Source organism: Amblyomma mixtum, chromosome 3 (genome assembly GCF_055824585.1).
Source record: "Amblyomma mixtum isolate Tamu chromosome 3, ASM5582458v1, whole genome shotgun sequence".
Taxonomy (NCBI): Eukaryota; Metazoa; Arthropoda; class Arachnida; order Ixodida; family Ixodidae; genus Amblyomma; species Amblyomma mixtum.
Window position 1 is genome coordinate 381659205 of NC_143014.1, and position 144179 is coordinate 381803383.

The 144179-nt window shown below is 47.3% G+C and overlaps 1 protein-coding gene and 2 pseudogenes across 2 annotated transcripts; 2 read left to right on the top strand and 1 right to left on the bottom strand.

Moving 5' to 3' along the window:
* The first annotated feature begins 16208 nt into the window (after positions 1-16208).
* Positions 16209-92476, top strand: LOC149357026 (organic cation transporter protein-like). 2 transcript variants are annotated; one of them, XM_089584409.1, is made up of 11 exons: positions 16209-16313; positions 50361-50749; positions 53503-53606; positions 59367-59521; positions 67325-67493; positions 70706-70853; positions 74106-74194; positions 75903-76117; positions 82144-82328; positions 87574-87713; positions 92253-92476. In XM_089584409.1, the coding sequence occupies exons 2-11, from the start codon at positions 50393-50395 to the stop codon at positions 92317-92319; spliced, it is 1629 nt and encodes a 542-aa protein (XP_089440535.1). In that variant the 5' UTR covers positions 16209-16313; positions 50361-50392; the 3' UTR covers positions 92320-92476. The 2 variants fall into 2 exon arrangements, with proteins under 2 accessions (XP_089440535.1, XP_089440536.1); XM_089584410.1 differs by lacking the exon at positions 16209-16313 and adding an exon at positions 37922-37941.
* LOC149357027 (uncharacterized) lies at positions 24194-25926 on the top strand (annotated as a pseudogene).
* Positions 92477-121567: 29091 nt separating the features above from the next.
* Positions 121568-128970, bottom strand: LOC149357028 (uncharacterized; annotated as a pseudogene).
* Positions 128971-144179: the final 15209 nt, after the last annotated feature.

Consider the following 144179-nt stretch of genomic DNA (forward strand, 5'->3'; position numbering starts at 1 on the left):
GCACGCCGCGCTGCAGCTGCCGCCGCTACCGAGTGGAGGCGCTGTTGCGCTGCTCTCTCGCCAGATGTGAGGGAGAGGAGGAAGGATGGGTATAAAGCGCGTTCGCTTGCTAGCTGGATTCAGTCTTACGCAACCTACCGTGTTTAACCAAAGCTAAACCTCAGCTAGTTTTTTTGCCAGTAGCGTCTGTTACACAACGCGATCTTATGACAAGGCAGATATACTATGGTAGCGAAGGCTCCATAGACGCCCATTGGTCCAAAAAATGGCGGCTCATGGGCACCCCAGCGCCCCTGGATTTTGGGCGGCAACCTACGTATGAGTTACGTGAATGACGTCACGCATACGTATGTTTTTTGCGCGAATTATAAATCAGTCTTTCTGTAGAATCCGCATTTTTGAGTCTGCGTCCCTTGGAGGTTTGTCCTTTCAACGTGCGCCAACCTTTGCCAGTTAAATGTGCTCGAGTTCCTGCCTGTCATGTCCTTATTTATGAGCAGTCGGAAACCCAATGAAAGTTCGTGGCAAAGAAGGCAGCGTAGAAAGCCAGCAACTGTTTTAAATAAATTGTTTTAATTAACCAATTGTTTTAAATAACCCGTTGTGTATATATTCTGTACGTATTTGTAAACCGCTCACTGCCTTCTCTAATGCCCTCCAAGGGCCATGAAGGAACCTGAAATAAATAAATAAACAAACCCTTTCAGACACAGGCTAGGCATGCATAATTCGCAGCGAAAATACTGGTGCAAGTACCTTTGCAAGTAATTCGTCTCTGAGTATAGCAAGGTATGATCCACAAAGCACTGGCTCATGTGCACAGTTCACAATAGAATGCACGGGAACTATTGTTTTTATATTCATGGTTTATTACATTAACCAAGCAAATACAGTGGTTTGGTTTATTGGGGTTTAACGTCCCGAAGCAACTCAGGCTATAAGGGTCGCCGTAGTGAAGGGCTCCGGAAATTTCGACCACCTGGGGTTCTTTAACGTGGACTGACATCGCACAGCACACGGGCTTCTAGAATTTCGCCTTCATAGAAATTCAGCCACCGCGGCCGGGATCGAACCCGCGTCTTTCGGGTCAGCAGTCGAGCGCCGTAACCACTGAACCACCGCGGCGGACGGTAAAAGTTGAATACGATCGATGCTTTCGGTTGCAGCAGGTGTGTCCGTCCCCAAAAATGCACAGTGTAAAATAGCGTAACTTAAGCGTGCGTCCGCAAATTTCATACAGTTAAGACGCTGACCAGTAGGTGCCATTTCCTTTTTAGAAGATCACTCTTGCTCCAAGAGTAGCGTCGTGAAGAGGGAAGACTTCACTGACTGTCAGCAGCCGAGCGCCGTAACCATCGAGCCACCGCGGCGGGGCACACAAATACAGTGATAAAGCACACCAACAAAAAAGGCACGTCACAGGCAGCACAAACAGACGCACTGTTTAAGCTGGCTAATCATGTCAATGGTCGCAGTACAGGTAGGAAGGAGAAGCCCTGAAGTGCTACAAATGTTGTCATTTGGAAGATTTAAATGTACAGAAAACATGCTATGACAACTTCAGTTGAGGTAAAAATGACATCAAATAGGCGCACCAAGATTTGAGGAGCACCAAGTGGTTGAGTTTTTATACTGTCAGTTGCGAGGGGATCCTCAAATTGGCTTCACGGTGTTGGAAAACCCATTAATTTTATTTATTTTATTTAGAACATACTGCAGGCCTACAGTAGGCCCAATCAGTATGTTCAGAGCTGTTCAGAGCTGTTATGTCATGCTCAGAGCTGTTAGGCAGCACAGTTGGTTTTAAATTGACTTGCAGTCGGTACGTAGAAGGCACGTGGTTGCTCCTGAGAGCCGGGTATCAAGTTCACGTTGGTGACAGTCGGCTGCTCGAAACTGACTGTAAATAAGACAAATGGTGGGCCTTTTTCGCACACCTTAGGACTGCAAGTGCGTACCCTGCGGTTTACTTAAATATCCCCGATAGCATGAAATGGTTACAGCTACGAAACAGACGCGAAAAGTCCGACAAAAGCACATCTAGAGCAGACGACAATGGCAAGAGCTCACCTGTGAAAGTACAGCCAGGTACAGTGGGAAGCGGTGTAGTAAGACACTGACGGTACAGTCCACGCTGTCGCAATGTACCACAAGGCGGATGGTTTATCGTCCTTGCATCGTATTTGACCTGTTCTGGGCGGTAATGAATAAGCAAAGTTGAGCAGAGCTCAACTCAATTACAGCGGCACTGCCCATGAAGCGACGTTTTTTCTTTGTTGATAATATCTTGGTCAAATTGGTGAAGGCAAACCCAGTGTTCCAACCGGATGGTACCTTCTTACAGCGAATAACACAACCTACAGCACATATGGTTGCCATTCTATTATACATATCAGGCACGTATCCAGAGGAACCCAAGACCCCCCCTCCCTACTCCACCCCAATATTCTTTTAAGACTCGGGCTTGCGCACCGGCCAGCATTAAGCTCATAACCCCTCCAGCACAAGAAATTACCTCGGGTCCCTCCCGAAAAAAAAACCCGTCTGCGTGCCTGATACATATGAATATAACACATGGGAAGCCGGAACATTTAACCCACTGCTAAGCACCACACAGCAGGAAAACACAATGTGCCAAGTTAATCATAATGAAATTGGGATGATGAGAGGCAGGAGAGGCATTGCTTCTCAGTGTTTCTTCAAGTTCAAGTTCAAGTTTATTTTCCTTTCTTACAAAGGAGGAGCCGGGACTAAAAGCTGTGGTAATAGCTTGACTGAGTGTCCCGACTCCTTGAGACAGTGGCAGTACAGACGGAAGGCGAGGGTCACATCATTTACATCAATTAGTAATGCCATGGGTATGCGATGCAGATCCACATGTACGCGAAGCGCGAACACACATGCAAAACGAAAATCGCAATACACACATGTACTCAAAGCAAATGTTATACACAACTAGAATATACAGGATAGATGCCCCAAACTTTGGACAAAAAAAATCATGTCTGCTTCTTTCACAGATTGAAATTGTCTCGGTTGTAGTCACGGATGTTGTGTTTTGAATTTCTGGTAATATCAAAATTGTCATGGATTAGTTTGTTTAGCAAGAGGGGAAGGTTGTAACTTAAGGACTGGTTCATAGAGTAAGTTCTTGGTGTTGGAGTGATCCAAGTTTCTTTGTATCTAGTGTTACGGCAGCTGTTATTTTCTCTCAGTTGTCCAAGTACAGTGAAGGGATTATCACGTTGTTGTGAAGAGTATTTATAGCATAATAGAAGCCTGTAAAAGTATAACGCGAAGATTGGAAGGATATCATACTTTATAAAGATATTTCTTGCGGGGAAAAGGAATGGCATATTTGCTATGGACCGGACGGCTTTTTTCTGCAGCAAATGCAATCTATGAAGATTTGTTACCCCTGTTGTTCCCCAAACCAAGCTGCAGTATTAGATATGAGTTAGTACTAACGCTTTGTAGAGCAACCTCTTTACCCTTACTGGAAAAATATGTCTAAAGCGACCAAGTATACCTAGAGCTGAGGAAACTTTCGAACAAATGTGTTCTATGTGCGCATTCCAAGTTAGGTTGTGAGAAAAGATAACGCCCAGTGTTTTTACAGAAGTCACAAGCTCTATTGGTTGGCTGTTTAAGGCTATTTTGAGAGGCCTAGATATTTTATTTCCCTTAGGGAGGTATAACAGAATTTGTGTTTTTGACGGATTTATGCGCAAAGAGTTTGCATCTGCCCATGAGTGCAGTTTATTAAGGGCTTCGCTTGTTTTGCTTTCAACCTCGGCCTCGGAAATACCTGTGACAAAAAAAGTTGTGTCATCTGCAAATGACACAACCTGAACATTACTAGCGCTGTAGACGATGTCATTTATACAAACTAAAAATAGCAAAGGCCCAAGAATGCTTCCTTGGGGCACTCCGCATGTTATATGGAGGGTAGGAGAGGATGCTGTGTTTATATCTACATATTGGGTTCTGTGAGATAAGTAAGATTGTAATAGGGTTAGCGCTAGGCCTCGCACACCATACCTCTCTAACTTAAAAAGAAAAATATCGTGATTTATGAGGTCAAAGGCCTTAGTAAAATTGATGTAAATACCCATGGTGAGCTTGTTTTCACTGAATGCCTTAATTATAATTTCTTTTTGAGTTAGAAGTGCTGTCTCCGTAGATCTTTTCTTCCTGAATTCATGTTGAAAATCTAGAAAGAAGCGATTTTCGTCAAAGTAAGAAGTCACTCTGTGATGGATTATTTTCTCGATGCCTTTGGAAAACACAGACAGCATGGAAATCGGTCGGTAGTTTGTGAATAGGTCCTTATCACCTTTTTTTAAAAATGGGTATCACTCGAGCAATTTGCATTTCTGTAGGGAACAGCCCAGTAGAGAGAATCAAATTATAAATATAGGTAATAATCGGGCACAGTATGTCAAGTACATATTTTACGGGTAATATCTGAAAGCCATTTACGTCCAGCGTTTTACTATTCTTCAAGTTATTGATGGAAGAGAAAACCTCAGCTGTTTCAGTCGGGGCCAAGAACAGCGAATTTATCCTATCGTTTCCTCGCACGTACTGAGCGTAGTTTCTAATGGTACTCCCATGGAGTTCATTATCTTTCGTTTGCTGAATAAAAAAGTGACTGAAAGCATCTGCCAATGGAACACCGGAGAGCTCTTTTTCCTCATGTTTAAAGGTGTCAAGTGTAAGCGTAGGAGTACCGGGACGCACCAAGGAGTTCAACCTGCGCCAGGCTGCATCTGGCCGCAGTGTAGTTTCAGCATCGAACAAATCTATTAGGTATGAATCCTTAGCTTTCCTCAGCGTAGACGTAAGTTTATTCCGGTAGCTCTTAAATTCTGCAAGTATATTTAGATCTTTAGTCCTTACAAATTTGGCATACAACGCATTTTTATGCTTGACCATTCTCAGGTGTTCTCTCGTTAGCCAAGGGTTTCGCGCTCTCTTTCGCTTTTCTACTTGTGTTACTGGAAAATGCTGGTGGTATATTTTCTTAAGTATACTTATAAAGCTAAGATACGCTGTGTTGCTCTCACGGCATTCATATACTGCATCCAATATTTGTTTTTCAACATCGTGGCGGAATGATTCAAGACGCGAAGATGCAATAACTTGACGGTATGTGGGCTTTGGTTCATTCCACTTGATGGGAAATTGCTTGTCTACGAATAAAAAGGTTCCCAGATGATCACTTATACCTGTACAAAGAGTACCAGCAAATGTAGTGTCTGTGTTAACGTTGGTAATAAATACGTCTAATAATGTAGAACTTTGTTCTGTGATACGCGTTGGGTAGGTGATTACATTAGATAGGCCATATGTAGCAAGGGTAAGGCTCAAGTCTTTCTGGTAAGGAGTAGGTACAATCATGGTTACATTCATGTCTCCACCTAAGAAGATCTGTGCTTTTTGCTCCGTCACATATTCTAAAAGTTCTTCAAGGAAGGCCAAAAAACGGCTAAGGTACCAGATGGCGGTCTGTAGACCACGCAAAACATATTGTCAAGGTGTCGTAAGGTAAGCACTTCAAAATCAGGAGTGACAGCCCAGAATTTCTCTTCGGTATCACACAGCAGGTTATCTTTTACCAGCATAGAAACACCACCGCCTTTTTTGTCGTGACGATTTCGATAGAAGCATTGATAACCAGATGGGCAGAATAAAGCCGTTTCGAGTTCATACCATGTTTCAGTAAGCATGAGCACAGTGAAAGACATTTCAAATACTTCTAGCAAAGCATGCATTGCATTTTCTTTGTTTCTTAAAGATCGGACATTCTGATGAAAAAAAGATAGGGCAGTTTTTTTCTTTTTGACCAATTCATGAATTTGCTGTGGTAGAAAATCCATCTTTACAGCATACAAGCTGTACAGATAAGCTGGAACATTTTAAGCAATCCTAGACAGCTGATCCTTGCTAGTGATAGGAATAACTGTTGATGTTTCAGTGTGGCGAACGTAGATTTTTCCATTCTTGACCCAGGCGTATTCCCATCCTCGTTCCTTTTTCGCGGCATTTACAGCACCGAAGAGGCGTTTCATTGCCAGACACAGGTGCTCATTGACAAAAATTTTATCTTGTTCTATCGCGAGGTCACGAGCCGTTAGCCTGTGCTTTCTTGCTTTTTCTAAGAAAGAGTTGCGCGGAGCTCTGTGAGTAAACTGCACAATTATGTTAGGGGAGGTAGTATTTCCGGCGGTCTGGACCCGATGGCAGACTTCAATGTCAGTGTCCTTCAGAGGCATCCCGATTACTTCACCCAACTGTTTTGTTAGCTCGTGCAGGTTTTCACCGTCTACCTGTGGCACTCCTTTAATTTCGACGTTCAGGCACCGCGAGTGTTGCTCGTTTTGCATAAGTCGGGATTCCTGCTCTTTTACTTGCGTATAGAGAGCTTCGCGTTCTTCCTTTAACGTGCTTATACTTTCTTTCAGAGCCTCGTTCTCTGCTTCAACTTTTTTCACGGAAGCTTTCATTTCCTCATAGCACTGGTTTATGAAAGTCATGCTGACCTTGATATCTCTGACATTCTTTCTGAGTTCTCGCTCGAAACTCTCTTTTAGCTCGCGAAACTCTTCTTTCATCTCACGCTTAAGGTCCTCAAACAATTTCTGAAGTTCTTTGGCCATTTTTCAAATTTCTACAGATAAAAAAACAGAAAACAGGCACAGCCTAGAACAATACGCGGGACACAACTGACGGCAATAATATGGTAACTAGTTAAGCTGAATAAGTACAGCTTAATGAGTACAAAACTCGCGTATCAACAGTTTTGGCAGCAGCATTGGCGGTAAGACAGTTACACTGACGTTAAAATGAGGGGGAAAAGTGCACCAACCTCGAAAAAGTGCGCAAAACTTGTAAGACGTGTCTGTCGCTCACCACTGCCACTGCCAAACTGTCGAGAGCGGGGGGCGTGGCCGGTTACTGCTGACGGAGGGAATAGCACACGGTTGCTGGAAGACGTTGACGGTGGCCGCTGTGTCCTGGATGTCGAAGAAAAGACGACGATTTAAACCAACTTGTTCAGCTCCGGTAGGGCCAGGGCCGAAGCGAGGCGACAGCCTCATCAAAACAGGAACGGACCTGGAAAAAGTGCGCAAAACTTGTGAGACGTGTCTGTCTCTCACCACTGCCACTGCCAAACTCAGATTAAAAATAAATGGTCGTAACCTCAAGATGCATATCTGCTTTCGAACACATAAAAAGTGGATAGCAAAAGGTTAACACCGGCTTAAACTTCTGTTATCATACTTTACTCTATGGTGAAGTATGGAATCGAGATGTCTTTAAATGTGGCTATGTGACTAATTTATGCTCTGAAATAAAGTGCTTTAACACTATATATGAATACATTTTAGGGCGGAAAGGAACGGGCTCCTGCCAAAAGATCGAAATAAAAAGTGGCGACACTTCGAGGTAGATTCTCTCTCTTCTTTACGGATGGATGCTGATGTTCTTTGCAGCCTGAAACATTTTCTATTTATCGCTATCGTAAGCAGGACACTTAATTGCAAGCACTTGGTATCGCTCTGAGCATTATGCCGACGTTATACAGGGTGTTTCACCTAAGACTTTCTGCAATTTTTAAAAATAAGCTATTTGAATTAGATGCGCGCTTTTTCTGGCATAGCATTGTCAGTGGTGTAGTACATCATAATGCAGCTAAGACGTGCTAACTAGCAGGCTTGTTCACCAATATTTAATAGTTAACTTTTAAACTATTACCGTTGGGCTCCTTAATTATTGAGAGGCATGTAGCCCACCGTAAGTAATGTCCATATCCGTTTTTAGAATTTCGAGAACGCGATTATCCTCGGCGCTGTGGCCCAACAAATTTTGGCTATTTCGACGAGTTAGGTTCACTGGAGAGGTTGCTTTGCCTGCAAGCTTCTCAAACCGCATGTATTTTGGCGCGATGTAGGCGAAATTTGTTGGGCCGCAGCGCCGAGGATAATCGCGTTCTCGAAATTCTAAAAACGGATATGGACATTACTTACGGTGGGCTACATGCCTCTCAATAATTAAGGAGCCCAACGGTAATAGTTTAAAAGTTAACTATTAAATATTGGTTAACAAGCCTGCTAGTTAGCACGTCTTAGCTGCATTATGATGTACTACACCGCTGACAATGCTATGCCAGAAAAAGCGCGCACCTAATTCAAATAGATTATTTTTAAAAATTGCAGAAAGTCTTAAATGAAACACCCTGTATATCTCATGCTGCAATGCATCGCGTGGCGCTTAACCATGGCGCTCTTAAGTCCAAGCCGCCATAAATGCGGCATAAAGATCCATGATCGTTATCATCATTGCTGCTTCTTGATTTAGACTGGGATGTCATTAACTCTCGTGTGTTTCCTGACCCACAGTGCTCTCTTCATCTCTCTTAACGTTACATCTACCATTTTCCTTTTTGTATATCTCGTTGGGTTGTACGCAATTTATGAGTTCAGCTCTTTTCGTTAGCCCCCGCGTTTCCACCCCATATGTGAGTATAGGAAAGATACAGCTGTTATATACCTTCTTGAGGGATACAGGTAAACTGCCACTTATGAACTCAGAGTGCCTGGAAAATGCATTCCACCCCTCTCATTTGGTACTCTCTTGGTCCGGATCAGCGGTCACTGCCTGCTGAAGTAGATATTTTCTCTAAGCATTTCCAACGGTTTGCTACTTATACCCTAGACTGCGTTTCGCTTCCGAGACTGCTGAACGTTACTTTTGTTTCATGCAAATTAATTTTAGTCCCACTGTCCTGCTTTGCCTGCCTAGGTCTCGTTCATGCTCTGCGATAAGTACCGCGAGTTATTTTGCAAGGCAATGTCATCAGCGAATGGGAGATTACTGAGGTATTCTGCACTAACGCTTATCCCCAACTAATCCAATTGTCTGATTATCTCCTTTAAACAAGGGGTAAACAATAATTGAGAAATTGTCGCCAACAAATGTTTCGCCAGCATAGCTCGTCCACTTACAGTACTCATCAATAACTACACTCCCTTTACATGCCCATCTGGCTTGCCTCCCGGGACCTGAACCTGCAACGCGTCCTCGTCACCTTGGCCCAGGACCTATTGAACGCCTAACATAAAGGCTGTTAATAAAAAGTGCCACACCACCACCACCCTTTACATGGGAGGGTCGAAATAGATTCCGCCCAAGTGGAAGCATTTGCGTCGCTCATCGCGTTGCTGACTACGCCACGCACGTTAGGCCAGCTGGATCCAGAGGCATCCACTAAAGTTGGCGCTGACCCCAGAGGGCACAGGATTGGTGCTGTCATAGCCCGACAACAGCAAGGCCATGAACGGTCATTACTTAACTTCCCTCCGCCGCCGAGCGAAATCACTTCATTACTGAACGCGGTTTTTCGACGCTTGCGTGAACCGATCCCAAATTCCGGCCTCACCTGTTCGGTCGACATTTCGCAGTCATGATCGAGCACTATGCTTTTTGGCAGTTTTTTTCGCTAAAAGGCCCTACGGGCCAAATTAGTCGTGAGGCTTCGCGCCTTGAGTAGTTCAACTTGTTGAATCACGTATACAAATCCGTGAGTCTGCACCACGACACGGACTGCTTGTCTCGTCAAACTGTGGAGCCTCCTGACTCAGATGGGACCGACAATATACCTTGCCGTTTCGTCATTTCGAACTTAACAACATCGCCGACGAACAACGCAGCGACCCCACATTAGGACCGCTAATCGAATGTCTCAACTATACGAACCCGAATGCTTTCCTACGACGAATTCATCACGGCGATAACTTTCTGTATCGCCGCAATGTCCACTCTGACGGGCTAGAGCAGGCGCTTGTGGTACCCCAGCAGCTCTCTTCGGCGGTGCTGAATTAACTCCTCGACCTGGCCATCATGGCGGGATCACCGGGTAGGCCGCCATTTCTTTCAGCCGCGGCCGGTACGTTGCCTCCTGCGACCTGTGTGAGAGCATGAAAAAGCCATCTGCCTTTGCCTGCTTGTCCCCTCTCAACCTACTGTCATTACCCCCGAACCTTTTGATCACGCTGTTCTCTAACTCCCTGGCCTTTGTCTGACGGGCCGCTCAGAGAACAAGTGGATTGTCGTTGCCACTGATTATGCGACCAAGTAGCGTAATGCGTCTTTAGGTTAACCACAGGCCGCAGTACAGATGTTGCAGATTTTCTTCTGCAAGACGTTACCCTTCACCAGTGTGCTCTGCTACACTCACTCCCGGCCGATGCCGCTATTTACGGTCAAAAGTCGTCGATGCTATTCTCCGCTCATTTTCCATTCAGCACAAACTGACCACAGCCTATCATCACAAGACCAGTGCCTTTATGTTGAACACCTGAACGAAACACTGACCGATATGCTATATGTACAGAGGTGAACGTCCTTGTAGAGAGCGCTCTCGCGGCCTACTGCGAAGCAAATGAAGTGAAATCTTATCGCAGCTGCTTTGCTAGGGGCAAGACGCTTACGCCGGCGCTGCTTGTATATGTATCCAGGTGTGTTCGAGAGCAAGTACATATACAGGGTGTTTCACCTAAGACTTTACACGATTTTTAAAAATGGGCTTTTTGAGTTACGAGAGCGCTCTTTTCGGCATAGCATCGGCAGCGGTGCAGTACATTACAATACAGCTAAAACGAGCTAAATAAAAGACGGGTCAATTATTATTGAATAATTAACTTTTTAACTATTACTGCTAGACTGCTTAAATATTTAGCAGCGTATAGCCAACCGTAATTAATATCCCTATCAGTTTTTAAAATTTCGAAAACGCGGTCAACTCGGCGCTGTGGCCCAACAAACTTTGGCTATTTCAACCAGTACAGTGCGCTGGAGAGGTTGCTTTGCCTGCAAGCTTCTGGAAAGCGAATGTATTTTGGCGCGACGGTAGCCAGAATTTGTTGGGCCACAACGCCGAGGGTAACCACATTTTGGAAATTTTAAAAACTTGTATGGACATTACTTACGGTGGGCTACACGCCTCTGAGCAATTAAGGATCCTAACAGTAATAGTTAAAAAAAGTAAACTATTCAATATTAGTTAACTAGCCAGCCATTTAGCATATCTTAGCTGTATTCTGATGTACTACACCGTTGAGAATGCTATGCTGAAAAAGCGCCCTGTTAAGTCAAAAAGCCTATTTTTTAAATTCTGTAAAATCTTTGTGGAAACACTGTACAATCTGTGCAACTCGGTACCTGTTTCAAAATGTTGCTTTCTTTCCTGCGTAGAGCAACGCTGACAAGTGTACTCACCTTTGCATGTCTCGACCGAGCACAGTGACTGGGACAGTGCTGCACCTTCTCCTACGTTCGCTTAAAATCATTTCCGTCGCGACTCCGCCGGCCTTTCGTCGTTTCATTTTCAGTTCGGCACACACCCTACAATGCACTTGGACCCAGCCCTCTGCCGCCTCAACTACAGCAAGTACGCGCGAGATGACACAGCACAAGCCGTTCTTTTTTCGCGCCTGCATATTGGCGTCACCATCGTCTGTGAAGTCGGTCTACGAGAGCCGGCATCGGGAGGCCCACTTTTCCCAGAGCTTGCTCATCGGTGCCGATTTCGTCGCTTAGGACTCTCTGTAAACCCCTGCTCGTACGCTGGCCCTTACCTTGTGCTCAGTGTCTTAAGAAATTGCTCCTTTCGGATATCGTTATTCGGCTAAAGCGCACCACGCAGCTGATCTTTACAGCCGGAGGGTTGTACTGTCGCCGAAATAACGTCAGCTGTTTCTACGTCTTAAAATACACAAACGGCTTCTGCATTTGCTGCATTACAAATGCCAGCGACACTACTTTATAAACGTGTAACACGGGAAGGCCAGCTTGGCAAACTTTCAAGGGCATTTTTTGGCATTAGATATTTCTAAGCACAATGCGGATAAAGAAAACTTAAGAAGTTTGCTCACCGTCGATGTTGACGGCCTTCATGTTCGCAGTGTAATTTTGACCCGTAAGATAAGAAAGAATGGTTAATTAATTTTCGTTAATTATTCATCTAATTATTGAGTCTGTCAAGTACATATTGTCCGCCTTGCTTTACAATCCCCCTGCACAGAACGAACCGACGTATCTCTCAAGTTTTTGAAATAAAAACCTTTAAACGTTAAAAAAAAAAGACCCGATATATTGCTCTTTTTGTAAATAGGCCTTCATGTACCGCTATTTTCGCTGAGTAGATTTTCTGTAGATGCTTAAGTGAAATATTTATCGTACAGTACAGCGCCAGTCCCGTAGTGAAGCCGAACGTCAGAATGTAGTTAGGAGGGAGACGCGTTAGGTTACCGCACCAGGTACTGCCCGCCCTAGTAACGCCACTGATTCCATGCTGGAGCCGAAAATTAATTGCCTTAATTAGATCCACTTGGGCGCTCTTTCCCTACCCCAGTTTGGAAGATCCCCCACTTTTCCCTGGGTTATTTTGTGGAAGCTTTTTCATTAAAGGTGCAGTGAAGACGAATGCGTACTCGTCTTTTTGCCGCGGGAACTCAATCTACACGTTCCGAGCATTCTTAGAAACTACTATTTATTGCCCTGTGTGGCCAATTTTCCTAATTAAATCGGATTAACGTCCGGCTCCCACCTTTCTTTTTAATTCTCCGCGTACGGTGGGCAGAGTCCACCAACGCGTGGAGTGCCTTTCAGCCAGCTCAGTGGAGGCTTGCCGCTCTGCCATTGGCGGAGTAATACGTAGTAATACGTAGTAGCAAATAGACCGCGCGTATTTTTATTTCTGCGGGCTTATTTTGCGGCTATATTATCTGCGAATGAAACTATTTATCCACGGAAACCTAAAAAAAAACAAAATAAAGCGAAAGCAAAGCCTCCACGGAGCTGGCTGAAAGGCATTCCACGCGTTGGTCGACTCCGCCCACCGTACGCGGAAAATTAAAAAAAAAAGGCGGGAGCCAGATGCTAATCCGATTTAATCAGAGAAATCGGCCACACAGGGCAATAAATCGAAGTTTCTAAGAATGCTCGGAACGTGTAGATCGAGTTCCCACGGCAAAAAGACGAGTTCAGATTCCTCTTCACTGCACCATTAAGCCTAGCTGTTTTTCACTGTTAACAAATGCTCATGCGCAGGAATTCATCACGTACTACCCGCTTCGCTACGTAAATAAAGCCGGGGGGACACGTCACCAATGTCGGCCGCCATTCCCGCCTAGGGGTACGCTTTAAAAAGAAATAAAAGCTAAGAATACAGTTCCAAGCGTCATTCAATCCGAACGCAATTCTTAATGGAGGCACCAAGGAGAATGAAGTGGTATCTCGTACCATCAACGTCAGATCAGGTGCAAACACAAGAACACAAACGTATTAGGTTGTGCAGAATAAATGGCCTCGGAATCATCCAAGTGAAAACCAAATGCACTAGTATTAAATCTCTCTAAGCTAAAATCTCGTTTTGCTGTCACCATTTTCACGGTCTTGTGTGCGTTTCATATGGCGCTGACTGTACGTGATATTTAAAACTCACTTTCTTGCGTGCAACACGCAGCATAGTCATAAACATTCCATTATGTTCTGCCCGCACATTTGGCTGTATATTGAAAAAGCCACACATTATCTGGGAATTTTTGCGTACACAGTTAGCGCTACCTACAGCGTTGCGTGTATTTATGTGACATGCTACCTTTTGCTTCCTGTGTTTTCTCGATAATGCAGCGACGCAGTGCCTCCGGCGACCTGGGTAATAAGTCCTAGTTAACGGTTTTGACTACCGGCGGCCGAGAATGGAGGCGAAGTGTGATTGTGTACTCGGTAGGACTGATGCTTGGGCGAGTTGGTATGCCATGTTCAAGAAGAACAGCGCGAAAGGACAAGGACCACAGGAAGATACACAAAGACAAGCGCTGACTTTCAACTAAAGATTTATTGCTCGGAACGTGGAAATAAATACATCAGGCTCTAAGCAACAAAAAGAACACATAGGGTTGATACACACTTGTCCACGCACACAAAAAATACCAAACAGATACAGCAGCATTACTTCCTTGCAGATAGAAATTCTAATTCTTTCTTTGACAACGATAAGGAGGGACTACTGATACATGCGTCATTTAGCCGGGCGATTTCAGCAGCTTCAATGATTTCTCGAGTCAGCGTATTGGGGTGTCTACTTAACACTTTTGTTTGTTGGAAGAATGGTTGGCACGTTTTGCTTTCGCAATCTCGGCAGTGGATGCCGAGGTGCCCTTTAACAGTATTATAAACAGTGATATTATGTTCTCTCAGGCGCTCGTTTAGGCATCTGCCCGTCTTGCCAACATACTGTCTCCCGCACGAAAGTGGAATAGAGTAAATGACACCTTCTTGGCATGCAACAAACTGATTTTCATGCTTTATGGAACACTTTTTTGGCGTGAATTCATCATTCACTTGTTTACACAGTTTCCCAAGCTTTTCGGGAGCCGAAAAAACAACTCTTAGTTGAGCTCGGTTGCCTATCTTCTTTAGCTTATGGGAAAATTTATGAATGTAAGGAACAACTGTTGACTTTTCTTTTACCTTGGCAGACTCTGTCAGATCATTCTTGTTGTTTTTGCTTAACCTTGCGAGCATCGATTCAGAAACGGACACGAGCAGTTGCTTGGGATATCCTGCCTTTAAAAGGCGATCAGTTTGCTGGTTGAAACTGTCATGTTGAGCGTGAATGCGAGATTTATTTAGAGCGTTGTAATAGCATGACTTAGCCACGGCGCGTTTAACTAACTTGGAATGCGACGATGCGAATGGAAGTAGAGGCTTGTTGCTTCGCGGAATGGAAGTAGAGGCTTGTTGCTTCCGAAGTTCCTGAAAATAATACGATTAGATTTCTTGATCTTCGACTCAGCTTTACGCCGAATCATACCTGCTGGTCGTTTGAACCGCGAAGCAACAAGCCTCTACTTCCATTCTCATCGTCGCATTCCCAGTTAGTTAAACGCGCCGTGGCTAAGTCATGCTATTACAACGCTCTAAATAAATCTTGCATTCAAGCTCAACATGACAGTTTCAACCAGCAAACTGATCGCCTTGTAAAGGCAGGATATCCCAAGCAACTGCTCGTGTCCGTTTCTGAATCGATGCTCGCAAGTTTAAACAAAAACAACAAGAATGATCTGACAGAGCCTGCCAAGGTAAAAGAAAAGACAACAGTTGTTCCTTACATTCATAAATTTTTCCATAAGCTAAAGAAGATAGGCAACCGAGCTCAAGTAAGAGTTGTTTTTTCGGCTCCCGAAAAGCTTGGGAAACTGTGTAAACAAGTGAATGATGAATTCACGCCAAAAAAGTGTTCCATAAAGCATGAAAATCAGTTTGTTGCACGCCAAGAAGGTGTCATTTACTCTATTCCACTTTCGTGCGGGAAACAGTATGTTGGCCAGACGGGCAGATGCCTGAACGAGCGCCTGAGAGAACATAATATCACTGTTTATAATACTGTTAAAGGGCACCTCGGCATCCACTGCCGAGATTGCGAAAGCAAAACGTGCCAACCATTCTTCCAACAAACAAAAGTGTTAAGTAGACACCCCAATACGCTGACTCGAGAAATCATTGAAGCTGCTGAAATCGCCCGGCTAAATGACGCATGTATCAGTAGTCCCTCCTTATCGTTGTCAAAGAAAGAATTAGAATTTCTATCTGCAAGGAAGTAATGCTGCTGTATCTGTTTGGTATTTTTTGTGTGCGTGGACAAGTGTGTATCAACCCTATGTGTTCTTTTTGTTGCTTAGAGCCTGATGTATTTATTTCCACGTTCCGAGCAATAAATCTTTAGTTGAAAGTCAGCGCTTGTCTTTGTGTATCTTCCTGTGGTCCTTGTCCTTTCGCGCTGTTCTTCTTGAACATGTGTACTCGGACTTTGAGGACCCTGAGGAGCCCTATAGATGGTCCACATGAATCTCGAGGGAACCGTCGTCTCCCGCACTTATGATTCCGCTTAGAAATCTATCTCTTTCTTCCGCGGCCATTTCGCACATGGCCTAGCTGCAGATTCCGGGCTAGGAATCTTTCGACGACGTCTTATCGAACAAGAATTTTTCTAATCGCGGGTGTTTTCTCAGTAGCCTCTCAAGGCGAGCGCTGTGGCTGCTAACAAGGCTCTAATTGGAACGTACACCTCGAAAGGAGCCAAGGGTATGCTGCTATCCGCGCATCTACGCTGGCGAAAGCTAAGGTCCTTTTTTACAGCCGCAATTACATGAACGAGCCCCTTATCTGCCCACACTGACATCGTTTCTGCGTACGTCTTTGCTGGGGTGCACCCACCTCAGTGCATCTCTAGCAAGCACACGGTGAGCACGACTCCATTTGCTTTTTTTGAAATTCGCTTCACTTCGCGTCTATATCGGTGCATGGGGATGTGTTCTCAAGATATGGACGCTAGAATTTCGATCGTCACTTCACACGAATGACAGGTGTTGCGGTTTCTTTTGGATAATTATCACATTCTGAATGTTAGTTGTCACTGCTTAGAACCTGAATAACCGACAACGAGATTTTCGCATGAGCCTGAGTTAAAGGCATGCGCGATATAAAATGGATATAGCGCCATTTTTGGGACGTTTGGCAAAGCTTAGCACAGGAGACACCACGGCTGTGAGCAATGCTTACCTGACCATGATACGCATAGTTCCTCCACGTTATATACGCCATTTGAGCGAGCCCCGATTGAAAGTCTGTTTACCTAAACTAATTTAGTTAATTGACATATATGGTGGCGAAATACGCAGTCATAGCTGTACGCGTTAAAGCGGCAGCTGTCCTTTAATGAAAAACTCGAATAGCTCGCCTCATTTTGAAAGCACGTTTGATTGAACGACTCAAAAATTAACCAATAAATCTAAGAGCGCCCGTACACTCTTGCACACCTTTGCCACCGAAATAGCTGTAGCACTCTCGCACCTCTGCGCATTAAGAGGGCGCATTGACGATGAATTCACATTCATCGCCAATACAGAGTAATAATGGAGACGTGGAAGCAGTGATTAATATTTCTGATATTCATACTAGAACCTTCCCGCTTCCTGGAGCACCTACTTCCTTCATTCCGCCTTTACACAGAGGTGGCGGTATAGCCATGCATACTTCAAGGACTGCTATTTCCTTCACTGCAGCTGAAACTATGGGCTTTGAGTTAGCCTACACTTGTCTTTCAGCGTATTTTATTCTTATGAATCATTCCCCATATATATTTTCCTCTTCTTTTGTTGAGTTATTACCTGACACTTGCAGCAATAGCTTTGCTGGCGGGAGCTTGTGCATAATTGGAGACCTTAATTTATTCTTATTGTCGCCTGAACGTTGTGCCTCTGAAAATTGTCTGACTGCGCCTGTTGTTGGCCGGCAGTCGCTAATGCGCATGCAGAGATGGACTTGATCCGCCAGGCGCAGGCCAGCGGCGACCAGGGCTACCGCAGCTGGCCGCCGCCATCTGCGCATGCGCGTTGGCGGCCGCGGTAAGCGACAGGCGGTGTACTCTGTGCTAAATTGCTCTAATGATTCCCTAAGGATATTATAATGTCTTCCGAGCCCTGCTTTCGCCTTTTAAAGCACCCAACCCTGCCGACAAGCTGACGCGACTATGCTCCGTCTTTCCAGGTGCATGCACTGGAGGCTGAGTGAATGCGCGTTCCTACTGGAGAGCAGCAAAAATCTGAGCAATTACAGGAGGCTGTTCGTGGGAGCCTGCGGGACGCCACGATCAAGGCCCGCCGAGTCTCGTGGCGTCCCACAGGCTCCATGCATTCGAAATCTGTTGCTGTGAAAATATGCCGCATTTTTACTACGATTCGGGCCGCCAGCGGATCCGCCGCGTCAAATAGCGCCTGCCTCAGCGCTCCCCTGTAACTGGTTTTGTCTAAACGTTGCTTCTTGTTCCTTGCAAAGGACGCCGTGAAAACACAGAAGTTATTGCGTCATTCGAAATCTGTGTCGAACCGCGTTCATCTCAGCGGTGCACAGGATGTTCAACTAACTTCTGGTAAGCCGTACTAAGTGAAATCGCGCTATATAAGGGTTTGGTTCAGAGTTAAAGTTTGTTGTCTTGACCAGGTTAGCATGCCCTTGACATGCTTTTTCTTTGCTGATTCAGAAATATTAATTAGCTATATTTTGTTCATTAAACTTAGCTCGAAATTTTCAATTCAAGAGTTGTAGGGCAAGATGAGAAATTACCACTTCAGTTGTTTTCTTCAAAGTGACTTCAGCGTGGTTGTTTCTTGATCTTACTATAATAAAACCCGCAAGACTTCCGGGCTTTATGCGCACACCCGTCGCTGCGTCAGCATCCTCAAATGTGCCCCGACTACTGAAATCGGTTACACAAACCTGCGATGAATAGACAGGAGACCGGTTACAGCCATGCTTCCGTGATGAGCGCGGGCGCTTCTTTTGCTAGAATCGTTGCGCTGCCGTGCTGGTGCGAACACGTTGGGCTGATATGAGTTACAAGGTAGATGTACTATGGTAGCGTAGGCTGCATAGAAGCCCATACGTTCAAAACATGGCGGCTCATGGTGCGCAGCCAGCGCCGTCTTCGAAATGCGTGGACAACTAAAAAGTGACGTCATAATTAAAACAAAAACGCGACGTTAAAGTCACGTGTTTTAGTGACGTCATATTTGTGACGTCAGCGCACGTGCTGCTTGGCGGGAAAAATAAACTGCTGAACGCCGCGACGCTTCAGCGCGACACCCGACACAAGAACGAAGAAAGAAGACACGACGAGTGCCGACCACCAACGCTATTTTTAGGTAGTCAGTTCTCGTTGTGCCTTTTTCCTTCGTCCTCGCCTCAGGTGTCGCGCTGAATGTCGCAGGTGTAGCGCTGAAGCGATGAAATGTGACGCCGCCAGACAGGTTATCGCTCGCACATCGTGCAACCGCACACCTCTTTTTTGCGTACGGGGGCCCCATGGCCACAGACGATGCCCTTTTGGGGCAAAATTGCGACAGAACCGCACCCAACCGAACGAAACTACACAGAAGCGCTGGCAAAAGGGAAAAGCGGAAACTGTACACGAACGATGCACACCAAGAACTCGAGCAACAAGCAACGATCTTTCCTCCATGAGCAACGAGGAAAAAGTAGGGCTAGCAGAATGGTCAAAAGATATGACAAGGGTATGACATCAGAGCACCGTCAATCTTGGCATCGTCCCGCTGCCATTGCCGCTGCTCTGAGCGAATGCTGTCATAAAAATTTTTACAAAGCAAGCGCTATACTTTCTAACAAAATGCACACAACTAAAACATTTTAAAAAGGAATCACTGCAATTGTTTTCGAATGCTTTTGAAACACATAATATGTCCTAATTATTTTCCTCTTCTAGTCGTGTTTGTCCACTCATTTCATTTTGGCGCTTTAGTTCCACCCCTAATTTGATGTCGCTAGCATGGGCGTCCGGAGGGGGGGGCAAGGGGGGGCGGCTGCACCCCCCTGGAAAATCACTCACTCGAACCGTGAGTGATGGCCGCACGCCAGGGGCGGTGGTGCGCTCAGTCAAAAGGGTAAAAGCAGCCCCGCATGGTCACATCTGCGAAATGCCGCGTCCGGGCGTGCGTCGTTCCGCCGTTTTCAAACCACGCCATCGTTAGCTCTACTGAAGGGCGACCTGTTCCAGACATACAGCGGCACCGGCGAGCATGTGTTTCGAGCCGCCTTGAGATGGGTGTCTGTTTCTTTGATCTCTAGAGAGATAGCGACACGGAGGCAGACAGTGCACGGGGCATCTTGTTTTCGCCTATCGTTACGCCGGTCACCGATGAATTCTTAAGGAGGGAAGGTAAAATCAGCCGTGTCCACCCCCGCTTTGTCGGGCTGCTCAGGGGCAAGCGGGCGATGAGTTGGCGCCGCCGCCGCTCGCTGTCTCCTCCGATCCACGGGTAGCGCAGTTCGGTAGAAGCGCCGCTTTCAGAATCTCCGGCAAAGGGGATTAGCTGCTTTTGTTCACGGCGACGCAGTCTCCCGAGGCGCCCCCACACCAGCGTTCTTTGCGTCTTCTGCGAAAACCAGCGCCTTTGGTCAACGCAGCCCGATGGCGCCTGCCTGGCTCGCCTGTCACCTCTGGCTGGGCCTCAAATCACAACAGCGCCCATGTACTGTGCGTGTCAGTGCATGGTAAAGAGACCCAGGTGGTCGACATTACCCGGAACTCTGTACTACTCCATCCCTCATAGCCTGAGTCGTTTTGGGGCTCTGAACCCCATAAAAACACAAAAACAAATTTTCCGACTGGAGTGGCGAGTGTCCCTTCCCCTCGGAAGTTGCGCGGCGTTCCTTTCACCCCCAAAGTGCGCATTCGGGGATACTGCGGCAAGTAAGCCCTTGCACGTGTGCGCGCCTCTGTGTTTGTGCTTGGGTGTTTTTAGTGGCCGGTTGTCAGCGAAGCTGAGAACAACCAAGACAGCGGACGAGAAAACGACGAGCGGAGAGCAGTGTGTGTGCGGTTGATCGACTGTGCGGATGCGCAAGCAAGATGGAGCGAGGTGTATGAAGCTGCGAGCGTGCATTTATCTTGTAAATAAGTTTTCGTTGTATATATAGTCATCTTTTGTTTTCAACGTACGCGTTCAACAGTTTTTCCAATCAATGTGTATGATGAGTGTGCACCGAGAGCGTGTAATGAAGCACAGAAGTGAATTTATCACACGTGTAATTACGCAATTCGCCCAGAAAAATCCGAGGCGCCTACAGTTGCTGTTCAAGGAAGACTGACTGAGTGACTGTAGTTGCGTGTTTGTGAACATATTGTGCTGTGTGCTGGTCATCAATCCGGGTGAGTCGAGAACCCGTATGCAGCAAGACTGAGCACTCTTCTCCACGAAGTGATATAGCATCTTTTTGCATTTTTATTAATTTTAGTTGTTTCTTCGTTGATAAACTCCAATGTACCTCTCCTAGCCGCGCTTTAATTTGCTGTTTGTAATTTTTCTTTCATGTGTGCATTTTGTTTAATTTTTATTTATATATAAATAAATAAATTTACTCCGCAAATAGCGCCTTTCTGCTACGAACATACCCCCCCCCCCCCCGGGGCACCAACGGGCCCCCCCCCCTGCAAAAAATTCTGCGGACGCCCTTGGTCGCTAGCACTTGGTTCTGGACCGCATTCGGGCTCCGGCTTCGCGACCTATTTCAATAGACCTTGTGAGTTATCTGTGCTATGTCGCAAAACTGCGACAGCGTGTTCCCGCTCCTGCTGCGCGCTCAGGGTTTTAACAAAACGAAGTGGCCGCGATGGCCTCAGCATTCATTTCGGCTCTGTGTGTGTTGTGTTCCTTCAGTCGGGACACATTTCCTGGTACTGACAGCGCTAAGTGGGAGCCCATAATCACGCAAGAATTTTTGTATCTCGAAGGCCTTATTTGAACCTCGAAAAAAGCAAGCACGCTGAAGTTATTTTTGAAGAAGAGAATTGAAATGGCATTTGTCATATTGCCGTACAACGTTTACTTTGAAAGCGTTGCGCTAAAATTGAGAAGAAAGTTAGCTAATTTATGCTCGGTGATTAGTAAACGAGGCGCATTTACAAAATATGCTGAGCCCTACTCAAACTTTAGTGGAGAGCGTTGTCGTATTCAAAGCGTGGCTCAAGATAGCTGAAACATCCTAGAGTCGCGTTGCGTCGAATATTCCTGGCCGTATTTATCAAGAGTTTGGTCGACATGGGCAGTTATTCCGATTGCAGTGAAATTGCAGTACGCCTATTAGTATCGGTAAGCCTATATTCGGGTACAACTTAAAGGGGCCCTGAAATGATTTTGATGGTCATATTTTAAGGCAACAGACCTGTAGGGGTCGTGTTTGTGAGTATTTGAGTCAAATTTAAAAACTCTGCGTGGGCCAGGGCTACACTTTGCAAATAATTTTTAAAAATTGTCGCTCGCAATCGAATAAGGTGACACCTAACCCCGTGTTCTTTGCCGCCTCGATTCTTTTGACGTAGAGTGGAAAATCTAGCTGAGCCATCTCATTACGTGGGTGGGATAGGGCTAGGTGGGGCGGAGGGCCTAATTGTATAGTTTGTTTTATTTTTTTCGGTCGCGTCGGCGTGTATGAGTTGAAAATGGAGAAAGGGTGTTATATTTTCAATCACTGATATCTCGTGTGTTAATAAAGCTAGCTAGTAAAATTTTGTGGTGCGGTGACGAGTGATAGAATACCGATCGTTCGCGCGCTTTTCCTAACCTGAGTAGATGTCATTTCATGCTCCCTTTAAGGCTAAAATGAAGCTCCGCCACACACTAAGGAGAGCAACACAGAGTCTCCTCGTGATAAAAAAGTGTTCCGTTATTAATCACTACATTGTTATCTAAACAACAAGCGAATCGCAACATAATATCCCTCATAAAAATGAGCTTTGAATTTCTGTTGACGCAATGTTGAGCATGTGTTAAGCCAACAGAAATTCAATGGAAATGCAACTTGTGTTTAATTTACTCTACACTCACTTAACAGAATTTCTGTGCCCAAAAGTGGAACACAAATATGGTGCATAAATTCTGTTGAATTTCTGTTGTTTTTTCTTTGAGCCCCCAACCAGAAAAATGTTGAACAGTAAATGCTTTGCAACCATCCGTGGCACGTTGTGCGACTTTATGAGCGGTTCTGACAGGAGAATGTAATCCTATGTTAGAAATCAGCTGCTACGCTTCATTCATGCACAAAGAAAACGGCGCGAAATACGGAGACAAAAGGGAAACAGCGCGTGGCGCTGGTGCTGTATCACATTATACGTATTAAGAACGCATGCAGCAACTGTTGAAATTTTGGTAAACCACTCAAAGTCATTTCCCTGCATAGAAAAAAGTGCTAGTAGTGCAATATGCTCTATCAGGCATGCCTACTTAGGAGGGTTCATATGTGCGCTCATAAAAAGGGCGCTTAATTAGTGCTTTATTTCTGTTGTTTATGAATGAATCAAGGTCTTCAACTAACAGAACGTTGCATGTGAACTCGATTACTTCTACTACGCCTAAAATAAATAAATAAATATTAATAGTAATAATTTACATACCTTTGCTGATCGGCAGGCCACTACCTGCGCAGATCCGGGCACACCTTTGTAGGACTATATAAGGGTTAATCCGAGGTTGCGCTTAACATGGAAAAGTTATGAACTCTTAGTTCATGTTATTGCCTCGTGTGAAATACTGTTTCATGCTGTTTATCTGATGGATGAATAAGGCGAGAGTGTATTTATTTGATTTATGGAGGTTTAACATGCCAAAGCGACTCAGGCTACGAGGGACGCCGTAGTGAAGGCCTCCAGAAATATATATATATATATATATATATATATATATATATATATATATATATATATATATATATATATATATATATATATATATATATATATATATACGAACACGCGTGTTTGTGCCTATGTGTGGAGCACTACACGACTGGGGATGTCAGCGTCACGTTAACGAGAAATTGCAGCAATAGATTTCAATATACCGCCAAAAACTGCGTTGGTAGTCGGTCCATCTGGCGCAATACGAATGTATTCCTAGGATTTCTTTTTTTTTGCGTGTTAATTGAACACGTGCTCAACAGAAACTCATGTGCCAATTTTTAATATGCTGTCAACACTGCATCACCCAAAACTCTCCACCTTTTCAACATACCTTCAACAGCGTGTGTTAACACGGGTTGCTGGAATTTCAACACAAAGTCAACGTTCATTTTTGTACGGGGTATGCTCAAGAGTTCTGATGCATCTGGCTTGCTTGATACAGCAAACATAGAAGAGCTGATTTCTTTTGCTGTAGGGACTTATCAGCGCAGTAATTCAGGACGGCGCGGACCGTTACTAATAATTACCAACAGCTTTTTCTGTGAGTGAAGGCTCTCTCAATAAACAATTTCCGTCAAGAGCCCCGCCTACCTACCTGGCTGCCTTTTGCCCCCTGCCTGTTGTTCATGCCTCGCGACGATAATGAAGAAATGCGCGGGTGGTGAAGGAAAGACCACCGTTAAGGCCGTTTCACATGCAAGCGAAAATGCTCGCGATTCCTGTCGCCGCGGTGGCTCGGCAGGCCGGAGCGAAGAGGTTCCAGCAGGTTGGAAATTTTTCGCTGCGACAGCGCGATAGCTCCACCCTCTGACCAATGACTGCGCGGCGGAAAATCCACGTGACAAGAAGAGGACCAGTGCGGGAGAGACAATGTTTGTTTACAACACGTGCTTCCGGCAACATGTCGCGTGGGCTCTTCAACGAGGCGCTTATCAACGAGGTTTCGAAGCGCCCACTCCTGCGGGACGTGAAAGATAATAATTTTCGAGACAAAACAACTAAAGAGTCCCTGTGGGAAGAAGTGAGGGACGCACTTAAAGAAATTGACGACACAGGTAAGTGAAAACACGTTTTGTGGCGAGCTCTACGATTGTCACCCATATTTGCTATTGTGCACCCAACAAATTTTTCTGGTCACTGTGGCAGGATTACGCAGCCTGTCAAAAACTGTTTTATGTCCCCGCGCATTCCTGCATACTTTTAAAGTTTTTTCGGTGCGCCGGCTATTCTGCGCGTATAATCTATAAGGGAATTGTCGACATTACGCAGCCATGAACAAACGTCTTTGGTTCTTATACATCCTAGAATCATCGTTTTGTACCATTCTCTTCGATCGTGAAATGCACGACCTGCCCGTTTTCATGTACTCACCTACGTCGCGTTTATAAACGCGGGAGCGGGCCCTTGGAGTTCGCCCAGGGCTGAGGTTAATCCGGACATTCAGAGCCTAGAAAAATCGTCTCTTGCATGTATATAGCTCGAGCGCTCCGTCCCGCGGCACTGCCTGCTCATCGTCGTCTTCTAAGCAGCAACAACCCGCCGGTTCTGCCCCGCGCAAAATCGTCTCTTGCGTGTCCGGTAAATAAAGACAGAGAAATTAATCAGTCGTCATGTGTGTGCCTCAGTTCAGTCATTAATGCATGTAAAGTCAGTAAAAACAGTCTTTTGAGAAAAAAAAGCCTGTCCTTTTGCTATGAATAAAGTACTGTAAGTATTGTAATTTTTTTCTTGTGTGCTAAAAGGTGACAATTTCTACATGTTCATGGTAAACTTTGTCACACATGTCTTTCATTGTTTCTTATTTTCCTTGTTTATTATTATGCTGTATACTGCTACATATTTCAGTAACAATCGAGGAGGTCATAGCTCGGGGGAAGAACCTCAAGGACACGTATGGAAGAAAAGTTAAAGATGAGAGAGACTCTAAAAAAAGTGGGCAGAGCCACTGCAAAGGCTGCTGGCCTTATTTAAAACAAATGGAGTTCCTGAGGGACTGTATGGAAACGCGATGGCAAGCAATGAGGAATAGTAATGTTGAACTAAATGTGTACGCAACAGCAATTAACAGCATGTACATTCTACCCAGGAGCTTTTGCAACCTAGATACGTTTAGCCGCGTGCAAGTGGCCAGTGCAGCAGCTGAGCAGCTCAAGGACCAAAAGAAGCAGAAAATTCTGCGAATGAAGTGGAGATCATGTTCCTGGTCCTAGGCCTTCCAGACACAGATGGAGCAGGGCCATCCTGTGCAGCAGTAACTGCACCAGAGGTTCCCCCACCTAGGGGAAACAAACGTCAAAAAATGCGGCAGGAAGTGGAGGCTGCCGACAGAGAACTTCAGGCCGTGCGAAGTGCACTTGCTTCGCACAGGCCAATGGACGCCTCCAGCCAGCACGCTGTGCTTAGGTTGGACGGGAAAACTCATGTACTAAATGAAAATGAATAAATTTGATTTGATTTGATTTGATTTGAGCCATTTTCTGCTGTCCCTGCGGCTGCAGATGGAAGCAACTCCACCGCACATGCTTATGCATCTGAAGATGGAGCTGCTAAAAACTTGCGAATTGTACAGCCATGGTGAATACTCTGCTAGCCTGGCTGTGTAATCAGCAGTGAATAAATAAACAGTGTTTCTTGTATGCCTTTATTTTTTGCTGCACTTAATCTACCGCAGACACTCATGTTCATTCTAGCAGCATACATGTCAGCTGCGTATTGCCGCGAATCTTTGTAGTGTTTGTTTTGTAATGGGAACGACCGGCAGCCGTTCAAGCGGTGGGACGAAGAGGGCGACGAAGTGCGGAGCTGGTTCTTGAGTGACTCCTGGGAGTGTGCCTGTCATGACGCTGTTCGATAAACGGCCTCCGACCTGCGCTTCGAAGACGCACCTGTACACTTGGTGGAGGTGCTTTGATCCCCGTCCCGGTCCTCAACCTGGAACTTAGGAGCGGAACGTTACTCGCCCCGCCCACAATGCCAGACGCTCCGACTCAGTCATCGCCGTCCTACACCGTGTTCGCACCCACCACGCTGGTTCAGTGGTTGCGGCGCTTGGCTACTGAGCAGGAGGGCCCGGGTTCAGTAGCGGGCCCGGCTGTCACGTTTCGATGTAGTCGAAACGCAAAAGGTGGCTGGGTGCTGTATGATGTCAGTGCACGTTAGAGATCCCCAAGAGGCGCCCCTCACAGCCTGAGTTCCTCAGGGACGTTAAACTCCATTTTCCATTACCATGCCATATCATATCATACCACACCATACCACACCACACCGCACCACACCACACCACACCACACCACACCACACCACACCACACACCATATCATTCCATACCATATCATTCCATACCATACCATTCCATACCATACCACACCGTAGCATTCCATACCATACCATACCATACCATACCACACCGTACCGTACCATACCATACCATACCTTACCACACCACACCATACCATTCCATACCATACCATACCATACCATACCACACCGTACCATACCATACCATATCATACCATACCATACCACACCATACTATTCCATACCATACCATACCACACCATACCACACCGTACCATACCATACCATACCATACCATACCATACCATACCATACCATACCAGCAGTTGTAGCACGCGCGAGTTGCCGCCGCTTTGAATTTGCAATTACTCGAATTGAATTTAAACTCTGGTAGAAAATATCTCGAAACACATGCGTGTTAGCAATATAACAAACGGAATAATCTAGGAATGCGGCTGCCTCCAAGTTGCAAATATAAACATGCACGTTATCTTCAGCTGCTAAAGGTTATTAACTGATTTTAGTTAAATAGATTGACGATGACGATTACCATTCCGTTTGTGTCTGCCTGGTCAGATAACCTGGTTTCGAAAACAGCTTTTGTGTACTGCTCGTCGTTTGTTTATCAAAAAAATTAGTAGAGCTAAGCTTACCGGCTTAGCGCATTATTGAGCGAAAGCTGGTTAAAAATAAAAATTGGGAATTGGTTTTCCGGAAAGAAAATGACGCCGTACTCTCTCACGTACCTCGGTGGACTCCCGAACCGCGCATTAAGGGAAGGAATAAAGGAGGGAGTGAAAGAAGAAAGAGAGAAAGAGGTGTCGTAGTGGAGGTCTCCGGAATAATTTCTACCACCTGGGGATCTTAGCGGCGCTTCCGGCAGATAAGGTCGGACTGGCGCATACATGCAACGAGGAAGGTTACGCTTGCACAAGCATACGCTTATTGTAGACATTTCATGCACGCGACGAGCCAACCATACACACAAATAGCTACTTCACTTCGCTTTTCCATTTCGCGCACGTTTAGCTACGCGTCTCTTTTCGATCATGCATAGCTACTTGACCTCTGGGCATCCCCGCTTTATTAGCCAGCACCACCGCTAGCGGTGCGATCTCGCACGTTCAGCTCGTATATCAACATGATTTCGGCATTCCAGTCGGAATGGAGAATATCCACTTCCGCCGGCATCGCAAATCTAAGAGCATCCCACGCCGTACACTTATCGGAAATATCCATCGTGGAGTACTATTCTTCGCACCTCGTCAACGTGGCACCGAACTCCACAGCTGCGTCTTTTGAGGAAAAGAAATGGCGCAGTAACTCTCGCATATCTCGGTGGACACCTTAACCACAGCCACAGCTGGGTTGCGAGGAGGACAGGGATAGCTATTGGTTCGATTCAATGAATTGCTTTTTATTAATCTATGAAGACTAGTAGTAGTACAAGATCTTTATTCGGCCATAATTTACAGGCCGAGCATGTCGACCGCCTGGGCGTATGAACGCTATAGAGGCTGGTTAACTGAACGTGAACCAGAATTTTAAAAAGGGGATTTTTCAGCTACATACATGACTTTTGCGGTACGGTAATACTACTGTTTGAGGAGATCAGAAAACAGGCGAATCATGTTAACAAGTAAACTATTTACCTAATTTTTAATACTTAACTCTTTAATAGTTAAACTAAGGCACTTAGTTGCAATTGGATGTTGATAGGCTGTTTGCTAGCTATGTTACTTTTCACAACTTCAAAAACACTATTACCCTTCCCTATCGGAGAAAACAGAAACTTTTTGTTGCCGCAACAGATTTCCGCAACATAATGATGTTGCCGCAACAAAATTTTCTGTAGTATTGTACAGCCTCCTGTCGTACCGACACAGTCAGTTCTGTCGCGACAACACGCAACTACGCATTACTAGACAAAAATATGGCATAACGACAGAACGACGAAATATTTGTTCTTTGTATTTTGGGACTGACTTTGTGGTATTTTTCGAATTGGCGCTGTGTTTGAACAAATTTCCGTCGCCCTGCCCTTTTTCGACAAACGCGCTTCGTTGGCACGCGCAAAACAGTGCCCACCACTACGCGTCGCTCCATGGCGCACGTGCCACGTGACCTTCCCTCTCCCGCCCACGCTGCGGTACTCGCTGTTCCAGCCAACACGGGACAAAGAAAGTCACAGGTGCGGAGCGGAGTGACGTGTAGGGACGGACTTCGCTCTGCTGCTTCGCACGCGCCGAAGACGCACACTTTTAGAAAACGGCGCGTGACGACGAAAATTAGTTGAGCCGCGCGGCGCCAAGGTAATGGTGTTTTCGAAATATGGCTTTTACTAAAGGCCGGCTACAAACCTCCTATTATAGCTAAACGCCTGACTGTAATAGCGAGAAAGTTAACTATTAGAAATTAGTTAACCAGTTTACTAGCTGGCATAATGCACCCGTTGTCTGATGTCCGCCAGCACTGGTATTAAAACACCGGAGAAGCCATCGCTACACCTCAAAAAGCCTGTTTTAAAAAAATCTGGTCGACCGCTTCTGAAACAGCCTGTATATGTAGGAACCTGTTATATGCTACTCATTTCTCTATAACCCGACGGTTGGTGTTAATGTTGTCTTTTGTCTAGGACCCATGCCGAAAACCAGCTCGTCCTCTCGGTTGATTGATATCGAAGGTTGTTCCGATTAAATTACCAATTACCTTAATACTTTTTTTAGACAGCAGGCCAATTAGTCTGAAATTTTCCAACTGTTTACCATGTCCATCTTTATGAATTAGAATAATGTTTCTATGCTTCCTGTATTCTTGACGTCATGAGGCATTTTTTACGCAGGGCGACAAGTTGTTCTAGCTGAATGTCCCTTTCATCCTCCCATAGCCAAGCAGGGAGTTCATAACCTCCGCGCGCATTTCCCCAATTCATTCTATTTAAATATTTTCCTACTGCCTCCTTCTTTTTCTGCGGAATACCCATTTCCTTGGTCCCACTGACACCTCCAGAAGCCTCATGACTACTTCAGCTACAGCAAAAATTCGCACCGAATTCCTCGGCTTGACCGATCTTGTCCCTTACGACCACGCAGTAAGCAGGCACCTTAGTGGATGCCGCGTCTAGCCTTTCTGCGCGTTGTAGTAAATGTCGTATTTGCTGCGTAAGGCACTCTCACCAAATCTAGGGCGCTGTTTGTACGTCGAGAGCAATACCATAGCAAGCTGCCTCTTTGAACGAATAAGAGGACTCAATCATCCGACGGCCTTCAGGACGCGCATGAATGTTATGGCTGGTACTCTGCCACCGTGGGATGCAGACGGGTGTGACGGGAAGTCGTAGATGAGGCCGATTGGGTCGCCGAACTCAACGTGTTTGCGTCATGTGTGGAGAGGTGTCGTTGCAACTGCTCTCGACGTTCCCGGCCCTTCATGTCACCGCTCACTCTTCAGTCGGCCGGTGGTCCTTTTGCTTGACCGTTCACGACGCGGGACGACGTAGCGTCTTTTTCCTGTCTAGTTGTGTGGCTGAAGCTATCGATGCCTTCGCCTTTGCTCGCATTTTTCCTTTCTTTTGATACCAGTCATTACGACAGAAGACGATTCCCAGCCTTTGATCGTAGGGGAGTACAGAGAAAGAAAGCAGCCAGCGGAGCGTCACGCGATTTTTGAGAAGGTAAGCTCAGTTTTTGCGCAAGAGTTCCCATTTCCGCTGGTGAAAACGGTACTAGCAAACACTGGAAGTAAGCGTCCATGCTTTCGCTCAGTGGCCCTCTGCCTCTTTTGCGAACACCGTGACTTGACGAGGTGAGCAAAACGCCCATCTTCGTTTCCCCACATGTGTCTGCCGCGTTACCTCTCACGATAAGAAGAGCCTTCGTACTTGCCGCATCTTCTTCTCCAAGTTTTCTGTCACGCCGGTCACACATGTGGTAACGACGTTGGCCAGAAGAGGTCTATAGTTACGAAAAGAACCGCGTAGAAATATGGGTTCCATTCGCGTGTGTCAGCAAGGAGGGGCGGCGGTGCATTGCTTGTGCTCCGCCTGAGCGGCTGTCTATTTTTTGCAGGTTAGTGGCAGTTATTGTTTTCTACGCCTCTATTTATTCTGTGACTGTTACTGGCACCGATGTATGCCTGCACGTTTTATCCGTTAAGCGTGAAAGTGCCATTGCTATCCATTTGTGATGTCCGACAAGGAAATTGTTGATTTATTGGGAACCATTCACTGGAGGCCATCTTTGCATGACTTGCGCTGAATGCAATGGCACACCGTTAATCTCTTGCATTGTACCTGTGTTTCGTTCGATGCGACACAATGATGAACGCAGCGAGCAAGAAAGCTTATCAATGGACCATGAACGTATGGAATCGAAGCACGGCTTTGGCTGCCGTCTGTAGGGCGTTCCGCAAGTGTTACTAGCTGGCGTTCCACAGAGTCTATAAAATGTCCTGAATAGTTATTACAAGCACGTAAGTCGCTGCGCAACGGGTACCGAGTTGATAGCCTGTTCTTCAGGTGCAGCGCAAAACGGAAGCGAAAAACCATTTATGTATCATAAAAAGAATATGACAAAGCGCAATCGAGAGCTGCTGCGGACAGCGAAAGATTATGCCTCAGTAAACATTCGTTATGTCTGGCGCACGAATGGCAAGGTTCTCTTGAGGAAGGACGTTAGGCATGCAGTAATCCTTGTAAAGTCGTAAATGATGCTTCATAAACTCGAAGTATAAGCTAGATAATTACATGTAATTCAACATGGCTGTTGCACCTTTCATTTTTTCTCTGAGTAATAAAATATGTACATCGCAGCGTTCTTTTTAGATTTTAACTGATCCTCTGCGGAAAACAAAATAGAACATTTAGAAATGTCTTTCAACACTGCTCAGTTTTATGTTTTCATATATCATATTGACCTAAACCTGGTGTGTATTTTATTCAGAAATGTGTACGCCACAAAACTACTCCCATTTTTTTTGTTACTCTAAAGACTAAGCGAGGCGGCGGTGTTTCTCTACTCGCGCACAAGTCTTTCCATCGTTATATTGAAACAGACTGCACTATCGTGACTGATGGCTATGAAGCTGTAATAGTAGACTGCAGTGATCACTTGTTCGTTTGTATACAGAGACCATCTAATGGGAGTTTTGACCAATTCTAAACCTTTTTTGAGAGAGTTTTGTGATTTGCAACATACAAAAAGCCTAAAGCTTCTTGATTCCGGAGGTTTTAATGTTAATTTGCTTGAATATACCCCAGAACAGGCATTATTTACCGGTGTGACAAGGTTGTACGACGGTGAAATTATTTATAGTACTGCGATAACAGTCACTGACACGTGATCAACTTTGCTGGGATTTCGTAACTAATAACTCATCTTCATTAATAAGCGCAGATACGATAGCTGCAGATATAAGTGATCACTTGCCATTTTGTATGATTGCGAATACAATGACTCCTTCAAAAAAAAAGAGAGAAAGAGAGAGAAATAAAACAGTAATACGATCTAAACTCGAGTATGCAACACCTGTATGGGACCCTGCTCATGACAACGTAATTAATGATCTTCAGATGGTGCGAAATAACTGTGTACGTTTCATCCTTACTAACTACAACCGCACAGCGAGTATAACAGCTATGAAGCCTAATCTCTGCCTCCCAACACTGACATCGCGCAGAAAAGTGTTTCGTATCACTTGTTCCACAAGCTGTGTCATCACCCCGCTCAATGTGATCACCTCATCCCCCAGCCAATTTATGTATACCGCCGCATTGATTTTGATCACAAAGTCGGAATTGGGTCATGTAGCAGGAAATTCTTCTCGCAGTCATTCCTGCCGCGAACCTCACGTGACTGGAACCATCTTCCCGCAGAGGTTGCTGGCACTGTAAATTATGAGCAGTTCCGCGTAGCACTAGTTAACGTTGTATATTCAGACGCTTTTTAACGATCTTGTAACCAACTGTATTTTCTCTCTGTTTTGTGTATATTTACCACTTCGCTCTGTAATGCCACTGGCCCTGAGGAGTAATGTAATAAATAAATAAAAAAATAAATAAACTTTTCAGGACATTTCAGAGATAAATCCAGAGCGTTAAAAAAAAACCTTGCAGAACCTTACAAGGGAACATAAATATTCAATAGCAGACGCTTAGGGGACCTAAGATACTTTTCTAAGTGCAGCAAAGACTGCTTTTGCCAAGAGCTTGCCTCTGAAAACTATGAAAGCGCTTGATAACGAAAGGTATCCTACAGAAAATCAATCACAAATAGTGTCTTTTTGAAAAATTTCTTGCAAAAAAAGATCAGAATGTGTTTACTGAATCTAAACGTCATCGAAATAAGGTTGTCAACATACTCCGAAAGGCTAAATCAGCCCTACTACTCTAAGTTATTTTGCATGAAACCAAGCGATATCGTTCAACCCAAAAGAAATCAGATGCTGCCCTGTGCCGTACTCTGGCTCTAACGAAATTGAGCCAATCTCTCATGACGGTATACTAATTTTCGTTAGAGCCAGAGTACGGCACTTGAGCCAATCTCTCATGACGGTATACGCGTCTCTCATAGCCTGAGTTGCTTTGGGACGTTAAACCCCAATAAACCAAACCAAACCATCATGACGGTATAATTTTTGTCGGAAAGCAATTCGGAAACCCCTTTTATCACTTCTTGACAAACCAGTTTTCAATTTCAAATACTTCGCTGCAAGAAACAGGTCTTGCACTAACGGATACTTTACAAAAACCAATTTTCAATTTCAAATACTTCGCTGCAAGAAATAAGCCTTGCACTTACGGATATTTTACCAAACAAAAATACAATGTTTTTGAGCCCAAGGAATGAAGACGAGATCGCTTCCACGATAATGAATTAAATATTAGCGTGTGCAACGCTGACAATTTGCAAACAAAATCTGTTAAGTACGTCGTAGTAAATATACAAACCCCATTAGCGTGCATATTTAGCGTGGTCTAGTCTACCGGTGTTTTTCTGCAGTCAATGCAAACTGCAAAAGGTAGTTCTAATCTTCAAAGGTGGGGACAGAAATTTAATGAAAAATACAGGCCTATCTCGATCCTGTCTATTTTTTCTAAGGCAAGGGAAAAGCTGATGTTCTCGAGATTATCCAGCTACCTCACAAAGTATTCAGTGCTGCGCGATGTTCAGCGCGGTTTTTCCAAGTATTGCTAGGCGGAAACAGTGCTATTGATTCAGAAGGAAATAATATTGAGAAGCTTTTTAGAAAGTAATTCAGAACTTGGAATATATATAGATTTTCGATCCCTTGCGGCATGAAAACGACCATGTTAAAATAAGATCATTCGGCATACGGGACGTCGCTTATGAGTTACTAGCCAACTATCCAAGTCAAAGTATGCAGCTGGCATGAATTGGCAAATTTGTTTCAGACTTTAAAGGCAGAAAAACAGGAGTTCCTCAGCGAAGCATGCTAGGGCAAATCTTATTCTGCTTGCATATCAACGATTTGCACTACTTGTTTCCGGACCCACATGTTTCTTTGGTATGTTATGTCGACGACAAAAGATTATTAATCACCGGCAAAAGAACCTAAAACAGAAAAATTCCCTGACGAGTCTTCTTTCCACCGCAATGACAAAACAAAATTCATTGTTTGTTCACACAGAAAAAAACTAAGGCAATTATATTCCGGCCAAAAAAAAATGCAAACGCGCCTCCTTGCCAAGTGTTGCACTCGGTGAGAGTCCGATTGAAGTAGTAGAGGGCATGTAGTTTCTCGGCGTTCATTTTTCCAGCAACCTAAATTGGGATCAACATTTTAATGGGACTTCAAGGAGGTTTGCAGAGTTACTGGCATAATAAACAAATGTGTGCGTGCGTTACCTGAGAACATTAAGCTACTGGTGTAAAACTCCTATACTCCTTCCACAACTCACATATGCCCATTTAGTATAGGGAACAACCAACTCAAATTGCTGTTATTACAAAAGAAGGTTATGCGAATAATCGCTAACGTAATGTAAAATTTCCACAAAGAACATTTTAAAATATTTGGAGTTATTAATGCTGGTCATTACTAAATTGTCGACTTACTCTATCGTACAGCGCAGCTGTGAAAAAACAATAATCGTTTCTACCGCAACATTTCCACATTGAAGAAAAGCATTCTCAGATGCAGCACACGTCATCCAGATGTGTGTTACATACCAACCCCATGAACCTAGCCTCCCAGTTCTCCTCAGCAATTACGTTCATGAGTTTGTTGATATCACCATGGTGCCTAAAGGTGTTTTAAAAATGAGTTCTCGGGATGCCAATATTATAACCATGTGAATAAAGTGAGCCAACATCTTGAACTCAGTATGCTGCTTTTCTCTTTGTTGGTGTGAACCTCTCAGTTCTATTCTCTTTCTTGTAAAATGCATTTCTGCTTTTGTTCTGTCATCCTGTGAACGACACTTCTGGAATTTTGTTTCTGTTGCTGTCAAGAGTTGTGGCAGTCGCCTTGTCGAGTTGGTGGTAGCTTTTTGCGGCTGCTCCATCCCTGTACCTTGTACAAAGGATAATAAAATCTGATTTGATTTTATTATTTCCGTGGTAATAAGGAGGGAAGCCACGACGCATCGGTTTTGCGAAGCAGGATGCAGGCATTTGAAACGCTCGTGAGGCTGAAAAGGGGTGAAGCATCCCGGCCGATGAGCACGTGTAAAAGAGGGCGAGCGAAGATGGACCCCTTCTTCGACCGTAAACTGCATGACTGGTTCGATATGGTTTGCATGGGAAGTGAATTTCTATTTGTTTATTCCGGCACAGTCAACGCCGTTGCCGTCAATACAGCTACGGGAGGAAGAGAAACATTCTTGCTCCACTGGTGACATGTAGCACAGTCTAGATTGTGACATGATCTCAGGCGGTTAAAAGGTCGGAGGTATACAAGCATCAATGCACCTTGGCTATTTACAACCTTAGATCAGATAGCCGGTAACGTGGAGTCACGATTTAAAAGAAAACAGAACCCCATTTCTTTTAACAGGAAATATACCTACCTACAGTAAAGGACGAAGAAGGCACGTCCACAATTTCCTCTGGTAAGCCGTTCCGCTCATGTATCGTCTTTGAAGAAAAAAAAAAACAATGCTTTATTGCATTTATCCCCTGGACAAATTCCAACACATTTAAAGAATGGTCGCCACGCACAGGCGCCTTCAGCAAAAAAAAAAAAAAAAAGTACACGGACCCCCGTAAGCGAGTGTAAAGTTTTGTTTCACGACAGCTCAACACTGCAGTCGAAAAACCAGGAGCTCTAGAAATGCGGCCTACCATGCTGGCTATATCGACGCGGTAAACTGTTACCGCTATGCCCGATTTCAAACAATAATTTTTTGTAATCCGCTTCCCTGGTCGATTTACCTTTCCTGCTTATAATACATGAGGAGGCTTCTTTCTAAAGCCCTATTTATTAGTGCCTGCTCCAGACTTGAACATGTTGCAGCGCATCAATCGACGCAGATATTTCGCAAGATCTTCTCGATAAATTGGCAAGCACTTTTAGAAAGCAGGCTGCGCGTGCTCAAGTTCTTTCATTATTGAATTCGTTCACGGGCATCGGGCGCTGCAAGTATACATAGGACAACGTTTGACAGATATAGTACGTTGCGTTTCCACTGAACTTCGTGTGCATCTCATGCTCTGTGTTTCGGTTTTGTACGGAAAACCTCAAATTTCCTCGCGCGGCAGGAAACTTTTGACTTTCGGGAAAAACTGTCAATGCGAAAGTAATAGATCGCCGCGAAAAATAGCCAGCTTCCAGCAAGGTACAGCTTATGCACCTTTTTTTTTTAACAGCCTTAAAGAAAATGCGCGAAGTACTAAAGCTACTATTTGACAGGTGGTGCCACTTGAGCACCGCGAGTAGTATCGCCGCTAAAACAACTTTAACTACTTCCAAGTCATAAAAGAACACAAACGGCGTTTCTGTTTCGTTAAAAGCTAGAGCGACACCATTTTATAAATGTACATTGCCGATATTTTGAACTACGCTGCCGATTAAGAAAAAAATGGAGTCGACACTTAAGCTCCACTTTAGGGCTATGACGGGGTAGCTTAAAGGGTTAATGCCCATATATCCAGAAGGGGTCATTCTCTACTTGAGATTCATAGATCCCTGGGAGTCCTTATATCATTCCTGGCACAATGGTGCCCTGGTTATGCGGTGGCCATTGCCTCGTGATGGCATGGTGCTGCCACCGGTGGGGCTTGTGCGACCAAGGTTGCTATTCCCGAACAACCTCTTTCCGTCAGTCATTGATTTAACTGCCACCTGCCACGGTGGGCAGTTTGCTCATGATCAGGCGGACAGGTGTACATGAAGCCGCAAGGTTACTAGAAATGGGCGGCCAACCTGCCTCCTAGGTTTTTTTGGTGGGGATTTTTCATGGATTTTTCGCTAGCGGTCAAGGATGACACGACGGCGACGCTGGATTTTCTGTGACACGAGCTTCTTAACGCTACCACGTTAAAATTAAAAAACTGGGCTCACCTTGGATGTTGGCGGCGTTCAATTTCTCAATATAATGTTGCCCCTAAAATCAGAAATTCAAAAGTTGCTTTATTCTATTTGGCTAATTGATTGGCAATTGATTACCAACCGCACGAGGTAAAAGGTTCAACAAACATAATCTCGAAACATCTGCATTAACCGGCGTGTACGGACGGCTATAGTATAAACGCGGATCTGTGCCTCGGCAAGCAGAATTTTTAAAGCGCGAAGACCTAGTCTGACTTCGAAAGGTGCTACAGCGATTCACCATATGAACAAGCGTCACTCAAAAACGTCGCACTGTCGGAATGAATTCTCGCCCGTTCTCCGGCAACGCACAAATCACGCACTGCTGCTTCGCAGCCGTGCACACGCATGTACAGTCATTAAATTTATGAGCGTGAACACGGAAGCGCGTGGCAGGTAGCCTCGAACCCTACTAGTGGCGATACGCGGCGGCTGCTTCCCGAAATGCGGTAGAAAGGGTTACACCGCCTTGCCTGCTTTCGACAAGCGGAAGATCACGCTTCCCTTTCCACTTTGTTTTTGAAAGCGGCCGCCGCGTATCGCCACAAGTAGGGTTCGAGGCTATCAGGTACGCGCTCCCGTGTTCACGCTCATAAATTTTATGACTGTACTTCACAGCGGTAACAGCACGCGGACAACAGAGACGCGGGGCACGAGGCATGGCAAGACATGATGACAGGCGTCCTTACACTCCGGGAACTGCACAAGGCCAAAGCGAAGCATCAAGCATAACGAGAGCCGACGAACGGCAGACCGGGTTCGGTTTCATTCCGGTAAGCCAGCTTGAACGAAGAGACAGGTACAGACGAAGAGAGCTAAACAGGACCAGAGGTGTGCAGATGCCCTCATTTTAATTTTTCCACGCTCACCCTCGCATTCATTTGGAAAAAGTTTCCGGCCCGCACTCGCCCTAAGTTCGGAAAACTTGCTGGCCTTTCGTCGCCCTCACATGGTCGATCCTCCCTCAACCTCACTAACAGTTGTTTTAAAACACGAGTTCTTTTTTTCTAGTAAGCAACTTCTGGCGATAATACCGAGTAATAAACATATAAGGCAAGCCTTCAAGGCACTATTGGACGAGAGGCTGGATGCTTATAATGGTGTGTGTGTTTGTGTGTGTGTGTGTGTTTTGAGCTAATACAGCTAATACTTGAGACAAAACAGTGTCAGTTACAGTTGAGCCTGGGCCCCAAAATGTCACTCTGTCTTTACTTCTGATCCGCACATCATGCATACATGTACCCTGCACTTATAATATTTGATTCTTATCTATATGCACTGCTAAAATGAGTCAGCGCGTTGTTGTGTCCGTGTCCAAAAACTGATACACTCCAAGAATATTCAGAAATCAATGCAGTAGCATTTACCACTCTAATTACAATAAGAGCTAAGCGCACAATAGACTCACAACAAGGAAAGTTTCTAGGTCGATCAATTACCATTCACCGATCACATTGCGATAGCAGTGGGTCTTATAGCATAATTTCACTGTTTCTAATCTCCTGCCATTTCGTGCGGCTTGCTGCATGCTCGTCACAGGCAGGATGTGAAGGTTTTTGCCAAATGATTGTTCATTTGAGGGAGGTGTACGGACCGACCGACTTTAAACCCAACGACACGGTCACTCGGCTTGGAGGAGACTCCGGCCTCTTTGAGCGCGGAAGGCAGATATCTCGCTTGGTGTTGGGTTCTGGCCTAATTCTGCAGCGTTTCACTTCTAGGTGGCGCGTTAGACTCTTGAATAGTTGTAGGCTAACGGGAATCCCGCTTTGTGTGGACTCCGGCCTACTTGAGAGTTTGAGTTCGTAGCTTTTACTGAGAGTACCTGCCTACCACTTTGTAATATAACTCTAAATAAACAGGTACAGTGGAAGAAAGTGTTGTCCTCCACGCCCGTCGCAACGTCTCGGCGGTCAGCAAACAAGCGGGAACAACATCAGTGAAGAAAGCAACACCGCTGTATCATCTATCCTCACTACTCGTTATGGTGAATTTTTTCGAACAAGAGCTACTTCTAATAACGCCGATACGAGCTTCGTAGTCGCATCACACAAAGTTCCCAAGAGACCGAATGGCGAGAAGTATTGCATAACCAGCGGCGAGCATGATCACAACGCGAGACGCTTCATCCGCGCCGCGATATGTCGAACTTGAGACAGCCATCCAGTCATCGGTGCGCGCGTCGGTTCGAGCAGAAATGGCCAAATTTGGTTGGTTTATGGTTTATGGGGTTTAACGTCCCAACGCGACTCAGGCTATGAGGGACGCCGTAGTGAAGGGCTCCGGAAATTTCGACCACCCGGGGTTCTTTAACGTGCACTGACATCGCACAATACACGGGCCTCTAGAATTTCGCCTTCATCGAAATTCGACCGCCGCGGCCGGGATCGAACCCGCGTCTTTCGGGTCAGCAGCCGAGCGCCATAACCATTGAGCCACCGCGGCGGCCAAATTTACTATCACCACACTGCAATGATTGCCGCACGTTGGCATACATTTTGCTAATCAAAGCGCACTCCTTCACTCCATGTCGCACTGTCTGCTCGTTGGGTTATTGTTGAGTCCTCTCCTTCCATGAGCGCAAGAAAAAAAAAGCGCACGCACCTGCACATTGTTTTGCTTGAGCGTCTCGAACGGTCGCTGGCTCGCTCGTGCAGTTTCTTTGCAACCTCAGACCGCAGTGCTCGAAACCTAGCCTGAATGTGGAATGCGCTTCTCCGCTTTCAAAACTAAATGCCCCCTTCATTCATAGCGCATTAAGTGCAAATAAGAGAAACCTCAAAAAACAAAAAACGCAACAACATCGGAGGGCGCTTGATTGTACAAAGTGAGGACAATCACATGAGCAACGTATAATCGCATCACATTATCTTGTCGGACGCCTATTCCTCATATTCCCTACGCGTGACTCGGTGACAAATCACATCGGTCTTGCCTTATTTGCCTCACATTTGTTTCGTTTCATGAAAAAAAAAATTCCTGAATACCCTGCGAAATGGCTGCGGAGAGTCGACGCCATCAGCCAGGCCAGGGTGTTTAAAAAATCCGCGATGGATGTAAACATAGCAAACTCAAAGTCACCAAACAATATCATTCCAGTGATGCTCGAACGTTGTAACTTCGCAGTTATGTTAGCAATATGCCCCAAGCAGCAGATGTTACGATTATAATTGCTTTAAAGAGAAACCCTCAGCCGGGGCCCGTATTCCGCAACGTAAGGACAGAAGGCGACCTGTCTCGGGTCTGTATAGATTTGGCTGTCTAGAAGAATAACTGACGATTGGAATCGTGCGACGATATGAAAATTGAAGCAACGGTGACCACAAGAGGACTCGTTCTTGTACAAGTAAGCAATTGAAGCTATTAAACTCTAGAGGCTCCAGATACACAAAGAGCCGTTAAACAGAATGCACAACACAAGGATCCTTCTTTGCTCTTGTTAGCTGCCGTCTTTGCTGTCTGGATGTGCGGCGGAGGTGCGGCCGTTTCTCGCGGACTGGACATTTTGTCTACCAGAGTTGCCCCGATGGCGCCGCCGGCGAAGCCTGACCTCGGGCCAGGACCAACGTGAAGAGCGGTGTCTCTTCGCACTGTTCCGCTCCCGCTAAAAAACACACACACAAACCATCGCACAAGAGGACACTAAGGCGACGGGAAGGGGATGACGGGAGTAAGAGCCCTTCGACGAAAACGCACTTTTGTAACTCGCGTGGTAATGCCAATGATGAGCGCTAGTTGTGGAGACAAAATCATGTTTCTTCAATTATTCATCACCGATGCCACTCATGCAGGCTGCTCTGGTATTCTTTCAAGTTTCATGTCCACGGAGCGCCCTATAGTTCTGCGAAATCTAGCGGGAGGGGCGGAAGAAATCAAGGACAGTGAGGTATAGAAGCTGCGAAATTCTACTTTCAACCCCTAGCACATGTAACAAGTGAAGGCGGGCTAGTTGGTGGTTGGCAATGGGTGGTGTACGAAATACCCCTCACATGTGGTAATTGCTACATAGGGCAAACTGGACGTTGCCTGAATGTTAGACTTCAGGAGCATCGCACAGCCGTTGAATCATTGGCGGGTGGGCGGGGAACTGGCAAAACATTGTCACCATTGTCATAACTGCACGCCCAGATTCCGCGACACAGTTGTTCTGAAAAAATTAACGACCCAGTTTAGCAGATAAAAAAAAATGATCGTTGTATAAGCTCCACTTCAGTATCGTTATCCAAGAAAGAATTCAACTATCTAGATGCTAACTGGTGCCGCACGCGCCCACGTACCTGTATAATGTGATGGTGTCTGCTGTGCATCCGGTGTGATTACGAATCTTGTATAAATATGGTTATCCTTGTAGTAAACCTTAGTTGAAGTTCCGCGTCTTGTGCTGTGCTTTCCTCTCTTCGTCCCTCGTCGTTTTGCGCGGCTGCAATATGGACTCCATTGCAAGGTTATAGGCATGGACACCCACTCGAAGTGACAACGCGGCGGTCGCTTCGAAGAGCCGGTCAAAGCCCCGCGGCTCGCTGCTGGGTCGGTGGTCATTAAGAGGGTCGTCTCTCGTAAGGCTTTGCTCATCAAGTGTGCCGACTGGTTTGGCTTTTCTTCCGCTTCTGCGCTGTTTCTTGCATTTTTCTTTCCCTTCGAAACCTGGTTGTGGCTGCCCGTGCGCACTTCCTTTGTTCGTTTTATTTACAACACGGGCGCGGCGACGGAGGAGGCATGCGGCTCCCTGCCTTTACTGTTCGCGCCTCGTGTAACTCCTGGCTGCATAAACTGCGTCTTCCTCGGTAACCTCCGTCTTAAGAACTAGCGGGAATTCATAACGGGCTGCACAGACAAGAAATATTAGCCCGGAGTGCGGGCCGATCACCTACCCTCGCCCTCAGATCGTGCCTCTTGCCCTCTGTCACCCTCACCTCATCATGTATTCCCTCCTTCACCCTCGTCCTCGCGAATTTTCATGCGCCGATCATCCCTCACCCTCGCCTCACCGAGTGAAGTCCGCATGAGGTGAGGGTGAGGACGCCCTAATGAGGGCTCGACATCTTGAGGATGCCCAGGTCTGAACAGGACACATACCTGACTTTTCACTTTCCAGTTTGTTCCCCGTCTCCTCAGGTGCCCGCTGCTTGCTGGGAACAGTCTAACCGCGTCGGACGCAGGTGGCCTTGGAAGGGGAATTTTATTTTTTTTAAGACGGTGAGGTCGCCCCTTATAAATTAACCATCTATAAGTTATCGTGAACAGAGTCTCTCACTTTGTAACTTACAGCCTCCGAAAACGGGTTTTCTTCACAAGTTACACGACAGATTCTTGCGATTAACGGTAAATTGCCCGTCTTCAGGTGTAGCCTTTCCGCCGTGAAACCATAAGGAAAACATCAAATTAACTGCCACTATAACTTTCATTTTAGAGGTTATTACAGCTTGTAACTCTTATAGAAGTAGCTTTATACGTTACCACGTTTAAAGTGCTGGACCAGCGCCGGCATCGCCCGCTTCGCAATGTGAGCCGTCGGTACTCCCACTTAAGTTAGTTGCCTAGGTGTGGCAGTACCCAGACGGTAGGACCAGGTAGGACTGCTTGCGTCATGCTTGCGTATGAGAGCGGGGTCCTGGAGGTCTGGTGATCGGTCTGTCCCACTCCTACACCACGCATCTGTGAGCTTCTTCCTACCTACCCCTTTTTGTGTAGCTCTCGCTTCATCCGCGGCGCGGCGCTTTTTCCAGCATCAACGGCTGGAGCAGCAGCTTTGCTCGCCGTTTGTAGAGCCGGGCTGAGGTGTTTGCTCCGCTTATCACTTGAGGATCGCGGCTGGCATACTTGAGGCGCTGCTTGAGGTGTTTGCGCTGCTTATTGCTGTTCCTTGCCAGACGAATAGAGTGTTGTAATTTGTCGTTTTGGTTCGTTTCATGGCAGCAATGTAAACGAAAATTGTTTTCCGCGTGTAAATGGCATGGTCCGCGAAGCTGACGAGGTGTCCTCGCAGCAGCAGTAAAATGGCACCGGTTAATTATGTTCAGTACGGCTGTTGCTTTTAGTTTTTTTGTGATGTGTGGGAGTTTTTAAGCTCGTTTATGTGAAGCTGAGGGACACCGCTGCACAGACGTCGAATAAAAGGAGATGTTTACATATACTCACTTACATATATGTACAACTATTTACAGAAATAACATGCACATTATGTTACATGCATCTGCTGCTATGTACACCTCGTTGCATTTATAGTCATTTATATTTATAGCATTTGTGTCTATTTGCTTGTATTTACACGTATTTGCAGTTATAAGAAATTTGCATTGTAGCGAAACCACTTTTATACGAGCGATGAGGACGAAGCACTTCATTCGCGGGTGAAAAAAAAACACCTACTGCCCCGCTGGAGCCGCAGTTAACTCTCTGGACTTTTGGGCTAGCTCCATTGTCTAGCACTTATCCATGGCCGGCCTGACTCTTCAATAAAAGTGGTGGCATCTTTCCCCACATTGCTACGCCCTCAACATCAGTTCAATGTATTCGCAGTTTGAGCACTTTGAGACAGAGTGGCTTTTTTGCGTGTAATGTGGCGACAAATTTTTTGTCTGTAGTATAGAGGGCATGGTTGCTAAGGAGGGGCTCCAATGAACTTCGCGCACAAAAGCTCTAAAAACATTCTTCTATGAGTAGGGTCTTCGTTCTCGCACGCCAGCACAGTAGCCTCCTTCAATACTTTGACGGCGTGTTCGGCGCTAGTTCTGAGCGGCTTGATAATGATCTTTCTGTGTTGCAGCACAACGTCAACAAAGGTCTTAATTGCGATCAACACAGAAACAAGTTTCTTTGTTGGGCATTTCAGCCCTACACGATCCTGGTATTTGATGAGGCAATCGATCGGAAAGTCGCTGACTGGCTTTTCAACAATCTGAATGCAGCGTTCGTGGTTCCAGTTATCTTTTAAGGCGGAAGCCTTCAATGCCACATCGTTGTCGGCAGAAGGTTGTCAGCAGAGGTGTCACGCTTTTTCTAGTCAGACCAGAAAAAAAAAAACCTTCGTGCACGTTGGGATTCGAACCACCATCCTCCCCTTCCGCAGCCGAACGTGCTAATGGCTACGCTACTTCCTGCCAACGCATATGTAGCTCTCCTTGTCTAGGACGCTGCAGAGTGTTTGCAGAAAGGCGTCGAATCAGACGGATGCCTCGCAAACGCCCTCCAGTGCCGCCAGCATTTAAGATTCACAAACAATTGTGTTCTTAATTAACATATTCTTAAGCACACATCAGTGACACAAGGAGCAACACCGCGCTAAAGGCTTTCGCCTCATCGCACTTTAGGTCAACAAAGTGGCCTCCTGAATTTTGTATTACTGGAGCGATGTATCCGCCAATCACCGCGATGCTGGCTAGCTCTGGATCCGGAAGACGCTGACTTGGAGATATGCACAGTTTCAATAGTATTTCCTCGGCGGCAGTGGGAAAAAAACCCTTTATCGAACAACTGCTGGGGTTCACTTTAGCAGAAATGGCAGTGACGCAGCAGAATGATGTGGAGTAGTTTACATTGCTTGACATCGAGGAAGACACGATGCCTGTTTTTAGCATATTTAGTCCTGATATCACATTGGACACATCCATAGTGTCGTTTCAACCGGCCGACCTTCGCAAAAATCAGAATGATGCCGCTTTTGGCTTGCTGGGGAACTTTGGAGGGAGCCCAAATTTGAAACCTTTGTCCTTCAATAAAAAACTAATGCACTCCCCATTAGATGTGGCGGTGAGCAAGAGTGTATGGTAATAAGGGAGTTCGATCCCGGCGGCGGCGGCCTAATTTCGATGGAGGCGAAATTCTAGAGGCCCGTGTACTGTGCGATGTCAGTGCACGTTAAAGAACCCCAGGTGGTCGAAATTTCCGGAGCACTTCACTACGGCGTCTCTCATTGCCTGAGTCGCTTTGGGACGTTAAACTCCAATAAACCAATAAACCAAACCTAATAAGGCAGTAATTACTCATTGACATCCACCCAAGCGCAGCCATACGGGTATACAAAGGAAAGCTATACAGCTTTCCCCTAAACATTTCATCAACACCGTTCCCACTTCGAGTTATTGATCAATTCGCCGTCGCCCTACCATAAGCTTGCCGTCCCGGTTAGCTCAATTGGTAGAGCGACTGCTCCGGTGAAGCGGTAGTCCCGGGTTCGAGCTCCGGATCAGAACGTATTTTTCTTTAACTGCGAAGTTTCTCAGAAAGTTGTATAGCTTTCCTTTGTAGCCGTATATCTGCGCTTGGGTGGACGTCAATGAGTAATTACTCCCTTATTACAAATCTACTCCACCTTGGGGGTTTCCCCTAAACATTTGATCAAGAGTGTATGGTGTGTCTCATTTCTGAGGTAACTCTCCTGACTGCTTTCTTCCTTCAGCCTCGACAGGTACGAAATGAAGTCGTGCTCGAGCCATTCTAGTCTCGAATCATCGGCGTCGTTGAACTGTCGGCCGTCTCGGTCTTTCTTGTGAATGTGTTGCGTTGCTAGCACCCATGAGGGCAAACCACCGGCGCATCATCAGCATGAATTCGACCGTTGGGCCTACCAACGTGAACTCCACGTCGCTTATGTGTATGGCTCGACTTTTCATGCATTCCAGGGCTGCTGCAGCAGGAGGGGAAAAATCTGTACAGCAGCGTTTACGCTCATCTTTTCGATGTTGGACGGATACACGCGGAGACGAGTGAGGAACTTCATCGGCTTCCCTGTTGAGCCTCGTTGCATTTTGTAGAGCTTCTTCAGCGGTGTCGCTAAAATCTGTTCGTCGGCACCCATATCTTTTGCCAGGAATTGCGATCTCACATTCTTTATGATGCGTCTCTGGTGGAAAGCAGCCAAAATGCGCCTGGTCTCGTCCGACGGATGTGGAGCAATAGCCGTGGCAGACCCCTTGCAGAGGATGCCCTTTGCAGCGGCATTGCTTTCATGGTTGTTGGTGACAAGCGCACCATCTCAAAACCAATTTCTTCGATTTTCTTGATGACACGTCATTGTACTTCAGTGTCTCAGCAAGCTGGACTCTGGTGGAAACTTTCGTGAAGAAATAGGCGAAAGGAGTCTTAAATGGTGCGCTAAGACCACAAAGGAAAAAGTTGGCGAGGTCGTCGTTTTCGGTGCCCACCAAGTGGTGTAATTCTGGGCTCATGTCAACTTCTCCCAAAAAAGCGTCACGCCGCTTATGGTACACCAGCCGTTCCTTGATTCGCATGTCATCAACTATTAAGCTGCATACTCTTCCCTGAGGAGCAGTTAGGGTTAGCAATTCTGCTTCCAGAAGTGCTGAACCCGACTTGCCCGGCTGTAAATTTAAGGTATTTTTGCAAGGTGCTCCTGCATGGAATACGAAGAAGGTATTCATGTGCTTTTGCCGACAGGAAAAAGAGTATGGTCGAATCTGATTGTCGGTTCCGACCATGACGGTCGTTTCCCTCCGTAGTTTTTACATGGTCGTGTGTAAATGACGCTTGCAGATCATTTTCCTCGGAAGCTTCTACAATTCTACAGAATGCGCTTACTCCAGAATCTTCCTTCAACTTGCGCACCTCTTCCTTGTAACGTTCAATCTTTTGCTTAAAAGTGCTTATCTTTTGTCAAAGGACTCTCTCTTTACGTTTCCATTTCTGGCGCTCCACCAAGGTTCTGGAAGTTGTTTTGATAAGGTCCGTCTGACAGCTGTAGCTTCATTCCCCGATTGTGTTAGGTTTCGACGCACGCATACTCTGTTTACGTCGCTCCGACAACTGCCTGGCAGTTAAAGTACGTGTGTTGCAATATATGTCGCTTGCGGGAGGAATGTAGTGATGAGAGAAATTGTGAGCTCCAAATTCATGTTCACAGCACGCGACCTCACGACAGACTGGCTCGGAAGTTCCGGTTTGTGTTCTCGAGATACATCTACTGTGCCTTCCTGGCTCTGTAGATACTCTTTCAGCCGGGGGCATAAAATCGTGTGGTGTGTTGGGCAAGGCTGCTACTGAAGGGCCAATCGAGCTGGTTTCGCCCACTTGGCCACCAGCGATGTAAGGAACAGGGCTACCAAACGTTTCTTCTGCAGCATCAACAAACAGCTCGTCATACGTGGTTTGGAGCTCTTCCTTGAGAGGCTTTTTGCTTGGTACTCTATCTTCGTCGAGTTCGTGTCCCGCCTCCATCAGACATTCGGCCAGAATAAAATTGCGGCATGCAGGGGAACCCTTCAGGAAGAAAATGCTTGCTACAGGAGGTGGAGCGAGCCGGCGCATTGTTGGGCGGCCAGTCTTTGCGTCCGATAACTTCCAGCCACTGCTCACGCAGCGCGTCGTCAGTGGGAATATAGTGGACCTCGAATGACCTGCATGATGGCACGCAGCAGTAAGGCATCCTGCGGCAAAAAATGGGAGCACGGAGACTGCACTCTATAAGCTTCGAAAAAGTAGCAAGGAATGCGAGGTGACAGCTAGCTTCCACGCTTTGAGCCTTATTGCGTGAACACCTATCTTAACTCGAGCAGTTGCTAAACCGGTCGGCGCGGAGATTCGCTTCGTTTACGCACACTCATCGAAGTTACGGTGACTGCATCTGAACATGTGCTGAAGCGGACTTCATTTCGGGTTTATCTGTCTGTTTTTCCTCAAGCGATTTTTTTTAGTTTTGCGTCGTTTTATTAGCGCGTGGTTTATTAGCGCCTGTGTCTCATTCGACGGTAGTAGTTCGAATGATACACCGCAGTGATTTTCCTACACACTTCCTGATTGTTCTTCTGAAGCCCCATCGCCTTCCAATCGTATTTTTTTTTACTCTCAACTGGGAATTATATTTAATTGCACCGGAAGAAGGGCATGCACACGAAACGTCGCATCATCCATAGCTGGCTTGCGGTAGAAGACACCACGACTTCCACACGAAAGAAAGTTGAGTAGGTTTGCAATTGTGAATCTTGAAATCATGCAGTGGTTCAGGGGAACACCCCCAAATGCGCATTACCTTTCTGCAAGGAGTTTAACTGACTGCTTCGAAGCGGCGGCGGTAAAGAAATGAACTCTTGAAAAAGGGGGAAACCTCTATTTCTATGTTTAAGGAGAATTCCTACACGGCCGACGAGTGCGCCGACATCAACGGACACGAAATCCTGAGTCAGTGCATCGCTGCACTCGGACTGAATTTAGCAACGCAAAAATACCTTTCCGGAAAGCACTGCGATCTTTAAGCATAAAACATGCACTACTACTGCAGGGAAGTCTTAGTTCAGATGAAGATTTAAAGGCGACTGTAGCTAGCAGCGACACACGTACCTTATAATAGCAGCAATTCACCAATGGGCATGGGCCACAAACCGCGCAGGATTGCGCAAAGTGCGAGGTGGAAGCCTAGATTGCATTTCTGTATTAAGGTCTCTAAAGCGTCTGGTATTCTCTTCGAAACAGCATGCGGAGGGGCCGAAACCCAATGGCACGCGTTCCTTTACTACGTGTGTGAGACTTTATTCAAACATTTATGGCACTAATTGGCTGATGAAATTCACCTGCTGAAGCATGCAGCGCCTTGGGTTTGGGGCATGTCATATTGAAGGCGTGTCTCAATGCAGGCCTGCAGGTTAACATGCTCTCAGGTGCGAATACACGATCGTTTTTCCATTGTCTTCACCAAAATGAGGCCGTCACGGCCGTGGATTCAGCATCCAATCCCCTGCAAAGCAAAAGACCACGACAACTGAATCCCCTCAGCGCAGCAGTTGCAGAACTGAGGCCAAGCCAATAACTTGGCAGCTAGTAAATGCATTGGCATCAGCTGCGGCGCTGTGTGTTTGCGAATGAAGTTCACTTTTCGTTTCTTAAAACAATCGTAGCTGTAGGCTGCCAAGGACAGAGAAAAATCCTTATATGTCGTCGCAATGATGACAGCTTATCATGGCAAAAGCAGATCTACGACTTGAAAGCTATTGCTACCTGACAATTTCGAAAAATGCTTTCTCAGGAAGATTTACCATGCCTTCTTAATTTCATTCTCCCATTTTCCTTACTATTATGACTAAATTGCAAGCCAAAATAGGAAAACTTATTACTGACTACATTTTCTATCTGATTTCATATTTCCGCCAGGCAGTTTCAGTGCCTCTCCCGGAATGTTTCAGCGTTTTAGCTAAAAGACATACATGATTCGAATAAGCCGCCACAGCCTTTCGTAGCGATGTCAATGCCGCTTCACCGCACTCTGTGTGGCTCCTCTTAAAACAAGCGCCAGCAGCAGTTCCACGATGGGCAGCGCCACCAACGGTGCGCGCTATGACAGGTCAATACTAGACAGCCAGCCTGATGATCATGAGAGATGCAGAGCGGCGCCTCACAAAGAAACACAGAACGTTATAAAAAATGACTTCGTCCGCTTTCCGCCGTCGGGAGCCAACTAGACGGCCCTCTCCTCCACAGACGTAGTGCAAGTGCGAAGGCTAGCCGACGGGGGAGAGTAGGAAAGGGTGATAGAAGAGGGCCTTGGACGCTCGGATTGGCCGTACTCGGCAGGCATAGTAAAAATAAACGAGGCTTTGGGCAGACCTACGGCGCTTGTGGGAGCACAACAGCCAGTCAAGCTCATTCGAAGGTTCCTTGTAGACGCTTGCGTCCGCGTTTCGCCGCCATCGTTGAAGGAGCTCATGTCGGACTTGGTGCAGTTGTCTTCCCCGTTTGGAAGAATTACGCTTTTTTTTCCTCCCGACAGCACACTTGTCCCTCGTCGAGATGATTATTAACCCGCTGCTCACGACGTTGCAGTGACGTCAAGGTTGGCATATGATTGGTTCCACCGTCTAGTGAACGGCGGCAGGTTGAGAGAAAGGATCGCGCCGGTATTCGACCGCTTCCACGGAACCGTATCAAAGTTTGCCTGTTCCATCATGTTCTAAAGTGATCATGTGCGAACAAACGGATTTTGAGGACGGAAAGTAAGGCGAGTTGCTGGTGGTGTTTGTTCATCACGCGAGAAAGCCGTGTACGACAAATACAAGAAAACAAGAAACAAAGTGCTAAGGATTTTGATCATAATTAGACTTTCGCTGTCCCTGCTAAGCAACGTATGGCTGGTGAAGCTTCGACGCCGGCAGGTACTCCGGATCTCGCCGTCTTGGTCCTAAGAACTATACCTAGATTAATTAATCATACGACCTGTACAACTGAGCAATTCTCTTCCCTCTCGCAGAGCGGCAGCGGGATCAGGTGCTGCGCGCAGCCATGGACATCCTGGATGTACTGGGAGGTTTTGGCCTCTACCACGTCCTCATGGTATTTCTGGTGGTCCTGCGAGCCTTCCCCACTGCCTGGACCAACATGATGACGCCCATCGTGGCTCCAGACATGAACCATTGGTGCGCTCGGCCCGAAGGCGCTCCCTCCAGCATCACGAACATGAGCGCGGATGAATGGAAGTCGTGGGCCGTACCCGAGCTCGCCAACGGGTTCTCTAGGTGCCACATGTACCGGGTGTTCGAGGACGCCAATGGTTCCTGGATGGTGGACAGAAACCAGACACTTCCATGCGATCGCTGGGAGTACGACACGTCCGTCTACGAGAGCACAATCGTCAATGAGGTGAGCCACCCGCGTCTTCGTCATCCAGCGTATCACGTACCACAAACATTGTGCGCTATATATGCTCTGAGCTGTTTTATGCGAAATATATGAGCAAGCTATTTCCCCTTTTCCGGAGCTCTTCGTGGCGTCACGTATTGCAAAAGAACCTAGAATGGCTTTTTATGACTGCATAGAACAACTGTTCCCTCGAAATGAGGCCGTAATTTACATTATGGTCTAAAAAGATATTGAAATAACTGAATGAAGATTTTGCCCTGAAAAGTCTGTATCATTACGCAGAATTTAAATACGCGAATTACTGCAGAAATACTTCAAAGGGAAGTTTGTGAACAAGAGAGTTTTCGCTGCAAGGGCGTGCCCGTTTCTTCCAAGGCACTATTCGGGTCCCGTCAAAGATTCGTGTGCAGTTTCCGCTTGCCGAAAGGGAAGAGAGAAAAGAGAGAAAATGAAAATGACGTCGCCGTTTGCGGAAAGGCAAAGATGCATGAACTGACTATAACAGAAAGGAGATTATGCACCGGCCCTCACACCAGTCGATGCCGAATTTTCGACACGTGAGCGACACGGCGAAAGCAGAAAAGGTTATGAGGAGCAATAACAATGAAATTTCGGAAAGACGAGAGAATTAATTTACAACACGAATCGAAGTAAGATCACTTGAAGGCAGATAGAGTGGCGAGCGGGGCGGGCCACAAGTGTCACTAAACAATGAACGCTCTCTAACAGCAAGGGTCCGACGGACCATGACCGCAAGCTGGTTCGCGTAATGACTAACACAGTGACGACATTACGCATAAGAGAACGACGATTATGTTTATTTATGTCACGGGACGGCTAGACTGACTGCTTTGCGGTGTGAAAAATGCCCGGGCAGGAACTCGCGGTTCGTGCAGTAGAGCGCGTGCGCGGGCAGCGTCCCGGCTGCTTCCGACATGTGTGTTCCCCTCGCCACACGTTTTCGGGCTCTGGCCTCCCGCATACGTGCAGCGTTCCGAGCACGCCGTTCACTCTTGGCTAGATTCGCGTATTTTTTTTTCTGCAGCCAAACCAGTAGTTGAGAAAAATAATCCTCCTTCCAACCTAAGTGATGTGCTACGTCGTTGCTTGCGGTTTTATCACCTCCAAATGTGGGCATTTGACCTCAAAGACCTCGACCTCACTACGACCTCAAATAAAATTTGGTGACCTCACTTAACCTTAACCTCATCAGTTAAGGTCGAGCTCTCCACAGTCGCCCTCACCTTACTTTTCCAGAGACCACTGGCGACGTCACTAAGCCTCACCTCAACCTCATATTGTAAGGCTGAGGTCGGGTGTCGACCTTGAAAAACAAACAAAAATGGAGGAAAATAGTTATTCCCTCAAAATAATTAACACCCCATTCCTTGAGAATCGAATGGGATCGGTAAGTCAAAATGACGACGATACCATTATAAAAGTCGTTATAAATGATGGCATTTATTGGGTATAATTATTCAAAGTATAGTGTACATATACTAGTAAATGCGCACTCAACAGAAAAAACTTACACTTTCGCATGAGTGCTCGCAGAGATTGTTTATTATCTGCACGAGGAATACCCAGCGTCTCCCGCAGGCCAGAGTGTACCTGGCGCGACGGCCACCAGTACTTCGCGGTGTACTTCTACAATTACTTTCGTTTCCGGGTAAATATCTGCAGACGCATCAGTTTTAACGTTCGGCAACCTGTTTCATATATACCTGCTTGTATCGAACGCGGCTTTCGTCACCAAACTAACTGATACTCGGCTGACGCCGACCTTACACTGCATAGAGTATAAATTGCAGGTATGTAGAGGGAAGCTACATACAATGCGCTTTTTGGATTTAAGAATAGGCGGAGAGGGCAGCATAATTGGTTGTCGATGTATTGGCAATCTGTTTGTTTGTTCATTGTTTATTGGGGTTTAACGTCCCAAAGTGACTCAGGCTATGAGAGACGCCGTAGTGAAGGGCTCCGGAAATTTCGACCACCTGGGGTTCTTTAACGTGCACTGACATCGCACATAGTACACGCGCCTCTAGAATTTCGCCTCCATCGAAATTCGGCCGCCGCAGCCGATTCGAACCCGCGTGTTTCGGGCCAGCAGCCGAGCGCCGTAACCACTGAGCCACTGCGGCGGGGCAATATTGCCAATCTGATGCACACAAACATATAACGAGTACATCTTGATTTTTCTCAGCTCTATTCGGCATAGCGACAGGAGGCAGCGTAGTAGAAATTTTTATCCTGTAAACACCCTTTTCAGTCCTATGTACACTCCCTTTAGTAACTATTAATAAGCTGTGACTACAATGCGCGGACAGAGCGAGTTGTGTTTGTTTCTGTGTGTAACTAAGCGCCTTTTTTTTTAATGTTCAGCTATTAGTTTTTTTTCTTCAGCCACTTGACTATCGCGTGTCTCTTTGAAGAAAACTTAAATGGCTAACCGGTCTGTGGCGCCTAGCCCGATGAGTCGGTGGCGAGCTGGACACCCACGTAGGAGATACATAAACATAGCCTGCAAGATGTGCGTCATGCCACTGCTGAGAAGCGTCGTGCGGAAAAACCTGAGAGGCTTTTTCCGAAATGGGTAATTTTGTGACCAATCTCGCACATTGTTGTGTGTGTTGATTTTAGAAAATTTTCAATTTCTCCTAGGACGTAGGAAAACGTGCCTTGAACTGCGTAAACTGTCACTGTTGTAACATACTGAGTGTGTCTCCAGAAGAAAGACCTGCGTGTCGCAGTGGGACCTGGTGTGTGGCCGCAGCTACCACCGATCCGTCGCGCAGAGCGTCGTCATGGCGGGTGCCCTTGTCGGAGTGCTCCTCTTCGGCGAGATGTCGGACCGGTAAGTCCCGCCGTTGCGCTTGTGCTGCGACCCAGCAATTGGCCTGCGCGGTGCAACACCGGCGCTGCATTTCTTGGCCCCGAGCTGGAAACCGCGCCCTTTTGTAATTCTCCAAGGCACGAAAGCCACTTCAAAATGCATTAGTGGCACCGCCACGCGACTACGCTTGTGCGTTTTCCGCCTTTCAAGATGTTACGAACAATTCCTAGCGCAGACGTCGAAACGGTTCGGCGGATCGGTAGCTGTCGTGGTTCTCGCAAGGGCCTTGATTCCGGCGCTCTGCCTTAATAGCCCAACGCATGTTCGCGCGATGGCGATTGCGTAGCTGTGGCAGGTGTAAACGCAGGGAGAATTAAGGCAAAACGCGACATTTTGGTACTTGGCGCCACCTAGCTTGTGAACGGGCAGTATAATTAATTAGATATTTTGTTCGCATAATCAGTCTCGTGTTCTCTATTACTCCACTTCAGTATGACAATATTGGTCTTTTCCAAGGAAGAAAAAAATTAGGATGGGAGCCTTGGTGAACACGAAAACGGTCAAAAAGCCGCGAATTTCTGCACGCCACATTTTTCGGTGGGTATAGCTTATCCGACCAAGCGTCTAGGACTTGCTTGAGTATATATTTATTACAATTTGTTATTTGTCTTATGTTACGCAGAGTTTAAGAATTTTTGCGCCTCGAGTTCTCCGGAGTGAATCATTTTAGCATGGAACAAAACAAGACATGTCGGGGTTCTTCAGGGCCTAAACTAAAGATAATGGTTTCAGTACTTGTCCAAAAGCTTCTTACTTTTTCATCGCAGTCTAGGACAGAGAAAAACATTGATTGCAGTTTGACGCGAAGATGACGAGTAGAAAGCCCTGGAAAGCATCAAGCAGGCTCGCGCAGCCAAACGTTTTGTGTCCATAAACACGCCCACCATGGAACAATAAAACTGATGTGGAAATATGAAGGAAGGAAACTGCACAGAGTTGCTTTGTAATATAACTGGCACAGTATTTCGGGTCAGCAATAAAGCTTACTTGCACAGCACATTCTGACACTGGAGCAAGTTTGGTTGGGTCCGGACTACAATCACGTGCAAAAGATGGTGTTCACGTTAGGCGAATCGAACCAAACCTTATTTACATTCGACAGAAAAGAAGCGAAAGAGCAACAGCCGTGAAACGAATGGGCAAAAAGGTTGCGAAGGAGGCAGGAAATTCAAAAGGATCCGCAGACAGGGTATACACACGCAAAGCCACGCTGAACTGACTTATCACTCGCACGTCAAGGAACGAAACAATGGCCGATTCTGCCTGTATGCACTGTTTACCATACGGAGAGGCTCGCAAAAAATGTGTGCCCGAGGGCTGGGGGCAAAATGCGACATTTTGAACCTCGCAACATTATAGAAGTCTACTCCATATTTAGTAAGCACGATGCCAGGACGGTAGCAAAGAATTTTTAATACTCGTTTTTGAAACTTATGAAGACATAAAACAAGGAAATGATTTGCAAACAGGTGTCGCGGTTTGCCGCACTCTCCCCTAATTACTTTAATTATTGGCTTATATACGTATTATATACGTATTAAAGGATGCACACCCTATATTAGGGCATATGAAGGAGAGGCATACGTTTATCAGACAAAACACAATTAAAGAAAATGAAAAAAATGCGAAGAAAAAGAAAAGTTTGCAGAAATAATAAATTTAAAAGCACACTCACAATGCACAACATCTCACTACCACGAACAAGCAGGAAAAAAAAGCTAGTGCGCAAGTAATGACAAAGAAGGAAAACTTAAGTGAAGGACATATCCAGCGGGAGCCAGCTGGACAGCAAACCTTTTAAGATAAGCTTTTCAAGATGAACGAAAACCAGCTCACCCAGCTAGCCATTCTTCAACATAAGCAAGGCTAAACTTTGTACGTAAGAGAGTGGGCCGTCAACGCATGCTTCGTAAAGTACAATTGACAAACTGAACTACATGTCAATTCTCAGTAGATAAACACCTTTACCTACGCAACACTTCTTGAAAGACATGGTTTATGGTGGTTTAACGTCTCAAAGCGCCTCAGGCTATGAGGGACGCCGTAGTGAAGGGCTCCGGAGATTTCGACCACCTGGGATTCTTTAACGGATTTTATCGCTCAGTACACGGGCCTCTAGAATTTCTCCTCCAAAGAAATTCAACCGCAGCGGCCGGGATCGAACCCGCGTCTTTCGGCCGCGTCTTTCGGGTCAGCAGCCGAGCACCATAACCACTTAGCCATCGGGGTGGCTACTTCTTGAAAGAATATATGTCACTAATCTTTTCTGTCTGGCCGGCATTAATTGGTTTCAAAGACCCGTTCAAGAATGCGCGACACAGGCCGCGGTGTTGATGACAGCGAGAATGACGGGGGAATGTAATTATTGTACGGACGGAAGAGAACCTTGCAAAACTGGGATGCGTCTCGTCCACTGCACAGAAAAACGGAATTTTATCTCAGTGGCAGTTCTACCAAAAGGAAAAGAAAAAAAAATTCACAGGCCACTTAAGACTGCTCACGTGCTGTGAAGTTGAAAGCATTAATTTGTCATCGTGATCGCTCGACCTAAGTATGCTCGGGCCCAACATTATCGGGCAAAAATTTTGCAAATTGAAAAGTTGTATGGTACTGTTGTGGAAATACTGAAGGCAATGGTCCATTCTTCTGATGTGTGTCAAAATCTTTCTCTTAGAGTGTTTTCATCGATCGCAACGAACAGTTAATAAGACCTCCGTCGAAAACCAAAAACGATACCAAAAACGATACCAAAAACGTTAATAGAAATAAAATAGAGGACTGCCGTCGAGTGATCTGCGGTTATATTGAATGTTATAGTAAAATCTCACATTATATAAAAAAACTGCCCTCTTAAACGGTTTCCCACTCGAAAACGCTTCTGTCTATAATTGTTGAGTATGCCACCCGCAACGGTATACGACGAATGGTTGTGTCACAAGTCTGATATGAAAATTGTTTTTTGAGGAATGGAAATGCGCAGTAACTGTCTCACATTTCGGTAGACACCTCAACCGCACCTTAATAGGAGAGGTAGAAAGTCTGGGAAGGCGCAAAATTGAAGGTGCATATGTCGTCCGTTCCAGTCGCTGTCGCAAGCTAGCCTGCAACATTACTACCACATGTAACTATAATAAGGGAGTGGCGTCTCTCATAGCCTCAGTCGCTTTGGGACGTTAAACCCCATAAAAACAAACCATAATGAGGGAGTAATTACTCACTGACGTCCACCCAAGCGCAGCCATACGGCTACAAAGGAAAGCTATACAGCTTCCTCAGAAACTTCGCAGTTAAAGAAAAATTCGTCCTGGTCCGGACCAGGACGAATTTTTCTTTAACTGCGAAGTTCCTGAGAAAGCTGTTACCTCTCCTTTGTAGTGGCTGCGCCTGAGTGGACGTCAATGAGCAATTACTCCCTTATTACAAATCTACTCCACCTTGGGGGATTCCCCTAAACATTTGGTCAAAACATGTAACTATATGCAACGAGAAATCGTAGGACACCAACAGGAACGCTGAAAGAGAAACGGTTGCTCACAATTTTCGTAAGAATCTAATCGGAAAACTGGCGCCACACTGAGGTCGGCCAATGGCGAGTATGCAGGGTGTCCGGGCTAACTTTAGCCAAGGGTTAATAGATAGAGGTAGGCCAGGGAAACCAATAACATACATCTGGCAGCAGGCTTGCGCATCATAAGCAATTTTTTGTTGTGCAATTAATTAATTAGCAATTAAGATAATTGTTTTAAAAGCTTAAATACTGACTTTAGACGGCAGATGTGAATAGCAAAGTTGGAGAGCGCCTTCATAAACCCCCATTCTATTTTATTTGCGATAAAGAAAGCCTCAAGTGTATCTATTTTCCGAGCTCCAAAGAAAGCCCGCGAAATACAAAAAAAAACACGTGACTAGCGCATTCGCGCGCCACGATTGTGCTGTTCACAATCCTGGCTTGAGCGAACGAAATCAGCTGTGGTATTGCGCGACGACCCCACTGCTCCGGCAGGCCCAAATGTCGACGGTGGTTGCACCGCCACATTTGCAGAATTGCTTGCTCAGGCGCCATCGACATATCGGCCTGCCGGAGTAATAGGGTCGCCGCGCCATACCAGCAGCTGATTTCGTTCACCCAAGCCAGGATTGCCCCGCCGCGGTGGCTCAGTGGTTACGACACTCGGCTGCTGACCCGAAAGACACGGGTTCGATGCCGGCCGCGGCGGCCGAATTTCGATGGAGGCGAAATTCTAGAGGCCCCTGTACTGCGCGATATCAGCACAATCGTGGCGCGCGAATGCGTTAGTCATGTGATTTTTTTTTTGTATTTCGCGGGCTTTCTTTGGAGCTCGGAAAAAGGTACATGTGAGGCTTTCTTTATCGCAAATAAACAGAATGGGAGCTCCTGAAGGTGCTCTCCAACTCTGCTATTCACATCTGCTGTCTAAAGTAAATATTTACGCACTTAGGAAAATTATCTTAATTGCTAATTAATTAATTGCAAAACAAGAAATTGCCTATGATGCGCAAGCCGGTTGGTAGCTGTATGTAAGTGGCTTCCCTGGCCTACCTCAAATATCTTATTTTTTAACCCTTGGCTAAAATTAGCCTGGATACCCTGTGTATAGACCAACGAACACGTATATGATTGTCTGAAATGGCGGTGCTCAAGCTTGCTGTGTGCGTCCTACTGCCGCTGGATGATGTCACCTTGTTTTAAGGCGAAATCCTTGTAGCCCGATGACGAGAAAAGCCGGCGGTGTGTGTTAGTGTGTGCGTGTGTACTGGCATATGGTACAAAAAATCCCAGCGATGGCAAGAAAAATACGGTGACGTCATCAAGCGGCCATAGGATGCACATAGAATTCCGGGAGGTGCAACTTCAGGCAGTTATTTGATAAGTCATATATCCATCACTGGTTGGCCTCAATGTGGCGGCAGCATTGTCGACTACATTCATACGAAATTTTGAGCAACCGTTCGTCGCACAGCGTTTCGGGTGGTGTCATAGCATTTCTCGTTGCATATAGCTTACATGTTTTAGTCAAGTTGTAGGGTAGCTTGTGACAGGGGTTCGAACCAATGGCATAAGCACTTTCAATTGTATGATTTCCCAGGCTTTACCTCTTCCCTTACAGAGCGGGTTAGGTGTCCACCATGATAAGATTTGAGAAAGTTACTGTGCCATTTCCTTTCCTAAAAAAAAAAATAATTTGTCTCTTACATTTGCAACCGTTCCTCGTACAACGTTGCGGGTGGTATCATACGGTTTCTCGTTCCATATAGGATGCGTTTCTTAGTCAGGTTGGTGGCTAGCTCGTGACAAGTATTCGGACCGAGTGTCCGAGTGTCTCGCTCTGACCTTGGTGGATTCAGTGTTTGTGGAATCAGCGTTCGGAGGCGCCTCTCCTTTCCATTCCTCAGCGCGCAACCTGCGGCGCAGACGAACGCTCGCGATGGCAAATTAATACTTTCGCCTTCACAGCACATAATTAGCCTTAAGGGCCCTCTCAACTTTTTTTCTTGCCATCGTTGGGATTTTCTGTACCAACTGCGTGCACACACGCACCAGCACACACACACACGGCGCCGGCTTTTCTCGTAATGGAACTAGTAATGGTGACCATTAAGAAATAAATACCATGCGCAATGTTAAACGGCGTGCTGCTAAGTAAAGAGGTCACCTGCATGCTTTACATTGCGCTTCCGAATGTCCACGACGCGCCGCAGTCTTGGCCGCCGCACGACGTTCTTCACCTGCGTGCTGGTCATCCTGGTGTTCGGGTCCCTTTCCTCGCTGGCACCGGGCATCGGCTGGTACAACGCGGGCCGCTTCGTCGTGTCCATGGGCGTGGCCGGATGCCAGGCGACCACCGTCTCGCTGCGTAAGTGGCCAGCCTTCCTTTGTTTGTCCGCCAGGAACGGGCGCGGGAAAAGCCACGTGTACGCGGCACTGCGCTGCTGAGCCGTCGCCCAAGGGCGCATGCTTTGCTACGTGCGACTCGTTCATGATTTTGACAGCGCAGCAGACGAAAGACTTGAATAACACGTCTGGCCCATACTCTGGAAACTATTTTTTGCCGTAAACGCGAGTAAGAAAAAATTCAGAGGGGCACTTTGCTGACCTTAAGAGCGGTGAGGCGAAAGCCTTAAGCGCAGTGTTGCGGCTTGGGTCACTGATGTGTGGTTAAGATGTTAAGCTTCGCCTCTAAGAGTGGAACGCGACAGCGTCTTGCAACGCTGCCAGGAAGTCCACAGAACGCCATCGTCCATTCGGCTGTACGCCTTTCTCGACGGTAAATTAGTTTTTGAGGAAAGGAAGTGTACCTCTCGCATATCTCGGTGGGCACCTGAACCTCGCCATAAGGGAAGGAAGGAAGGAAGGAAGGAAGGTGGGAGTGAACGAAGACGCCGTATTAGCTAGACGCGCCTTTGTTCATTCCAAACCCTCTAGCTGGCATGGCGGAGTGGTTAGCGTGCTCGTCTCGCACTCCGGAGACCCTGGTTCGATTCCCCAACTCGAAAAATTTACAATTCGGTTTTTTTTATTTATGTGGTCTGACTAGAAAGCTTAATTAGGCAAATTGGTCTTTATCATTGCCGCCGCGGTGGCTCAGTGGCTATGGTGCTCGGCTGCTGTCCCAAAAGACGTGGGTTCGATCCCGGCCGCGGCGGCTGGAATTTCTTTGGAGGAGAAATTCTAGAGGCCCGTGTACTGTGCGATGTCAGTGCACGTTAAAGAACCCCAGGTGGTCGAAATTTCCGGAGCCCTTCACTACGGCGTCTCTCATAGCCTCAGTCGCTTTGGGACGTTAAACCCCATAAACTACTGGTCTTTATCATTGCTCTAATGCCATCCATCTTGTCCTGTCACTCACCTGTCAAGTGATGGAACTCTCTAGAATGTTCGACACAATGTCTATGAAACGTCTAACTATTAATGATAGTTAATGATAGTTAAGCATGACTTGCACATTTCGTGATACTATGGTATGGCTAGTGATTGTTAACGTGACCTTAACTTGTACACTGATTAATTAGTGTTAGTTAAGGTACAGGCACAATGCACAGTCCCACATGACACTTCTTAACTCCTACTTATTACCAATTATTCATTTAGTCATTAAGTACAATGATATAATCATGAAATCACTTTATATCATGTTCCGATGTCTTTCGATTGCACCCAATTAAGTATCCATTGGCTATTGATTGGCAAATGCACATATAAGGCATGTATCCGAAACGCGGACACATTTGCTAACACGTCTCGGTCATGACAGTATGAGGCATTAAAGGCTTTCGCCTTAATATTTTGCCTGCCATATACGTTGCCACTAGCAATCGTCAAAGGAAAGTCAGAAGGCTCAAACAGCGAATGAAAAGTTCACAAATCCCAAAGAAGACTGGAGGATACGCGAGTCTGCGTGACGTTGCTCTCCTCGTCCTCCAACCTATAGGCCTAACCATGTGTTTTTTTTTGGAAGTGCGGTGAATATGTGCCTGTTGCCCTTACAGCGCTTCTCGTGTGTGTGTGTGTCGGGGGGGGGGGGGGGGGGCGTGCGTGCGCGCACATGTGTGTGAGAGATGAGTGCCCGCACTACAACTCCTGGGTTAGTCGCCACACTCTATTAGGAACTGTGTTCTTGGATGAACGACATAAATTGACAGTCATAAAAGTTTTTATTTCAGTTTTTTTAGCACTTTAGCCTTTTTAAACCATATGTCCTTCTCAATGTCATTTCCTAGTGTAGCGTTGTCATCAGGGCTATGGATGGCATTGAACTGTGTGCTAAAGAAACCCAGGGCAAGAGCCCGTCTACATACGCCACCTGTGAGTGGAGTGTTACGGCTACTACGCCCGCGCCTACGATGACGACGGGGAACGCAGGAACGGAGCCTAAGAACTGCCATGTATAACATTCTGAAACAAAAGTTTGAAATATTAAATTATTGGAGGGTATTGTTAGAAAATATTGAAACTAATGGTCCATTTATTTCGATGTATAGCAAGATTTTTCTTTTAGAGTGTTTTCATCACTCGCATCGAGCATTTAAAACTACCATAGAAAACCAATGGGGAACGCTTTTGAAGACAACCTAAACGCTAATAGCTAAAGAATTCAAGACTGCCGACTGGATATTTGCGGATATATTGATTCTTACACTGAAATATTACAATATATGAAAAAACTGCGCTCATAAACTGGTTCCAGTTCAAAAATGCTTTTGTCCAGGATTGTTGGGTATGAAACCAAATTGGAAAGCTGTTGTCGTCACTCGAACCCAGAGGCTATTGCAAAGCGGCAGATATAGCATTATCATTATGTTTCGGCAAGACTTTCCCTTCGGCTAGTTGGACGTTACAAGACACGTCTGGAGTAATACGAACTGGCCCGAGGAAACAAGCACGAAACGCAAAAAGACGGGGGGACAAAAGTGCTAAGTCTTCGCGCTAGTCCTGTCTTTAGTCTTTCGCCCTGGTTTCCTCACGCGAATGTGCATTTCTCAGGATGCGTTTCGTGGTGGCTTCTTTCACTTTTGAGCTTTAATCCGAGCATTCTATTCTTCAAGTTTCCCGAAATGGATATCCGGGACCGTAGGTAGCCCGTGATCGACGAAACAACTTCGTTCTGCGCTATTTGGTTCACTTCGGCGCAGTATCGGCAACCATGGAAGGAATTCCGGGAAATAACAACATCAAGTACTCTTTTTTCCAGGATGTTGTGAACGTTGCCGTGGTGTATCGGTATAAGTAGAGTTTAGGAGTTTCATTCCGTTCTTCTCACTTTAGCAGGTCTCCGATATGACTCGTTCATAATGGGCGTACGGCGCCAACAAAATAGACAAACACCAAGCGCAGATGGAACAGACCGCCCCTCGCTAGTAAATTTTATTGAAATATCGCGTATATACACTGAGCATATAGTTCGAGGTGATTACGTTTGCACAGTCAGCGCAAGCCCAGCAAAAATCAGGATCAGGTCGAAAAGGCAGAAAAAAACGGCGTTGATAAAAAAAAAAACAGGATATTACAACACATTCCCAAGGATTTCCTTCTCAGCCTCATACAATGGTGCAAAAATCTCGCCCGCAGTGCGTTGGCTTGTTTTTTTTTTACAAATGAAAAAAAAAAAAAGAACTGTGAGTTCCCGCGCTATATTTTATTATTTCTGCCTTGAATCTTTGTAGCTGAAAAGTTTTGCTCAGGAGTACGGCCCTAGCAGTGCATCGGAAAATGCTTTCACTATTTGTCATGCTTCACGCGTACTGCCTAAATTCATCGTTAAAGGGCACTGAGGGAAATAGCGTACTAAGGAAGACGGTGCGCTGGGCAGATAGATCATTCCTCGGGAACATTACCAGCATTTTTCAGCGCGAAAAGGTGACTGCGTTGCTGAAAAAAACGGCAAATGAAATTTCGAATACCCTTTCAGGTTCACGTGTCAACGACCCTTATGATGGTTGCCTTTTTTATGCTGTGCGTTCGGCGGAGCTCTTCGGTCGAACAGAGGAGCCGCTTCAGAACGTGAATGCCGTTGAGAGCTTGAGGTTCGGAACTTGCTGCGTACAACGGCCTCACGCAGGCTGTGTGGGCAAAATGCTAGGCGAAAGGCTCAGCACTCATGTTTTTTTGTGTACGGTCGTTCTTTTCGTGTGGTTTGCTCTGTTTTTATTGTGAGACTGTTCGTATTCTTGGCTACGCCCGCCGCACTGCTTTCCTCGTATTTCGATGGTAATTGCCCACTTATGGCGAAAGAGCGTTGTGCAGGAAAGCAAGGAATCAATTGTCATCGGCGAAGAGTTCCCGCCAACTGGCGCAATCGGAGGGATACGCGAGGAGTGCCGCCGCGTAGTACACCGCTTGCACAAGACGAGCAGTCTCGGACAAAAATTTTCACTATTGAAAAATTGTAAGATACTCGTGTGGAAATATTGAAGGTAATGGCCTATTCTTCTGATGAGTAAAAAAATCCCTTTTTTTTTAACGGGTTTGCATCGATCGCATCGAACAGTTAGGGCTGCCATAGAAAATCAATAGGGAACGCTTTTGTCGATAACAAAAACGCTAATAGGTAAAAAATATTCAAGACTGCGGTCAAGTGGTCGGCGGATATATTGATTTCTGTGCTGAAATTTTGCATTCATAACAAAATTGCGTTCATAAAGTGTTTCTCGCTCAAAAATGCTCTTGTCCAGAATTTTTGGATATGACGAAATATTGTGCCCTATCAAAGCTCTGTTTTAGATAAAAATGGCATATATTTATAATGAAGCAGCCCTCAACTATCACTTTATCGTGACTCAGTTTTCCTCTATAGTGTCTGTTTAATGAGATTCTCCACATAAAAAATGGGGATCTCTTATTTAACACTAACAGCGCAATTGAGAGGCTCCACGCGCCTCACGTAGTTACGCGCAATGCGTTGGCATGTGCTGCAGTGCGAGCGTATAAGTGTTCGGTGTAATTAAAAATAAATCACTTGCCAGTGGAACGACTTGGCTGCCTGCCTCCGGTCGGGCTCCGTGTACGCACGTCATGAACGATGATGAACGCACGTTGATGAACTTCACTCTGTCATTTTAAACTTGCATTCCCGCTTTCCTCGTGCGACCTACTTATTGTCCGGCGACTTCAATTTCCCTGATATATACTGGAATAATTTCATTGCTAAATCCACCCCATCGAAAAACTTTGTCGACCTTGCTCTCATGTTCAACTTCACTCAGATGGTCACTGCGCCAACTCGGGGTTCTAACATTTTGGATTTGATTCTCGTCTCTAATCCCGAGTTAATTAAGTCTGTTCAAAGCATAAAGGGCGTAAGCGATCACAACATTCTCTTATTCGACCTCTCGATTACGTTACAACATCGCCAACCTGAAACCAAGTACATCAGGGACTACAACAAAGCCAATTTTAACAAGAACTAGATGTCTTTCTTCAGCATTTTAGTCCCCTCGCTAATTATGGGGAACCTGCGCTGAAGTTTGCCGTGTACACACAGTCATACACACAGCATAGCGAGAGGAGCAAGCAGTTTTTGGTGCACTCGTAGTGCTATTCCACGCCACCTTCCTGAGCTTATTGGCGTGAGCTTCTGCGCACTGTCGAAGCAACACGTGGTGCGTGTCAGTTATCTGGGTTATGTCTACAGAAGCGAGGCAAATAGTGCTATCAACCAAACGCGGCTTCTAATCGTTCAGAATGTGCACTCGCGTTTGCAGCGGCCCAAGCGACTGACGGCAGCAGTTTTTAGTCGAATAGTGGAATAACTGCAGTGCCACCTGGGCAGAGCAGGCTCCCCATAGAACAGTTGAACAAAATTGGTCCCTATTCAAACACAAAATGCTGTCTCTCATCGACAGGTTCGTTCCCCTGGTGCGCATTCGAGGGGATGCTAGCAAGCCTTGGTTTTCTAATTCATTGCGAAAACTAGCCAGAAGAAAAAAGCGTACTTTTCGTGCAGCTAAGCAAGCGGATTCTCCCCAGAAGTGGTCTTCCTACTTTAAAGCGCTACGTGAATACACGGGCCAATTGAAGCGCTCCAAACGAAATTTCTTCCACCAAGACCTTCTAACTATTCTACGCGACAAACCGCAAACATTTTGGGGCATATTAACCTCGAAACGCTGCCCTCCACACATGTCATTGACCAATTCTGATGGTTCGTATGTACCATGTAACCAGTGCGCAGAAGTAATGAATTCGTATTTTGCTTCTGTGTTCACTCATGAACCCACTTCCGACGTTCCTTTCCAACCATGTTTTAACTACTCCAAAATGCAGCCGGTCACAATCACATCTGAAGGCATAGCGAAACTAATAGGTAACCTTAAGATCTGTAGCAGTCCAGGCCCCGACAAGATATCGCCTAAAATTCTAAAAGGCACCAAACTGGTTTCCAGTTTGATTTTACAGATAATTTTCAATCAGTCTATCGCCACAACATCAATTCCAAGTGACTGGAAAAATAGCACCGTAACCCCTGTACACAAATCTGGCAGCCGTTCTGACACTTCGAATTACCGCCCCATTTCTTTGACGTGCATCTCTTGCAAACTGCTAGAGCATGTACTGTATTCAGCCATTGCATCACACCTTGACGCCAATTCTTTTTTCTTTCCGAATCAGCATGGTTTCCGCCGAGGCCTTTCATGCGAAACACAGCTATTCGAATTCACAGCAGACCTTCACCTTAATCTCGACTCCGGCTTTCAAACTGACGTCATTTATCTGGACTTTTCTAAAACATTTGACTGCGTACCTCATCGTCGCCTCATGGCCAAACTTTCGAGCCTCCATCTTGACCCGCTGGTTTTATCGTGGATCCACAGTTTCCTTTCTAACCGTTCGCAACGCACTAAAATAGACAACCACCATTCTTCAGCCACAAACGTCATTTCGGGTGTTCCTCAAGGCTCTGTGCTCGGCCCTCTTCTTTTTTTGGTATTTATTAACGACCTTCCTTGCAACATATCGACGTAAATTCGCCTATTCGCAAACGACTGCATTCTGTATCGACGCATATCATCAAACAACGATCAAGTCCTCCTCCAAAATGACCTCAACGAAATAACCAACTGGTGCACCCGGTGGCTGATGACATTAAACGTCTCAAAATGCAAGTATATGACAGTATCACGTAAACGCAATAGCTTAAATTACCAGTATTCTTTAAGGTCAATCCCCCTAACACAAGTCGAGTCCTACCGGTACTTAGGAATAACGATCACTAGCAAACTTTCATGGTCCGAGCACATCTTAAACATAGTAGCTGAAAGTTCGAAATCGCTCAACAGACTGAGAAGGTACCTAGCCGTGTCCCCTCCATTCATCCGCAAACTCGCTTATGAAACATTCATTCGTACTAAACTAGAATATGCCTCACCTATTTGGAATCCGCACCAGTCATACCTAATTGAAGCATTAGAATCAGTACAAAGTCTTGCAGCCCGATTTATTACTTCATGTTACGATCGCAGAACCAGTGTTTCTGGCATAAAATCATCGCTTGGCATACCGCCACTGTCTTTTCGCCGTAAAATTTCCCAACTCTGCCTTTTCCACAAGTTATACTACAGTTTTCCTCAATTGCACTGCACACTTCTACTCTCGCCCAATAGAACATCTCGTCGTCTTTTTAATAGTCTGAGCCTACAGCGTCTGCATGGTTCCACCAATGCCTTTCAAAAATCCTTCCTGCCATCTGCCATTGAACAGTGGAATGAGCTGCCTGAGGTAGTTGTAACTGAGCGCGATCCAAATAAATTCAAAACCCTGCTTTTATCTCATCTTTTTCCTTAACGCACTTGCAGTGTAATGCCCGACACTTTTCAGTACCACCTCTGCACATGTTACGTTTTTGAACCCTTGTCTGCTAATCTGTGTTCCCGTTTTCCTCCTGTTTATATAGCGTGATGGCCACAGTGTACCTGTGATTGTTCGCTTTTTCATTTTGCAATGCTCTTTTAACAATTGTTTTGCCTTCTTGAATTTTATATTTCAAATGTTCCTATTGTTTGTGATTTCGTTTTTTTGCTCCACCCTTATGTAATGCCCCACCTAGGGGTCCTTAAGGGAAAATAAATGATGATGATGATGATGATGAACAGTGGCGAGCGCAGCATTGAGCCTTTTTAAGATGCGACTCGACTTTCCTCTCCGTCTCTCCCCCCGTGCCCAGTGATGGAGATCATGCCGCCGCAGTACCGCATGATGATGAACGTGGGCTTCGGCATCGGATACACCATCCCCCTGCTGCTGCTGCCCCTGCTGGCCTACTACATCCGCGACTGGGGATACCTGCAGCTCGCCACGGGACTGTCGGCGCTCATGATGGTGCCCTTCTGGTTGTAAGTGCATGCCACTGCTCGCATTAAGGCTTTGTGTTGCGGTCGATTTGCATCATGCATGCAGCGCTTCACACGCAGTCGTCTGCGTCTCAGCGTAGATGTCGCCAGGACACGGCACTTCTCCCGAACACAATGCCCCTCTCTGCTTGCGGGGTCTCCATTATCTCGCAGGCCTCGAAGAGTCCGAAATTAGCCTCGTCTATGACGGGCGGTCCGGCACTGATAATAAAGCACTGAAACACAAGAAAGTCTACATCACAGCTCGAGTCGAGAGGTGCAGCTCGCTGCTCAGTAGCGAGGACGGCGCGCTAGACTCAGCTGCGCCGCATTATTTTGTTTTTATCACACCTGACTAGAAATCTTTATTTTTGGAGCATTTGGTTCCTTCTTTCTTCTATGTTCAAACCAACTTTTAAGCCGGCAAAGCTCTTCTGGACCCGGCTACCACTCTTTTGAAACGACCAATTCGTGGCATGTTCCAAAACGTAGAAGAATCTCATTTTTGGTTGGCGTTCTTTTCTGACTTAAATTCCTTTCCCAACTCCATGTGCTGCCTATATGTGCCCACACTAGGCACGTATATGACACATATGCACTCGTGTGAAGCATATACGTGCTCAAACGAGGCACATTTATTGAAACATATAACTCATATGCTGCCTACATTAGTTCATACGAGACATGAATGCGACACGTACGTGTATAACTCTGAAAAAAAAATGCGAATTCTTGCGAGACATGAAATCATATGACATTTCTGGGTAGGGTAGCCTTTCTTGACACTGGTGCATTAACCCCCTAGCGGACTTCATCGAGTCACGCTCGACATAAGCCTACGATCATTTTTGGCTTAGGACAAGTTAAGCTCGTCGTGTCCTTTATGTCCGTATAAGTTAGGTTTAAGGCAACTAAGGCTCATCCAACGCCGTTTTCAGTTTTGCCGACAGATTTTAGTTCTCCCGACGAAATAAAGATTTTTCTATGAAAAAATATAATGGTGTTTCTCGAATATTACCCTGTCCTGAAATATAAGAAATCGCAATTTCGGTACGGTTGTGGAAAAAAAAAATGGACCATAGGGGTTTGAAGCGAGTTTACCTTGTGCACAGGTATATCCAACCCACCGCAAGAAAGCTTTTTTGAACGCCAGACGACCTTACCAGCCAAGACGGGGCTTTGCGCTATGGGGACGATTGTGCCGTAATAAGTGAACTGCCCTCTGTTTGCGAAAGCAGAGACTATTGATAACTGCTTTGTGCAGTGCCCTGATAATGTGCTTCTTTGGAACATTCTTCAGTGGGCTCGGAAGAATGACACCGAAATCACGCCCTAACTGGTTTAGAGGGATTTAACGTCCCACAGCGACTCAGACTATGAGGGACACTGTATAGTGGAGGGCTCCGGAAATTTCGACCACCTGGGTTCTTTAACGCGCACCGACATTTCGCCTGCATCGAAATCCGACCGCCGCGGACGGGAGCGAACCCTCGTCTTTCGGGTCAGCAGCCGAGCACCGTAACCACTGAAGCATCGCGGCGGCTGCACGCTCTAACTGTAAGATTTCGGCCTGTAACGCAAGACTCCAGGACTAGGTGTGACGTTTACACGTTCATGGGCCTGTTTAACCTGTATAAAAGCCGTATCGTGAATAGGCATTTAGAAACGCCGCTTTAGACGAAGTCTCTGCTCGGAGCACTGTGCGACTACGTTTCGCAAGACGAACCTCCTGAATGGTTGCCCTTTACGCATGTGCGTGTGTCTCTGAGAATTTAGAAGTGCAGTTGGAGTGATGGCGTGATGGCGTGATGTTGGTGTGAAAAATGTATGCCAGGATCGCAGCATCCGATGTGTTTAAACAAGATATCAGGAGACCCAGTGTTGTTTTTCTGCTATGCGACGTAGATAGGAAACGTGGGGCGATGTCCGAGTGGTCGAAGGCATTAGGAAACGAAGCTGCTCTGTTTTTGTCACCGATGGTTTGAATCCCGCTCGGGGCCGATTTTTTTTTGCGTGGTAGTAATTTCTCTGATCCCATGAAATCCGCGGTGTATGCGCGTGTGCGTGTTCGTGCGTGCACGTGTGAGCCTTCATCCTCCGGAGGCGCCCTCCGCTGGCTACACTTCCGGGCACCTACCAGTAAAAATGCACTCCCACACACGAGCCTCTACCCACCTCTACCCTCCAAAAGCTCCACTCGCCCATCGCTACCCTCCAGTAGCCCTGGCAGCCCCAGAATGGAAAAGTGACCGCGAAATCCACTTGAAAATGCAATTGGAAGGCGCGATGAATGTAAAAGTGAAATCAACAACCGATACTTCTAACGCAGATTTGTCACATCACATTGTATGACCGCCTGCACATTTCTTCGGCTAGACAACATTCGGGCGGAAAGTTTCGGAATTTTTCAGATAAATTTGACCTCATGTTCGGCGTTAGGTACGGCCTCATCCTCAGCTTCAAGTCCACCGCGGTTTCGAGACGATGACGACCTTCATTTGCTGAAAATCTTAGCCCCAAAATTTCATTCGTGAAACTGTTTGGAAGTCTGGTGGATCAAAAGTAGAGAAGAGACCTATGGGCGCGGTATTGGGCGTCAAATTCGAGTTAACCTCTAAGTTGCGCCTCTGTTGGTAACTTTTTTTTTTCTGCTTCGGGTGAAAAATTTTTTAAGATGTTTATCTCCGTTTGCCGCCGAGAATGTCTTCTAAAAGAATCTCATGCATCAAAGTACAGTGGCAGCAACCGTAGGGCAACCAGCGAAGCATCGATGAACTTGTGAAATTTAGGAGCCGCTCCGCCAGATTTCTTTGCCCAAATGCAAAACTGCCATCTTGCGAGAAGACGAACGGTGTAACGCACTGAAGACAATGGATTTTCAGCTATAGGAATTGCGCAGTTTATGGAAACCATTCATTTATGTAACTGCGTCTTCCTACGCAAAGACTGCTTGAAATATTTGAAATTTCGCGTTACCAGTGCAGCAGATTGGGGTGGACGTTGATGAAATATTATGGGCCTCTCCTTAGTTCCACTTAGGCGCATTCGTTCACCGTTTGGCGTGAAATGACTCTATTCTTTCGGCGAAGCTCAATTCATTGGCCACAAAAGCCGCCGCTGGACGGCGTACTGAACCTAAGCCAAACATTTCGCGTAATGCAGAAACGTTAACGTGTGCCGTCGCTGTAGTGGCCACGCCTTCTCTTCCTGCCCAGCATCCTGCAAGAGTCTCCACGCTGGCTGCTGACCAAGGGCCGCATCGAGCGTGCTGAGAAGTGTCTGGTGCGCATCCTGAGGATCAACCGACGGCCCGTGCCAGACATGGACCAGATCATGAGCGACCTGGTTCTCTTCGCCAAGTCGGTGAGCGCAACGCATCTCATGCCGAGCGAATCGGCGCTGGTTTTCCCCATGGGTTCAAAGCTCATTTTTGGTATCACTTTTAAAGAGACAAGGAGCGCAAGCTGGACTTGCCTTGAACGGATAGATTACCGTGTTCTGGCAGCAGAGAGGCTTGTTTCACTAAACACGGAGCTTTTATAAGCTAGGAAATGTTAAAAAAAAAAAAACTCACAGGACGGTTGCCACTGTGTAACGCGAGATTCACCAAACGCTGTTAAAAAGTTTTTATATTTCACAATACATTGAGGTACAGAATATGAGAGCAACGTCATATCTGTATAGTTATGAGCGCACATTTTAATTTTCCAAGCAAACGCGCTTTTCGAGTTGCGCTCCTCTCCAGTCTGCCGCTCTATTGGCGGGCGGCGCCAACGTCGCTGGCCCTTTCCTTGGGCGGCGCGGTTCGCAGCAGGCGCTGCAGATGGACCGTAGCACTATGTTCCTCCGCTCTAGCCATACTCTCCCTCCTCCTTTCCTGGTAGCTACTCTTCGGATGGTTCCCGAGGTAGTCACGCTAATTCTCCTTCTTCCATGGCAACTACCCTACGGGTGGTTCCCGTGGCAACCACCCTCCCGTTGCACCCTTTTACGCTCTCGCCATACCCTCCCCCATCAGGAGTAACCATCCTCCATGTTGTTCCCGTGGTTACCACAATCTGGTTACGCCCACTACTACTACTACTACTACTACTTCCACTACTACTACTACTACTACTACTACTACTACTACTACTACTACTACTACTACTACTACTACTACTACTACTACTACTACTGCTACTACTACTACTACTACTACTACTATGCGACTGCTACTGCTACTACTACTACTACATTGCTACTGCTACGACTACTACTACTACTACTACATTGCTACTGCTACGACTACTACTACTACTACATTGCTACTGCTACTGCTGCTACTACTACTACTACTACATTGCTACTGTTACTGCTACTACTACTACTACATTGCTACTACTACTACTACTACTACTACTACATTGCTACTGTTACTGCTACTACTACTACTACATTGCTACTACTACTACTACTACATTGCTACTGCTACGACTACTACTACTACTACTACATTGCTACTGCTACGACTACTACTACTACTACATTGCTACTGCTACTGCTGCTACTACTACTACTACTACATTGCTACTGTTACTGCTACTACTACTACTACATTGCTACTACTACTACTACTACTACATTGCTACTGTTACTGCTACTACTACTACTACATTGCTACTACTACTACTACTACATTGCTACTGTTACTGCTACTACTACTACTACATTGCTACTACTACTACTACTACTACTACTACTACTACTACTACTACTACTGCACCGACGCAAAATCCAGGCGCTTAACAGCGGTCGCTGTAAAATGGTATACAGATATTGCCCTCACCGACTGTTTCCGCAAGCAGGGTGCGGTCTGTCAAGGCAAGAGCGAGGATTCCTGAGGTTAGGCCACACAGCGATTCACTTTTTTGCGGTGATCAAGGAGTCCCCTTCGGCTTTGATGTCACAAGTTCTAATGCGGTGGCGGGATAATCATTCAGTCCAGTTTTGTCTGCAATAAACTCGTCTTTCGTTCATGCTTAAGCAGCGCAGAAAACAGGACGAAAGGGGAAACGGGAGACGACACGAGCGCTGTGTCGCTCAGCGCTCCCGTCTCCTCTTTGTCCTGTTTTCTGCGCTGCTTAAGCATGAACCTATACCAACTAGCCCAGTTTTCCGTTCTCGTCTTGCGCTGCCGGACAAACACCAGCTTAGTCAGACAGAGCCATGCAATCAATTTTTACTAAGGACCAAAATTGGATGCAGTTATCCGCAGTGCCACTTCGGGGCCAAGCGCTAATAATTCATACAGCTGCTTGCCCTGCTGCATTGTGAACTAGTTACATGCCTTGTCCGAAATTATCCAGGTGCATAAATGTTTCAAGCCTTTCCGCTTAACTATATGAAGAGACGCTGTTTTCGAGTGCTTATACCTGAAAGGTACGTAGGTGCACTTACACAGCTCTGAAGTTGATGGAACCCTTTCGCGATAAAGCGGCCACGGTAAAGGGGAAGAAGGTCCTTAAACCTTTCTTGAATGTGCCTCGGGGTGGCGGCGGATTCTGTGATGCCAGAAAAGCAGGCATTGTAGAGCACCTGTATCCTATCCTATACGAACAGAGTTGCGACAGGGTTTCTCAGCCGCAATATCTTTGTACGCCATCTGCTGAAACGACTAGCGACACCCCTCTTGGACTTGGCAACTTTAGTCGGAAGCCACATTTGTTTATTGCATAGGTATTTGCCGATGCGAGCGCCTCTTCATGGCGAGCAACTCATTCATCGCAGCAAGCGTACGTTTGCCGGTCGCCGAGAAGCGGCGTTCGCAGCCTTGACGCAAGGTGTGATGGTCGGCATGTTCTTACACTATGGACGAAGGAAAACTTCTTTCCTTCCTCCATGTCTTACACCGTGGTCGGCATCCATTGATGTTGGCGCCGATGACCAAGCATGTTAAACATAGGAGGATATGGTCTTGTGAACTGGTGTGGTTTCCTCAAGAAAGCTGTATAATGCCATTAAATAGCGGCATGCAGCCCCAGGAACGCCAATGCCCTCTAAAATGCGATTGCGCGTTACGTTATTTGGCGCTGTTATGCTTTTTTGGTCGTACGGCGAAGCCTTCTGGTCCGATTACGTTAATTATGCTGATGAATTACTATGGCACAAGGGCACCTGCGACCAATGAGTGCCATGGCACAAAGTATTTCGTCTACTCAAGCCCAGACATTTCACCCTAATTAAGCTGAGCACCAGGCGAAGGGAAAGCTTGTATCTATTGCATCCACGGTGGGCACCCCGCGGCACTGGGGATCGAACTCCGCTTTTCTCGCATGCGTCCTCCCGGTGTGTCCGATGCATAAAACCAAAGAAGTGAGTGAGAGGTTGTGCGCTTGTTTTACATGTTTGGCATGTTTGAACGTTAGCGAAACGGTTCCACCTTTCTATGCCGTCCGTGTCCCTTCGTTCAAGCTGACCTAACCGAATGGCTTTTTATTTTTCCATCGATACAAAATAAAACAAAAACACCACGTAAGGGACACTAGGTTGAGTAGTAAAGTTTTCTGAAGCATTGCATCAGTCGTTTGGAATTATATGTGGCGCTTCACAGCTTCCCCTGTTTTCTCTCTGCAGGAGTCGAAAAAAACGACGGCGTTCCACTTCGTGGACTTCTTCAGAACGCCCAAACTGAGGCGGAACACGCTGGTTCTCTTTGCGCTGTGGTGAGTGGGGGCATGTTTGTTGCCTATCCTTTGTTGAAGTGGTTGTCAGTGGAGGGTGCATTTATGGTGTAGTCGTGATGATGAGAATGACGTGACGTTAGGCTCTTTGGGTGCTACAGTCGCAATCGCTAGTCGTATCATACCCAACAATTCTGGACAAAAGCATTTTTTCACAGGGAGAGAGTTCACGACTGCAATTTTTTCATATTTTTTCATTTTTTGTTAGATCTTGCTATAACAACCAATATATCCGCAGATATTCCTGCAGCAGGTTTCTATTTTTTTTTTGCTATTAAGGTTTTTGCTACCCTCAAAAACGTTCCCCATTCGTTTTCTAAGGAAGACTTCAATGCTCGACACGAGCGATGGAAAAAGTTTAGCAGAAAGATTTTGCTATAGATCGGAAAGATAGACCATTACCTTCAATATTTCCATAGCAGGGCATTACAAAATTACATTACATTACAAAAAAGACAGGTGGGCATGACTGCCTGTTTAATAAACTATAATTCCTGGGCGACAAAGCAAGCCCCATGTCCCGAGCCGAGTCGTTTCGTGAATGAATGAAAAAGTTGTGAAAAATCTACGCGCACTACCGCTCCGCCTCTCAATTTAAAGTGGCTGCGGAAGGGCCTCCGAATAAAGGTATGTTATGCCTGGGATGTTAAACGACGCCGCTACACGAATTTCAATCGCGCAAGAATATTTTTTAAGGTGTTTTATGGAAGCTCAGTTATCGGCAGACAGGATTTATATTTCAGCGTCTCCGCACCTATCCCTCTCCTTACGTCATTTTTTGCACGCTCAAAGGTCGGCACTCCTTCGCCGGCCCAACCGCCGACGCGTGCGGGAATTCCCCGGGGGGCGGAGCTTCCTTACCCTCCGGAGCGTCGCTGCTGACTGGCCGTGGCCATGGCAGCTGCGTGACGTCTGAACGAATCTGGCCAATAGCCACCTCTTAACCGGCATACGCAAGAGAGTAAGAGGGAGGAGGGCGCGAGCATGAAAAAGTTGCCGTAAAGGAATCGCGAACTTTCGCGCGCGATTGCTAGCACTCTTATGCGTTCTCTGACCGAATTTTTAAGAGCTGTATTTGCAGGTGACATGTTTGTGCTGTCTCCCTGTGCTTTCATATATTATGGCGCATGCTACAGATTGTTACGTATTGTTTCTTCACTTTTTTCCTCTCCTCATGCCATGTCCTCATGCGAGAGTGTAGTATGTGAAAACAAATAAATTTTATTATTATGAGGGCGCGTGCCGGCGTTAGTAACCAAAGAACACGGAAAATATTCCCTGCTCCTTGCTGTACGCTGCAAGAAAAGAGTGCCAAAAGCCGATGGGCTGCAGGCTGTGCTGGACACAGAGCCTTACTGACAGAAGACATCGCGAAATATATTACTGCACAATGCACATAATACGCTTATCGGTAACTGAAGTGTGTGGCTAAATTAATGTAAAAAATTTGTTACCGTGTGGGAGCGATCGATGTGTGCGATATTAATGTAGACAAAAACTGTCCCTTTGTTTTCCCTTTCGAGTGTACGAAAGACGTTACACCTGATGACTGACACGTGTCGGGATCTGTTTTCATTTTTTTTAGACATATTACTGTTTTTGTGGCAATTTTTTTGCATAATTAAAGCCCAGGAACGTTGAATCGGGTGCTATCAGGTGGCGGTGAACAAATGACCGCGTTCTGTCGCAGGTTCATGGGGTCGTTCGTGTACTACAACCTGGTGCTGTCGTCGACGAGCGCTCCGGGCAACCCGTACTTCAACTACGCCATCTCTTCGGCCAGCGAGATTCCCGCCGCCCTGCTGGGTCTCTGGGTGGCGCGCCGATGCAGCCGGCGCCGCTCTCAGTCGCTCTTCCTGCTGCTGGCTGCTCTGGCCGTTGTGCCGCTGCCGTTCCTGCCGAAAGGTGCGCTTTCGCTACGCGCTCACAGGGACAATAGCGTGGGGGAAACAGGAAAGAACACTGAATCCTGCTCGCACAAAGCTAAGCGTGGGCAGAAAGCCAGATGTGCCACCGTGAGTTTCATCTGTTCTGTTTCATCTGTTTCATTTTTCAATCCTGTGGGCCTTTCTTAGGCTCACACAACAGGGAGCCCATAACCTTGCACATGCATTTCGAAACATGACTTACAAAATGCGCAGTCAATACACGCGTAACTACTAGTGCTGATGCTAGGCGTGTAGCTGGAACGTCCACCATATTCAGAATTCCTCGACATCTGGAAACACTTTATCATCGACTTCGTCTTAATGCTGCATATACAAACGGCTTACGATACCGTTTTAGACAAATGGACAGTCCGCACTGTGACAACTGTGCCGCGATAGAAACTGTGGAGCATATCTTGCTTGAGTGCCCTGCATATGCTAACGAGCGTGCGTACTATGAACATTGCATGCAGAAGCTCTGCTCAGTGCCCCCTACAATGGACAAAGTTTTAGGTCCCTTAGCCTGCCTTAGGCAACATAGACTTGCAATGACTTTTCTATTCACATGTTTAAAAGACATTGGACATCTCGATAAGCTTTAAATTCACTTGCACGTCACCTTCATGCATTCTTCATGCAGTGAACTTCGTCAGCCCATTTGACGGACTATGCACTCCATCACTCCATAGGTTACATCAATACTCGCCATTGCATCCTTAGTACCCATTTCATGGCCGCATTTTATCTTCGTTTTTTTTTTTACCTCTTCCACTCTGCTCTCCTTTTGTCTTTATCTCCCAAATTCCCCTCCTTACGCAGAGTAGCATGCCAGCGATTTTTAAACGCCGGCTAAATTCTCTGCTCTTCATTAAAGAGTCTCTCTCTCTCTCTCTCTTTCTCTCAGGCATAACGTTTTGTGCGTCAGCTGTAACGGGCTCTACAGGCCGTAGGCTGCGTAAACATTTTGAAAAGCCTAATACCCCATGAACGCAACTTTCTGAACAAACGCATACAGGCACTCCGTCGATGCGCCTATGCATCTGACGCCACAACATAATCCTCTTCAAAAGAAAACATCATTCTGGACCATGCATAACGACTCGTAGAGCCAGTGCTCAAACTCAGATGAAAATGGGGGAAATGTTCTTCACCCAATCTATGATTGAACGTCAGGCATTTTAAGGTGCACTGAAGAGGAATCTGAACTCGTCTTTTTGCCGCGGGAACTCGACCTACACGTTCTGAGCATTCTTAGAAACTGCGATTTATTGCCCTGTGTGGCTGATTTTCCTAATTATATCGAATTAACGTCCGGCTCCCTCCTTTTTTTTTTGAATTCTCCCTCGTACGGTGGGCGGAGTCGACCAACGCGTGGAGTGCCTTGCAGCCAGCTCCGTGGAGGCTTTGTTTTCGCTTTATTTTGTTTTTGGGTTTCCGTGAATAAATAGTTTCATTTGCAGATAATATAGCCGCAAAATAAGCCCGCATAAATAAAAATACGTGCAGACTATTTGCTTCTACGGACTACTACGTATTACTCCGCCGATGGCAGAGCGGCAAGCCGCCGCGGGACTGGCTGAAAGGCACTCCACGCGTTGGTCGACTCCGCCCACCGTACGAGGGAGAATTAAAAAAAAGAAAGGCGGGAGCCGGACGTTAATTCGATTTAATTAGGAGAATCAGCCACACAGGGCAATAAATCGAAGTTTATAAGAATGCTCGGAACGTGCAGATTGAGTTCCCGCGGCAAAAAGACGAGTTCAGATTCCTCTTCAGTGCACCTTTAATACGAGACCTGTGCTACGTAACTCAGAAGCCAACGCAACGCTGAAAACTTCCAAAAAGAAACAGAAAAAGACTGTAAGAAATGAAAGACGGTCACAGAAACGTCGTTGCCCATTTGGAAGTGCAGAATGAAGTACAACTGCGAGCTGTCGTGAAAGCTGCGTACCTTTTCTTTTGCAGTCGCATGGCGGCGCTTGAGTGGGTTCTAAGGAGTAATGACCCGCATAGTACACATTTGCGCCACCTTAGAGAAGTTCCCTAAGCACATTTCACTGCGGAGCAGTACCGAGCATACAATTGTAGGGTGTACGAACAAATATTTAGAGGACTATGCTAGGAACGTTGCGCTGAGTAAATCAAATATTTGACAGTGGCTAAAGTAAAGCCTAAGCTGAAAAGCCACCCTCGAGTGCAGAAACGGCGGCTATATTCATCTAGGCAGCTTACAGCCTCTCATGCACCGCTTTATCGCCTGGAGTATACCAGGGTGCAGTTGCGGGCTAGTTTGTGTGACCTGACAAAAACATGACAGCGCAAACAGAGGACGAGGTAGAGACAGCGCCTGTGTGCCGTCCGTCTCTACTTCGTCTTGTGTTTGCGCTGTTCCCGTTTTCGTCACCGGCAGTGTAGCAGGCCATAGAAAAATTGTGGTATGATATTCTACCAAAGAAATATGTTATCAAGGGCCTGGAAAACCGTGGGCTCATGACCTATGCGTGTGTTGCGTACAGAAGCAATCAATCTAGTGTAGAGCCCTGGAGTGGCCCGCAGCGCAACAAGTGATGTTCCGCCCGACCGCAGCTGCCGCGTTCCGAGGTCAGTACTTATATGGGAGTGGCTACCCTATGTTCTAGGCTGCCCCTTCAAGAAGGTTTCTATGCGGCTTTAACATTAAATGAGCGTCGTTCGCACGGTCTGAATTATGCGGGAACTTCGCGAAGGACAGCAGTCCGAAATTTGAGCTCCAATCGGCTACCGCTTAGGACTCTGTCTAGTTGCCGTTAGGTAGGAATGGGTGGTTTTCCGCACGCCCTTTTCGAGCCGTCGCCTCACCCTTGCACAAAGTATTCGAAAGCAATGTCAGCGCACAGCTGAAGCGAGGTGCAAGTTACATATTGGCTTCCCCGAAGCGCATGCAATCACGTTCAACGCGCTCAGCGCCCAGTCACTGCTAGCCGCCACAACTTCGCAACCGCGCACGGCACTTCAGTCCCTAAGCACTGGGCGACCTCGGTTGTGCGTGATGTACTTCCCCGCTCAGTGCCAACCGTCTAGTATTCCTCACCTGTATGTTGTGTCATGTGCCACCGCGGTTCATGAGCTGCTACCCTCCACGACATCGCGGCCGCGCTGGACAACTACACTCCATGTGCACAGCCCCCCCTCTGTGGTGTGTTATGTACCCACGCCGTACAGTGACTCTTTACTGTGCAACCTCGCGGTCACGCATACAGAGAGCCCTCTAGCCCTATACCACCTCTGTGGTTTATCATACCCCCGCATTTGGTGAAAGATAGCCACCCCGATCCCGTGGCTGCTCTCGGGGACCCCAACCCTCTCTGCGCCACCTTTGTGTACACCCCCGCCGCACGGTGACTGCCAGACGCTACAATATAGTTGCCGCACATGCTAACTGTAGCTCTCTGGCACTGTGCCACCTTTGTGGCACAAAAATTATTTTGGGACTAAGAACCAAATTTAAGAAAAAAGGGTCCAGGCCCGTGCCACTAACCTTTGTACACTCACATCTGGCGCCAGAGGGTATGCCGCCAGAGGTAGCCGCCGGTATTTTTTACTTACTCATTAACATCATACCCTATAGCGCAGAAACGTCAAAGCAGGGGAGTGGACTAACATAGAATCTACTGAATAGCGTCATCAAGAAACTACAGGCAAAAAAAAAATTGGCAGTGGCTTAGCTCTGCTATGCCAGCATATACGTATCGTAAGCGGCTAACTGCCAAGCGACACCCTCGGGGTCTGATGAATTGAGGTTTTCCAGGCTTCTCTGCCGACTGGCAGCGGCTCGACTCTCTTTAACCTCAATGTAGAGCGCACTGCATCAACCGCATGTCCCGCGCATTATATACGCATGGTGCGCCCTCCTCGCGCATGCGCAAGCGCGCGGCAGTCGTAAACACAGCGGCGGGCGCACGCGGCTCCGGCGAGTCTGCCAAGACTGCGACGTCACTCCTCTGGAGTGCGCCGACCGGCGGAGTGTCGGAGAGAAGCACGGGCGCCGGCGGCGGCGAGGGCGACGCAGAAGCGTCTCTCGTGACGTCACGCGGCTGCCGCGCATGCGCAATATGGTCGGCGCAGAGGGCACTCGAAACTCCTTCCAATCCGCGTAGTGTAGCTTACGCTGCAAAAAATGCTCTGTATCTCGTGGTCGAGAGCAGGCGTAAGCATCAAATCGTTTGTGCTGGTGGCATCGCAAATTCCAGAGACTGAACCTCATTGCGAGGCAAGGTCTCTCCTCGGCCAAACACAGCCATCTGTCCGCCATGCCCATCAGGCGGGAAGTGCAGCATGTAGTGCGTAGCCTTATGGAGGCATGGCGCCATCCTTCGTCGCGTCGCCAACCCGTTGTATACAGTGATAGCGGGGGAAGGTATTGCCGCGGGCGCGAGGATTACACACCAGGTGCGGCTCTCTGACATCGCGCACACGTCGCTAGGACTGCGCGTGCGCCGCTTGGGCTCCAGGGCAGAGTATAGGCTCATTCGCTCTGCGTGCTGGCTTCGCCCACCACGGGACTAGGAAGACGCTGTGGTTGACGCATGCGCTGCTCCGGCGGCAGCGCGGAAAGTAGCCACAAGGGGCAGGCGGAAAATCACCCCAAAGCATGACCCAAAGTTCGTTTAAGTTCGGCTCTGTGTTCTCCCTCTGTTCTGGCACCAAGGTCAATCCCGGCGAACCCACAACGGGAGCTGAAAGGATTTCATGCTTAGTACGGAAATGCCGAAAACATCTATAACGGCGACATTCTAAGAAGACAAGCCTATACTTCGTGTTATCCATTCAAAACTTGACTTGAAAGTGTAGCGCTTTCTCTTTTGCCTTTCTACAGAAGACAAGGAACAGAAAATGCCATTATGATCTTTGCTATAATTATTTTTGGGCATAGGAAACGATCAGTATGGTGGACGCATGCTGATGATAATGGGTGCGATGCTGGTCTTGGAGTCATAACTCACATCTGGAGGCGGCCGTAACTCGTAGGTGCGATAACGTAAACAAAGCTGGGATGCAGGGAGGTGCATATAATACGTGATGATAGCCAGCAGAACTGGGTGCGCTGAATGATACTGTGTGCTCTTTGCGTGTGAGGAAGGTTTTTGTTCGAGCAAAATAAACTCAATTGGAAGTTGGCGCCAATCCTGTCTGGATCTCTCGCGCCAATTTGCTTTCTGCACCATACATGTATATCTCATCGTCTGTTTACGCAACTACAGTTTTAATCGCAAGAAACTACTGCCATATAAACTTAGTTAAGATATGCTGCTAGGTTCCGGGTGACGCATATATAACAGCGATGGTCACATCCGCTCGGCGTTTTGGTGGAGCAGGCGGCAGGAATACGTAGTCGACTTGCGTCTGCATCGCGTCCAATCAAACATTGTAGGATGTGTGCTAGCAGGTCTTGGTGAAGGCTGACCTGAGGACGATGCCGCAATTCTACTTTGTAACTACAAAGACTTTAAAGCTGCCAGAGGTGAGACAGAGAGCGGCTGCTAAGAACGAAGACTGATATGACCTCAGTAAGGTCAAACGGTATGCGAGTACCGCATATGCCTTCCACCTGTGACGAACAATTACTTGGTTTCTGGCTCAGTGCGCAGCTCTTTTAATCTAGCATCACAATAAAGTTTTCTGTGTTTTTTTTCGCCCTCCTTTAGGCCCACGGTGTTTGCTTGAAACAGGTTCGTAGTTTCCACTTTTAATGTTGTGCCCATTTCAGTAGAACATCCACGCGCTGTCAAAAAGTTCTGCTCGAAAGACAGCATTGAACTTACCATGACGTGGATCAATTATTCTACATTTAACCACACGCGGCCACGCGGACTACATAGCGAGCTTGGCCGACGAGATATCTCAGTTGGTCTCTATTACATGGTCGGCGTTTTACCCAAGAAAAGCAGACCCCAAGCAACGTGTCGGACAAGCTGCAGGGTATAGAACTGTACAACTACGCTTGACTACGTCACATCCGCGCAGACAGTCCCGGCTGGCTGAAGATTGGATCGAACGTGCTGGTGAGGTTCCTGGCGCTCAATGCGGGCTTCATCAAGTGGATCATGGCGCTCGAGGTGTTCCCGACGTCAGCACGCAGCTTCGGCTTCGCATGCGTGCTCACCTGCTCCCGGTTCGGAGCTATGGTGGCGCCATTCCTCCGCGATCTGGTGAGGGTCTCCCTGTGTTTCTTCCAGGCGCTCAGGTCGCCAAGCTTTACGGCGATGCAGCGCATGCACAATACGGACCCTAGCACTTGTATGCAATTCGTGACGCATCACTTCAAGCGACTGAAGTTTCAGAATGAGGGAATTAATTTTCTTTTTCTGGGGATTAAATGAAACCAGTGATTAGGTCAGGCATAGTTCAAAGTTATATAGAGTGCTCCAGTGTTTCATTTGTAATACTGTAGGATGCCATGCTTGCTTGTGCTGAAAATGTGTCTCCCAGCGCTCGTTTAATGGCTATTGCATTTCACCCATCTTGGCGACGCCAAAATCGTGATCACCGCGAACGGGGAGCCGCTAACTAGGGTGGTTTCCATGTTCTCTGCGTTCGGTATACTGCGTGGAATAGGTGTTCACAGAAAAGCTAGGCTTATGGAAATATGAGGTTCCTCGCTTTTTTCTTTTCTCACGCTCTAGGATACAATGAGTCTTTTTTTTTAAATACAGGAGCCTCCAAAATGAAAGGGAACAAGGTATGAGTAGTTAATTATTGATTACTCCATAATTATGTGCGCAAAGCACTTATTTTGCTGTTTTCTAAATTTTGTATATAATATCCCAGTCATTTCCCACTCGAGTAGACAAATAACCAAAACATTCTTTTTCTGCAGACTTGTGTTTCCCTGTCGTATTGGAGAGACTTAATGCCCCGAGAACATGGGAAAAGGAACGCAATACGCTGTAGTAGAACGTTTGCAGGACCGTAACAGCACAGCTGTTGTCAGGCGCAGAGCCTATATTTCTATAAAGCTAGTCTAGCCGTCTAGACGGATCAGGTAAGAGGATCAGCGCCGAGCCATTTCAGTGCTGCGACGCGATACTTTTTTCGTATAGTACTTAAATAACTATAGCAAAAAGTTCTCGATACTAGGAGACATGAATATATATATCTTAGCTAATGATACGTGTATTCAATGGGATTTATGAACATGGAATGCACCTCCGCACGCTTAAACATTATCACTTCAGCCACATGTAAGAATGACCACAGTTCGACGCTAACAGAGTTACGTGTCACTAATGTGCATCCTTCTAACTCGTCAGCAAGTGTTACGACCGTAGACATAAGCCATCATTTACCCGTTTTCTGCGTCTTATCACCTTCTAAAAACATAGCTAACAAAGCTGTTGATTGCAATCGCCACATAAACTTAAATTTGCTACAACATTTTCGCGCGCTTACTATTAATTTCTACTACGAATTCGTACTAAACTATCCTACCTCAAATGACGCGTACAATTTATTTTCCCGTTACTTTACTCCTTTGTATGACACAGTTTTTTCCACCGATATTAAAGCCAGACAACCCAACAAACGAATAAGGAAGCCTGAGAAAACGCTTTTGCTCTACAAGAAGATACAATACAGGAGTAAAATGTGCCATTCATTTATCAAAAATCGTGATGCAAACGAACTTGTTAGATAGAAAAATATCCCATTCAAGTTAACATGGAAATAAAAGAGCGAAACTTCTATACTCTGAGTAGCTAATTGCAAGGGCTTCTAAATTTCTGGGAAAAATGTGGAAAGAAGTTAAAAACTTAACGAAAATAAAAACGCGCAGTCTGAAACCTTGCATGTTACAACAAGTGACTATAGTCTCGGCCTTAAATAATCGGTTTTTGCCCTAAATGATCATTTTTTTTACTTGCGGAAGCAGTGCGTGCACTGATTACCGAGACACATTCGCGCATGTCTTACCGAGTGCAAGCATCGTCAACCCATTAATATTATCGCCTTCCCCGCCGTATAAAGTAAAGGCACTGCGCTAGCTGCACCAGTGGCATTTGAGAAAACGCCAGCATTGTCTGTGTGAAGCCTCAGAGAGGGAATCCTGCGCCTTACAGGAGCGCCACCTACCGTACTTTCTATAAGCGCCATCCACCGCCCACCCACCCGACTCCACCTTCCAGAAGCACCAGCCACCAGCCACTTCCCTAAACCACCCCCTTAGTGGAGGACTGGACGGCACCCACCGCCGCCCTCGAACTCAAATTCAGTGATGTTCCGTTGGGGAATTTTCTCTTTCCTAGGGAACTTGAGCGGTAGTTTTTGCGAAAGGGGAATTTTCACGCAATTTCAGGGAATTCTACGAACCTAAATTGTCTCACTTTTTCCCAATTGACAGAGTTTTCGAGCCGCTGCAAGGAAAAAGAGCAAGGAAAATGTGCTAAAAGAAAGTTCTCGTCTCGTTGAGAGAATTTTCGGATGCGGCATAGAACGTCACTGCCACCCCCACCCTCCAGAAGCGCCACCCAGCACCCCTCTGTGCCCATCTCTACCCTACAGAAAAAATACTGTCACATGTGTGAAGCCTCGGCTGAAATTATTCATTAGAGTAACATCATCAAAATAATCATCGAGAGTAAATCCAACTGCAATCGCAGCTTTCTCACATCAGGTTCCATAATCACTGTGTCAAATTTTTTATTGCGTTAGCATTAAGCCTTCTCCCCGCTTGAAGAGCCAAGATTGCCGGCTTAGCACATTAATCAGCGAAAGCAGACTGAAATTGGCTGATTGGCCCTCCACTTTCCACAGTAACCACCCTCCGGGCTGTTCTCGTGCCAGCCACCTTCAGGTTTCGTATTCCTCCGCCCGGGTCAGAACCTCCTCCGTCCACGGTAGCCACCCCGTGGGTTCTTCCCGTGGCAGCCACCTTCCGATCTCTCCCTCCTCTCCCCGACAAAAATTATTTCAGGAATAAGAAAACAAAATTAAGAAAAAAAAAGAATCGCAGCCCATGCAACTGGGCATGACGTGCTTCCTCTCCGCTTCAAGTGGAGAGGGGAATCCTTCTTCCTCCACTTTCTACCTGGCAGGTGGTGTACGCAACACCACAACGCCGGCCTTCGCCTTTTGTTCACAATGGGGCGTCGAATGCTATCGCAGTAAACTTGATTAGTGAGAAAAATACCACGTCAAGGTGTATTTACATGCGACGAGATAGATCAAGTACAAGACACCGGCACAGGCGCCGCCGAACAGCTAGGGATCGAGCGGCAGACCCGCTCTTGCATGTGCGCGACACGCGGAAAGGTCAGTTCCTTCGGGAAAGCTGAGCGGAGCCGCTGGGGAACCGCAAACAGCAACTGAAGCCCGCCAGGGTAGGCATGCCGGCGGTACAGAGTGGCTTCGTGGAGAACACGTAGTCGTGCAGGAGGCATTCGGGTGTGCAGAGTCAAGGCCTTCAATGAGCGACCTTAAGGAGGGGTCGTGGTTCTATTCTTCGGCGATGTTGAGGAAATCCGAAATGGCGAAATGGCAACGCTCAACGGTGACCCCACTCGAGTCAGGCGTCTCCGCACGTTGACGAGGAAAAGAGTCGGCGTCGTGACGCAGCAGGCGCCTAGATTTGCATGTGACAATGAACGAGTACTCCTGCGGGTACAAAGCTGAACCAGCTAGTCGGCCAATGGCATCTGTTAGCAAAGAGGGCCAGCAAAAAGCATGGCGTTCTGTGACCAATACGAAACGACGACCGATGAAGGTAAGATGCAATTAAATGTAACAAAAGCGGTATTTTCGCAGTACATGTCAGTCGTAGCCATCTACCAGAAAGAGGAGCGGATGGATAGATGAAATTGCTCTATCGTCTTTCAATATTTGCGAGGTGTCCTAAAAAAAAAAGCAGAAAAACACGTCATTTACGTTTTTTTTTTCAAAAAGATCATTAATGAACAATTGGACGTTGGCAACGCTTTGAGGCATGGATGAATGTCTGGAATGCTAGTGCCAAAGTTAACAGAGTGAAAATTCGGCACCAAAGTTAAGTTTGAGCATGAAAGAACGCGCGTATCGATATGCATGCTAAGGTTCTCCTTCAGTTCGCGCGAAAATTAACAGCAAGTGCGTTTTCACCGCCACGCACGAATTCTCAAGTGAGAAGTTCATCGTAGCAACCCTAATCCCCCTCTCCCTGCACCCCCCCCCCCCCCCCCCTTCAGCGCAGCACACGGCGAGGTCCGCACGCCCCGCGCTCCTCAATGATGCCACTGGCTGGTGTGAAAGTAATGTGACAGTCCATTCTCGCGAGGATGTCGTCAGAGTTCATGGCCAAAAGCCCGCCGATATTTAAAAGCCTCCAGAGAATCTTCTTGCTGATACCAGCTTTGTCTTAGCTAACATGCCTACCATCAGGATGGCAGGTCATTAGCACTATGTTCAATTTTACGTACGTTACGTTTAAGTGTGGGCTTGCAGCGCCCTCCATTGCATCATCACAAAGGCGCTAAGCTCGGCCTTCATAGAAGATGCTTTAGTACAGCCTGTCACGAATAAGTTAAAGGTTCGGGGAGCAGGCTGTGCGCACGAGCATTTGGCGGGCAGAACAGTTCCGGAAGCCTACACTGAATCGGGGATATTTTATGGCCCATCATTACACAATAGTACTTACTAAACGTAAACATAAAACGAGGAACATACACCGTCTCTGTCCTGTCGATATGTGCACCTCTTGCTGTACCGGTCTTTAATAAGCGCAGTACATATTTTTTTTTACTACGTTACTAGCCACATTCCACCTGGCACTTGCGGCATGAATACGGCGTATAGCACATACGCCGCTGAAGGTGAGTGTGGTGTGGTTCAATTAATTGCAGCCAAGGTTAGGCTGCAATTAACTGAACATTAATCTTGTAGGGCAAATGGCAGAGCTGTAGCTCAGTTGACGGAACACCCCACGCGTTCATGCGGGGGTCGCAAATTCGGCTTCCGCCATGGCATGTTGCGATTTGTTGTTGTTTTACTTTGTCAGATTGTTTTTTATATAAAATGAGTGCTGAGTTGCTTCTCCTCTTAGGCATACAAGAAAGAACAGCAAATGTTTCGTGTGCTTTGTTATCTGAGACTGTTAGGTTATATTGTCTAAGATTAAAGTTGTTTTGATTGTTGTCACGCTCCTTGTCCATGTGCCTAAGCTCTTTCTTCGATGCACATCGGAAGTGACTTTGCTTAGGTTCGGCATTTGCTGTAGGCCGTCGAAGCCTCGTTAAGCTGCAACACGCTGTGTTTTCTCTGATAGTTCGTTTCTATTGAATGAAACAACAGTTGCTTGAACTGGTTGGTCGAGAGAGAAGAAACAAGCCTTTGTTCGCACTACTTTCAGGAAGAGCAGTATTGTTCATCATGCCTCGGGTCAGCCGCAGATAATTTATGAGCGCTTGTACCGTCGTTGCATGTGTGCAGGGTGAGGCGACCGATCCTTCCGTGCCGTACGTGATTCAGGCCCTTTTCTTACTGATCGCTTCTGGCATCAGCCTGCTGTTGCCTGAAACGCTCGACAAGCCGCTGCCCGATACCTTCCACGAGGCAGAGAGCCTAAGCAGGTAAGTCAGTCACGGGAGACGCTGCTTTGGCGCTTTAATAAAACTGCAGAAGCAAGAAGTGCAAAATGACCGCAGTCAGACACGATTTAACTTTGCAGCAGACTTCCGCCCGCATTCATACCCACCACAATGAGTTCTACAAGATAATACTTCGTCGTCAAAGCGTTTCGTTTAGTAAGTAGAAAGCTAATCATAAGACGAATATATACGCGCATTTTGTTGCCCCTGGCTTGTTTAATACAGACAAAATTGAAATGACGGTTTCATTTGCTTCTGTGATTGGTTAGCGTAGTACAGCACAGTGATGTCCGTGGGCTGTTGTTATCAACTGCTGTTTTGTTTTGAGGTTGTATCCAAGCAGAGGTGCTGTTCTTTAGGCAGCTTTATCTGAAGGCACTGAGTAGCATGTTGGAGAGGCCGTTCATACATAAAGTGGAGTCTGTATACGAACAAGCGGCTCCTTGTAGGAGGTGGCGGTATTACGAGACGACGTATACAGCTCGTTCGGTCGAAAAGCCGTCGCCGTCGTAGTAGTTTTAGTTGTCGGCACCGTGCGTCGGAAAAAATCGTATCATGCCCACCGTTTGCCGCAGAATCTTCCGGATGGTGTCATACGATTCAGCGTTTCGTCCAGCATAAACTTACTAGATAAGTTCGGGCCTAGCTTACGGCAGGAATTCGAACCGGTGACATATAATCGGGGGCTGTAGATGTCTACCGAGATATGTGAGACAGGTACTGCGTCATTTCCTTTCCTGAAATGAAATTTTCATTTCCTTCATAACGGCACCTCTTCCTCTCTTTCTTTTTTCGCTATCACCTTCCTCTAAGGTGCGGTTAGGGTGTCCACCGAGATGTGAGACATTTACTGCGCCATTTCCTTTCCTCAAAAATGCCTTGTATTCAAAGGTGTTTCCAACGGGCAGGGCGTCGCGCCGAACGGGCGACGGCGTTCCGTGGACTCCCTGGCAGCGCTGCATAACGCTGTCACGTTCCACTCTTAAAGGCAAAGCTTGAGCGTCCTCCAATTTTATTTTTTAACGTGTGTCATGGAAGTAGTGGTGTTGCAAAATCTTACACGTTTCCCAGGAACATCTGTCATGTTCGCGGACGTTAAGCACAAGTGTAGTAAACTCAATTTTTGCAATTAGCCTCGAAGAAAAAACGCCCTAAACTGCGCTTTCTTTACCGCGAAAAGGCTGGGGACTTGACTGACATGCATTTCCGCGCCGTTCTCTCTTCCCGTGATTCACAACTGCGCATTGTGCCCCGCCGCAGTGGCTCAGTGGTTATGGCGCTCGGCTGCTGACTCATCCCGGCCGTGGCGGTCGAATTTCTATGGAGGCGAAATTCTAGAGGCCCGTGTACTGTGCGATGTCAGTGCACGTTAAAGAACCCCAGGTGGTCGAAATTTCCGGAGCCCTTCACTACGGCGTCTCTCATAGCCTGAGTGCTTTGGGACATTAAACCCCATAAACCAAATCAAACAACTGTGCATTGAAATTGGGCCGCAGCGGTCGCGATGTCTCAGCCAGCTAGAGGACGTGACACAAAGCTTACTGTGGGTTACTGGGTGGAAGGTTAGCGCTTTTCTAGTGAATTGCCACCTGCGTCCCGGACATCGCATCGCAAAGGGGACGAACTAAGCATGCGACAGAGCAGCTTGGGATTCGCAAGGCGTGAGGGCTTGCGTGTCTTCGCTTACCGCAGCCCTACCCAAAACTTCATCCCCTCCACGCATATCAAGCATGGCGTAACGACCCTGCTGCCCGATATTTCGCACTTCCACAAGCTTTATTTTGGGGGGCTGTGAACGCTAGTACATGAATTGGACGCTCTATTTTTTTTTTCATGGCAGATAAAATATTATCGCGAATTAGATGGGCTTATTAACACCGAAAACAAAAAACGTGCGTGCTGTTAGGCATGACTTTATTTTAAAATGAAAACAAGCTTTTCCTTGCTGCGCTCGGCCGTTGCGAACGTGAGATTAAAACATCGACATTGGTACTTCGGGCTGCATTTTCAACGGTGACGTTTTTCTTTTTTGTGTGTAACAAACACAAGTTAGGTTTGTGTAAGCATGCTGCAGCAATGAAAAAAAAGGACCGCCATGTGTTCAGTGCGCATAGGCAGGTTCTCGCTGTCCAAAAACTGCTGGAATTTGAGAAAATGCTTCGGCGCGAACTAAAGCCAAAATTTGGGATTTCAATGACAACACTATATGCACTGTCCCTCTCTGCTGCATTCAGCCAACCTGTCCAACTTATTACCACAATCTCGACGTAATTGTCCCCACAGTGGCGCCTGCAGTATGCGGGCGTTGGTGCGTTGCCACACCACTGAGAGAAAACACGTGTGTTCCCGGACCACCCACGTCTAGGCGTATACGTGAAGTTTGGCCACGTCCGCGATTAATGGGAGCCTGGTGTTTGAGCTGACCCCGGGGGCCCTCGGCGAAAGCAACAAATCTCTTTGGTTTGGTTTGGTTTATTGGGGTTTAACGTCCCGAAGCAACTCAGGCTATGAGACACTCCGTAGTGAAGGGCTCCGGAAATTTCGACCACCTGGGGTTCTTCAACGTGCACTGACATCGCACAGCACACGGGCCTCTGGAATTTCGCCTTCATCGAAATTCAGCCGCCGCGGCCGGGATCGAACCCGCGTCTTTCGGGTCAGCAGCCGAGAGCCGTAACCAGTGAGCCACCGCGGCGGGGCAAAATCTCTTTGGACTTGTTTCCTCGTTGACGTGCCACCCTATCCCCAGTTGACCCGAGCGGGCGGATCCGGCAGTCGCCTTATCCCATCCTTCTCTGTGACCTTTCACCTCTCTCCGTATTTTTTTCCTTCCTGACCGTTGAAGGTTAATGTTTAGCGCGGTAACCAGCCGTGGTTATTTCATACTCAGCTAGAGCGCAACACAAAGACGTTACACAGATGTCTTGGGGAAATACTGCGACAATACTGCCTATCCATACATAAATGACCCCGAAGAAGATTACCTTGTTGCTTTATTTTTTTTTATCAGTGGTTATGATGCTCGGTTGTTGATCCAAAAGACGCGGGTTCGCATCCCGGCCGCGGCGGTCGCATTTCGATGGAGGCGAAATTCTAGAGGCCCGTGTACTGCGCCATGTCAGAGAGAGAGAGAAAGGAATTTTAATGAGGGAAAGGTGGAGAGGTGAGTGCACGTTAAAGACCCTCAGCTGGTCGAAATTATCCGGAGCCTTCCACTACGGCGATCTTCAAAGCTTGAGTCATTTCGAGGAGAGCGCATCAACTCTCTCAATCACTCAGTCTCAATACATTGGATTCTCATGAATACACTTGAGCCAATAATACACTCCTACACGCAGCAGAGAACCCACAATCACGGGTGAAAGTTGGCGAGCCCTTCCCGGCGACTTTTTGATGCTCGCACTCTCCTCTGTCGCTCGCATCTGCGTACACTTGTTTAGAGATGGCTATTGGTTGATTCTTTCACACGTCGGGCAGCTACCATGGCCGCGGCCAATAAGTCGCGTAGCTCCGGCGGGCCAGGAAGCTCCGACCCCGGAGGTGGGGCCGGCAGAAGAGCGCCGACCTTCCAGCGTGCAAAAAGTGACGAGAGATAAGGGAAAAGCGCGAAAGTGCTGAAATTCACATTTTGACTACAGATAACGTAGCTTCTACAACGTGCATTGAACAAAAAAATTCTTGCTGGACATTACTCGTGAAGTGGCGTGCTTTAACATCCCTGGCATACCGCAACTTCATTAGAGCCCCTTTCAGAGCCCCTTTAAACCTCATAAAACCAGGACAAAGCCAGCATCCCTTTTCGGAAGCTGAACTTGTATCGACACTTTTCAGACTTTCAGTAGTCAGGCTTTTGCAAGCACTATTTTCACATTAAGCCAATTAAGTTTGTTATAGACGTATCATCATCTGCATCACCTTATTTATTTAACTTATCTTTTTTAAATGGTGCATTTAAAATGATGGTGGCGAAAGAAATCGTTGCACGAAAGGTAATGAGAACTGCCTCGAAAATTACCCGCCGAATTCTTTTCTCCCTATCGCCTTTACCAATCTATAATGCTTATTTCATGACGACTAGAGAAATTTGTAGTTACATTGTCCAGTATTGATCAAAGAATCTTGTAAGAAGTTGTTAAATACGCTAATAAATACATTCCAGTAATACCATAAGCCTTGATCCCCCCAGGAAAACGAACAACTAAGCTGCAGGAAAAACCCACTGACGCCTGCTGACATGTCGCTGTGAACGTCATGGAAAAGCAATGTATGTTTTTGCAAGGTTCATAAACCTCCGCGCATATTCTTTTCCACCTCTAAGTTCCATCTCTTTCGAGGCACGTGCAAAGCAGGGTTCGCGCAAGAGCCGCTGAGTCCGGCCATTGTATTATCACATAAAAATTGGTTTTGCAAATGTTATGTAATGTTATGCAATGTGTGTCTGCTAAATCTAAGTAATGCTGGCAACGTTGCACGCCCGTGGCTGGCGTGATGTGAGTAATCTATTTCCGTTGGACTTTCCAGGAAGAAGATTCCCAAGCCATCCAAGCAGATGGCAGAGTACAAGGTGACGACGAACGCGGCACCGTGAACGGGCCCGCTGTGTTCTACCGCAGTCGTCGCTGCGGCCAGGCACTGGAAGGGCGAGCGTGCCCGGCGTGAACTCAGTCCATTTTTTAGAGAATGAAAAAAAAGAGAACTCTTGAAACAGAACTAGGAATAAATCTTCCGTGAAGGTTTCGAGTCAGCTTCACGAGACTTGTGATACGTGGGATTAGGTTGTGCGACTTGAATTGGGCTAGACGATGCTCGAAAGCTGTGACAACGAATGAATGTTTTTTCCATTCGAGTAAACGAGGAAAAATCTCCTACACTTCAACGCGATCATCGTGTACCCCTTACACGCTTCACAGATGCGCGTCCGACAGCATCTATATGCCTCGGGGTGAGGAACCAGGTCACGAAAAGCTGAGACACGCGCTTGCATCTTTCTTCTAACCGTGTTTTGCTGCGCCTTCACATTCGGATAAACAAGCTAAGGATAAGGATAGCTGAGACACAACGCACAATATCGTCCACCAGTGTAGCCAAACATAGTAAAATATTTACTAGTAAATCGTAATGAACAGGTGAATCGAAAAGTCATGCAATGAGCCTCTTAAGTATATTAAGCCTGCATTTTCCTTCACGGAAAACCAGTGAAATTTTCACCATGCCCGGAATCACGATTTCTTCTAGAATAAATGACAACAGAAGATGCATTCCCTCCACTGCGTCATGAACGGCAACTAAAAGAGAAAAAGGGTGATTTTCATGACGAACCCGAACCCGTAATTCGCGGCGAGATTCTGTTTGAGCGTGTTAAGGCTGCTGTGCGTCGTCCTGATTCGAAAGCGTGCGGGTGCATGTTTTCAACCCGCATGCGGGCTTTGGATGGAAGAGATGTTGTACGATCACTTTGCTCCTTGAGCGTGAGCCGGACAGTTCCAGCTTCCCGATTAGCTCGCCCGGCAGTGCCTCCCGTCTAATGGCACGCGGCGGCGCAGGCATGCGTTCGCAGCAAAACACGCAGATATCTTCCAGCAGAAATTACATGCTCTAGTTGTGGCTTACTTGAGACATCCGTTGCGTTAACGTTTGCATCTGCGGGTTTTTTTTGCCGAAGGTAAAATCGCCGTCGGCTGTGGTGACCATTGATCTCGGTGCGGCCAACCCTGACGGTTGCGAAGCAATCCGCGAAAAACTTTTCAACACGTAGGCGAACCTGAATGTCTAAAACAGTGTCGTGGGAAGTGATGGGTATTTGAACCGTTTCAATACCAGAAACTGTAAAACTTGTCCTATAGCGACCGCGCACCGCTTCTTGTTCGATCGCGCATATAGTGTACAACTGTTCTCACAGCGGCCTACGATTTCTGCCCCAAAATTGCAGATGGGTGCCTCCACTACAAAATACGCTGTCCCCAAACGTGCAATATCGATTTCGGAAGGGCGACACGGTTCTTATTGCAAATTCTTGGGACCAAGCTCATTAAATAGAACATGCCAGGCTAAGAGTACAGGCTGCTTGCCGTAGTCTGTAATTACGACCTCGATAATCACATTTCTCAAATAGCTAACTTACATACCTTAAATTATTAGCCAGTTATTCTATATAGTACACTGCAGTGCTTTTACATTGCTGACAAAGACAAGAGTAATTGCACTTCAGGCCTTCCTCAAGCCACGCGCAGTAGTTGCAACTGTAATACATAAACAGACCTCCTCCCTGGCTCCCCACTGATTAATTGCAAAAGACATATGGTTATATATTCAATGTATAACGTATGTGTGTGTCTGAGTTGTGCATGCAATAAAAATTCATATTTTAGCACATTGCTGTCAAATACGAATGCAAATGAGAAAATTATGAAGTTTCCAACCATTAGGAATATGTAAGATCAGTTCTAACTAAAGCAGTTATGCACTTCGCAGAACAGTGACATCGCCACATTACTGATTTATTTTTGTAGTGTTTTTCAGGACGTTAGAAAAGCCAAAATACAAATAGCACTGTGTGACTGCAAGGGGCCCAAGATGTGCAGCACTTGGCTAAAAGCACACGGTTTTGTTGTTGGCAGTAACAGAGGGCCATTAGTTTTCTTTAAGCAGTCCTTCTTGAGTTCACATTGCAGTTGGACAAGCCAGAATTCAGCATTAAAAACAAGCGGGGAGTTCTGCTGAAGGCCAATCATTGTTTACACGTACAAAACAAGCTGGCATATAATCTTTGCAACACCAAAGCATTCTCAAATCCACCTATGAAAGCGAAGCAAAGTGGCTGCTTAGTATTGCGAAAAAAGTGTATACATGTCATCGTCAGTAATGTAAACAGAATGGGATGTATGAGCCAATAAACTGGCTTACAGAGAGTAAATGCAAGAATGAATCAGGAGGGTTCACATGGTGATGGCTCCTGGCTTGGGCGGGGAAAGAATACTTCGTATAGTCGGAAATAAGATACGATGACCATATTTTGTGGTTATCTCGAGCAAATCCTATTACCGGAATTTGTAAAAGTAGGTTTCCAGTGTGAAGGCTACGATGTGACAGAATAAAATGAAATTGAAAGTAAGCCATTTATGGACGTGATGTGGGTACATGCGTAAGTTCTCTTATGCAGCTTTACAGCAAAGTTTACGAGTTGTTTTTGCTTACCTGTAAAATACAGTATGAGTGGTCGTAATGGTGGCAGGCTCCCAAAGCCGCAAGCAGAAGTGAGCATTGCTAGCTGCTAACTGATGTTCATACCACTTGCTAGATCTAGAATATTTGTATGTGTTATCATTTGTTGATTACGAACATCTGTAGCAAAATGTACCTTATTTCAATGCCAGTCTGGTTTTTGAGGAATGAAATTAACTGAGGCATCAATAGGCATCAGAAACTTGGAAATACCAAGTTGCGGATAAGTCGTAGAACTCTAAGGAAAAACAGAAAGGCGGTGATGGCTTCTGTCTTTCATTGGCATCACTTTGCTACAACTTGAAGTTCACGGGTTTTATGCTTACGATGAACCAACAGCCCAGTTAACACTATCCTGAATATACAGTAGTCAACGAGAAGATACAATATTTTCAGTTTTGTTGTATAAATTCAAAATATCACAGATATAAACGCCATATGTGCTATTTCTTAATATATTCTTATGCAATAATATCCTCTTCTTCCCTCAGGAGTTATTGAGGACGTAACCATTTCCCTTGAGTTCGTTTTTCAGTTTCGTGGTTTCATGGGCACTTTCCATTGCGTTCATTTTTTGTCGGTTATAAATTATTATTAATTTGCTGTCATCTTCAGGTTACGTATTCTACGATCGCAGCTATTGCTTTTATAAGCAGCTATTACTTTTATATATCTCTTTTATAAACTTTTATAAGCAGTGGGCGGAGTGTGAGGTTACCATAACGTCATCAAAACTGTTCACATGGCAATCATCCGCAGCCACAAATATGCCATGAAACGCCATCAGTTTTCACTAAATTTCAGAGTAGCGCAGCGCATGCCTTCACAAGTTTTAAAGAGATATGGGCTCAGAGGGGGTCTGGTCTTTCGATAATCCCAGGAGACAGGCTAGAACGACCAACCAAGTTGTCGAGAAAGACATGGTTGGCTGGAGCCTAAAAACTCTAGACTGACTGTTATCGTCATTTCCGATGATTTGAGCCTGTTATCACGCTCACAGTCCATGCACTGTGAGACGTCATGTGTAATGTGCTGAACTAAACGACAGGAGCCCAGCTCAAACCCCGCACATCTGTGAAAAAGGATTGGGTTTCCAGGATGAAGTATGCAAAGGAACACCTGGTGTGGGTAGATCACGAATGGAAAGAGTGATTTCATGAGATGAATAGAAGTTCTTGCCATGCGGAAATGATGGGATTCGTTGTATACGTCGCCCAAAACGCAATTTATGCGTAGAAACCTCGGTATTAACTTCCCACGTTAAACCCCAGAGGCAGAAACGTAATGGCATCAGACTGACTCTCCGCCCGTGGAGTTTATCTCTTTGACTAAATTCAAGGTACCATGAGCGAAAAGGTTGATCAAGGCATTATTGAAAAGGTTGTGCTTCGATAGGCAGGCAAGCATCTGAGATTCGTATGTGTGCTTCAATAAAGATACGACCCGAAACACTCTTCTAAGCTTGTGTGAAATTGGATGAAGAAGAGGACGGTGGACCTTATGGAGTGTCCAAGCTGGCCTACTGAGATGATTTAAACTGAATATATTTGGGTAAGCATCGCGCATTGTCCGAGGAACAAAAAAGCCAGCAGCGCCAAGTAGAAAGTCAAGAAGCAGCTGCAAAAGTGGAGAAATATGGTCGTTGTCATTACCGGACCTGCAGGAGATTATGAGACGCCATTCGCCGGCGGCGGAGAAGTTCTCCACATACGGAGTGAATGCCCGGTGGCGTCGCAGCATTACTCGTCCAAAGGGGCCACCTCGAACGCACATCGACAAGAACAGGCCGTTGGGCGACGTGATGGCTGCTCGGGCGGCTACCTAGGGACTCCTAGGGCCATATGAGACTTCGCCGCCAGTATATTTATACGTGCGTGTGGATGTGTTTGTGATGTGAACTTTTTGCACGCTCTTCTTGTTGATGTAAGACGCACCTCGGCGCTCTCTTGTACCTAGCAACTTGTACATAATGTAAGTACAAACGTTTCTAGTTCGTCAGGGTACAAGCCTTCCCCTGCCTGGTGCTCGGCTTCTTTGGAGTGAAATGCTTGGGAAATGGGTCTTGGACCCCACCTTGAGTAGAAGGAAAAACCTTGTGCCATGGCACTCTTTGCGCCACAAAAAATCATCATCATCATCACAATCAAGAAGGCTACAGAGCGTCCCTTTGTCGTATGAGCTTCGGCCTCGACCTCACCATTCCTCGAGGCACATCAACGCTCTCTGACAGCTACCTGGACTCCATGCTTCAGTGGAGTCAAGCAGTGATCGCCTAAGGAGGCTTGCTTGTAAAGTACTGACGCATTAGGTTATTGTGAAAGGCACTCTTGAAACTGTTGCCTCACTTTGTAATGAAAAACATAATCGCCGATAACTTCACGGAGCGAAGAAAACAGTTCTTCAATCAGTTTGCTGTGGGAACAAATTGTCGCTTGATATGATGACAAAAATTGGTTGCTATAGTGCAAAAAGTTTGTCAGTGTTCTCCCACCAACACTGACAATTTTAGTGCGATAAAGAAATCTAAATTTAAAAAACCAAATATCATATCTTTTTGTTCACGACTGTATAAAAGTCGCATGCATAAGTAATGCACACGTAGTATTCTCACTGACACATGTTATGAAGTTTTAGCGTTGCTTAGCCAAACAGACGATAAGAGGCAAGCACAAAGGAAAGACTGTCTGACGCAGATAGGATCAATAATGCCTGTTTAACTTTTCGGTGAACGAATTTAGGTAGCTATACCTAGCTTGTGCATAGTATACAAGTTAGCCCAAGTACAACTGCTGTGTAAATCTTCCCCGATATTGCTTGAGATAGATTATGAGGAAAGTTCTCGACGAACACTGTATACGAAGACAAGTCCCCTTCTCGAAACGTTGGCTCAAGCAACCTGAGGTTTTCCCCTCCCTTGTTCATTTTGTGATCTCCAAGGACCATCTGCCCAGACGAAGACAAGCACCCTTGTCGAAACGTTGGCTCAAGAAACCTGAGGTTTTCCCCTCCCTTGTTCATTTTGTTATCGCCAAGGACCATCTACCACACCCTCTCCCTACCATGGACTGTATACTTAAGAAAGCATTGCATTGGTTTGCCGAGGTGAGCGAGTGAGCACGCATTTCCGGCGCTGTGAGGAGAAGCTTGAACATTGTCGTGGTTTTACTTACCATTTTCAGTGCTAGTGCAAAAGCCAAAAAAAACAAACTTGCCATGTTTTACCTACAAGTGTCATGCATTGCAAGCCTGGAATCTCCTTGAATTCTCGACAAATCTATTTAGCTTCTCTTTACTTGTATTTCAAATATACTTCCAAACTGCAAGGACATAGTATAAAAAAAGTCCCAGTGAGGCCTTACATACCCAAGCTGCGTTGATCTATCAACTTTCAAGTGTCAGAGATACAGCCATGGTTCTCAGGGGTGTCGGAATCGGCCTGCGCTAAATGTTCCCGCCATAACCGTCCTTCTCATTATCATTACGGCGATTGCCACTGCATGACCAGCGATGGCGGTTACTCCGCTTTCACGACCGTGTCCACCCTGGGAGCAGGAAAAGTACGATTTCACTAAAATTAAGAAGAGAACCTAATCCACAAGCAATACCGCTGGAGGTCCTCCCTTGCGCGAAATTCAACTTTTTCCGTTGTGGTACGGCAGGCCCTCTCATGACAGCAGCCTTCGCTGTGTGTCCAGGCTACGCACAGTGAGCCTGGCGGCCCCCCAAATAATTGCTTTGTCGGCGTGCCCAATAGGCCTCACACACGTGTACACACCCGATGACACCTGTCTACAGCGCCTAAGCGGTGTGCTACGGAGCAAATGAACTTCAAGAGACAATGAGGACAACTGTATCAATTTTTTTGTTAGCGAAATACGATAGTTCGGCATTTAGCGGCTTTTTTGACGCTTGCCCGGCGGATAAAGATGCATTTTTTGCAAAGAAATTTGGAGTCGAAATTGAAAAAACTTTTTCCCGCCGCTCCGATTCAAGCTCTGACTCTGTGATGACGAAATAACCGAAATGTGACGCAAAATGACGTAAATGTGGACTCCGGGATTACTGCCAGTGAGCGGTGGAGCCTAGCAGCAGCCGAAATGAAAACTACTACTGGCCGGACACGTCGAATCTCTATCAGCTGTCGCTACCGTCCCTTCGTTTACATTTTTACCAGCGTTACGGTGGATCCCGATCCCGACACTGAAGTCCTCGCAAAGAACTGCGGCCTCGAATTCAGCGACCTCAACCCCACACAGCATGAGATACTTTTCAGGGCTGAGGCCGGGCTGGGCTCAGCTCTTAGCCTGAGGCTGAGAGCTGAGTCGGCAGCAAGCAGCTACTGGTGCGGTAGCTGTCCCCGCAGAGCAACTATTACGACTGGTGAGTACAGACTGGTATTGACGGACATATCTAAGTTCTGTAATAATCGTACACCTAGAGCTGGTCATACCGGCCAGCGTCGCAGTATGTTGACAAAGCGAACACACCGAGCGGTGCGTTTGCTAACGTGGAGGCTCGTGCAGCATTAGCTAACCAAAGGTGCTTTCCTGCGTGCCGCGACATGAACTTCGTCTGAGGAACACTTCGAGGAGCACTTCGCTCTGCGGCATCTCTGTTTCTCTGCCCTTGTAAATCGAGGCGCGTCAAAAAATAAACCACGCGGGCAAGCAAAGCTCATAGCCGCAAAGCACCAAAACATACGGAACCGCATCTGTTCGCCTGTTGCGCCGGCTAGAATAGGCTTTCTTTGGCTTCCAACATTCAGGTAGCAGCCGCGGGTGGTTTTGATGCTCGGCTTCCGATCCGAAAGACGCGGGTTCGTTCCCGGCCGCGGCAGTCGCATTGCGACGGAGGCGAAATGCTTGGACCCATGCACTGTGCGATATCACTGCACGTTTAAGAACTCCATGGAGGTTGAAATTATCCGGAACCCTTCACTATGGCATCCTTCATAGCTTGAGTTGATTTGGGACCTTAAACCTCATAAAACCATAAACCAACATTCAGGTCGCCGTTTTTCGGTCTTCCTCGTGTGATAAATGCACACTGGTGGTTTCAAAACAAAGCTTATATGCAGCCGAAGCCACATATAACGAACCTGGCGGTAAAAAGGATCGAGTTCGCTGTATTCGAAACTCGCAGTAAGTGGACTTGCCTTATTACAGCTAAAGATACATCCTAAGTCCGACAAAAGTGGTTTTTATTTGTTCAAACAGTAAGCTGTGGACGTCTTTTTTTTCTGGCAGACTCTATCAAGGCGCTGTCTAAGCTAGCTCTCCAGCGCGGTCTTGTTCTCCTGGCCGAGACACTGGATGCGGGCAAACAGCTTTAGGGACGTATAATACCAGTAGCGATTGAGGCGTTGATGATTGTAGGTCGGCATCCTCGTCGTTGCTCCAGTACTAGGATGCAGCGGCGAAGCTACCGGAGCGCATGTGCGCACAGAACGCACCTTATGTGTTATTATCCTCAATTGAGAAAAAAGCTCTCGAGTAGCGCACTGGGCTACAAATAAAGCGTCACCTTGCTGCAGCTGCACTTGAAGCAGAGCCGCATAGGCCTACAAACCAGGTGGGCACTAGCATTGCATCCGAAAACCATTCGCTACGGTCTCATTTTAGTTTTCTTCGACTGGTGCGCACTTCTCGACTGCTGTTCACAAGGGTGACTCAGTCTGCCTTTTTACTGCGCTCTGCATACACGCGGCAGCAGCTCAGAAGGCGGAGATCCGACTGAGTGTGCGATGCTCGCTACGTGACCTTGTATAGAAGAATAAGAATGGGGTGGAGCGCATATGGCAGGTTATCTCAGATCATGAATGGCAGTTTACCAATATCTCTCAAGAGAAAAGTAACTGGCGCATCTTGCCGGTACTCACCTATGGGGCAGAAACGTGGAGGCTAACAAAGAGGGTTCGGCTTAAGTTAAGGACAACGCAGCGAGGTATGGAAAGAAAAATGATAGGTGTGACGTTAAGAGATCGAAAGCGGGCGGAGTGGGTGTGAGAACAAACGCGCGTTAATGATATCCTAGTTGAAATCAAAAGAAAGAGGTGGGCTTGGGCCGGATATGTAATGCGAAGGCAAGATAACCGCTGGTCCTTGAGGGTAACGGAGTGGATTCCAAGAGAAGGCAAGCGTAGCAGGGGGCGGCAGAAAATTAGGTGGGCGGATGAGATTAAGAAGTTTGCGGGAATATGGTAGCCGCGGCTGGCGAAGGACAGGGTTAATTGGAGAGACGTGGGAGAGGCCTTTGCCCTGCAGTGGGCGTAGTCAGGTTGATGATGATGATGATGTGTAAATACTACAGTCTGCGTGCCTTGGGGTTTCCTACTAATACTTACTAACAACTAATCACTAAAAATAAGGGCGGGAGTATGTTGCATTCAGTTTCGGTTTTGTTTTCATTTCGTTATTCCCCAGGGGGCGCTTCTGTTTGTTATATATACAGGGTGCCCACGCTAACTTTAGCCAAGGGTTAAAAAATAAACTATTTGAGGTAGGCCAGGGAAACCACTTGCATACATCTACCAATCAGCTTGCTCATCATAGGCAATTTTTTGTTTCGCTATTAATTAATTAGCAATTAAGATAATTTTTCTAAACTCGTAAATATTGACTTTAGACAGCAAATGTGAATAGGAAAGTTGGAGAGCATCTTCAGAAACCCCCATTCCATTGATTTTTGATAAAGAAAGCCTCATGTGTATCTTTTTTCCAAGCTCCCAAGAAAGCCCGCGAAATGCAAAAAAAGTCACGTGACTAGCGCATTCGCGCGCCACGATTGTGCTGCTGTCAACAGTCGCTTGAGTGAACGAAATCAGCTGCTGGCAAGGCGCGACGACCTCAATACTCCGGCAGGCCGATATGTCAACGGTGGTTGCGACGCCCGCGCGAGCCAGTCTGCAAGCGTGACGGTGCAAGTTAAGTTAAAGAAGATAAGCTTCTCTTGTTTTGCCTCTCAGTGGCGAATAAAACTCACCGCATTTGTGTTTGTCACCCTTGGCCATTTCATAGCTCACAATGCCCGGGGCGTTCGCTGCAACTTGCACTGTCACGCTTGCAGACGGGCTCGCGTGGGCGCCGCAACTACCGTTGACTTATCGGCCTGCCAGAGGATTGAGGTCGTCGCGCCTTGCCAGCAGCTGATTTCGTTCACTCAAGCCACGGTTGAGAGCAGCACAATCGTGGCGCGCGAGTGCGCTAGTCACGTGACTTTTTTGTATTGCGCGGGCTTTCTTTGGAGCACGGAAAAAAGATACACGTGAGCGTTTCTTCATCGCAAATATATGGAATGGGGGTTTTTGAAGGTGCTCTCCAACTTTGCTATTCACATTTGCTGTCTAACGTCAGTATTGCCGCGTATCATTGTAGTGTTTGTTCGTTCACGCTCAAGGCTGCAGGAAAGGGCTGTTATCATTTTTGTTCGTGACGCGAGAAGCGACCAGTCTAATCTCGATTGATCGGAACCATGAAAGGCTGCATCTAGGTTTTTCTAGATTACTGTAGATGATCTTGTCCTGTTATCTGGAAGTTTCCTTGCCGCCTTTAAATTGAGCGATGCCGCGAGCGGTGGACATTCGTAGTTCGACGATTGACAAGCACGCTTGTTGCTTACGAGGCCGTCGTCAAGGGCCGTCGTCACGTCGGCAACGGGACGCGCGTGGTCCGGATCGAGATGAAGCAGGCGGTGCCGAACTTCTTGACCGTCCAGGGCCACCGCGTCATGTTTGACTACCGAGGCGTCCGGAAGGTGTGTTCCCGCTGCGGGCAGGACGGCCACATCGGCGCGGCGTGTCGAACGCCGCGGTGCGCTCGCTGCGAGGTGTTCGGCCACGACACGGCAGGATGCGGAGCGGCTTGCAGGCGCTGCGGTGGAAGCCACGCCACAGCGGACTGCCTGCGACCACGGTCGTATGCGGCGGCCGCCGCCTCGAGGAAAGCCCCGAGCAAAGACAACGTGGCCACGGAAACACGGAGCACACCAACCCTCCGGACGCCTGTTGCCGACGTGGTCCCTACGACCAGCAGCCCGAGGGAGCCCGAGCCCACCCCCGCGACGGAAGTGCCCGTGAAGGAGCAGCTCGAGGGGTCGCCTTCAAACGAGGTGGAGCCGTTCGGTGCTGTTTTCTCGGAACCCTTGCCGCCGCTACCCCGCACAGCTTCCTTCAACACCGAGAGCAGCAGCGGCGATGAGTCGAGCGTGGCGTCGGGCGACCTGGTGGACGTACCGGACAAAGTCACGCCGCTTCGCCTGACAGGCGACTTGACGTGCGGCCAGGTGTCAGGACCGACGACTCCTGGAGGTGCGGACGACGCGCGCTTCCCGTCACCAGCCAGCCACACCCTCCCATCGGCGACCCTGGCGTCGGCATCGGCTTCAGCTGCGAGCGTCGCCAAGACCACGCAGCAACCGGTGAGCGAGGCCACAAGCGCCGACGGCCCCGAAAACATGGACTTTTCCCGACCAGACTTCAAACGTGCCCACCCCCAATCATCGGAATCCGAAGGGACTGTTAACGAACGTTCTAGCAAAAAAGTGCCGCGCGCGCCAAGCGCCGCCCATGGCAGCGCTCTTTAGGTTGTATGCTATGCCGTCGGTGCTCTTGGCAGTCATGGCGGTTGTGCATCTCCTCTCCCTGAATGTTCGGGGATTTCAATCCGTAGACAGACAGAGAGAGGTGATGCACTTTGCCAGGGCTAGGGGCGTCGACATCCTGTTTTTACAGGAATGCAACTTCCGTACTTCACTTGATGTGCTGAATTTCACCACCCGGTTTTCTGTTTTTGCTTATTTTTCGTTGACTGATTTTCATATGTGCGGTGTTGGTGTCGTTTTTGTAAACCCCTGCCTGCGCGCGGGTGCTCATTGCACTTTCGGGCTGGACGGCCGCACTCTTGCGGTCGACTTCACACTAAACCAGCGGCGGGTACGTGCGTTGGTTGTATATGCGCCAGCACGGCGGACTAGTAGTTCTGATTTTTTTGAGCGCCTCGACTCATTCCTCCTTGATCCCTACCCCACTTTCATCGTCGGTGACTTCAATTGTGTACTTAACATCGACCGCGACGTCCGCGGACAGGGTCACGGTCGCCGTTATTGCGGTGCCCCCGCGCTCCGCGATCTCGTGACTCAATTCCGCTTGTCTGACGCGTGGGTGCAGCTTCACGGGGATGCCTTTGGAGCGACGTTTGAGAGAGCACAGTCAGCGAGTCGGATAGACAAATTCTATTTTCCACCAGAGCTCGCTTCTTTTGTCGTTAGCTGCGAAGTTCTCGCGTTCCCTGCAGGCACGCCGGTCATTTCCGATCACCACCCCTTGTCAGTCAGGCTCGACTTTGGTGAGGACACCCCACGTACTGTTACGTGGCGCATGGACACGAGCCTACTGGCGGACCCGGAAAGCGTGGCGTCGCTGCGTACGGCGTTGGCAGCATCGTGCAAGAGCTTCGTTGCGACTGATTCATGGGACACACTCAAGGCTCGTTGGCAGGCAACTCTGGTGGCGGCCGGTCAAGACCGCAGACGGCGGGTAACTCATGCACTGAATGACACCCTCAAGCGCATCCGTATAGTGCAAAGGGGAGCACCCTTAACCTTTGCCATGAGCGATTACCTGAGTCTACTTAAAGCACGTTACCACGTGTTGCTCTGCCAGTCATCACGGGCAGCTAGTCGTGCACACCAGCTCGGGCGGCCGATATCAGACCCGGCTGTGCTACGACACGTACGCGCAGGCACGGCAGAGGAATTCGCTGCCGCTACTGTGCCTTTCGTGACACTCCCAGACGGCACCCAAAGCAAAACCACGGCCGATATCTGCACGATCTTCGCAAGCCACTTTTCGAACCTGTTCTCTACGGACAGTTGGCTACATCTTCAGGATGGCTATGACGGGCTTCTACAAAGTTTTTTTGGAAACTTGCCACGAGTAGCTGAAGAGTTGCATGAAAACCTTTGCGCACCAGCCACAAGCCAAGAGCTACACGCCATCCTGCAGAGTATGAATGCAGCCTCTGCCCCCGGTCCAGACGGCATTCCAACAAGTTTTTATTCAAACTTTTTTTACGAGATCCAAGGAGCACTCCTGAAGATGGTCAACGGCTTCCTCGCGGATGGGTTACGTCCAAACTCTTTCCGCGAATGTCGCATCATACTCATTCCGAAAGCGGGCGGTGACCCCTCCGACCCGCAAGCATGGCGGCCCATAAGCCTCTTAAACGCAGATTACAAAATAGTCACATCTTTACTGAACACAAGAATGCGGACGATCCTACGTCACCTAATCCACCGGGCTCAAACCAGCAGTGTCCCTGACCGCTCTGTGTTTGATGCATTGGCACTCACTAGAGACCTGTTCACATTTGCCAGCAGGACGGGCTTCAGCGGGTGCTTTGTTTCACTAGACCAGGCGAAAGCATTCGATCGGGTGGAACACTCGTATCTGTTCGGAGTCCTTGAAGCCTTCGGATTCCCTCCGCAAATTGTCAGCAGGCTGCGCTTACTTTACGCAGACCTGAATGCTCGCCTCTCCGTAAACGGCCACCAGAGCGCTCCCTTCTCAGTCACCAGGGGCATAAGGCAAGGATGCCCTCTCTCCCCAACATTCTTCGTGTTATGCCTGGATCCACTCATCCGGCGCATTAACGACAGCCCATCCATACGCGGCTTCCCTCTGCCTGGCCAGGGCCAAATCAAGGTATCAGCCTACGCCGATGACGTGTCGCTTTTCCTCAAGGACGAGGATAGCTACGCCGCTTTTTCGCGGCTGTTTCTCGAGTACAGCGAGATATCTGGGGCCCTATTGAACAGGGGAAAAAGCAAGGCACTAAGGTTTGGCACCTTCACACCGAACTTTGCGGGCGAGGTGGAGTGGGTGCAGGGAGTGAAAGTCCTGGGAGTAGTATTCTTCGCCAGCGGAGAAGTAGCCCGCGAAACCTGGACTAACCTCCGAACGAACGCTGAGAAACGCCTCTCGGTGGCGTCAACTTTCCGCCTTTCAATGGCAGAGCGCTGCTATATAGTTAAGTCCACAATCCTAGCCGCATGTTTTTTTGTCGCCCGCGTCGCAAACCCACCGCGCACGTTTGCGCGCAGGCTAACCTCGGCCTGTGGCTCTTTCGTTTGGGCGGGCAAAACCGAACTTGTGTCACGAATGTTCATGCGCCTTCCATCGTACATGGGTGGGTTTGGTATACCTTGTATCCGCACCATGTGCAATGTGCTCGCCTTGCGAGGAGTACGAGATCTTGTACGCAACCCAGACTATCCCGGGAGAACACTCCTCACATACTTTCTGGGTACAGCGCGTAACGAGTTTTTTTCACAACACGTGGTTGGCCCTACAGCCGAGCAGCCCCCGGCATTTTTCGTTAATGTGCGTCGCACACTGACGTCGTTGACTGCCAGCGTGCCCGATCTGGATGTTGATGAAACCCCGCCCTCCAGGATGTGTGAAGCACTAACGGTCGCTGCGCTGACCCGCGAACAACTCCAGAAAACGAGACGGGCACGCTGGCGCCAACTGACCTCAGCTACGCTTCCTGCAGATGTCAGGGACTTCGGCTGGCTGCGAGGCTGGCGGGTCCTGCCCACAAGAGACCGCCTTGCGGCGTGGGGCGTGGCGCCCTCCGCCCGATGCCCGCAGTGCGGTCTGCTTGAAACTTTGCAGCACGCAATGTTTGAGTGTGTAGTTGCGCGCACATTTTGGACATTAGTGTCACGCATGTTTTTAACCCGCCTGGAAGCGCGCACTAGTTCTCCCGAAGTGTTTCAAAATATGCTGTTGTGTGTCGGCATGTTCGTTTTGTGGCGGCAGCGTGGAGTGGCATCCTTAAATGGGCGTCCGCAAAGAACAATGTTCCCAATGTTGCAGCGCCTGCGCACGCGCCTCTTTGAACAAGCATGCATGGACGCTCTGTCAATGAGCGAGGCTGAGTTCTTGCGCAAATGGTCGACATACTTTATCGTCCTGCGCGGCGGTCGAGTATCGGCATTTCTACTGCATTACTGACGTGCTCAGTGCTGCGTCACTGAGCATGTGCTTGACAGATCAGAGCATTAAGTTCATCTGTTTTGTTTTGTATTTTCTATGTTAAAACAGAAAAAATAAACTTCTCTTTCTACGCCGCCACCGAGTGATTCAGTTATTTTGCGGGCGCAAGTCAGCCCAAATAAAGACCTTCGTTTGCAAGTCTTTCTGGTGTCTTCCAGACCGCTGGACTGCCGTCACTACAACGTGACATCTGGTGGAGGTGCGGGGTAGCCTCCCATGTACCGGACACCCCCTACAAGCCGTGACGCCAGCCCTCTGAGTCATCAACCGCAGGACCTGAGTCCAGTCCACCGCGCTAGCAGACGCCTGCAAGGGGACGCACCAGAGTTCGGGAATCTGCCGGACCCTACCCGGAAGCGGAAGCCAGCCGCAACGTCTACCATGAGCTTGCCCCAGACGACGACTCCAATCATTCTTCACCAGCCCCGGGTGCCACCAACCTTCGACGCTTCGCCTGGCGCCGACCCCGAAGAATGGCTGGAGCAGTTCGACCGTGTGGCTATCTTCAACAACTGGGACGATGCTACGAAACTTAGGCACGTCTTCTTCGCCTTGGAGGGACCAGCAAAAGTCTGGTTTGAGAATGAGAAAGCTATCCTCACGAACTGGGAAACCTTCAAGGAGCAGCTTCTAAAGACCTTCACGAACGTCGTGCGAAAGGAGAGAGCCCAGCAGCTGCTACAGTCTCGCATACAACACCCAAACGAGACCGTTGCTGTGCACACTGAGGAAATGAAGCGTCTCTTCCGGCGTGCCGACGCGAGCATGAAGGAAGAAGAGAAGGTGAAGTTGCTTATGCGAGGAGTTAAAGAGCAACTATTTGCCGGCATCGTTCGCAACCCACCGAAAACAGTCGCGGAATTCGTAGAAGAGGCATCCACATTGGAGAAAACTCTTGACGCCCGAGCCCGCCAGTATGACCGCCAGCAGCGCTTTTTGTCAGCAAGCTGCATGGACACCGCTAACAAGGATAACTTGCGGGAGGTTATACGTGAAGTTATACGAGAGGAGCTCCGACGGTTGCTGCCAACGGGAACGCAGCCGCAACTTTCATCTCTCATTGACGTCATCCGGGACGAGGTTCAACAGGCCTTGGCTGTGACGCCGAAACCCACGCAGCTTCTGCAGCCCCCAGCCATGACTTACGCCGCAGCTGTGTGCCGTCGTGCACCTCGACGACGGGACCCAAGTCCCTATCGCCCTCAGCCAGCTGCGTTGGACCGCCGCCCACTCGCCCCAACCCGCCCGTCCTACGAGCGACGCGCGCACCCGAGGAAATGCGACGAGTGGGGAACTCCCGACCAGCGCCTCCCACAATGCTTCCACTGCAGAGAAGCCGGTCACATTCACCGGTACTGCCCATACAGGAGAATGGGCATCCGAGGGTTCCCTTACGACGCCCCACGACCCCGACCCGGCCAGCGACCAGCCGAAATCGAGGATTTTTTGAGTCGGGGAGGATACTCATCGCCGAGCTGCCTATCGCGTTCTCCGTCGCCATCGTCACCGCGCTAAGTATCTCCTAGCCGAGGGTACGCAGTGCGTGGACGCTTCCCCAGCCCCCGAAGGTTAATCTGAATAAGGCAACCTCTGGAGGTGAGGTTGCTTCTGCGCGCAAGAACTAAGATCCTCCATTGACGAAAACAGAAGGCCATGCCCCCTACGACGACGACGAACCCTACGACAACGACGACCCCTACGACAACGACGACCCCTACGACAACGACGACCCCTGCGACAACGACGACCCCTGCGACAACGACGACCCCTGCGACAACGAAGACCTCTACGAAGACGACGACGACGACGACTACTACTACGACGACGGCGACTACTACGACGACGGCGACTACTACGACGACGACGACGACTACTACGATGACGACGACGACCACGACGACTACTACGACGACGACGACGACGACGACGACGACTACTATGACGACAGATACGGCGTCAAAAACTACGACAACACCGACGACAACACCGACGACGACACGGCCAGACTTGAAGCTTTTACCGCTGCCCTTACACCTTATTAGGAACGCTAAAGGACTAAGTTTTCGAAGCATTCTTCGTGTTTATTTTCATTCTAAAGCATCGAGAAGATGCTTCTTTGGGAGGGGGGTAATGCCGCGTATCATTGTAGTGTTTGTTCGTTCACGCTCAAGGCTGCAGGAAAGGGCTGTTATCATTTTTGTTCGTGACGCGAGAAGCGACCAGTCTAATCTCGATTGATCGGAACCATGAAAGGCTGCATCTAGGTTTTTCTAGATTACTGTAGATGATCTTGTCCTGTTATCTGGAAGTTTCCTTGCCGCCTTTAAATGGAGCGATGCCGCGAGCGGCGGACATTCGTAGTTCGACGATTGACAAGCACGCTTGTTGCTTACGCCGCCACCGAGTGATTCAGTTATTTTGCGGGCGCAAGTCAGCCCAAATAAAGACCTTCGTTTGCAAGTCTTTCTGGTGTCTTCCAGACCGCTGGACTGCCGTCACTACAACGTGACAATATTTACGCGTTTAGAAAAATTATCTTAATTGCTAATTAATTGATTGCAAAACAAAATTTGCCAATGATGCAGAAGCCGGTTGGTAGATGTATGTAAGTGGTTTCCCTGGCCTACCTGAAATATTTTATTTTTTAACCCTTGGCTAAAGTTAGCGTGGACACCCTGTATATGCTTGTATGCTGAAATAAACGTGTTGTGTGTGCATCAGGACGGCTGGAGTCTCACTTCCACCTTCGAAAATATAATAGTACTCAGGAGGTCCGATGGTTAAAACACTGTCAGGGGGATCTCCTAACACAAAATAGGCAGTTTAAACAAATACTAAGACAGTGGTTACTAGTTACAAACAACGATAAAAGACAATAAGAAAATCGCGTATGTGCAAACGAAAGCAAGAAGCATTAAACAATAAAAGTAGATAATAAAACGAAAAAAAAATACATCAGGGTCCGCAGTCTGTCCATAATTTGCCATTCTAATAATATTTTAATACGATGCAAAAAATGAAACTGTTGCGTGATGATTTAACTTCGCGTGGTAAAGCGTTTCATATTGTTATACCGGCGAATATTGCGGAGAATTTTCGATATTAGTTGGAACTTTCGGAAGGAGAAGGTTAAGACATGCAGAAAACGTAGTTTCATGAGCATTGCAAAAGATAGCTGTTGGGGAATATTTCAAGTTGTAAGTCACGATAGATAATTCCATGACGAATAACTGATAATTTGAATTTATGTAATTGGTTAAGTGGTAGATTATGTAGTCTGGAGTAAAGCGGCTATGAATGACAGCAAAATGGTCTATATGTCATAAATCGAAGTGCTTGATTTTGGGGACGTTGAAGAGGATACAGATGAGTTGAGTATGTGCTGCCCCATGAATACATACAATAAGAAATGTTGCTATGGATATAGGCATAGCAGAGTGAACGTAAGATGTGGAGCTGAAAATATGGGCAGTATTGATAAAAATCATGAATGCCCCATGATATATTTCGGAGAAGGGACTGCACATGAAGCTGAAATTTAAAGTGCCTATCTAACACTACACAAAGAAAATTAACGCTGTCCGAAAATGGCATTAAGTGGTTACCGATTTTAACGGACGAAGACGCATTAATGCTACTTTGTGGTGAGTGGAATATTGTGCACGTTGTTTTCAACGGATTTATGCGCAGTAGGTTACTAGTGCACCATGCATGAACATTTTTTATATCAGTATTAAGTTGGTTGTGAAGTGCGTCAACAGATTTATGTGATGTAAATATTGTAGTGTCATCCGCATATAAGAGGCAGAGAGAATTGAGAAGCACTTTAGGTAAATCATTAATAAACAACCAGAAAAGTAAGGAGCCTAAAACAGATCCTTGAAGAACGCCCGCATTAACAGTTTTAGTGGATGAATGGCTAGAGTTCACTTCTACTTGCGAACGGTTAGACAAATAGCTGCGAATGAATTCAAGAGCAAGACCACAAATCCCATACACGTTTAATTTAGCTAAAAGAATGGTGTGGTTAATAGAGTGAAATGCTTTTGTGAGATCAACAAATATGGGTCCGAAAAATGTACATTGATCGATAGCTTTTTTAGTTTCTTCGGTGAAAGTTAGAAGCGCAAGTTCAGTTGAATAACCAACTCGGAAAGTAAACTGATGAGGCGAAACGGTTTTAAATTTTGTGAGATAGATATACAAACGCGTAAAAAAGAGATTTTCAATAATTTTGCTCATAAATGAAGGGACAAAAATGGGAGGATAAATATTAATTGAATTGCGGTCGCCTTTCTTAAACACAGGAACTACCTTAGCAATTTTTACGTTTATTTAGAGAGAAACTCTGGGATTTTCAGCCTGAAAGATCATTTCCAGGCCTGATGGACAGCACTGGGGAAGACGATGATGAGAAACAGTTCAAACTAAAGCATTTGCAGTGTTCTGTGGGATTCAATTTTCCTATTGAAATTACAAAAAAAAATAGGCCCAGATGGCGAATAGCTCGTGTAGCTAACCGCACCCATCGTTCCCACAGCAGTGTTCCGATATGCATTCCCCACTGCTGGCCTAGATGCACGTGGCCGTCGGTCCTGTCCGTAGCGTTTGCGCAGTCTCGAGGTCTGGGCGCTCAGAGCGTGCATTGTGCGGTATGGCCCTAGTCTTCCGAAGAGGTGCGCCACATGACAGAAACCATCGGGTACCGTTGAGGCACCGTTGCGAGAAGGAAGGATGGCCCTCTCGCAACGGAGCAAGCAACGTTGTTCGGCGTTTTTTTTACTTCGTGTTCGTCTTTTTCTGAGTGTTTTGAGGGCAAAATTCTAAACATCCAGGCCCTAACAGCCATCAGTGCTTTAGAAGCATTAGAGTCTAGCAGATTAACCAACAGGATGGTTGGCAGTGCTGTGCAGTGCAGTGCAGAAAGACGTCGGACACACACGAGACTGGTGTTCGATGCCTTCTCGCACTTTATTCACATCATGCAACACTGGCTATGGCCCGTGCCACCCTTGACAATAATGGGTTAATTGCCGCAAAAACTAATTCAGTGAGACTTGTTTCGGGACAAATCCTTTATTTAATTGAAAAACAGTATAAAAGAAAATATCAGCAACACATTGAAGAAAAGCGTCCAGGTAATAAGAGAGGCTCAAGAGAGTTCCGCAAGAAATTTGAGAAATTAAGTTAATATTTACAGGTTCAGACCATAAAAATAAAAACGTCAATGAATCTAAAGCATAAGTAAAGTCCAATAATTGTACAAAGGCGGAATGTACACCAGGTCCTCCACTGGTAGGGGCCCTGTCATGTCCGAATATGATTGCGCTTGAAGTGCTGCCGGCAAGGCCGGTCTTCAGCTTCAAGTACATAATCACACCACCAGTGCAGCTATGCGTCTTACACCCATCCCGCAGGGGGCTCCGACTTCATCGTAGCCTTGCACTGCGCCGACCGCACCATGCACGACGCGTGGTAGGACGACATCGGGGCCAGCTACCACCAGCGCAGCAGACCCACCAGCAGCAAGGTCCGTGTCGTTGTGGCGCGGTCGAGCGCCGGCATGGAACAGAAGCAGGCCTCGGTCGAAGAGGTGTTCCGCTTCTTCGGGCACCTGGAGGCCGGGGTCTCTCGCTACAGGATGGTCGCGAGAAGCAGCGTGGCGGCGAACGAGAAGCACGAGGAGGTAATCTTCGCCGTGGTGGCGGTTCGGAACGCGCGGGCTAAGACGCCGACAACGGTGTGCCCGGCGTCGACTGCGGTTGCGACCAACCCGCCTTCCACCTTGAGCTGTGCGAACACATTTGTCGTCCGTGGTGGGCACGTCGCACTGATGGAAGGTGGCTAGAAGGTTGGTCCGACCGAAACCGCGACGGTGCTTCGAAGACTCGCCGAAGAGCGCAACGTTTACCGTTGAGTCGTTCAGATGAGCGCTGGGCACAACCGCGCCAAGAGTGCACGTAGTGCCTCCCTTGGCAAGTGGGCGTTCAGTTCCGGGCAGCCGGGCTTGAATCACGAAGTAGGGGTTCCACTGTGGCTGTGCATCTTCCATTTCGAAACTGTATGGATGGTGCGCCTTAATCCCAGCAAGGCACACAACAGCACCTCCCAGTCGAACAGGTGCGCCTCGCGTTCGGGTGTCACCGCCAGCTACTGCGCCGCACCAGGCTTGAAGAACGGCTCCACAGCAGTGCCGAGGGTCGACGTTGCAGTCTGCGGACGCCGCCGGTGCCGCCAGTGCTGGTTCAGCAGAGCGCTGGAACATGTCGCGTTGCCCGAGTTGCGGGCAGCGAGGGACGATTTCACCGATGTATCCCAGCAGTGCAGCAGCAATGACGTGGCTCTTGGGGCTCGAAAGCTGTCCGCGGCCAGCACGAAACGTTCGTCGCGTGTCGCGTGAATAGCTCCGAACGCGACTCGATTCCGCGTGGTGCGGGAAGCTGAAAGGCTCTCCCTTCATCTTTCTCTTTGTCGTGGCAGCCTGGATTGGCGTCCAGATGCCGGCTGATGTGCTCTTAGTGGGCTCGCGATCGCTTAGTTGCAAGCACACGACTATTATATTTTACATCTAGTATCTTTTCTAAGGGACATTATTTGAAACATACTAATTGCTGTTAGTTGCATCGTGGCGTCAACGAACAAAATGGCGTAGAAGAAAAGGAGGAAGAAGAATGCGATGTAGTAGAAGAAGAAGTTGAGAAGCGTCGGCAGTGGCAATATCCAGCCAACAGGCTTCGCGGTCAGACCGAGAAGCGGCGTCACTTTATCTGTGATTTACACAAAATAGACGCCACGTGGTAGTAGTGCTGGGGACTAGGCTAATAAGGATCAGCAGGCGCCGAACAACGTTTCTTGCTCCGTTGCGAGAGGGCCATCCTTCCTTCTCGCAACGGTGCCTCAGGGGTGACCGATGGTTTCTGTCATGTGGCGCAGCACTTCGGAACACTAGGGTCATACCGCACAATGCATGCTCTGAGCGCCCAGACCTCGAGACTGCGCAAACGCTACGGACAGGACCGACGGCCACGTGCGTCTAGGCCAGCAGTGGGGAATGCATATATTTTTTTTTTATTCGAGCTGTTTGCCATCAGGCATAATGAAAAAGGAAAGAAAGTTATAAAAAGGAGTGCAAACAAGCCTCGCTTAAAAGCGGCACAAGTTCGTGATATAGCGATTATCTAGAGTCCACTTGGTATAGTCGTCTGCAACGTCCCATCGCAGGCCAACCTTTCTTAGTAAACGTCGTCGCACGGAAGCTGTAGCCGGGCAAGTCCACAGCAAGTGTTTTTCATCACACTGGTCGGGCGCAGCACCACAATGGGGACACTTGTCTGTCACTTCGTAACGTTTGTCACGCCACCGATGACGCACACGAGGAGTCAGAGCCGCTCCTGCCCGAATCCGGCGCACAGATACCTCCTCCTCCCGAGTGAGACTCCGGGGGAGAGGGTACGAACACGGAGGAATTAGAGCGCGTGTTCGCTGACGCAAAGACTGTTTCTCGGAAACATGGGACATCGGTGGCGGGATATCGGATGTGTCAAGGTGTGTCATTGCATCCACATGAATATTATGCGGATCCTGGGCATGGCCGCGAATCCAGTGTATACGCACAGGACAGGGGTATTTTGTGCAAAGTTGGTGAATGGATTGTGTAACTTGGAATGTGCGCCGGACAGCCTTAAGCTGCTTAAGGGCGGCAAGAGAGTCGGTGTAAATGTGTACAATATCGAAAGTAGGCACGAGTGGAAGGGAAGCAATGGCATTGTGTATCGCCTGAAGCTCCACGGCCAGGGGGGAGCAAGTATCCGTGCTATATGTAGCGCGGGAGTTGAGATGAGGATGTGAGGGACTGTAAACTGCAGTAACTCCCTGCACTGCTGTGTGTGATGCATCGGTGTATATTATGCTCCCTGAAGGAAGATGGGCGGCTGATATCGGCGTCGAAGCAGAGGGGCGATTGTCTGTGAGCTGACAGTATGACCATGGGGGAAGAGTCTGTAAACAATGAAGCTGAAGCGACATCTTGCGTGCTCTGTTTGCCTCAAGCTGGTCGATAAGTTCACTCAATGTATTAAGTTGAGCGTACTCTTGCAGAATGGGTATGGGTGTGATACGTGGAAGATATTTATGGCGCGCATAGCCTCCCGATTAATTGATTCAAGGGAGTCCCACTGTCGTCGGGTGAGGCGATGAAATTGCGCTTGGTACACTATCCGCGGCTGAAGGATGGAGCGCACGAGCTGACGGGCAGTATCAAAACGCGCTCCGCCAGAGCGCATAGCTATGCGTCGAATCAGACCAAGAGTAGCGTGAGCCGATTTACGGGTCGCGTTTAGCCACGGAGTCCCAGTCCCAGATGTATGAAGTAGAAGACCTAGAACACGCACACTTTCAACTTGAAAAATTGGAGAATTGTCTACCGTAAAGGTAAAAGGTGCTGCTTTCCGTAAGCCACTTCTGTTGCCAATGCGAATGAAACAAGATTTATTACACGAGAGGGTCAGACCCAAAGGGGGTAGTCGTGATGTTAAGGCATCCAGCGCTTGCTGAAGCGCCGACTGTTGCACAGACGCATCTGGATTACAGGACCACAATGTTATGTCGTCGGCGTACGCAAGGACGCGCACAGAAGGAATTTTCTCTAGGGCTCGGACAAGAGGTATAAAAGTTACATTAAATAATGTGGGGGCGAGGACGGAGCACTGGGGTACACCGCGGTTGGAGGTAAAGTGACCAAAAGGCTTCCCATGGATACGTACACTGAAGGTTCTGTTTGTTAAAAATAAGTGAATTGAAAGGAGAAAGCGATGCGGGAGACCGAGATCTTGAAGGGTGCCAAGAATAGAAGAGTGTAGGACGTTGTCATATGCCTTTGTGATGTCAGTCGCGATCACCGTACGAACAAGATGACCATGGGGAGAATGGTTTAGTACGTCCGCAGCCAAAACAGCCAGACCGTCTTCTGTTCCAATGTGAGGGCGGAACCCAATTTGAGATTCTGGATAACAATCATTCGATTCCAGCCACCACGACAAGCGAGCTGCTAGAATGTGTTCATAAAGCTTGCAGATAGTAGGCGTAAGTGAAATAGGGCGGAGGGCCGAAAGAGAAACCGGCGGCTGACCTGATTTGGGGATTGGGACAACGATTGAATGTTTCCACTCTGCAGGAATAACTCCAGAATGCCACACCTCATTGAATGTATCAAGGAGGGAATGTAGAGCAGGTCCTTCCAAGTTGCGAAACAACGAGTTAGGTACACCGTCATGCCCGGGAGCAGTGCTTGTTTTGAGACGATCTATGGAGGCCAGCAATTCTGCCATGGTAAAATCTGAAGTAACCTCATCAGGGGGCTCAGAAATCGATAATATGGGAGAAGGGGTAGGGAGGCAGTCATGATGTGGGAAAAACTGACGGGCTGCTTGTTGTGCAAATGAAGTTTCATCCACATTCAGAGCCAAGCGAATGCTCTCGGTATAATCAGCTACTTGAGAAGTGCGTTCCATGGCGTGAAATACCCGCCAAAGATGTCTATTACCCTGTGTAGAGGAGAGGCGGGCACACCATGCAGCCCAGCGTTGTCTGCTAAGTCGCTTTGAGTAGCGCCGCGCACGTGCAGTAGCCCGATGAAGAGCTGGAAGAGCTGAAGGGTCGTCGGGATTACGAGAAGCATAATGAACCGCCCTGCGACGAAGAGCCCAGAGATTAAGGAGATGCATGTCCGGGTTCGCATCATCCTCATTTACAGTAGTGGCGAATGTATGAGTCGACAAAACAGCTGAGAGGGTAGACAGAACAGTAGATGGGTTCAGCGTAGACAACCTATTATCTGCGCGTACGGAATCCCATGATGTAAAGCGCACGCTGCGGCGTATTTTCCGGAGACGCGAAGTTGTAATGGAGATTAAAATAGGGCTGTGATCACTGCCCCAAGTGTCTGGTTCAACATTCCAACGAGGGTAGCCGGGCCCTAACCACAAAGACAAATCAGGCGAATACGGACCACCCCGAGGACGCGTTGAAGTTTGCGGTTGATTTAGTAGTTGAAATGAATGATCTAGAAAGGTGCCATGAATGTGAGCACCCCGGGAGGAATCCAAAGGGTAGCCCTACGATGTGTGAGCGCCGTTGAAATCTCCGCCAACTAAAATAGGGGTGCCCGAGTAGTTATTACGGAGAAAACGAATCCAACCTAGGTTGGGAGACACTGTTCCCGGACGACCATAGAAAGATACAAGTATCAGTGGTGTATGTGCAGGTTTTACGAGAAGGCCAACGACCTCCTGGCGAGTGTTGCACCACCGTGAAAGATCGATCGGTGTATGGGGAACCGAACGATGAACATAAATTGCAGATTTACCGGGATGGAGGGAGGAAGCGATGCAGCGGCGATCAGGGATGGAAGGAGAATGGTACGCGCAGAAACCAGAGAGGCGAGGAAGGGAATGCATATCGGAACACTGCTGTGGGAACGATGGGTGCGGTTAGCTACACGAGCTATTCGCCAGCTGGACCTATTTTTGTTTTTCATTTCAATAGGAAAATTGAATCCCACAGGAACACTGCAAACACTTTAGTTTGAACCGTTTCTCATCATCGTCTTCCCCAGTGCTGTCCATCAGGCCTGGCAATGGTCTTTCAGGTTGAACATCCCAGAGTTTCTCACTTAATAAACCTGAAAATTGCTAAGGTAGTTCCCGTGTTTAAGAAAGGCGACCGCAATTCAATTAATATTTATCATCCCATTTTTGTCCCTTCGTTTATGAGCAAAATTATTGAAAAACGCTTTTTTACGCGTTTGTTTACGTACCTCACAAAATTTAAAACAGTTTCGCCTCATCTGTTTGCTTTCCGACTTGGTTATTCAACTGATCTTGCGCTTCTAACTTTCACCGAAGAAACTAAAAAAGCTATCGATCAATGTACATTTTTCGGACCCATATTTGTTGATCACACAAAAGCATTTTACTCTATTAGCCACACCATTCTTTTAGCTAAATTAAACGTGTACGGGATTTGTGGTCTTGCTCTTGAATTCATTCGCAGCTATTTGTCTAACCGTTCGGAAGTAGAAGTGAACTCCTTCCTGTAAACAGGCAGTAAATAACATAAGCGAGATCGTGTCTCCCTGCCTGACACCTTACACACACACACACACACACACACACACACACACACACACACACACACACACACACACACACACACACACACACACACACACACACACACGCACGCACGCACGCACGCACGCACGCGCACACACACACACACGCACGCACGCACGCACACACACACACACACGCACGCACGCACGCACACACACACACACACACACACATATTTACAGACTATGTACATATCAGACCGACAACTAATAGGTGTGATAGTCTTTGAGCCAGGCCGGAGGCCGGCGCTCTCGAGTTGAACGTCGAACTGTCGACGATGGCGTCGGGCTCGTAGACTGCTGCTGCGTCCTGGGGGAAAACGGCTGCAGCACGACAGAAGACCGAGGCTGCGGCACACCAGAAGACCGAGGCTGCGGCACACCAGAAGACCGAGACTGCCGCACACCAGAAGACCGAGGCTGCGGCACACCAGAAGACCGAGGCTGCGGCACACCAGAAGACCGAGGCTGCGGCACACCAGGAGACCGAGGCTGCGGCACACCAGGAGACCGAGGCTGCGGCGTGGCAGGCTGCGGCGCACCAGGAGACCGCGGCTGCGGCGTGGCAGGTTGCGGCGCAACACTAAACCGGCCTGGTTCACAGGTGCCCCTCCCTGGAACCCTGGGAATCTTGGAGGCGTTCCACGTACGGCCGTCTCCAAGTCGGAAAGAGGCTGGTCCCCTCCACAGCGCCAGCCTTGTCCACTTCTTCGTTTGTCCTTGTCGCAGTCTCCCTTGAACCGAACGGACGGTTTCTTGGTGCGGAAAAGTCGCCTACGGCTATCTTCGTCTTCTTGGCAGCTCTCCTTTTGTCCGTGTAGTGTTTGCTCCTCTGCTTTGACGCCGGACCCTTCGACGGAGTCGAGCCAACTCCTTGGCTGGGTCTTCCGCAAATGCTGGGGGCTGAGAAACTCACGACATCCAGGCTGGTTCGGGGCATTCTACCATGCAGCAGAACTGCTGGGGCGACGCCTGTGGTGGGTGCGGAGTAAATCTGTAAATGGTTTGGTTTGGTTTATGGGGTTTAACGTCCAAAACCGACTAAGGCTATGAGAGTCGCCGTAGTGGAGGGCTCCGGAAATTTCGACCATCTGGGGTTTTTTAACGTGCACTGACACCGCACAGTACACGGGCCTCTAGAATTTCTCCTCCAAAGAAATTCAGCGGCCGCGGCCGGGATCGAACCCGCGTCTTTCGGGTCTGCAGCCGAGCGCCATAACCACTGAGCCACCGCGGCGGCAAAATCTGTAAATGGCAAGGTATTCTGTGACTGCTTGCCGGAGTGGTCGTCTTTCGAGGAGTGAGACTTGAATAAAGTTTTTCAATGTGCGATTGAACCGCTCTATTTGTCCATTCGCTTGGGAGTAGTATACTGAAGAATGTGAAAGACGGATGCCTCTGTTTTGCAGGAAGGCGATGAATTCACGCTTAGTGAACTGAGGTCCATTGTCACAAAAGATCTCGTCTGGATAGCCTTCACGGGCAAAAACACAACTATAGTTGTCTTTCACGGTACTCGTGGACACTTCACTGCAAAAATGTACCTCTGGCCATTTAGAATGGTAGTCGACAAGCGTTACAGCAAATCTGCTTTTTGTAAGCTGCATGCGCCAAAGGACCAACAATGTCTATTCTAATCCAAGCTTCTGCCACGGTCGCTCAGGCCATTTAACCGGTTGCAACAGTGCTGGTGATATACTGGCGGACTTATCTGCCTCTCGGCAGATGCGGCAGTTTCCTTATTGCCATTTCCACTTGCTGGTCCATTCGTGGCCACCAGAACCGCTCACGCAGTCGCGCCTTCGTGCGCATGGTACCCGGATGTGTCTCGTGCGCTGTGCCAATGATCTGAGCCGTGAGGGAGGACGGAACAACGAGGCGCTCTGCACGCAGTAGAAGGCCATCAACAACAGAAAGCTTCCCGAATAGGGTAGAATGGTTTCGCCTCTTCTGGTATGGACTTCTTTGGTGGCCAGGAACTAAGCACGGATGACTTGACGGTTTCCAAACATCCATCGTCGAGGGCGGCCTGCCTGAACTCCTCCATTGTCACGCAGGCTGGCTCAATGAACGACACAATTTCTGCCTCCTTAACAATCTTTGCTTCCGAGGTAAGTGCTGGCAGCCGAGAAAGTGCATCTGCTACAGTGTTTGCGGACCCCTTGCGGTATTCAACAGTGAAATTGTAGCAAAGCAGTCGTGCACTCCAGCGTGCGATTCGGAGTGGGCGTCTTCTAGTGTGCAGCGCCTACCAAAGCATGGAGCAGCTCCTCTGTATGGGGCAATGGGAAACTGTCGGGAACAATAACTTTGTTCGACTCTCGAAGGTCTACATATATCCTGATGCTACCATCTTTCTTGTGAACAACAACAATGGGGGACACCCATTCAGAAGCATCGATGCGCTCGATGACGTCAAGGCTCAGCAACCTCTGAAGCTCATTTGATACTGGTGACCGGAGAGAATACGGTAGACGGCGAAGCTTGGAGGCTACAGGCTGCACGCTTTGCCGCGTCCTGATGCGATGTGAGAACCCCATGGAAAGAACCAACTCGGGACTGAAAAGCGAACTGAACTCTTGAGCTAAGGCTGGCGGAAGAACCTTGTTACGGGGCTGCGCGCTTGACGGTGTGTAAATGGAACGGGACAGTGGGTCAGTCACAGACGGCAGCGGAACAGCGGACGTGTGTAAGCATTTTAGGGCAGAACCCTCAATTCGAAGATTCAAGGCCTGAATGCCGTCAAGACCGATCAGACAAGTTCCTCGGTGAACAACATAAAAACGTAGTGACGCTGTGCGACCTTTAAACCGAACGTCTGCATGGAAACAACCTAGCGCGGAAATTGGCCATTGCGAGTAATCAAACAGAGTGACATGCGGAGCTGGCAGGAGCGGAACACTGAAAATATCGACTGAATTCTTGCTCCGACAGGATTGAAACAGATGACCCTGAATCGACAAGGAATGTCAAAGTGACATTCGCGACTTGCACTTGAATATGAATTCCGGTACGAGCGGAACGTTGCACAGTCAAGACTTGCTCACCACTGCTAGATGACGAAGCATCTTCATGAAATTCAACCTCACGGACTCGGCCTCGCATTCGAGTTCGTTTGCGGTTGCATACTTTTTGAAAATAGCCCTTGTGACCGCAAAACGAACAAGTCTTGCCATGAGCTGGGCACTGCGGCGCTGATGCGAAGTGGTCCCGCGAGCCGCATCGGAAGCAATTTGAACCGGATCGGCTGCTCCGTTCTCGGTTCCGCTCAGGGGGGCGATTCCGCTGCGGCGCACGCGAGCCGCCCGCGCTCGTCGTTGAACTCAGCTGAAAGGGGGCTGCCGGCTGCGCATTTATTTCTTGCGAAAGATGCGAGAATTGTTTACGACGCTACCGCAATGAAGTTGCCTGGACCAAAGCAGGAAGCTCCTTTAGCTCTTCAGCCGCCTGCTCAAACAAGCGCAGTTCTAACTGAATCCTGGAATGACAGTGTCGAACCCTCGAGCAGTAACCGCTCACGTACGCGATTGGAAGCTACGCCGGCAATGAATTGATCCCGCAGAGCCTCATCTTCAGAAGCAAAAGAACAATGTGACGCTAGCTCCCGTAGAGCGGCAACGAAGTCATGAACGGACTCGCCTGTGTTTTGGCTGCAGCGGTGAGAACGATGGCGCTCGACGATAACGTTGCACGACGTCGAAAACTGGCGCCGTAATGCGGCGAGGGCAGAGCCGTATTCGTCAGGAGGGGCCACGACAGACTTGTGCTGCGGCTGCGGGTGCTGTGGGTGCTGCGGGACTTGGCGTTGCCAGTGCTGCGGCGCTGGTCCCTGCGTGTAGCGTATGATAAACACGCTGGCCATCCGCCCTGAAACAATGCAAAAGAATAGCCTTGTGTTGCTCCGGCTTGAATGCGGCGGCTCCGGATGCCAGCAAGTACACGTTGAACATCTGCTCCCACTGCTCGCATGGCAGTGACGGACGGCCGGGCGTCGGAAGGAAGAACGGTGGCGGAGCAAGCCCGGTGAAGCTCATGGTGGGCGGATCCCGGTGGTGGGAGCGTCGCTGGGGGTTACGTTCACAGCATCCTCGTCGCCAATGTTATATTTTCGAAGGTGGAAGTCAGACTCCAGCCGTCCCGATGCACACAACACGTTTATTCCAACATACAAGCATATATATATAACAAACAGAAGCGCCCCCTGGGGAATGAAAACAAAACCTAAACTGAATACAACAAGTACCAACATAAAAAAAAGGTTTATGGTTTATGGGGTTTAACGCCCCAAAGCGACTAAGGCTATGAGAGACGCCGTAGTGGAGGGGTCCGGAAATTTCGACCACCTGGGGTTCTTTAACGTGCACTGACATCGCACAGTACAGGGGCCTCTAGAATTTCTCCTCCAAAGAAATTGAAGCGCCGCGGCCGGGATAAAAAAATAATGTTGCTTGTATTCTTGTTTTTCAATAAACTTGACTTGAAACTTGAAACCTCTCTCTCTTCAGTTCTAAGCTTCTGAATGCAATATATAAGACCAAATTTCTGTTTTTCGTTTTTTCTGCATTAAAAATGTGCGTGTGCCAGTGAAATCATTTGTGCTCGCGAAACCTCTTCCCCGCGCGGTAATGCCAACAAGGTGATGCAGGTCGTCAGTAATTAAATAAAAAACAATTCAGTGCAGTAAGACGAAGCTCCATGGAATTGAATAAGATTATAAACTCAGTGATAGAAATATTGTTACAGTAGCTGCTTTGTGAGCACTGCGTTGAGCGCTGTGTGCGCCAGAATCTCTCGTGTGCCGAAGATATGAGCCTGATGACATCAACTGGCTCAGTGTCTCCAGGTGAAAAACTTGCAAATAGTAAGTCCCTCGTAGATAAACGCTGGTCCTTAGGGGTAACAGAGTGTATTCTAGCCGCCGTATTCACAAACCACACTCGCCCTTATCTTAAAGCGCCCCTTCCCTTTTCTGCTCCTTAACGCGTTTCAGAAACAGACCTTACCCTTAGCGGTCCCCTTTAGCCCAACTTAAAATTCACGTAAAGGGAGCCGTTTAAGGTACCATCCCAGGCACCTTAATTACCTACAGATGATCGGCGTAGTGCACGAGATGACGAGCATGATACGCGCTCGTGATTTAATTTAATAATGTGACCACATCCGCAGCATAAAAGATAACATGTCCAAGCAGATGGCGAACACGCGCATGTATGATTCGGTCAAGCAACTTCTGATGTCGGCTATCAACCGAAAAGCAAACTTACACGGCTGAGGAGCAGTCTTGGCACAAATCAAGGAGCCTGGCTATCAGCAAACAATAGCTTCACAGAAAAGGCTATCAAGCGAAAGAAGACGAGAGAGAACAGAGGAGCTCACCTGTTGCGGACACTCCCTTCGTGTCAGCGGCCTTTGCCTCCTTCCATTTTTCTTTTATATTGTCCCAACATTTGCGCAGTTGGCTCTCCGTTCGGTAAGGGATGTTGGGCCGGCAGTTGTTCTCGTCCGTTATCACCTTCCACGTTTTCTTCTTCCTTTCCAAGGAAACATCATCTGTCCGCTTGCTTTCCACGATCGCGGTGTACTTATTGCAGAGATCAGTGAGCACGTTGCGCTCTTCTTCGGTAAAATGTGCTCGTTTTTTAGCCTCCATGATCTTTTTTTTGTTCTAAATAAAAACTTAACAGAAAGTGAACGCAGAACCCAACAAGACTGCAAGAGAAAAGGCGAAAATAAATAGGAAATGTCTAAACTAGAGAAAGAGCGAACCAACGTCAAAAAGCAAATACACGCAAAAGAGGCGGGCGACGTGAAATCAACAAGCACGTTAATGTTTTTGTATTTTTTGGGTTTGCTACTATTCACAATTGCTGTTATTTGCGGATCATGTTTATCCTTCACATTGTGTCTTTGCCTTTAACACACACACACAAACTGAACTATGTTAGTAAAAGCTACAATGTCTGCAAATGTACTCGTACAACTGTTACTACCGACACCTCGCTTTCTTGCCATGTAATGGGGCCCGAGCGCCGTCAAGTGAATTAACGTTCACTTTTTGTCTCGGGTCCCTCATTTCTTACTGAAATGGAAATAAACTTCAAACTTCAAACTTCAAACGGCTACACTGCATGGTGGCCTGCCAAAAAACAAAAAAACGTCAGAATTAGAAAATTGGAAAAATGTTTGCCTAAATTCAGTGAAGCTTACTTGTAAGCGTTCTAGGAGAAATTTTTATTCACTTTTTGTTGTAGGAATAAATTATACGTGCATGTCCGGATCATTCCAACATGAAAACGCGAGTAGCCTCGCTCCCATATCACGAACATATTCGGATAGGAGCCCCTTTTCATAAGGCGGCCTTAAAACCGCGTAAGGTTGGTTTTTGAAGCGGACCTTAGACTTTTCTTAAACTTTAACTTAGGCCGTCCTTTACGAAGGCCCGCTTAACGCTTCAAGGAAAGGAACATTTGTGCATAGGGGGGTAAGAGAAGGCCAGCGTAGCAGGTGGTGGCAGAAAGCTAGAGGCGCGGATAATATTAAGAACTTAACATTAAGGGATGCGGTAATCGCAGCTGGCAAACGGCAGGTCTAATTAAAGAGATATGGAAGAGGCCTTCGCCCTGCAGTGGGCTTTATAGTCAGTATGATGATTATGATGATAATGATGGTGATGATGATGATGATGATATGACTGCCGTATTTTATGCCTACTAAAAATGGCGTGCTCTCTTGACTTTGAATTTTTCATTGTTAGCATATACCGTGTTTGCAATCGTAAGTTATTGGTGCATTTTTTATATTCAGCACATTGCAGCAGAATATCGCAATAAAATCTTAGAAACTTTTCCTGCTCGAATATATTCTGCCACAATAACAGTCAGCAACGCAAAACATAATATAGAAAAGTAGTTTTGCCTAAACACAATGATATTAAAGCATGTTAGTCTGTTAAATTGCGCGCTATGTTTTTAAAATACTGAAAAACGAATAATCGCGGCGTCTGAAGAAGGCTGTCGATCGCCCTTGCAGATTTAGATTAGCAATGTGCCCTTAAGCATGTTGCCAAAGTGAACGCTGCCGCAGCCTCACATTCCAAGCGCGCAGATACTGATTTTAAACGTCGCCGAGGTAAAAAATTTAAATTTCCCACAAGTGATGCTTACGTCCTCTGTATACTGCTGGTTGTAGCGCTCCAATAGAAAGATCCTGTAAAATGGCCTTGAACAGCACTGTTAGGTGGGAAACAACAAAGACTCATCATCAGCCTGGCAACGCCCTCTGCAGGACAAAGGCCACTCCCAAGTCTCTCCAATTAACCATGTCCTGTCCCAGCTGCGGCCACCCTATCGGAGCAAACTTCATCCGCCCAACTAACTTTCTGCCACCCCCTGCTACGCTTGCCTTCTCTTGCAATGCAGTCCATTACTCATAGGGACTATCGGTTTTCGTGCCTTCACTTTAGATGCTCTGCCCAAGCCCATTTCTTCTCATTGATTTCGACTTGGGTTGTCATTAACCCTTTAGTTTATTTAAGGGCCTGTCATGAAACACTACAGGCCCACTGTAAATATGGGGATCGTCATGGTCATCATCGAAGGCCGATTTAAAATCGGAATGCTCGGTTGCTACAGCGCTGCGGGTGGCGACGTCGTCCTGAATTACGACGCTAAGTAAGGAAGAGAGGGCTAGTGAATAGGCGCAAGGTAGACGGCATAATTATGTAAAATATGGATAAGGTGAAACATGCTGTATAAACTGGGGGTTGCCTATAAGCGGTTAGAAAGAAATTGGGCAAGGGCAAATGCCAGACGCACGCACGACGAGGGAAATTTCATTACCAATATGGATAGGTGATAGAGAAACGTTCAAGTTATACCTAACATCTGAGTGGGCCTCTACAGATTATAAGAATTGATTCGACTGAGTCGAAACCTCAGCAGTCACGCAAGCATTGCGCAACCGAAGTGTAGAAGAATCGTATATATAAAGGCAGTGGAAAATATCTATACCGGCTGGACAGAGTACTCCACAGGGAAAGTTAAAAAATACCAATCTGTAATAGTGTCGGGAAGGTAGGTACGACCTCTTCAGCACTGTTCACCGCGTGTTTACAGAAAGTACTCAGAGAGCCGAATTGGGAAAAGTTGGGGATAACAGATCATGGAGAATACTTTAGTAACCTCCGATTTACTGATGAAATTGCCTTGAAATTGCCTTCAAGACAAGGGCTGTCTTCTAAAGGACTCCTACTCTGCTCCCACACCTTTGTTCTATTGACTTTGTGGTGTAGGTATTTGGGGTTTAAAGGTTCGGTGAGACTGCTTAAAACAAAATCATATATGGTATGCTTCGAGGCTTCGCGTTAATAAATTGCTACCCTGCTTGTCCTGGCTCCGGCCGCGTGCTCGGATCTCTTCCCATTTATACGCCCGAGTTGCTGAATAGGCGCCATAAAAAAGCAGCAAGAAAGTGTGCAAAGGTGTGGCGCACACAACCGCCTTTGATTTCGAAAAATTAGGAGCCATGCGCGTCGCTTGCTAGTGTGAAGGCGGCGACGTCGCATGGACATGTCCCCAAAGACCCCGCTGTCAAAGGTCGCGTAATGCGGCACTGGAGCTGTGGGAGGTGAAGCTAACCACAGCACGCCTCGACGACCAGGCAACTCTCCTCCTCGTCGCCAAAAGGTCGGCACAATCCAGAGCCCTGGACTGAGGGCCCATCCACATGCGCGTACTAGCCACCATAATCTTCTATTAACCAAATCATTCACTCACTCATTTTTGATGCTTAACAGAAAAGGCCAAAAACTTAGATTGCATCATTGAATTACCCTGTCTCTCATTCCGTACTGCTCTCAGCTTCTTACATCTCGATATACATTTGCGCTGAGCTTTGATCGCTGGATGAAAAAATATATTTGTGTCCTCCACAAATGGAGCGATTGTAAGCAGTTAAGTGCCACGTCCAACACCAGCGTTCGCAGTCTACGAGCTTTCCCTAACCAAACTGAGGTTCTCTTCTCGAATATCTTGAATATGGCAGGGCGGATGTGTAGGAATAATGCGCAGTCAAGTGCGGCATTACATTGTTTACACTGGAACACAGAAAAAAATAGTTCGCAAAAGCAACTGTACTAGGAATTGCTTTGTGATATAAGAGATTATTACGCAGTTCGATTTAAATTCACCTCATTGACTGCTGCTAGTAAATTTCAGTGCGAATATATTTCCCCAATGCATTTCTTGCTAAGTATCAGTGACAATACCTCCAGGTGGGCGTCACAAAGTTTTCCTGACAGCCGGCAGCATCAGATGTCGAAGTGGTGATTTCTTTTTTACTTTGTATTCGTGATTTTCTGAGTGTTTTGAGGGAAAAATTATCAACACCATAGCGCTAACACGCATCAGTGCTTTAGAAGGCTTAGCTTCTCCCAGTTGAAGCGACACGATGGTTGGTACTGCTATGAATAAAGCACTGAAAGACGTCGGACACACAGGAGATTGATGCACGCATACAAAGTGCATCGTAGCTCGTGTGTGGACCTTTCTTCCTTCTTTGTTCGATGCTTTCTTTCGCTTACTCATGTCATGCAACACTAGCTAAGCCCCAGGCCACCCTTGCAATATTGGCTCAATTCCCGCATTAGCTATTATTCAGTGAACCTTGTTTCTGTACAAATCCTCTATTTAATTGAAAAACAGTATTCGAGAAAATATCAGCAACACATTGAAGAAAAACGTCACGTAATAAGAGGGTGAAGAAGTTAACGCAAGAGATTTGGGAAACTAAGATAATATTTACACGTTCAGAGCGTAAAAAAATAAAACAGTCCATGAACCTAAAGCACACAAGTAAAGTTCAATGATTGTGAATGACGCCAAGTACAGGATTTCGACCATGGGCAGGTGTCCTGCCACGTCCGAAAATGTTCATGCTTGAAGCGCTGATGGGAAGACACACCTTCAGCTTCAAGTACATAATGACGCTAGCAGTGCGACTGGGCGCAGAAGCGGCCGGCGCGCACGTTGTTGCCGCTGAGCTCGAACGCCAGTGCTTGCCTCATCTTAGTCACTGTTACGACCGGCTCACTCATTCGCTCTGAGGACGGCGAACAGGAGCCCCTCGCTGGCGTTCGATCTCTGCCACCTTTGAGGCCTTCTACACCCACCCCCAGGTGACTCCAACCGTCATGGTAGCCTTCCACTTCGCCGGGTGCATCCTGCCCAACATGTGGTAGGACGACATAGAGGCCAGCTACCACCAGCGCAGCAGGCGGCGCTGGTGGCGTGATCGAGCGCCAGCATGGAACAGAAGGAGGCCTCGGTCGACGAGGTCTCTGCTTCTTCGGGCACCTGGAGGCCAGGGTCTCTCGCAAGTGGATGGTCGCGAGAAGCAGCGTGGCCACGAAGGAGAAGCACGAGGTGCTACTCTTCGCCGCGATGGCGGTGCGGAACGTGCCGACCGCGACGTGCCCGGCGTCGACTGCAGTTGCGGCTTCCACGTTGACCACAGCGATAAAATTTGTCGTCAGTTGCAGGCACCTCGCACTGATGGAGAATTGCGCGAAGGTTGGTCTGCGCAAAATCGCGACGGCGCTTCGAAGACTCGACGAAGAGCCCAATGTTCGTTGTAGCGGTGAGAAGAACGCTGGCCACAACTGCACCAAGAGTACACACACCTCCCTTGACAAGTGGGCGCTCAGATTCTGGCAGCCAGGCTTGAATCACGAAGTGGTACTTCCACTTTGGCTGTGGATCATTCAACTCGAACCTGTATGGATGGTGCACCTTCATCCCAGCAGGGCCCACGGCAGCAGCTCCCACTGGAACAGGTGCGCCTCGCGTTCGGGTGTCACCGCCGGCTCCCGTGCCGCACCAGGCTTCAAGAACAGCTCCGCAGCAGCGCCAAGGGTCGGCGTTGCCGTCTGTGGACGCCGCCGCTGGCGGCAGTGCTGGTTCAGGAGAGCATTGGAACGTGCCCCGTTTCCCGAGTTGGCGGCAGCGAGGGACGACTTCACCGATGACTTCAAGCATAGTGCAGGAGCAATGCGGTGCATGCTGTAGGGGCTCGAAAACTGTCTGCGGCCAGCACACATTTTTCGCTCGACTAGCGCCGAGCCCGACTCGATGACGCTTGATGCTGTTGTTGTTGTTGTTAGCCTTTGAAAGAATGGCACAAATGCTAACAACAACAACAACAGCATCAAGCGTCATCGAGTCGCACTCGGCGCTAGTCGAGCGAAAAATGTGTGCTGGCCGCGCGAGGCTGAAAAGAGCTCCCTTCATCTTTCTCTTTGTCGTGGAATGGTGAACAGATTCTGGCTGATGGACTCTAAGTGGGCCCGCAGCTGCTCGATTGTGCTCTCACTATTTATTTTTTTACAGCAAGCAGCTATTTGGGACAAACCAGAGTGTTATCAGTCGCTTCGTTACATCACCGAACAAAAAAAGAGTAGAAGCAAAAGAGGAAGGAGAACGAGAAGAAGTAGAAGAAGAAGGTGAGAAGCGTCGCCAAAGGCCGTTAGTCTTCACGGTCAAACCCAGCATCGGCGATCTCTTGATTGGCGATGTTCATGATATAGACGCCGCGCTGCGGTGGGGCCGCGAACTAGTCCAAGGAGGATCGGTGCGAGAGGAAGCACGTTGTTTGCGCCGGTGCGACTGCTTCGCAGTCTCAGGCACCCAAGTTGTCACAGTTTTTCTGCAAAAATATATCCTATAGAGTGCGGTTACGTGGCGTTTGCGTGCTTAGCGAGATAGATCAGCCGCTAAATATCACTACATTGTTTTTCTGCTGGCAGTAATGCTGACAGAGCATGGAAGCAGGGAGTTTTCCTGCTATAGTAAAACGTTTGAAGGACCGTGAAATCACTCTTATTAGAGAGTTTTAGTGTAGCGTATGAGCGCTTACGTACGCTATACGCAAGCATTTAGCGGGAGGTTACTGTGGAAGTCGCAAGAGCACTTTCAGTTTACCGTAGAACCGCCCGAACGCAAAGATAGCTAAGGCCGCAGTGGCGCCATCTGGTGTTACAATGTAAAAACATTTTGTGTCGTATTTTTCGTGCTTAGCCGAGGCATTGGCCAAGCTGATCCAAGTCGTATCACATAGATAGCCGGTTGCTTGGCGTCCCGGTGAGTCGCGCACTGCGCATTCAAGGCAGGGCCTAGATTTTTTTAAAGTTTTTTTTAGGTAACCGAACCGAGCAAGGTTTTTTAAGAACGTCATCGTATGTACTAGTATTCTTTCGGACCCCTACTGCCCTACAGCCGAAACGGCCGGAACGGCTACTTTTGGGAAGGCTATGACTACCTTGGCATAAAAATCCAAATCAAGCCAATCCACAGTCGGCGGTGTTTTGTTAGGGTTAGGAACGGCGGAATCGTTACGCAGAATCCAAAACAGGACAAGTTTATCACTCATTCGTTCTGCTGTCGGCGAGAGGAGGCAAAGCGAATATCACATGTTCCATTTAGAGGTAATGAATGTGCCTAAAAACCCAATAACATGACATTTTCTCTCCGAAGCGGGTGACGTGGGCGCCGCCATGTTGACAACGCTATTTTTCTTGGCGTACGCAAGAGCACGCACGCTAAATTCGAAAAATAGCGTACGTAACGCGAACGTACGTAAGACATCGGTTGGAAATAGCGTTCGGCGCATGCGCAGTACGACTGACGCTTTTTTATAGCTTACGCTATGCCTTTGCGTATGTCTACGTACGCTATACTAAAACTCTCTATTATCAGGTACACAGCCTATATTACAGAAGAATGATTCGCTTGGGCTCTATGTCTCTATGCTCTACTTAAACACGAGGAACCATGTGTCAACAATCATCGCTGAATAAATGTGGCCAACGGGTGCATTTCAGGCGCAAATCTCACTGTGTGACTATCTCTTTAATGGCAGGGTTATTAATACGAAAGCATTACATGGCTCCTCGCAACAAAAGTGCGGCGGCTTTTGTGTGTGACGTCATAAAAGCTAGGAAAATATTCAATATTGTCACGCGCTACGCATGGGCTCTGAGGAACAACAAAGTGCGCTCGCAAAAAGAAAGAGGAAGTTCAGCAAGAGGCCCCTATGCAGTCTAGGACAACGGCTAAGCGGCTGTTATGTGCGGCGAAGGTCCTTCCAAAAATAACAACAGTGTCCAGATAACACATGCAAACTTGCCACTACAGGCCACGTAAAAGCGTATCCATAAATCGTTCAAAAGTGCACGCAGGAGCGTTGCAAAGGCCGAACGGAATAGCATTAAATTCATACAACCCGTCAGGTGTGACGAACGCCGTGTTCTCTTGGTGTTTTGGGTACATCGGGATCTGCCAGTATCTGGACCGTAAATCCACCGGCTGAGTGGAGTCAGTCGATGGCATCACCAACGCATGGGAGTGGGTAAACATCCTTCTTTGTGACAGTGTTAAGCCGGCGATAGTCGACACAAAATCGCCATGTGGCATCTTTCTTTTTGACGAGGATCACTGGAGCGGCCCACGGGCTTGAAGATTCCTGAATAATGCCGCGGTGCAACATGTTCCGGACTTGTTCATCGATTATCTGACGTTCGGAAGGGGAGACGTGGTATCTATAGAATCGGTTGTGCAGATCCAGTATTGATCATGTGATGGGTACGGGAAGCTAGAATCGGCGGTGGTTGGTCGCGACCGAAGTCAAACACGTCCGCATGCTTCATAAGAACGGCCACTAGTACCTGGCGGTCGCTAGTGGGTAGGCATTTGTTGAGGAATTGAGAGTCGTTCAGGTCGCGGCGTCTATTTGGACGGGAAACGTTGTCAGTGATCACGGCAACTGGCACAGAAAGGCGTTCTTCAAAGCCGGCAAGTTTTAAACCACATGGCAATACGGCAGGTTCGTTGGAATGATTGACAGTCCAAAGAGTGGCATGGCCCTTGGTCACATGGACGGGGCTGCGGGGTGCCAGCACATTTTTCTTTGCGCAGTTAAGGGAACCAGGTTCGACCACAGCATCGAAGGCATCAGAAACCGTGCTAGAGGACAAAACGGGAAGAAATATGGCAGACATCGCTGGAATGACGGTATCTGCGGGAACAGAAAACACCCGGGCAACCACCGGCGAGTCTTTTATGAGAGATGACGGAGGGCCAGGACTTAATCATATGCCGCCACTGCGGAAGTCGAGAGAAGCGCCGCAATGGTGTAAAAAGTCAATACCTAGGATGATGTCATGCGTAGTACGAGGGAGCACCGTGAATTCAGTTCGGAACACATGACCAGCGAACACTTCATTTACAAAACGAATACCGGTCGGAACCAAGGATTCTTCCCCTACACCACGGAATATGACAACACTATCCCAAGCGAGCATTATTTTACGACCCAGATGGTTCTTGAAAGTTGAACTCATCACTGACACCGTGGCGCAAGTGTCCACTAAGGCCATGCCGCAAATACCGTCCACTAAATCTTCAAGGCGCTTCCTTAACATAACAATTGGCCGAGGAATTGGCAATATCGATCATCCGGCGACCGCACATCCATCGGCCGCCCACGTCATTTTCCCGGTGACGGTGGGGAACGACGTTGGGGAGAAGGCGAGCGGCGAGAGCGGTGCGGAGGTGGAGTCAGACTTCGGTCAGAGGAGGGGAGTCGTTCTGCAGTGGCGCGTAACTGGATGGGCGCCGAGATGATGTAAAGACACGGTCATGAACAGCCGCATTGGAACTCGGACGAGGGTACGACCAAAATTTTAGGTTCATGGAATTTTGATACCGGGCTTGTTTAATAAAAGTGAAACATTAAAAACCTGATTCTGTTTACTGCTGTGATTGGCTAGCGTAGTAATGCCGGACGCCGCGCACCATGGCCCAATGTTACCGACTGCTGGCTTTGAAGTTGCAACACCGTAATTGTAACACTCCTATGAGTGTTGAATGGCTGGAGTAACGACTGAAAACGACGAGTACTTTCATAAAATCATTAAAGTGCAGGGCAGGCAGAGAATGTTTGTGAAGTCGAAAATGCAGTGTTGCCAGTAGAAATCGTCGGAATTGAAGCCGCTGAGGCCACAAAAACAGGAAACTTAAAATTATATGCGCAGGAATTATAGGTCGCATGCCTGCCAGGCTTCTTTGAAGTAATTAGAAAGGAGAGAAAAATATACCGGGTGTCCCAGCTAAATGTAACCAAACTTTTAAAAAAGGCGAAGTGTCCTAGTCCAGTGAAACCAACTCAGGGTTGTTCATAGTCGTGTGGCCTAGTCTTGAGTATTTTTTTCGCTCTTCAAAGTTAATTAATTATTTAAGTTTAATTAGCTAACTTTTTAATTGTTAACTTCAGGAAGAAAGTGTCAATGCAAAAGTTTTAGATCACCTCGAAAAACCGCTAGTAGTGCTGTTTCCGTCGTTACGATTTACGTAGCTTCATTTATTGGTCTTAATAGAAAGTTGTCACGTGACCAGCTGCTCGCTCACTTCTCTGCCCCAATGTGCACCCAAAGTCTCATCGAGGAGAGGACTTCAGAAAAAATGGATTTTATTTTTAAGGCCCGCCTTGGGACGTTGAAGTGGGACAGTTGTCATGTGGAAGCTTTTTCTTATTGAGCGAGTTATGGTTAAAGGCCGGTAAAAAGCTACTTTACGTAAATATTACTTTTCTGCAAATGTCTCAGTAAGCTGTCTCTGAAAGCGATCTACAACTTTTCCATTGGCACTTTGTTCCTCAAGTCAATAATTAAAAAGTTAGTTAATTAAGCTTGACTAATTAGTCAACCTTGAAGAACGAAAAAAATACTGCAGACTAAATCACACGACTCTAAACAGGCCTCATTTGGTTTCAGATGGCTAGAACAACCCGGGTTTTTTAAAAGCTTGGTTACATTTAGCTGGAACACCTGGTATATTATATGGCTCTTTCGAACGTGGTAGCCCGAAAAAACCCTGGAGCTTCCATCGGGCGAGGGAGATGCTGAAACCTCTTTTCACTGAGCTGTGGAAAACCAGTGGAGCTGCCGCTTCTACTGTGCTAGCGCCAGGTGCACACAGCCATGGAGGAAAAAAAAAAACTGATGAAGGACTCCCTCCTTAGTTTTTTTTCCTACATGCACTCAACAGCCTAGGGAGAAAATGGCGACACCAAGAAGCACACCCTCGATATGGTGGCTAGAAGGGGTAGGTGACGCGAACGGGAGGCGAGCGGCACTCCTCAGTTTCATGCCTCTTGTAGGTGGCGCTGTTCTTCGTAGTGTGTACGCTCTATGCGAGACACAGCTCAGGGACCTAGTAGACCCACCGTTAATCGATGGCTATGTCAGGGAAGGGTGCAACAGAACAACAACGGAGAAGAAGGGAGGAGAAGTAGGTATGCTGATACATCAAGGAACAAATTGGCAAAGAATAAAATCAACTTCCTTGCAAAGAACAAGTCTGGGTATCAGATACAATTGCCGGTAAAAGGACATGGGACAGGGGGCAAATGCAGGCAAGAAAACAAGGATCTAGTTAAGTGTGACGATATAAAGCAGATTGGAGACGGTGTCGATATTATTCTGCTTGTTTACATGGATGGCCACATCGAGGATCTGGATATACGCACATATTGTAACGGGAAGTTAATGCTAGACTTCTGTGAGCGGCACGACCTGCTTATCGCCAATAGAGAAACACAATTTGGGGAACAAATCACGTGGGAATCCCGTAACAGGCAGACAACCATTGACTACTGTCTAATGTCGCAGGGCATCTATAGCAAGCTCGCAATAATGGAAATAGACGAAGATGGGAAGTACAGCCTAGGAAGTGATCATAAACGTATTAGTCTACAGTTGGGAGCCCTAGTCAAAAGAGAAATGCTGCGAAGTCAAAAAGACAACGCAAAATTAAACGATGAACAAATAGCGCTAATATCAGCCGATATACGAGGTCTGTTAGAAAAGTATCCGACTTTATTTTTTTTTGCGAACACCTGATGGATATGAAACAAGCGCGCTTACAGCAGCCGACCTTGAAGCCTCGTGCGCATGCACGAATTTTTTCTCGCCTGCCGATAGCGTCAGTCGCTGGGAAGCAGCGTTTGAGTGAGGCAGTGCGCAGTGCTCTCGTCGGTTTTTTGTTGCAAGGAAAACGGCGGAGTGAGAGGACCAGCGCTACTACCTCAAATTTTGCCAGAAACTTGGCGATAGCCAAGTGGAAACCATTCTAAATGTTCAGACGGCTTTCGGTGATGATGCTATGAGCAGCACACAGATTAAGCAGTGGTGCAACTGGTTTAAAGACAGCAGCACATCCGTGGAGAGAGAGCCACGCTCCGGTCGGCCATCAACATGCTGAAATGACCAGGTAATTGCCGAAGTGAACGCTATGGTGATGCGGGACTGTTGTGTGACTATCCGAGAAATTACGGGAGAGGTGGACATCAGCAATTTTTCCGCATATTCCATTATCACCGAAGATTTGGCCATGGAGAGAGTGGCAGCGAAATTCGTGCCGAAGCTGCTGACGGTGGAGAAAAAGCAGCTTCGTGTTGAAGTCTCACAGGAGATGCTGGATTCCACAAACAGTTACCCTGACTTCACCGACGCCGTAATCACTAGTGACGAGTCTTGGGTGTACGGGTACGACCCAGAAACCAAATCCCAGTCGTCACAGAGGACGCATTCCACGTCACCAAGACCAAAGAAGGCCCGCCAAGTGCGCAGCAATGTCAAAGTGATGCTGACTGCTTTTTTGACTCCCTCTGTGTGGTACACCACGAGTACGCACCTCACAGGGTCAAAGAATGACTAAATAGTACTACAGGGATGTCCTCCATCGCCTACGTGGTGCTGTGCGGCGCAAGAGATCGGGATTGAGGTCAACAAGAAATTGGCGCATCCCTCGCGGCATTGCTCCTGCACATTCCTCTCATTTGATTCAGACTTTTCTGGCGAAAAACCAGACTCCTGTAGTTCAACAGGCTCCTTACTCTCCTGATATGTCCCCCTACGACTTCTGGCTGTTTCCTAAAATGAAGAGGCCATTGAAAGGAGCGCCATTTCAGAAAAGAAAGGACATTATGGCTGCAACGACAGCAGAGCTAAATTACATTCCGAAAAGGGCCTTTTCGGAATACTTCCAACAATGGCAGCACCGCTGGGAGATGTATATGGAGCCCCAAGGAGACTACTTTGAAGGTTATTAGGTTTCTAACGCTCCAGTTATGCCAGTTTTTTTTCTTCGGCCAAAGGTCGGATACTTTTCTAACAGACCTCGTAGAAGAAGTAATCGAGAAACGCCGCATGGAAAGGTGGGATTATAATCAGAACTGCTCATCGCTACAAAAATGAAACAAGTGAAAGGAGTAAACCGCTGGAGAGGAAAGAGGAAGCCACGAAGCTAGTGGAATATGGAAATTAAGCAGGCCATCGAACAAACACAAAGAAGCAAAGAGGTCGCAGTTATCTGAAGAGGAAAAAGGCGAAAAATGGGAATCTTATCGACAAAAGAAACAGCAAGTTCAGGTCCTCGTCCAGGCTAAAATATAGCAGTCCTCTGATCAATGGCTGGCTGAAGTTCGCGATGCAAATAAAGGGGCTCCTATCCGAGTATGTTTGTGATATGGGACCGAGGCTACTTGCGTTTTTATGTTTGAATGGTCTGGACATGCACGTATAATTTATTCCTACAACAAAAAGTGATTAAAGATTTCTCCTAGCACGCTTACAAGTAAGCATCACAGAATTTAGGCAAACAATTTTCGAATTTTCTAATTTTGTCGTTTTTTTTTCTTTTTAGGCTGGCCAGCATGCAGTGTAGCCGTCATATTAGCGTGCTTGTTAATTGATTTCACGTCGCCCGCCTATTTTGCGTGTATTTGCTTTTTGACGTCGGTTCGCTCTTTTTCTTTTTTGGACTTTTCCGATTTATTTTCGCCTTTTCTCTTACAGTCTTGTTGGGTTCTGCGTTCACTTTCTGTTTAGTTTTTATTTAGAACACAAAAAAAGATGATGGAGGCGAATAAACGAGCAAATTTTACCGAAGAAGAGCGCAACGTGCTCACTGATCTCTGCAATAAGTACACCGCGGTAGTGGAAAGCAACCGAACAGATGGAGTTTCCTTGGAAAGGAAGAAGAAAACATGGAAGGTGATAACGGACGAGTACAACTGCCGGCCCAACATCCGTTACCGAACGGAGAGCCAACTGCGCAAACGTTGGGACAATTTAAAAGAAAAATGAAAGAAGGCAAAGGCCGCTGACACGAAAGGAGTGTTTGCGACAGGTGAGCTCCTCTGTTCTCTCTGGTCTTCTTTCGCTTGATACCCTTTTCTGCAAACCTATTGTTTGCTGATAGCCAGGCTCCTTGATTTGCGCCAAGACTGCTCCTCAGCCGTGTTAGTTTGCTTTTCGGTTGATAGCCGACATTAGAAGTTGCTTGACCGAATCATAAATGCGCGTGTTCGCCATCTGCTTGGACATGTTATCTTTTATGCTGCGGATGTGGTCACATTATTAAATTAAATCACGAGCGCGTATCACGCTCGTCATCTCGTGTACTACGCCGATCATCTGTAGGTAATTAAGATGCCTGGGATGGTACCTTAAATGGCTCCCTTTACGTGAATTTTAAGTTGGGCTAAAGGGGACCGCTAAGGGTAAGGTCTGTTTCTGAAACGCGTTAAGAAGCAGAAAAGGGAAGGGGCGCTAAAGATAAGAGCGAGTGTGGTTTGTGAATACGGCGGTTAGAATACACTCCGTTACCCTTAAGGACCAGCGTTCATCTAAGAAGGACTTACTATTTGCAAGTTTTTCACATGCTGACACTGAGCCTGTTGATGTCATCAGGCTCATATCTTCGGCACACGAGAGATTCTGGCGCACACAGCGCTCAACGCAGTGCTCACTAAGCAGCTACTGTAACAATATTTCAATCGCTGAGTTTATAATCTCATTCAATTCCTTGGAGCGTCGTCTTACTGCACTGAATTGTTTTTTATTTAATTACTGACGACCTGCATCACCTTGTTGGCATTACCGCGCGGGGAAGAGGATTCACGAACACAAATGATTTCAGTGGCACACGCACATTTTTAACGCAGAAAAAGCGAAAAACGGAAATTTGGTCTCATAGATTGCATTCAGAAGCTTAGAACTGAAGAGAGAGAGAGAAGTTTCGTTTCAAGTCAAGTTTACTAAACAACCATAATACAAGGAACATTATTTTTTTATGTTGGCACTCAAGAGGTCCGATGGTTAAAAAACTGTCAGGGGGATCTCCTAACACAAAGTAGGCAGTTTAAACAAATACTAAGACAGTGGTTACTAGTTACAAACAACGATAAAAGACAATAATAAAATCGCGTATGTGCAAACGAAAGCAAGAACCATTAAACAATAAAAGTAGATAATAAAACGAAAAAAATACATCAGGGTCCGCAGTTTGTCCATAATTTGCCGTTCTAATAATATTTTAATACGATGCAAAAAAAATGAAACTGTTGCGTGATGATTGAACTTCGCGTGGTAAAGCGTTCCATATTGTTATACCAGCGAATATTGCGGAGAATTTTCCATAATTAGCTGGAACTTTCGGAAGGAGAAGGTTAAGACATACAGAAAACGTAGTTTCGTTAGCATTGCAAAAAATAGTTGTTGGGGAAGACTTCAAGTTGTAAGCCACGATAGATAATTCCATGAACAATAACTGATAATTTTAATTTGTGTAATTGGTTAAGTGGTAGATTATTTAGTCTGGAGTAAAGCGGCTATGAATGACAGCAAAATGGTCTATATGTCATTAATCGAAGTGCTTGATTTTGGGGACGTTGGAGAGGATACAGATGAGTTGAGTATGTGTTGCCCCATGAATAAATACAATAAAAAATGTGGCTATGGATATAGGCATAGCAGAGCGAACGTAAGATGTGGAGCTGAAAATATGGGCAGTATTGATTAAATCATGAATGCCACATGATATCTTTCGGAGAAGGGACTGCACATGAAGCTGAAATTTAAAGTGCCTATCATACACTACACAAAGAAAATTAACGCTGTCCGAAATTGGCATTAAGTGGTAACCGATTTTAACTGACGAAGACGTATTAATGCTACTTTGCGGTGAGTGGGATATTGTGCACGTTGTTTTCAACGGAGTTATGCGCAGTAAGTTGCTAGTACACCATGCTTGAACATTTTTTATATCAGTATTAAGTTGGTTGTGAAGTGCGTCAATAGATTTATGTGATGTAAATATTGTAGTGTCATCCGCGTATAAGAGGCAGTGAGAATTGAGAGGCACTTTAGGTTAATTATTAATAAACAACCATAAAAGTAAGGAGCCTTAAATCGATCCCTGAAGAACACCCGCATTAACAGTTTTGGTGGATGAATGGCTGGAGTTCATTTCTTCTACTTGCCAACGGTTAGACAAATAGCTGCGAATGAATTCAAGAGCAAGACCACAAATCCCATACACGTTTAATTTAGCTAAAAGAATGGTGTGGTTCATAGTGTGAAATGATTTTGTGAGATCACCAAATATGGGTCCGAAAAATGTACCTTGATCGATGGCTTTTTTAGTTTCTTCGGTGAAAGTTAGAAGCGCAAGTTCAGTTGAATGACCCAGTCGGAAAGTAAACTGATGAGGCGAAACTGTTTTAAATTTTGTGAGATAGGTAAACAAGCGCGTAAAAAAAGAGTTTTTCAATAATTTTGCTCATAAATGAAGGGACAAAAATGGGACGATAAATATTAATCGAATTCCGGTCGCCTTTCTTAAACACGGAAACTACCTTAGCAATTTTTAGGTTTATTTAGAGAGAAACTCTGGGCTGTAAAGCCTGAGAGATCATTGCCAGGCCTGATGGACAACACTGGGGAAGACGATGATGAGAAACAGTTCAAACTAAAGTGTTTGCAGTGCTCCTGTGGGATTCAATTTTCCTATCGAAATAAAAAAAAATAGGTGCAGTTGGCGAATAGCTCGTGTAGCTAGCCGCACCCATCGTTCCCACAGCAGTGTTCCGATATGCATTCCCCACTGCTGGCCTAGACGCACGTGGCCGTCGGTCCTGTCCGTAGCGTTTGCGCAGTCTCGAGGTCTGGGCGCTTAGAGCGTGCATTGAGCGGTATGGCCCTAGTCTTCCGAAGAGGTGCGCCACATGACAGAAGCCATCGGGTACCGTTGAGGCACCGTTGCGAGAAGGAAGGATGGCCCTCTCGCAACGCAGCAAGCAACGTTGTTCGGCGTTTTTTTTTACTTCGTGTTCGTCTTTTTCTGAGTGTTTTGAGGGCAAAATTCTAAACATCATGGCCCTAACAGCCATCTGTGCTTTAGAAGCATTAGAGTCTAGCATATTAACCAACAGGATGGTTGGCAGTGCTGCGAACTAAGCGCAGAAAGACGTCGGACACACACGAGACTGGTGTTCGATGCCTTCTCGCACTTTATTCACATCATGCAACACTGGCTATGGCCCGTGCCACCCTTGACAATAATGGGTTAATTGCCGCAAAAACTAATTCAGTCAAACTTGTTTCGGGACAAATCCTTTTTTTAATTGAATAACAGTATAAAAGAAAATATCAGCAACACATTGAAGAAAAGCGTCCAGGTAATAAGAGAGGCTCAAGAGAGTTCCGCAAGAAATTTGAGAAATTAAGTTAATATTTACACGTTCAGACCATAAAAATAAAAAAGTCAATGAATCTAAAGCATAAGTAAAGTCCAATAATTGTACAAAGGCGGAATGTACACCAGGTCCTCCACTGGTAGGGGCCGTGTCATGTCCGAATATGATTGCGCTTGAAGTGCTGCCGGCAAGACCGGTCTTCAGCTTCAAGTACATAATCACACCACCAGTGCTGCTAGGCGTCTTACACCCATGCCGCAGGTGGCTCCGACTTCATGGTAGCCTTCCACTGCGCCGACCGCACCATGCACTACGCGTGGTAGGACGACATTGGGGCCAGCTACCACCAGCGCAGCAGACCCACCAGCAGCAAGGTCCGTGTCGTTGTGGCGCGGTCGAGCGCCGGCATGGAACAGAAGCAGGCCTCGGTCGAAGAGGTGTTCCGCTTCTTCGGGCACCTGGAGGCCGGGGTCTCTCGCTACAGGATGGTCGCGAGAAGCAGCGTGGCGGCGAACGAGAAGCACGAGGAGGTAATCTTCGCCGTGGTGGCGGTTCGGAACGCGCGAGCTGAGACGCCGAGCACGGTGTGCCCGGCGTCGACTGCGGTTGCGACCAACCCGCCTTCCACCTTGAGCTGTGCGAACACATTTGTCGTCCGTGGTGGGCACGTCGCACTGATGGAAGGTGGCGAGAAGGTTGGTCCGACCGAAACCGCGACGGTGCTTCGAAGACTTGCCGAAGAGCGCAACGTTTACCGTTGAGTCGTTCAGATGAGCGCTGGGCACAACCGCGCCAAGAGTGCACGTAGTGCCTCCCTTGGCAAGTGGGCGTTCAGTTCCGGGCAGCCGGGCTTGAATCACGAAGTAGGGGTTCCACTGTGGCTGTGCATCTTCCATTTCGAAACTGTATGGATGGTGCTCCTTAATCCCAGCAGGGCACACAACAGCACCTCCCAGTCGAACAGGTGCGCCTCGCGTTCGGGTGTCACCGCCAGCTACTGCGCCGCACCAGGCTTGAAGAACGGCTCCACAGCAGTGCCGAGGGTCGACGTTGCTGTCTGCGGACGCCGCCGGTGCCGCCAGTGCTGGTTCAGCAGAGGGCTGGAACATGTCGCGTTGCACGAGTTGATGGCAGCGAGGGACGACTTCACCGATGTCTTCGTGCAGAGCAGCAGCAATGACGTGGCTCTTGGGGCTCGAAAGCTGTCCGTGGCCAGCACGAAACATTCGTCGCGTGTCGCGTGAATAGCGCCGAACGCGACTCGATGCCGCGTGGTGCGGGAAGCTGAAAGGCTCTCCCTTCATCTTTCACTTTGTCGTGAGAGCCTGGATTTGCGTCCAGATGCCGGCTGATGTGCTCTTAGTGGGCACGCGATCGCTTAGTTGCAATCACACGACTATTATATTTTACATCTAATATCTTTTCTAAGGGACATTATTTGAAACATACTAAATGCTGTTAGTTGCATCGTGGCGTCAACGAACAAAATGGCGTAGAAGAGAAGGAGGAAGAAGAATGCGATGTAGTAGAAAAAGAAGTTGAGAAGCGTCGGCAATGGCAATATCCAGCCAACAGGCTTCGCGGTCAGACCGAGAAGCGGCGTCACTTTATCTGTGATTTCCACGAAATAGACCCCACGTGGTTGTAGTGCTGGGGACTAGGCTAATAATGATCAGCAGGCGCTGAACAACGTTTCTTGCTCCGTTGCGAGAGGGCCATCCTTCCTTTTCGCAACGGTGCCTCAACGGTACCCGATGGTTTCTGTAATGTGGCGCACCTCTTCGGAAGACTAGGGCCATACCGCGCAATGCACGCTCTGAGCGCCCAGACCTCGAGACTGCGCAAACGCTACGGACAGGACCGACAGCCACGTGCCTCTAGGCCAGCAGTGGGGAATGCATATCGGAACACTGCTTTGGGAACGATGGGTGCGGTTAGCTACACGAGCTATCAGCCAGCTGGACCTATTTTTGTTTTTTATTTCAATAGGAAAATTGAATCCCACAGGAGCACTGCAAACACTTTAGTTTGAACTGTTTCTCATCATCGTCTTCCCCAGTGCTGTCCATCAGGCCTGGCAATGATCTCTCAGGCTTTACAGCCCAGAGTTTCTCTCTAAATAAACCTAAAAATTGCTAAGGTAGTTCCCGTGTTTAAGAAAGGTGACCGGAATTCGATTAATATTTATCGTCCCATTTTTGTCCCTTCATTTATGAGCAAAATTATTGAAAAACACTTTTTTTACGCGCTTGTTTACCTATCTCACAAAATTTAAAACAGTTTCGCCTCATCAGTTTACTTTCCGACTGGGTCATTCAACTGAACTTGCGCTTCTAACTTTCACCGAAGAAACTAAAAAAGCCATCGACCAAGGTACATTTTTCGGACCTATATTTGTTGATCTCACAAAAGCATTTCACTCTATTAACCACACCCTTCTTTTAGCTAAATTAAACGTGTATGGGATGTGTGGTCTTGCTCTTGAATTCATTCGCAGCTATTTCACGGTCAATTGAAATAGGTCGCGAAGCCGGAGCCTGAATGCGGTCCAGAACCAAGTGCTAGCGACATCAAATTAGTGGTGGAACTAAAGCGCCAAAATGAAATGAGTGGACAAACACGACTAGAAGAGGAAAATAATTAGGACATATTTTGTGTTTCAAAAGCATTCGAAAACAATTGCAGTGATTCATTTTAAAATTTTTTAGTTGTGTGCATTTTGTTAGAAAGTATAGCGCTTGCGTTTAAAAAATTTTTATGACAGCGTTCGCTCAGAGCAGCGGCAATGGCAGCGGGACGATGCCAAGGTTGACGGTGCTCTCATGTCGTACCCTAGTCATATCTTTTGACCATTCTGCTTGCTTTTGTTTGAAACTCGATTCTGCTAGCCCTACTTTTTCCTCGTTGCTTGTTGCTCGAGTTCTTGGTGTGCATCGTTCGTGTACAGTTTCCGCTTTTCCCTTTTGCCAGCGCTTCTGTGTAGTTTCGTTCGGTTGGGTGCGGTTCTGTCGCTTTTGCCCCAAAAGGGCATCGTCTGTGGCCATGGGGACCACGTACGCAAAAAAGAGGTGTGCGGTTGCACGATGTGCGAGCGATAACCTGTCTGGCAGCGTCACATTTCATCGCTTCAGCGCTACACCTGCGACATTCAGCGCGACACCTGAGGCGAGGACGAAGGAAAAAGGCACAACGAGTACTGACTACCTAAAAATAGCGTTGGTGGTCGCCACTCGTCGTGTCTTCTTTCTTCGTTCTCGTGTCGGGTGTCGCGCTGAAGCGTCACGGCGTTCAGCAGTTTATTTTTCCGGCCAAGCAGCACGTGACGTTGACGTCAGGAATATGACGTTACTAAACGCTTGACTTCAACGTCTCGTTTTTGTTTTAATTATGACGTCACTTTTTAGTTGTCCAC

What these genes read in the sequence shown, in the direction of transcription:
- LOC149357026 (XM_089584409.1), top strand. Translation starts at nt 50,393, where the DNA reads ATGGACATCCTGGATGTACTGGGAGGTTTTGGCCTCTACCACGTCCTC. An exon ending in AGAGCACAATCGTCAATGAG is followed by an intron (nt 50,750 to 53,502) that starts GTGAGCCACCCG and finishes TGCGTGTCGCAG; the next exon opens with TGGGACCTGGTGTGTGGCCG. An exon ending in GCTGCCGTTCCTGCCGAAAG is followed by an intron (nt 76,118 to 82,143) that starts GTGCGCTTTCGC and finishes ACATCCGCGCAG; the next exon opens with ACAGTCCCGGCTGGCTGAAG.